This window comes from Natator depressus, chromosome 14 (genome assembly GCF_965152275.1).
Source record: "Natator depressus isolate rNatDep1 chromosome 14, rNatDep2.hap1, whole genome shotgun sequence".
NCBI classification, from domain to species: domain Eukaryota; kingdom Metazoa; phylum Chordata; order Testudines; family Cheloniidae; genus Natator; species Natator depressus.
The window spans coordinates 28,909,867-29,052,315 of record NC_134247.1 but is presented as its reverse complement, the minus strand read 5'-3'; the positions used below and the strand labels follow the sequence as shown (position 1 = coordinate 29,052,315).

At 47.9% G+C, this 142,449-nt stretch overlaps 5 protein-coding genes, 2 long non-coding RNA genes and 1 other non-coding gene across 8 annotated transcripts; 3 read left to right on the top strand and 5 right to left on the bottom strand.

The window, feature by feature from the left end:
* Positions 1 to 890: 890 nt before the first annotated feature.
* Positions 891 to 32,226, top strand: LOC141998838 (uncharacterized). The gene is made up of 7 exons (XM_074971816.1): positions 891 to 1,511; positions 2,663 to 4,026; positions 15,859 to 15,912; positions 16,642 to 16,728; positions 17,502 to 17,628; positions 27,479 to 27,592; positions 27,962 to 32,226. The coding sequence occupies exons 1-7, from the start codon at positions 1,478 to 1,480 to the stop codon at positions 29,083 to 29,085; spliced, it is 2,904 nt and encodes a 967-aa protein (XP_074827917.1). The 5' UTR covers positions 891 to 1,477; the 3' UTR covers positions 29,086 to 32,226.
* A 19,832-nt stretch (positions 32,227 to 52,058) lies between these two features.
* Positions 52,059 to 82,435, bottom strand: LOC141998837 (uncharacterized; the record flags this gene model as incomplete). Its single annotated transcript, XM_074971815.1, is given in 3 exon segments — positions 52,059 to 52,513; positions 81,516 to 81,952; positions 81,954 to 82,435. Coding segments are annotated over 3 exon segments (1,374 nt in total), but the record flags the coding sequence as incomplete, so codon positions are not given.
* Positions 82,328 to 139,147, bottom strand: LOC141999010 (uncharacterized). The gene is made up of 5 exons (XM_074972088.1): positions 138,876 to 139,147; positions 135,719 to 136,833; positions 108,873 to 109,726; positions 84,566 to 84,675; positions 82,328 to 82,649 (listed from the first exon to the last, which is right to left on the bottom strand). The coding sequence occupies exons 2-5, from the start codon at positions 136,823 to 136,825 to the stop codon at positions 82,480 to 82,482; spliced, it is 2,241 nt and encodes a 746-aa protein (XP_074828189.1). The 5' UTR covers positions 136,826 to 136,833; positions 138,876 to 139,147; the 3' UTR covers positions 82,328 to 82,479.
* On the bottom strand, positions 87,674 to 105,651 carry LOC141999013 (uncharacterized). Its single transcript, XR_012641941.1, has 3 exons — positions 103,779 to 105,651; positions 88,462 to 89,654; positions 87,674 to 87,812 (listed from the first exon to the last, which is right to left on the bottom strand). It is a non-coding gene; the product is annotated as an uncharacterized LOC141999013 (long non-coding RNA).
* Positions 109,760 to 113,717, bottom strand: LOC141999008 (zinc finger protein 621-like). The gene is made up of 5 exons (XM_074972085.1): positions 113,531 to 113,717; positions 112,708 to 112,796; positions 110,978 to 111,074; positions 110,172 to 110,285; positions 109,760 to 109,997 (listed from the first exon to the last, which is right to left on the bottom strand). Exons 2-5 carry the CDS (start codon positions 112,729 to 112,731, stop codon positions 109,894 to 109,896), a joined length of 339 nt encoding a protein of 112 aa, XP_074828186.1. The 5' UTR covers positions 112,732 to 112,796; positions 113,531 to 113,717; the 3' UTR covers positions 109,760 to 109,893.
* LOC141999015 (uncharacterized) lies at positions 113,840 to 119,869 on the top strand. Its single transcript, XR_012641943.1, has 3 exons — positions 113,840 to 113,939; positions 114,085 to 114,576; positions 119,364 to 119,869. It is a non-coding gene; the product is annotated as an uncharacterized LOC141999015 (long non-coding RNA).
* On the bottom strand, positions 119,967 to 123,684 carry LOC141998984 (uncharacterized). The gene is made up of 2 exons (XM_074972041.1): positions 123,548 to 123,684; positions 119,967 to 123,212 (listed from the first exon to the last, which is right to left on the bottom strand). The coding sequence occupies exon 2, from the start codon at positions 122,757 to 122,759 to the stop codon at positions 121,071 to 121,073; it is 1,689 nt and encodes a 562-aa protein (XP_074828142.1). The 5' UTR covers positions 122,760 to 123,212; positions 123,548 to 123,684; the 3' UTR covers positions 119,967 to 121,070.
* Positions 128,334 to 128,406, top strand: TRNAV-AAC (transfer RNA valine (anticodon AAC)). The gene has a single exon. It is a non-coding gene; the product is annotated as a tRNA-Val (tRNA).
* Positions 139,148 to 142,449: the final 3,302 nt, after the last annotated feature.

The following is a 142,449-nucleotide window of genomic DNA, read 5'->3' as shown; positions in this document are numbered from 1 at the left end:
CCTTCGTAGTTTTATCTGATCTGTTGGCCGTGTTTCAAAACAGACCAACCAATCAGGGTGGACCACATCGTTAATGTGGTCAGTGTGGTTGCCCCAGTTATATAATTGATGCATACCTATCTCCTTATAGCCAATTTTCATATAATTTAGGCCTATGTAGCCAATTGAGTTTTAAGTGTGGTTAATGTGGGTTTGCTTAGTTCAGGGGTCCCCCACGCGGTGCCCGCGGGCGCAATGGCGCCTGCCAGGGTAGTTGTGTGCGCCTGCAGGACACCACACCGCTGAAATGCCGCTGCCGAGTGCGGCTGCTGGAGAACCGCCCGCCGAAATGCCGCCAAGAAGTGTTGGCCACATTTCTTGGCCACATTTCAGTGGCGACGCTTATTTCCGTTGCCACTTTTCGGCGGCAGGGTGTTTGGCACCCACCACAATCTTTTGGGAATAGGAATGTGCTATTCCCACAGAAAAGTTGGGGACCACTGGCTTAGTTCATAGGAGTCAGCAAAAAGTTGCCTGGTTACAGCGGATCCTGACCACAAGTCTTAACTTCCTTTTGCAAAGCTTGCTTTCTAGAGCTTCCGGAAGTTTGAGGCCTAACATTGACAATACTTTTGTTCAGTTCAAGCTTGACAATACAGTTGTTCAGATTATTCACAGTCTGTAGAATTTGGTTGCCAAATATTCACTGAAGGCCATGTTTTTAAACCCTCCTACATCACAGTGTCCTAGAGCCTGGGCTACAGCCCAAGACCAGACATCTACACAGCAGTGAAACAACCCCACAGCCTGAGCTCCATGAGCCCAATTTGGCTAGCACAGTCCAGCCACGGATGTCTAATTGCAGTGTAGATCTACAGAAAGGGGGTGTAAGCACAGTTCCCAGAATTAGGGGATAGCTGTTTTATGTGTGCATGTGTTGGGAGCATGGTCAGTACGTACTGCACGACAGCTCTTCTGTCTCTCGAGGCCCATAGGGGCTGGGGAAAGCAAAGTGTAAGTTAGAGCAGCATTAAGGCTGCTCTAACTTACACCAATAGCCAAGTAGGACTTTGCATAGACCCTGAATATAAGAAGTGTAAAAATGAGCCATACCCAGCTCCCTGATGTACCATCTAGCAGGCCTGGCATGGTGGGCAAACTGAAACTGAGGTAAACTAAATAGCCAGAAACACAGTGAAAATTAATATGAGGTTTCTGCATACTCTGCCAAGAGCCATAAAGAGGGTGAGATTTGAACATCTATTTAACTGTTGGCAATGTGATGCTGGAAACAGCCCTGGTGATAGGGCAGATGGCAAGGGAGGATGAGGAAGGGGAGCCAGTGACTGAACTTGTGAGATTGTGCTGGGGCCGCACGTGCTGAGTGAGGGACCCTTGCTGTTTCAGAAGCCAGTGACCTTCAAGGAGGTGCCTGTGTATTTTCCTGGGGCAGTGGGCTCTGCTGGACCCCAGTCAGAGAGCTCTGTACAGGGACGTCATGCAGGAGAATTCTGAGACTGTGACCTTGCTGGGTAAGGATTCCTGTCCCTTTGGGTACTGCAAGTTGGGGTCCAGAAGCATCTGGGTTGGGTTTGTTCACGGGTGTTCCCTGGCCTCTTAGATTTCAGAGGGAGCCACCTCTATCGTCCCATATATCCCATGTGTGAGAGACCATCCCCTCTGCACCTCTCCCGCGGGGCCAGAGATTCAGGGACATAATGATGGTGCTGCTTTTCCCATAAGTAAGGCTCCCAAGTGGGAGAAACTCCATGTTCCCAGCCGCTCCTTCCCATGGAAGGTTCCATCCTGTGGGGCCTGTGACCCCTCTGCCAATTTAGGGATGGACTCGTGTCTCATGAGTCAGCGCTGCCTAAGGCCCCAAGGGCCAGGTTTTCAAGGGTATTTAGACATCTAACTATGCAGATAGCTGCCTCGTGGGATTTTCCAAAGCACAATGGAGATAGGTGCCTCGGTGCTATTGAAAATCCCCCAAGGAGCCTGTCTGCATCTTTAAGCACCTGAAGACCTTTAAAAATCTGGCTCCAAATTCCCTGTCGGTGTGGATCCCTAAACTCACTTCAGTGACTCAGCATCTGGGCCACACATGCTGCCTTTCCCAGGAGGATCTGGGACTATTTCCCTTGTTGTTTGTAATAAATGTCCCTCCAGTAAAGAAAGGGGTTAAAATCCTGGCATAGCCTCCCTAACAACCACTCGGCAAACAGAGGGTGGGTTTGATCCCACTTGCTTTCTGTCCCCTGAGCAGGATTTCCCATTCCCAAACCCAGCATCATCTCCTGGCCAGAGCAAAAGGAAGAGCTGTGGGTCCTGGCTGTCCAGGGCTCTGAGGAAAGGGAGCTCCCAGGGGTGGTTAAACCAACTCAGAAACCATCAGTGAGGGAAGCAAAAATCTGAGATTCCCACAAAAGGTCCATGAGCTCCACCAGTTCTGCCTCTTCTCACCCAGGTCAGGATTATCCCCATCAGGGGTCATAGTCTCATGGCAGACGTCACTCATCATAGCTTCCCACCCACCCTAACTAATAGCTGGCAGTCTCTCCATCTCTCTGAGTGTTCAGATGGGATGTAGAAGAGAATTAGTCCCCTCCTTTCTCCTCGCAGGTATTCAGCTTCTGAATCAGCTCCTCTTTGGTTTGTTCCCCCCTTTCTTGTTCTCTTTCAGAGGTTCCCATTCCTGCCAGTATAGGGAGTGGCTCCTGTCTGGATTCTCTCTCTGTCCCAGCAGGGGATGGGACACTGAGAAAGAATGAGGAAGAGAATCTGCAGCAGGAAGGTGTCAAGCGAGTGGAATTGCCCGGGATGTTATTGCGACATCCTGAAGGGAACGTTTCCCAAAGCCTGGAGCAGGGGACTGACAGGTGGAATCTGCGCAGGTCCCTTAGGCAGAAAGGAAAACAGCCTGTGGAGAGAGAGCTCAAAGAAACCATCCACCGAGAAATCCCCACTGGAGAGACACCGAACATGTGTAGTGAGTGTGGGAAGAACTTCCGGTGGAGATCAGCCCTTATTGACCACCACAGAATCCACACGGGAGAGAGGCCCTATCAGTGTGACGAATGTGGGAGAAGCTTCAGCAGGAGTTCGAACCTTGCTACCCATCAGAGACTGCACACGGGAGAGAGACCCTACAAATGCCCTGACTGCGGGAAAGGCTTTAATCACAGCTCCAATCTTTCTGCACATCAGAGAACCCACACAGGAGACCTTCCTTACAAGTGTCCCGAGTGTGGGAAAAGCTACAGCGTGAGCTCCTACCTCCTGAGACATCAGAAAATCCACACAGGAGAGAGACCCTATAAGTGTGATGAGTGTGAAAAGAGTTTCGGCCAGAGCTCAACCCTTGTTATTCACAAGAGAGTGCACACAGCAGAGAAGCCCTATAAATGCCTTGAGTGCGGGAAATGTTTCAGGAACAGCTCTGACCTTATTAGACACCAGAGAACCCACACAGGAGAAAGACCTTATGAATGCAGCAAGTGTGGGAAAAGTTTCAATGAGAGCTCGCACCTCACCAGGCATCAGAAAACCCACACACGGGAGAGATCCTATAAATGCCTCGAGTGCAATAAATGTTTCAAGAACAGCTCCAGGCTCATTAGACACCAGAGAACCCACACAGGGGAGAAATCCTATAAATGCCCTGACTGTGAGAAAAGCTTCAATCGGAGCTCAAACCTCATTGTCCATCAGAGATCCCACATGCAGCAAAAGCCCTACAAGTGCCTGGACTGTGCTAAAACCTTCAGCTGCAGCTCACAGCTGATCAGGCACCAGAGGATCCACACAGGAGAAAAACCCTATAAATGCCCCGACTGCGGGAAAAGCTTCACCGTGAGCTCACAACTGACTTCCCACCAGAGACTCCACACCGGAGAGAAGCCCTATGGATGTCCCGAGTGCGGGAAAAACTTCCGTCACAGCTCAGGACTCGTGTCACATCAGCGGAAACACAGGAAGGAGGGCTGCCCTGTGACTGTCCCCATTGTGATGACAGCCCAGACTTTATTGCATATTACAGTGATGCCCGTGCAAAGCAGCAGTGCCTAGATCCCACGCAGGAGAGAGGCACTATACATCTGTAGAATGGGTTGAAACTTTCCCATGAAAACTATTTTTGATGGAAAATTGTGGAGGTTGATTTGACCCGTTTTTGTGAAAAGTGTCAAGTGTCTGGGTTTTTGTTTTTTTTTTTTTGGAGGGGGGGGGGAATTGGTGGGTTGGGGTGGGGGGGGAGTTGGCAAAAAAACTGAATGCCCCGAACCCGAAATATTTTGCTTTGGAAATGTTGCTACATTGCCTCATGGGAGTTATAGTTCGGTTGTCTTCCTCCTGTCCCGATTCTCCCCTATGGGCCAGGCTCTCAGCTGGATTACATCTCCCATGATGCACCACCTCCCTTCTCTAAGAGTACGTCTGCACTGCAGCTGGGAGCATGCTTCCCAACTTGGGCAGACAGCACGTGCTAGCTCTGCTTATGTTAGTACGGTGAAAATTGCAGAATGAGCCAGGGCTGCAGCTCGAGCCAGCCACCTGAATACAAACTGACCAAGACTACCCGTGGCTATGCTGCCATTTTAGTGCACTAGCTTAAGCAGAGCTAGCACGTGTCTGTCTACCTGCTCTGGGATGCACCCTCCCAGCTGCTGTTTAGATGTACCCCAAGAGGGAAAAGTATGGTGCATCATGGGACTTATAGGTGAACCTGGCCTATAAAGAACAATTCAGGCGTGAGATATCCACGCTATAACTCACATGAGGTACTGTGGTGACATTTCCCATTCAAAATATTGCTGGTTTTGGCCAAAATTTTCTGTTGGGTGTAGAATCATTTTTCACAAGCTAAAGATGAGTCGAATATGAGTCAACAGTGTAACACTATTGCAAAAAAAGCAAACGTCATTCTGGGATGTATTAGCAGGAGTGTTGTAAGCAAGACACAAGAAGTAATTCTGCTCTACTCCATGCTGATTAGGCCTCAGCTGGAGTATTGTGTCCAGCTCTGAGCGCCACATTTCAGGAAAGATGTGGACAAATTGGAGAAAGTCCAGAAAGGAGCAACAAAAATGATTAAAGGTCTAAAAAACATGACCTGTGAGCAAAGATTGAAAAAACTGAGCTTGTTTAGTCTGGAAAAGAGAAGACTGAGAGGGGACATGATAACAGTTTTCAAGTACATAAAAGGTTGTTACAAGAAGGAGGGAGTAAAATTGTTCTCCTTAACCTCTGAGGATAGGACAAGAAGCAGTGGGCTTCAATTGCAGCAAGGGTTTAGGTTGGACCTTAGGAAAAACTTCCTAACTGACAGCGGCTAAACACTGGAATAAATTGCCTAGGGAAATTGTGGAATCTCCATCACTGGAGATTTTTAAGAGCAGGTTAGACAAACACATGTCTGGGATTGTCTAGATAATACTTAGTCTTGCTCTGAGTGCAGGGGACTGGACTAGATGACCTTTCGAGGTCCCTTCCAGTCCTACACTTCCATGATTCCACTAGTTCAAAAATCCCTTCCCGAAGAGAAGGCTTATTAACCATGAAACAACCAGCAAAGGAAAGAACTAGATTGACCTCCCCTCCCATTAAAGGTGTGAAAGCAGGACACACCTCAGGATCCAAACACTAAAAAAAGGAAATGGACAGCAATTATTAAAATTAGGTAGAGCTTACATTTAAACACAATTGTACAATACAGGCTACTATCGGCCCCCTTGCAACCACCTCTCATGGAAGTGCCACTTACATCCCCGCAACTGCAAGACATTATCCCACCGTACGACACTCCCACTGGACAGCTCCGGCAGCACTGGTGTGCCATAGACTTCAGGAGTTTGTGATGCACTGGCAGGATCTTTGTGTTATTGCATAGGAACATGCTTAACACACTACTGGACAGCAACATAGTTGTAGCTGTGTCAGTCCAAGGTTATTAGAGAGATAAGGTGTGGGAGGTAGTATCTTTTACTGGACCAAATTCTGTTGGTGAGAGAGACAAGCTTTCAAGCCACAGAGAGCTCTTCTTCAGGGCTGGGAAAGGTACTCTGAACATCACAGCTAAATGCAAGTTGGAACATTGTTTAACATAAGTAGTTAGCACATAGGGACCATTAGCACTCAGATACTATGGTGGGGGAGCACAGTACCTATATAAAAAAATAGATAAAATAGAACATAGGACTGGAAGGGACTCCGTGTCACTGAGTCCAGTTCCATACTACTACAGGCAACCCCAGCATATACTCCAATTCATAAATGTACCAAGCTCGATCTTAAAACTAGTGAAGTTGTTTGGCCACCACTCCTCATGATGGGAGGCTGTTCCAGAACCTCACTCCTCTGATGGTTAGAAATCTTCTTCTCAGTTCCAGTCTAAACACGTGTGACCAGTTTATACTCATTTGCAGCTTACCTCTGGGGTGGGTGGGGTTCTGCACCGGCGAAAAGGAGAACACAGTCATAAGTTTATGGTACAGTTGTTAGTGACGTTCACATTTTGTCAACAGAATGGACTATTTATTGAATAGTTGGCAAATATGGTGAGTGGAAATTATCAAAGCCTACAGATTAACTGGCAGATCTTTGGTTACTGAAGGAAGTTGTGCTAACATGTTAACATAAGGTGTGAATTTAAAATGATTTAGTTAAATCAATGCAAACTCATTTGTGGACATTCTTATTTTGATTTAAGATTGGCCAATTGCAGTGTAGCTTCAATCAATAATGAACAGGGTGAAGTTAACTGAAATAAGCCACTCTTCAAATGTGAGGGTTGAAATGATTTAGTAGAATCAGTGTTTTAACCCATTAAGTCAGTGCAAAAGCTGTGTGTGAAGCAGGACTCTGCTCACATTTTCAAGGTGGTATTTGCACGCATAACCAATCGAACCAAAGATTATCTTTATCAATTGATAAAGATGAACAACAATCCGACCAAAGATTATCTTCGCTAACTGGTAAAGACTGATGTTTCTATTGTATTTTGGATGTAGCTATAACTTCCTTTGAAGAAAGATTTTATCAGTTGCATGGTCATTGTGAAACTTTTGAATTTTTATACGATATTGGAAATATTAAAAATCAGTTTTCCAAAGAAGACCTCATGAAGCACTGCCAAGACCTACATTTAGCACTCAGTTCTGATAACGCTGCTAACATTGATGGAGTAGAATTGTATGATGAATTAATAGCTTTATCTGAGATAATAAGTCCTAAAACTTCTCCTCTAAAAGTATTAGAATTTATAGCAAAAAATGATTTTTTCACTCCAAACACTGCTATAGCAGTACACATTCTTTTAACATTGCCAGTATCAGTCGCTTCTGGTGAGCGCAGTTTCTCAAAACTGAAATTACTAAAAAATTATTTGAGGCCTACCATGTCTCAAAATCGTTTGTCAGGACTTGCATTAATTTCAGTTGAAACTACCATTGCAAAAAATTTAGATTTCACTGAATTATTAAAAGACTACGCAAGTATAAAAACCAGAAAAATTCAGTTCATATAAATTCTTTTAATTTATGAGAAACTGGCAGCACCAGAAGACGCTAATGTTTTTCATTACAGTGTATAGTTGAACCCAAATTGTTTGTAATTATGATTTTGTTAAAATTAAATGAGTACACTAGTAGGAAGTTGTTTTATTTCACTCACTACAAATTCTCTGTTTTCATTTTTTAAAATTTTAAACAGTCAAAAAAAAAAAAAAAACCATTGCAAAGTGCAAACATGTAAAAGCCAAAAGAAAGGTGGGGGCAGCCAAAAATTTTTTTGCTTGAGGCAGCAAAAAACCTAGAGCCAGCCCTGGCTGAAGTCCCAAGCTCTGGGGCTCTTGGAGAATTTAAGCCATGTTGGGGGGTGAGGAGCCCAGATAAAAGAGGGCTAGATGGAGTGGGGGGAGGGGCTACTAACCCTAATCTAACTCTCACATCACTGCCACACACCTGTATCCTGAGGGACCCAACTGTGATATTACAGTTTTCTGATTTTCCCAAAAGTCAGTAGGGTTCTGTCCATTAATGCCTAGAACATTCCCTGAAATTTTGGAATTGATCAGATATGGCTTTCAAAAGTTGTCATGTTACTTACAGATAGACAACAGAGAAATGCCATTGAGTTGAGGACAGAAGGTCCTTGTTACTTAACCAATGAAACCAGTGCACAGACAAACCCACCAGCTTAACCTGACAGGTCACAATGGCTGTTTGTTCAGGGTAGGTAAAATCTTTAGTCCAGTTCATGGACATTCTAGGCCACGTCTACATGGTGGCAATTAAAATGGCATAGCTGCAGCACTGTGGTTACACTGCTATAACCCAATAGTGCAGATGTAGCGCACAGCAAGGGAAGGCGTTTTTCCATTGTTGTAGGAACACTCCCTCTCCAAGTGACAGTAGCTGGGTTAATGGAAGCATTCTTCCATGGACCTACCTGCATCTGTGCCAGGGTTAGGTTGGCATAGGTACAGTGCACAAGGATGTGGATTTTTCACACCCCTGAATGCCATAACTATGTCAACCTACACATTAAGTGCAGACCAGGCCTTCCCTGCCTCAGCTGTAATCTTGTTCAGTCCCGATAATGCTACTTTCTTCTCTGGGTTGCACTCGTATTGGGACAGGACACGAGCCCTGCTGTGAAGCTACCATTCTGGGCTCCAGCATGTCAGTTCCAATTTCCTTTGTCAAAAGTAGTCTAGATTCATGAAGGGACATAGGTGTTTTGACACCGAACGTCACAGTGCCTAACGTTTAGGCATGTAAAAGCCACAGGAACACCCCTGGTATCCATAAAGCCTGAGGTAGATGCCCAGGCTCAAAGAATGGGGACAGGCATGTGCCTTAGATTGTGGGGAGCCGCGTAAGATTGCTAGTGGGAGATTCCAATGAAAGGAGTGGTGTGCAACCCCCACCCCCATGGAGATAGGGCCTAAATCCAGGCTGCAGGGAACCCTCTCTTGGAGTTAGGCACCTGAGGCAATAATTCAGTCCTGGGAGCATGGGGTTAGAATTAAGGTGCCTAAAACTGGGGATTAGGTATTTAAGTACTTTTGTGAGTATAGGCCACAGTATCTCTGTTATGCGTGCAAATACCACCTTGAAAACGTGAGCAGAGTCCTCCTTCACACACAACTTTTGCACTGACTTAATGGGTTAAAGAAATGATTTAGTAAAATCAGTGTAACCTTCACATTTGAAGAGTGGCTTACTTCAGTTAACTTCACCCTATTCATTATTGACTGAAGGATTTAATTCTCACTGTCTTGAAATAATGGTGAGTCAATAAGAGGCTAAGAGTCCTGAGACTAGCAAGGAATTGCTTAACAGGAATGGCAGGAGAATTGTAGTCATTAGGTTTCAGAGTGAACATGCAGTGGCTATTAATGTTACCATTCTAAATTCTCTTGGAGCTCCTGTAGTAGCATGTCGATCTGAGACACCAGTGCCGCAGTGTGACTCTGACAGGGTCTCTGCAGCCGAGGGAGTAAAGTCTGCAAGAAATCTCAGAGGCCCCAAAGAATCCCAGGCGACTCAAAACCTTTGGATTGGGCAGGAATTCTGCTCTCCCAAGTTCCAGTCCTCCAGCCCTGCCCATCCCTCTCTGCAGCAGTGTCCAGAGTGGGGTACAGATACCCATACTCCCTGTCCCCACTCACCCTTCCACCCTAGCACACATGTGTCAAGGTTTCTTCCGCACTCTGAACTCTAGGGTACAGATGTGGGGACCTGCATGTCCCCCAACAGCATGGGGATGGGATAATCATCATAGACTGCAAAAGTCCATGTTCCTGACTAGCCCTGGTACTGGACAGGCAACTTGGCTGTAGGCAAATTGAAAGAGTTGGACTTGAAGGGTTGAATGGTCACTTGGATCTCTGGGTTGATTAAATTGGGGTCCACTAAGGAAGCATGGATAGCCGACACTTGTGCTCCGGTGTCCCTCCACGCAGTGACGTTCTTCCCGCCCACTCTCACAGTTTCCCTCCACTCCGAGGGTATCTGGGAGGTATCTGGGCCTGAGGACCTCTGGTGTGATTCCGATGCAATGAACTGTAATCTGTTGGGGTTCTTGGGGCAGTTGGCCTTTACATGTCCCAGCTCGTTACATTTAAAACATCGTCCAGCTGACGGGTCACTGGGGCGAGGTGGGGTGCTGGAGAACGGGGTGGCAGGACGACAAGGTGGCAGGAGGGTTCCTTCGGGGGTAGGTGGGGCCTGGGGCGGCCCCCGGCAATAGGGTGTGGTCTGAGGTTGTCCCTTCTGGTATCCACTCAAACTGTGACCAGTTTTTTTTCTTCTCTGCCACCTCCACCCATTTGGCTCCAATCTCCCCCGCCTTGATTACAGTTTTGGGTTTCCTATCTAGGATGTATCTTTCTATTTCCTCAGGAACACCCTCTAAGAACTGCTCCATTTGCATTAGGAAGGGCAAATCTACTGGAGATTGAACACTTGCTCCTGATATCCAGGCATCCCAATGTTTCACAACGTGGTAGGCATGTCGGGTAAATGACACGTCTGCTTTCCACCTTAGGGCTCTGAATCGCCGACGGGAATGCTCGGGTGTTATCCCCATTCTGACTCTCGCCTTGGTTTTAAACAGTTCATACTGGTTCATTTGTGCCTTAGGCATTTCAGCTGCCACCTCAGCTAAGGGTCCACTGAGGTGCGGCCTCAGTTCTACCATGTATTGGTCTGTAGGGATGCTGTACCCAAGGCAGGCCCTTTTGAAGTTTTCTAAGAAGGCCTCGGTATCATCGCCTGCCTTGTAGGTGGGGAACTTTCTGGGATGGGAAGTGGTACCTGGAGAAGGATTGCTAGGGCTTGTTGGTATATTCTGCTGAGCCCTTGCCTTCTCCATCTCCAGTGCATGCTTCCTCTCTTTTTCCTTCTCCTCCAGATCTTTGTCCCTTGCCTTCATTTCCCTCCTGTGCGCAGCCTCCATTTCTTTTTCCCTGGCCGCATGTACATCCATCTCCATCCGCATGAGTTCTGTCTGTCTTTCATATTCCTTTTGTTTTTCCTCAGCCTCAAATCTGGCTAATTCCAGCTTTTGTTTAACCGTGGAGTCTGTCATCCTAACCTCTCTGTTTTTAACTAACTTTACACCCGAGAGTTACACAGAAAAAAAAACAAAACAAACAAACAAAAAAACCTTGGCTTTTAAAATTTTGCTGTGCTATTCTCTGATAGGGATTGTCAGCCTACAGAAAAATAATAAAAAAAAAACCCAACAACAATAAAAAAAATTTAGAAAAAAAACCCAAAAAACCCTAACACCTTTGTCTCCAGGCAAATAGGTAGAAAACCCCTCTAGTTGTTCTTAGGAGAAAAAAAAAAACTTCAGATCTGTGAAGACTTGTGAATTTCCCTGCAGGAGGTTAACGACTCTGCCTTGAGGAAGAGAAACTGCAGCTCACAAAGGCAATTCCCTTTTGTCTCTGCTCTGGCCCCAAAGCAAAGCAAAAAACCTCCAACTATTTCCAGTTGGGAACTTGCTTTCTAGCAGCCCAAAGGAAAAAACAATTCCCTTTTAAAATCTGTGTTTCTGGTTCAAAAAAAATCTCAAAATCGATCTCAAAATGATTTCAAGTTGATCCCACCGCTCTGCCACCCTGTCAAGGTTCCTTCCCCACTCTGAACTCTAGGGTACAGATGTGGGGACCTGCATGAAAACCTCCTAAGCTTACTTTTACCGGCTTAGGTTAAAACTTCCCCAAGGTACAAACTATTTTACCCTTTGCCCTTGGACTTCCACTGCCACCACCAAACGTTTAACTGGGTTTATTTTTATTAGGAAAGCGTTGTTTGGAAAAAGTCTTTCCCCCACAAAATCCTCCCAACCCTTGCACCCCACTTCCTGGGGAAGGTTTGGTAAAAATCCTCACCAATTTGCATAGGTGACCACAGACCCAAACCCTTGGATCTTAAGAACAATGAAAAAGCATTCAGTTTCTGAAAAGAAGGATTTTAAGAGAAGAAGTAAAAAGTAAAAAAGAATCATTTCTGTAAAATCAGAATGGTAAATACCTTACAGGGTAATTAGATTCAAAACATAGAGAATCCCTCTAGGCAAAACCTTAAGTTACAAAAAGACACAGACAGGAATATTCATTCTATTCAACACAACTTAATTTCAAAAAGAAAAGGAGTACTTGTGGTACCTTAGAGACTAACCAATTTATTTGAGCATAAGCTTTCGTGAGCTACAGCTCACTTCATCGGATGCATAAAGTGGAAAGTACAGTGAGGAGATTTTATACATACACACGGACCATGAAAAAAAAATATACATTGTAAGGAGAGTGATCACTTAAGATGAGCTATTATCAGCAGGAGAGTGGGGTGGGGGGAGAGAAAACCTTTTGAAGTGATAATCAAGGTGGGCCATCTCCAGCACATTTCCAGGAGTTAACAAGAACATCTGAGGAACAGTGGGGGGGGGGGGGGGAGGAATAAACAAGGGGAAATAGTTTCACTTAGTACAGTGACTCAACCACTCCCAGTCTCTATTCAAGCCTAAGTTAATTGTATCCAATTTGCAAATTAATTCCAATTCAGCAGTCTCTCGTTGGGGGGCTGTCTGTAGGCAAGGACTGGCCTGTCTCCCAAGATTTGTGAGAGTGATGGGTCGTCCTTCAGGATAGGTTGTAGATCTTTGATAATGTGTTTATCATCTAGACTCGTGGAAAGAAGCCCTTGAGGAATTCCACTACGATTTCAACAATTTCCATCCCATCATCAACCTCAACCTGGACCAGTCCACACAAGAGATCCACTTCCTGGACACTACTGTGCTAATAAGCAATGGTCACATAAACATCACCCTATACCGGAAACCTACTGACCGCTATTCCTACCTACATGCCTCCAGCTTTCACCCAGACCACACCACATGTCTACAGCCAAGCTCTGCGATACAACCGCATTTGCTCCAACCCCTCAGACAGAGACAAACACCTACAACATCTCTATCAAGCATTCTTACAACTACAATACCCACCTGCTGAAGTGAAGAAACAGATTGACAGAGCCAGAAGAGTACCCAGAAGCCACCTACTACAGGACAGGCCCAACAAAGAAAATAACAGAACGCCACTAGCCGTCACCTTCAGCCCCCAACTAAAACCTCTCCAACGCATTATCAAGGTGTGACGAAGTGGGACTGTTCTTAATGTTTCCTCTGAATAGTGTGGGGGTGCCTCAGTTTCCCCTAGGCAGTTCTTAAGTATCTAGGTGGTGGGGTAAGGGTGTATAATCACTGCGGAGCCCTAGAGGTGTGTGCAGGAGTCTGGACACAGAGAATGGCCGACACCCTGTTTCCTGGCAACTGATGGCCTGGGCCCTTCCCCCCTGTAAGGTGAGAGCTAAAGGGTTGGAGAACAAAGGAATCAGGTGGCCTCCTGGCCCGGGAAGGAACAAAGCCCAGAGGAGGAGGGGCTGGAGGGAGTTTCAGTTTTGGGGCTGGCTGGGACATGGAGTGAAGGGCAGACGTGGTTGTCTGGCTCACTGCCCCGCAAAATGGACCCAGCTGAGGGGTCCCGTTCTTTGCACCTACAAGCTCGGTTTTAGACCATGTTCCTGTCGTCTAATAAACTTCTGTTTTACTGGCTGAGAGTCACGTCTGACTGCGAAGTTGGGGTGCAGGACCCTCTGGCTTCCCCAGGAGCCCTGCCTGAGCGGACTTGCTGTGGGAAGCGCACGGAGGGGCAGAGGATGCTGAATGCTCTGAGGTCAGACTCAGGAAGGTGGAAGCTGTATGAGCTTTGTGTCCTGAAGACAGGCTCCTCACAGGAAGGCTACTGCCCCAGAGTCCTGACTGGCTTCATGGGGAGCAGTTCCAGAGCATCGCCCAGGGACTCTGTGACACCAGGATCTACAACCTATCCTGAAGGATGACCCATCACTCTCACAAATCTTGGGAGACAGGCCAGTCCTTGCCTACAGACAGCCCCCCAACCTGAAGCAAATACTTACCAGCAACCACATACCACACAACAGAACCACTCACCCAGGAACCTATCCTTGCAACAAAGCCCATTGCCAACTGTGCCCACATATCTATTCAGGGGACACTATCATAGGGCCTAATCACATCAGCCACACTATCAGAGGCTCGTTCACCTGCACATCTACCAATGTGATCTATGCCATCATGTGCCAGCAATGCCCCTCTGCCATGTACATTGGTCAAACTGGACAGTCTCTACGTAAAAGAATAAATGGACACAAATCAGATGTCAAGAATTATAACATTCATAAACCAGTCAGAGAACACTTCAATCTCTCTGGACACTCTATTTCTGATCTCAAAGTGACTATCCTTCAACAAAAAAACTTCGAAAACAGACTCCAATGAGAGACTGCTGAATTGGAATTAATTTGCAAATTGGATACAATTAAAAGGCTTGAATAGAGACTGGGAGTGGTTGAGTCATTATACTAAGTGAAACTATTTCCCCTTGTTTATTCCCCCCCCCCCCCCCGTTCCTCAGATGTTCTTGTTAACTCCTGGAAATAGCCCACCTTGATTATCACTTCAAAAGGTTCTCTCTCCCCCCACCCCACTCTCCTGCTGGTAATAGCTCATCTTAAGTGATCACTCTCCTTACAATGTATATTTTTTCATGGTCTGTGTGTATGTATAAAATCTCCTCACTGTACTTTCCACTTTATGCATCCGATGAAGTGAGCTGTAGCTCACGAAAGCTTATGCTCAAATAAATTGGTTAGTCTCTATGGTGCCACAAGTCCTCCTTTTCTTTTTGCAAATACAGACTAAGACGGCTACTACTCTGAAACCTAACAACTTAATTTCTCAGCCATTTAAAGAAATCATAATCTAATGCATATTTAGCTAGATTACTTACTAAATTCTAAGACTCCATTCCTGTTCTGTCCCCAGCAAAAGCATAACACGGACAGACCCTTTGTTTTTCCCTCCCCCCAGCTTTTGAAATTATCTTGTCTCCTTATTGGTCATTTTGGTCAGGTGCCAGCGAGGTTATCCTAGCTTCTTAACCCTTTACAGGTGAGAGGATTTTTCCTCTGGCCAGGAGGGATTTTAAAGGTGTTTACCCTTCCCTTTATATTTATGACAACATGCATGAGGGACAGTTCCACCAGATCAAAACCTTCACTGGGATGGGAGACACAGAGGCTGCTGGAACATGCCCTCTGTCTGTGAGAGCTGCTGCTAGCAGAGACATGTTTAATGAATGCTACAATACCCAGTGACACTGGGGGAGACTAGCAGTGCTTAATTTGTAATGAAAGAGGTGCCAGGGCACAAGCACTTTTTTTACATTAATAACTGATGCAGCAAGACCAGAGGTGCTGGAGCTATGAACTGTCAAGCCCACAGGTGCCACGGCTCAGCGCTGGCAAGCCCTGGCACAAATTAAGCACTGGAGACTAGCCCTGAGGTTTTAAAGCCCAGGTCTAAACTACACCTAGAGGGGTGATTTTCTTAGTGACATTTCTATAGTGCAGACACAGTTATATCAGCATCACAGTGCTTCAGCTGTGTCCCTGCAGCTTATTTTGCTTGGGCAGCACCTGGATTAAGCTCTGCTAGCAAAAGCACGTCTTTGCTTGTATAAACTGCATCCCCAGGAGGAGGTCTGCGCAAATCTATCTCTAGTGTAGAAATTAGCTGTTGCCACAGGAGGGCTCTGGATAAAGCTGTGGGAGAGGGCTGCTCTTTCTGCGCTCAGATCAGGATATCAGCAATTGAGCTTCCGGGGTGAGACTTTAGTGACCCCTCCATTGTCATGTAGGGGAGCCGGGGCTGAGCAGCCACTGCTCCCTAGCCGGGAGAGAGACAACCCCCCTCTGTGCCCAGCTGGGGTGACTTTCTCCGGGGGCTGGAACCAGCCCCGGGCTCTGCCGACACCAGCCCCTGAGCCGGAGCCTGCAGGTGAGGGGAGAGACCCGGGGGAAGGGCTGGGGCCGGGCAGGAAAGTGACTCTGCACCAACGGCCCCTCCTCGCCCCAGCTCTGCTCCCGGGGGGGCGGGGGTCTGCGAGTCCCAGAGCTGCTGCTACCCCCCGCCCCCCAGCTTTGCCCCGTGAGCGCCTGCAGGAGCCGAGCCAGCGCCGGGAGAGCGAACGCCTCGGGACCGGGCCAAGGACCGAGTCTCCCAGCCCGAGGGGAGGGGAGGGGAGGGGAGGGGGGGCAGGAGGGAGACGGGCAGAGACTGGCAGGGGCAGCAGGAGCAGTCAGTGGGGAGGGAGGTTCCCGGCTCCCAGCCCTGCCCAGCCCCATTCCCTGCAGCACCCTGGGCAGATTGACTTTCCTGGGACAAGGTGAGGAGCAGGAAGAGGAAAAGCCAGTTCCTGCCTCTGCTGGGAGAATGTGCTGCTCTGGGGACAATGTCAGGGGGATCCCCCAAAGTGGCTCCTTTCATCTCTTTTCTAGTATTTGATTCATAGACTCTCGTATTGGGGCGAGTGGGGGGTTGAAATGTTGTAGTGGGGTTGGTCTTGGTGCAGGGAGCCGAGTTTGCACTAGCATGAAGCAACCAAGCCTTTTCCCCCCACCACTGAGTCTTGAGCCTCTGTCCACACGGAAAAGGCCTGGTGGGAATCAGGGTGTGAAATGGCCTAAAGCCCCTTCTGAAACCTGCCCCATCTTCTCGCCCTGATAGGCTGAAGAACCACATCCGGTCCATTCCAGACTGCACTACCCTCCTGGGGCATGGGGCAGGGACATGGCTGGAGCAAAGCTGGCTCAGGTAGGGCATTCATATTGGAGTTCATGGAAAAGAGAAGAAGGCAGTGAAAGGCTGGGGTCAAACAGGCCCTCATGCTTTGGATACAAACCTGTCCTGGAGGGTTGGGAATCCTCCTGTGATGTGGAAGGTGAACCAATCCCCTGACAGTCCTGAAGCCATATTTAAACTCCCTTATGGGTAGGGGCTGCTGGGAGTTTCTGAAGGAACTTCTCATTTCTGCTACAGGTCCTGTTTTGGCCCCACTGCTCTTTGGTAGTAGAGACCAGCACAGTTACGTCTAGGACTATCTGAGCCACATAGTGCAATCAGGGAACCCTACTGAGGATGGCAGCTTTGAGGCCCCCAGACTACAACTCCCATGAAGCACCAGGGCAGCATTTCCAAATCAAAATATTTCTGGCTTTGGTAGGTGGGTGCGGGAATGGTTTTTTGACCTGCCTTTTGGAATTGAACTAGTTCAGGTTTTGTCCAATTTTTTTTAGTATTGAATTTTTACCAAAAAAAAAAAAAATCCTGTTTTCTTCCCCACTCCGTTGATGCTTCTGGGAGTAATGAAAGCAGGGACAGAACCATCAACAGTCTGTGGGGTACAAGAAAAGTGGGGTGAGGGCCTTTTGGAAGGTGATTCTAACTCTAAGCTAGGATTCATGGGAACTACACCGATCCCTGCAGGGCAGAATTCAGCAGAGGGCTCAACCAGGTCTCCCGTGACTGAGCTGGTGGGACTGTGGCTGGCGCAGGAAGCTCTGAATGGGGGATTCTTGGTATTCCAGGAGCCGGTGACCTTCGAGGAGGTGGCTGTGTATTTCACCAAGGAGCAGTGGGCTCTGCTGGTCCCAGGTCAGAGAGCCCTCTACAGGGACGTCATGCAGGAGAATTATGAGACTGTGGCCTCACTGGGTAAGGATTCCTGTCCCCTCGGGTACAGCTTGTGACCATGGGGGCCTCTTCCAGTCTTCTGTTCTTATAAGGGAGCAGGGAAGGAACCCTGAGCAGAAGCCAATGCAGGTGCTTAAGAGACCCCACATCTTAGGGATACATTTCATAGTCCCCAGATCCCATATGAGAGACATCCTCCACATCTCTTCTCATGGGCCAGAAGATTCTGGGACCCACCAGGGATTCTTCTCTTAATATCTTTAGTGATTTGAACAGGGACACACTTGCTTTATTCCCCCAAATTCCGGATAGTGGTTTAAACCCTCTTCTTAATCATTATTAATACTGTGAGTATTTAGCTTGCAGTAGTGCGCAGAGGCCCAAGAAGCCAGGGCCCCATTCTGCTAAGCACTGTACAAACATATAGTAAATGACTGTCTGTGACCCGAGGAGTTTACAGCCTGAAAATCTACTATGACAGGTGCTGACGCACACAGAGACAAGGCATATCTGTGGGATCTGTAAAGAAAATAGAGTTCCCCCTCACACAATTTATTTCAATTCAAGGTGATAATATTTCTCCCTAGCCTCTTAGTAATTGTAGAGATGCCTGCCTTAAAACAACACAAAAGAGTGTGTTAATTAGCTGTCAGTGTTCAGGGGAGGTCATCAGCACAGCCTGCTTCAGAGCTTCATAAAGAAGAGACTATTATAACCATCTAGTCTGACCTGCATCACACAGGCCAGCGAATTTTACCCAGAGATTCCCAATATCTTGTGGTTGAACTGGAGGGTATTTTTTAGAAAGACATCTGGTCCTGACTTGAAATCTCCAAATGATGGAGAACACGCCCTGTCCCTTGGTAAATTGTTCCAGTGGTTAATCCCTCTCACAGTTAAACCTGTGCACCTTATTTCTAGCTTCAGCTTCCAGCGTTGGACCTTGTCACTATTTTTGCCTACTAAATTAAAGACCTGACTGCTACATGAAATCTCCTGCCCATGTAGGTAGGTGCTTGTAGACCTTTCAGGTAGAGCTAGATGAAAAATCGTTTTCCTGTCTTGTGAAAATTTTGAGATTTCAAAGGGTTTGGGAGTTTTTTTTCTTTTTTGTCCCACCCACATCAGGACAAAAAATGAGACCTTTTGAAATTCTGTTGCAGAGAGATCCACCCAGAATAGATAGAAGCCCAGGCATTAGGTAACTCATCTGGGAAGTGGTAGACCCAGTTATATAAGAATACTAGAATGGCCACAATGCATCAGACCAATGGTGCATCTAGTCCAGTATCCTATCTTCCAACCGTGGCCACTGCCAGATGCTCAAGAGAGAATGAACAGAACAGGCAATTATCGAGTGATCCATGCCCTGTCATCCAGCCCCAACTTCTAGCAGTCAGAGGTTTAGAGACATCCAGAACATTGGGTTGAATCCCTGACCATCTTGGCCAATAGCCATTGATGGACCTATCCTCCAGGAACTTATCTAATTCTTTTTTGAACACAGTTATACTTTTGGCCTTCACAACATGCCCTGGCAACGAGTTCTGCAGGTTGACTGTGTGTTTGTGTTTGTTGTAAACCTGCTGCCTTTAATTTCATTGGGTGATCCCTGGGTCTTGTGTTGTGTGAAGGAGTAAATAACACTTCCCTATTCATTTTCTCCAAACCATTCATGATTTTGTAAACCTTTATGTTAGTCATCTCTTTTCTAAGATGAACAGGTTTCAGAGTAACAGCCGTGTTAGTCTGTATTCGCAAAAAGAAAAGGAGTACTTGTGGAACCTTAGAGACTAACCAGTTTATTTGAGCATAAGCTTTCGTGAAGTGAGCTGTAGCTCACGAAAGCTTATGCTCAAATAAATTGGTTAGTCTCTAAGGTGCCACAAGTACTCCTTTTCTTTTTGCTAAGATGAACAGTTTCAGTGTTTTTAATCTTTCATTGTATGGAAGCTGTTCCACACCCCTAATCATTTTTGTTGCCCTTCTCTGTACTTTTTCCAATTCTAATATAACTTCTTTGAGATGAGGCTACCAGACCTGCATGCAGTATTCAAGGTGTGGGTGTACCATGGATTTATATAGTGGCATTATGATATTTTCTGTTTTATTATGTATCCCTTTCCTAATGATTGCTAACATTCTTTTAGCTTTTTTTGCTTACTGCTGCACTTTGAGCAGATGTTTTCAGAGATCTATCTACAGTGACTTCAAGATCTCTTTCCTGAGTGGTAACAGCTAATTTAAATTCAATTATTTTGTATGTGTAGTTGGGATTATGTTTTCCAATATGAATTACTTCGCACTTATCAATATTGAGTTTCATCTGCCATTTTGTTGCCCAGTCACCCAATTTTGTGAAAGCCCTTTGTAGCTCTTCACAGTCAACTTTGCACTTAACCATCTTGAGTATTGTCTGCAAACTTTGCCACTTCCCTGTTTATTCACTTTTCCAGATCATTTACAAATATATTGAACAGCACAGGTCCCAGTACAGATCCCTGGGGACCCCACTATTTACCTGTTTCCATTCTGAAAACTGACCATGTATTCCTACCCTTGTTTCCTGTATTAACCAATTACTGATCCATGAGAGGACCTTCCCTCTTATCCCATGACAGCTTAATTTGCTTAAGAGCCTTTGGGGAGGGACCTTGTCAAAGGCTTTCTGAAAGTCCACATACACTGTATCAACTGGATCACCCTTGTCCACATTTTTGTTGATGCCTTCAAGGAATTCTAATAAATGGGTGAGGCACAATTTGCCTTTACAAAAGCCATGTTGTCTCCTCCCCAGCTTATTGTATTCATCTATGTGTCTGATCTGTTCTTTACTATAGTTTCTACCAATTTACCTAATACCAAAGTTAGGCTTACAAGCCTGTATTTTCCAGTACTGCCTTTGGAGCCTTTTAAAAAAATCGATGTTACATTAGCTATCCTCCAGTCTCCAAGCCCCCGCGCTCCAACCCTACTCCCTGGCAGGAGCACGGAAGGGATGGGGAGGGACCCCCACTTGTTCTGGTCCAGGGCCCCACAAAACCCTAATCCATCCCTGTGCAAGGGTGTTAAATTTAACTACATTGTGGTCACTATTACCAAGCAGTTCAGCTATATTCACCTATTGGACCAGATCCTGTGTGTCATTTAGAACTAAATCAAGAATTGCCTCTCCCCTTGTGGGTTCCAGGACTAGTTCCTTCAAGAAGCATCCATTCATGGTGTCTAGAAATTTATCTCTGCCTCCCATCCTGAGGGGACATACCCAGTCAAAACGGGGTAGTTGAAATCCCTCATTATGATTGGGTGTTCTGTATGTTTTTGTGACCTCTCTAATCTCCCTGAGCATTTCACAGTCATCATTGCCATCCTGGTCAGGTGGTCGGTAGTATATCCCTACTGCTACACTCTTATTATTCAACTATGGAATTTCTATACATGGAAATTCTATGGTATGGTTTGATTCTTTTAAGATTTTTGCTTTTTTGGCTCTATGCTTTCTTTCACATGTAGTGTCACTCCCCCACCAGTGAGACCTTCTCTGTCATTCCTATATATTTTGTACCCTGGTGTTCCCGTGTCCCACTGGTTATCATCATTCAATCAAATTTCTGTGGTGGCTATTATATCAATATTCTCATTTAATACAAAGCACTCAAGTTCACCCCTCTTAGTATGTAGTCTTTTGGCATTTGTACACAAGCAATATTTAGTTGTCTGCCTTTCTGTGATGTAACGGTGATGGATTCTTTTTCTTTGAACTCTTTTTTTTTTTTTTTTTTCACTTCCTACATGTACAGTACTTTATATCTTCTCCTCTTTACTCGGCCCTTCTTGTAGTGTGGGACTCAAAACTGGACACAGTACTCCAGATGAGGCCTCAGCAATGTCAAATAAAGGGGAACGATCACGTCCCTTGATCTGCTGGCAGTGCCCCTACTTATACAACCCAAAATGCCATTGGCCTTCTTGGCAACAAGGGCACACTGTTGACTCATATCCAGCTTCTCGTCCACTGTAATCCCAAGGTCCTTTTCTGCAGAACTGCTGCTGAGCCATTCGGTCCCTAGTCTGTAGCAGTCCATGGGATTCTTCCGTCGTAAGTGCAGGAATCTGCACTTGTCCTTGTTGAACCTCATCAGATTTCTTTTGGCCCAATCCTCTAATTTGTCTAGGGCCCTCTGTATCCTATCCCTACCCTCCAGCGTATCTACCACTCCTCCCAGTTTAGTGTCATCTGCAAACTTGCTGAGGGTGCAATCCACGCCATCCTCCAGATCATTAATGAAGATATTGAACAAAACCAGCCCCAGGACCGACCCTTGGGCACTCCACTTGATACCGGCTGCCAAGTAGACATGGAGCCATTGATCACTACCCTTTGAGCCCGACAATCTAGCCAACTTTCTATCCACCTTATAGTCCATTCATCTAGCCCATACTTCTTTAACTTTGCTGGCAAGAATACTGTGGGAGACCGTGTCAAAAGCTTTGCTAAAGTCAAGGAATAACACATCCACTGCTTTCCTCTCATCCACAGAGACAGGCATATTATAAGGCAATTAGATTAGTCAGGCATGACTTGCCCTTGGTGAATCCATGCTGACTGTTCCTGATCGCTTTCCTCTCCTCTAAGTGCTTCGGTATTGATTCCTTGAGGACCTGCTCCATGATTTTTACAGGGACTGAGGTGAGGCTGACTGGCCTGTAGTTCACTGGATGCTCCTTCTTCCCTTTTTTAAAGAATGGGCACTACATTAGCCTTTTTCCAGTCATCTGGGACCTCCCCCGATTGCCATGAGTTTTCAAAGACAATGGCCAATGGCTCTGCAATCACATCCGCCAACTTCTTTAACACTCTTGGATGCAGCGCTTCCAGCCCTATGGAGTTGTGCTCGTCCAGCTTTTCTAAATAGTCCCGAACCACTTCTTTCTCCACAGAGGGCTGGTCACCTCTTCCCCATGCTGTGCTGCCCAGTGCACTAGTCTGGGAGCTGACCTTGTTCATGAAGGCAGAGGCAAAAAAAAGCATTGAGTACATTAGCTTTTTCCACATCCTCTGTCACTAGGTTGCCTCCCTTGACTTTCTTCTTGTTGCTAACATACCTGAAGAAACCCTTCTTGTTACTTTTAAAATCCTAGCTGCAACTCCAAGTGTGATGTGGCCTTCCTGATTTCACTCCTGCATGCCTGAGCAATATTTTTATACTCCTCCCTGGTCATTTGTCTAAGCTTCCACTTCATATAAACTTCTTTTTTGTGTTTAAGATCAGCAAGGATTTCACTGTTAAGCCAAGCTGGTCGCGTGCCATATTTACTATTCTTTCTACACATCGGGATGGTTTGTTCCTGTAACCTCAATAAGGATTCTTTAAAATACAGCCAGCTCTCCTGAACTCCTTTCCCCCTATTGTTGTTCTCCTAGGGGATCCTGCCCATCAATTCCCTGAGGGAATCAAAGTCTGCCTTTCTGAAGTCCAGAGTTCGTTTTCTACTGCTCTCCTTTCTTTCTTGTGTCAGGATTCTGAACTCGACCATCTCATGGTCACTGTCTCCCAGGTTCCCATCCACTTTTGCTTCCCCTACTAATTCTTCCCAGTTTGTGAGCAGCAGGTCAAGAAGAGCTCTGCCCCTAGTTGGTTCCTCCAGCACTTGCACCAGGAAATTGTCCCCTACACTTTCCAAAAACTTCCTGGATTGTCTGTGCACCTCTGTATTTCTCTCCCAGCAGATATCAGGGTGATTGAAGTCTCCCATGAGAACCAGGGCCTGCGATCTAGTAACTTCCTTTAGTTGCCGGAAGAAAGCCTCGTCCACCTCATCGCCCTGGTCTCGTGGTCTATAGCAGACTCCCAGCACGACATCACCCTTGTTGCTCACACTTCTAAACTTAATTCAGAGACTCTCAGGTTTTTCTGCAGTTTCATACCGGAGCTCTGAGCAGTCATACTACTCTCTTACATACAGTGCAACTCCCCCACCTTTTCTGCCCTGCCTGTCCTTCCTGAACAGTTTATACCCATCCATGACAGTACTCCAGTCATGTGAGTTATCCCACCAAGTCTCTGTTGTTCCAATCTCATCATAATTCCTTGACTGTGCCAGGACTTCCAGTTCTCCCTGCTTGTTTCCCAGGCTTCTTGCATTTGTGTATAGGCACTTGAGATAACTCGGTGATCGTCCCTCTTTCTCAGTACGAGGCAGGAGCCCTCTCCTATCCTTCCTTACGTCATTGATACCTACATGGACTACCAGCTCCTCCCCAGCATTGCATACATGTCTATCTAGATGTCTTGAGAGGTCTGCAACCCTCGCACCAGGCAGGCAGTTCACCATGCAGTTCTCCCAGTCATCACAAACCCAGCTACCTATATTTCTAATGATTGACTCTCCTATTACTATTACTTGGCTCTTCCTAATAACTGGAATACCATGACATCATCTGGAATCGTTTCCCTCTGCTCCAGTTGGATGTCCTCCTTCCCCATAAGAACATAAGAATGGCCATACTGGGTCAGACCAAAGGTCTGTCCAGCCTAGTATCCTGTCTACCGACAGTGGCCAATGCCAGGTGCCCCAGAGAGAGTGAACCTAACAGGTAATGATCAGGTGATCTCTCTCCTGCCATCCATCTCCACCCTCTGACAAACAGAGGCTAGGGACACCATTCCTTACCCATCCTGGCTAATAGCCATTAACCCCGAGACTTCCATCCTCCTCAGCAGCACAGAGGCTGTCAGATTTGGGGTGGGACCGTTCTGCTCTGTCCTGAAAAGTCTTGTCTGTGATTAGGGGGCTGGAACACATGACTTATGAGGAGAGGCTGAGGGAACTGGGATTGTTTAGTCTGAGGAAGAGAAGAATGAGGGGGGATTTGATAGCTGCTTTCAACTACCTGAAAGGGGGTTCCAAAGAGGATGGATCTAGACTGTTCTCAGTGGTAGAAGATGACAGAACGAGGAATAATGGTCTCAAGTTGCAGTGCTGGAGGCTTAGGTTGGATATTGGGAAAAACTTTTTCACTAGGAGGGTGGTGAAGTACTGGAATGCGTTACCTAGGGAGGTGGTGGAATCTCCTTCCTTTGAGGCTTTTAAGGTCAGGCTTGACAAAGCCCTGGCTGGGATGATTTAGCTGGGGATTGGTCCTGCTTTGAGCAGGGAGTTGGACTAGATGACCTCCTGAGGTCCCTTCCAACCCTGATATTCTATTATTCTACCTCTCTGTCTCCCTTAGCTTCTCCAGTTTAGTCACTCTCCACAGCCCATACTCAGTCTCTGAGGGCCATGAGCTCTTTTCACCGAGTGCAAAAATATGCCACCATAACCCGCCCACAAGGCAGATAATCATACATGTTTCATTCAGGGCAATAAACTGGATAGCCCCCACACTGCTGTTGGGCTTCTGCCTGCATTCTTTTTTGCTTTTGCAGGGTTGGTTGGTTCGTTTGTTCATTTGTTCGTTCATTCTTTGGGGGTTTTGTTTTGGGTTTTTTTGGGGTGTGTGTGAGTGGGGTTCTTGGCCTAAGTTTAAAGTATGTTTGTTAGATGTATCTTGCTCTCAGGCTTCCCCCACCCCCCCCCCACCCCCCAAGTTGCCTTGCAAAACTCCCCTGTTCACTAGCTCCTCTGGTCACTTAGAAGCAGGTTTTTTAAACCCCTCTTTTCCCTGAGTTAGCCTTGCTCCTTGTCAAGGGGTCAAAGGATGGCTGGCAAGAGCCTCATTAGTAAGGTCTCAGCCTAGCCTAGCAGGCCACTAGGCTCAGCACACAGCCCCCAAAACAGACCACATTATAAACATCAATCAAGCAGGCACACAACAAGCTAACAGACAACAAAGTCACCCCCAGGATCACCTAATCACTCCTCCTGCACCTGGAGAGCTCCCTCCCAGGACTCCCCTGTTTGCAAGGCTCTGATTTGGAGCAGAGACTTGGCTCTGCCAGTCCCTCTGGGTGCCCAAACCCCCAGGCTGTGGAACCAATTTCTCTCTTGCGTTGGCCCAATTAATATTTAATTGTTTATTCAAAATGGAACAGCTCCAATGGGGGAAGTTCGCAAAGAGTGAGAGAGATATGAGCTCTCCCTGGGGTGCAGAAGGTATAGACTGAACTTGCTGCTCTGCTAGATTCTGGCCAGGGACTCAAACCTAGATCCCAGCCGTGTTCCCTACCCATTGGAATGGATGGGGCTCTCTGACCCTAGGCTTCATCCTGGACCTGAGAAATTGGTTTCCATAAATTGGCATTTTCTGATTTTAAAAAAAAAACATTGTGTCAAAAAATTCCCCACCAGCTCTGTTCCAGGCCTTTGCGGTAAGGGCAGGATTCATGTCCTTCCCCTGATTTCCCAGCATGCTTTGGCCCACTCTAGGACATTGACAGAGAATCATAGAAGATTAGGGTTGGAAGAGAACTCAGGAGGTTATCTAGTCCAATCCCTGCTCAAAGCAGGACCAACCCCAACTAAAGCATTCCAGCCAGGGCTTTGTCAAGCCGGGCTTTAAAAATCTCTAAGGATGGAGATTCCACCACCTCCCTAGGTAACTCATTCCACTGCTTCACCACCCTCCTGTGGAAGCATTTCAGCTTCAGAGAGAGGACCTGGACTTCAATCTCTTACTAGCAGCCTAAATTTAGCCTCCAGGACCTCTCTCATAGAATCATAGAATATCAGGGTTGGAAGGGATCTAGTCCAACCCCCTGCTCAAAGCAGGACCAATCCCCAACTAAATCATCCCAGCCAGGGCTTTGTCAAGCCTGATCTTAAAAACTTCAAAGGAAGGAGATTTCACCACTTCCCTAGGTAACACATTCCAGTGCTTCACCACCCGCCTAGTGAAAAAGTTTTTCCTAATATCCAACCTAAACCTCCCCCACTGCAACTTGAAACCATTGCTCCTTGTTCTGTCATCTGCCACCACTTAGAACAGCCTAGCTCCATCCTCTTTGGAACCCCCCTTCAGGTAATTGAAGGCTGCTATCAAATCCCCCCTCACTCTTCTCTTCTGCAGACTAAATAAGCCCAGTTCCATCAGCCTCTTCTTGTAAGTCATGTCCCTCAGGCCCCTAATAATTTTCGTTGCCTTCCGCTGGACTCTCTCCAATTTGTCCACATCCTTTTTGTAGTGGGGGGCCCAAAACTGGATACAGCACTCCAGATGTGGCCTCACCGGTGCCAAATAGAGGGGGATGATCACGTCCCTCAATCTGCTGGCAATGCTTCTATTAATGCAGCCCAGTATGCCATTAGTCTTTTTGACAACGAGGGCCCACTGCTGCCAGAGCTGCCAGAGTGAGCTATATTTCCCAGTATGCCCTGCTCTTGGGCAAAGACATCTGAGGGCAACTGCCTGGAACCCCCAGAAGCCATCTTGGCCCATCACTGGCAAGTGGAGCACAAGCTTGTCTGGAGCTACTTGTACCGCTCCAGCCTCAGGCGGTAAAGCTAAGGTCCGCAGTTGCTTCCTTATTAATTCCTGGCTGCTCCTCCAGTTCAGTGACTTGGTCTTTTGACCAAGGATCCTGGAACTGAGCTGGGCTGACCAGGTTCCCATAGTACACCTTAAAAAGTCAGTCCACTGTCCTGTTACACCGTGAAATGGGCAGGTGGATTTTTACACCCCAGCGACACGTGTGTGTGTGTGTGTGTACAAACCGGGGAGCCTTAAGTGGACTGCAGAGGACCCCGTTTGTCTGCCACCGGATGTGTGAACCCACAGAGTGGGTCTCCATGAATATTTTCCAGTCGCTTTGTCTCAAGCACCCCCTCGCCCAGCAAAGAAAGGGGCTGATATGAAAGCAGAGAACTGCCTGCATGAGAAGCACAACGTGAATACCAGCCTCAACCTCTCCCATTTTCTACCCCTGAGCAGGGTTTCCCGTTCCCAAACCCCGCGTGATCTCCCAGCTGGAAGGAGGGGAGGAGCCGTGGGTCCCAGATCCCCAGGGCTCTGAGGACAGAGAAGTCCCAAGACGCAGCCACAAAGGTGAGGATTTAGTTAAACTAACTTGGAAACCATCCAAGCCCTTGGGAGCTCCCCCAGTTCTGTCTCATCTCATCCAGGTCAGGATTGTCCCCAGCAGGTCATATCCTCATGGCGGACTCAACTCAGCGCTTCCCGACCACCCTGCCTGAGACCTGGCTGGAGATCCCTTCCCATGCTTGCTCAGACGGGCTGCGGGGGCAGGCCTGGCCCTGCTCTCTCTCCTCTGGGAGAATGGAGGGTTTGGGGAATCAGCTTCTGATTTTTGACCCTCTCAATTCCTTTGTGACACTCCATTTAGCATCCCCATTCCCAATGTTCCCTTGCTGCCTGCGGAGACACTGACTCGTGTCTGGATTCTCTCGATTGCAGCTGCCGAGGGGATGGCGAGGGAGGAGGAGGAGAGGCCGCAACAGGACACCCCTGCGCAGCTGCAGGTGCAGGGCCCTGGTCAGGGAGCAGCCTGTGTGACTGAGGGTAGTTCAGGAAGGCAGCAGAGAAACTCACCCTCAGAGTCGGAGTGTGAGCCAGGCTCTGGGCTGCACCCCACCAGGGGCCCATCCCCTCCCTGTGGCGGAGCTGTGGAGAGTCAGGGCCAGGCCAGGGAGCGGCCCAATGTGTGCAGCGAGTGCGGGAAAGGCTTCCGGCGCGGCTCAGACCTCAGCAAGCACCGCCGGTCCCACGGCGAGCGTCCCCACCAGTGCCCCGAGTGCGGGAAAGGCTTCCCCGTCCGCTCAGCCCTGGCCACCCACCGGCGCATCCACACAGGGGAGCGCCCCTATGCCTGCGACGCATGCGGGAAGCGCTTTGGCCAGAGCTCCCACCTGATGCAGCACCTGCGCTCCCACACAGGGGAGAAGCCCCACCGGTGCCCCGAGTGTGGGAAGAGCTTCCGGGAGGGCTCCACGCTGGCCCGGCACCGCCGCACCCACCGCCAGGAGAAGCCCCACACCTGCCCCCACTGCGGGAAGGGTTTCCACGAGCGGTCCAACTTTGCCCGGCACCAGCGCACCCATGCCGGAGAGCTACTCTCTACCCCAGAGGAGGAGGGGAAGTCCTTCATCTGCCCCGAGTGCGGGAAGGGCTTTGGCCGCAACGCCTACCTGACCCTGCACCGGCGCGTGCACACAGGGGAGAGGCCCTACGCCTGCACCGACTGCGGGAAGAGCTTCAGCGCCAGCTCCAACCTGACCCGGCACCAGCGCATCCACACGGGCGAGAGGCCCTACCCCTGTGCCCGCTGCGGGAAACGCTTCTCCCAGAGCTCCACCCTCTTTGTGCACCTGCGCACCCACACCGGGGAGGCACCCTACCGCTGCGCTGCCTGCGGGAGAGGCTTCAGCCAGAACTCCACCCTCCTGGCGCACCAGCGCACCCATAGGGGTGAGAAACCCTGCCGCCAGCCCCCAGGAGCCTGTGCCAGGAACGAGCCCTACCTGGGGAAGTGCTGTGCCAGTGACCCGCTGCTCCAGAGGCACCAGAAGGCACACCTGTGATGGGGGACCTGTCCCCACACAGAGACATGGTAGAGCGCAGCCCTGAGGAATAGCCCAGGGTCAGGGCCCTGCCTGGGGATAGGAGACCCAAACTCAGTGTCTTGCTCTTCCATAAATCACTTAGGCCCAGATTGTCAAAGGTATTTAGGCTCCTGACTCTTATTGATTTAAATGGACTTTAAGGTCAGATTTTAAAGGTATTTGGGTGCTTAAAAATGCCTAAAAATTCAGTTCCAAAAGGGAACCAAAAAAAGTAGAAATTTCCCATGCAACAAAATTCCATCATGTTCTGGCTGTGACTTTATATGTTTTTATTTATTTATATATCTCACACACACACACACACACACACACACACACACACACACACACACACACACACTCTCTCTCTCTCTCTCTCTCTCTCTCTCTCTCTCTCTCTTATATAACTTAGATAATTTTTGCACTTCAAGGTCCAAGGTTTTCATCTAAAGGCCAAAAGACCAAAAACATCAAGACACTTGATCACGGCCTTGGATAGGCCAAGAGACTACTTACACTTGATCTTATACCAAACACACACACACACATATACTATACGTATTATGCAATATATATTTTTTTAATTAAAACAAACAATCATTTTAAAAGGAAAATCAAAATGGTCCCTCCCCAAAAGGTAGAAATAGAACCTTTCCGCCTTCTAGGCATGTTTCCATCTCATTTTATTTTTCCTCAATGAAATTTCATCAGAACTAATCCATTTCTCCTATTTTGACAGAATGCCCCTTCCAACAGAGAACCATTCCCTCAAAATGTTTTTGGCTAGCTCTAGTGCTTAACCTCCTCCAGTGCTTTCGAAAAATCCCTCCAGGTGCCTATCTGCAGCTTTAGGCACCTAGATACCTTTGTAAACCTGGGCCTTCGTGTGTGTGGGTCTCAGTCCCCCATCTGTAAAATGGGGTTATAGCTCTGCCCTGCCTGACAGAGGTATGCAAGGAGAAATGCACTGAAGGTTGTGAGGTGCCCAGATGCTACAGTGATGGAAGTTCTCTTAGCATCATAGATAGGTAGCATGGGGTTAGCGAACTGCCATTGAATTTCCCTGGGACTTGGGTGCCCAAGTCTTTGGGGGCCTAAGTCCTTTAGGTTGTCATAAATATAAAGGGAAGGGTAACCACCTTTCTGTATACAGTGCTATAAAATCCCTCCTGGCCAGAGGCAACATCCTGTTACCTGTAAAGGGTTAAGAAGCTCAGCTAACCTGGCTGGCACCTGACCCAAAGGACCAATAAGGGAACATGATACTTTCAAATCTTGGAGGAGGGATAGTTCAGTGGTTTGAGCATTGGCCTGCTAAACCCAGGGTTTTGAGTTCAATCCTTGAGGGGGCCATTTAGGGTTCTGGGGCAAAAATTGGGGATTGGTCCTGCTTTGACTAGGGGGTTGGAGAAGATGGATTTCTGTCTGGTCTCTCTCAGTCCCAAGAGAGAACAAACACGTAAACAAAGAGCACAAACAAAAGCCTTTCCCCTGTGAGAGACAGCGAGACCCCGAAAAAGAGCTGCACGAGCTGCAGCAGCAGCATGAACGGGCTGGTGGAGAGATTTTATGGGACCCTGAGGATGATACTGAGGACTTTTATGAAACAGCATCTGCAGGACTGGGACAAGTACCTGCTGTGACCAAGTGGGACTGTTCTTAATGTTTCCTCTGAATACTATAGGGGTGCCTCAGTTTCTCCTATGCATTTCTTAAGTCTCTAGGTGGTAGGATAAGGGAGTGTAATTGTTGCAGAGCAAAGGGCCAGGGTACATAAATGGCCGACACTCTGTCTCCTGGCAACTGATGGCCTGAGCCCTTCCCCCCTGCAAGGTGAGAGCTAAAGGGTTGGAGAACAAAGAATCAGGTGACCTCCTGACCTGGGAAAGGGACAAAGCCCAGAGGAGGCGGGGCTGGAGGGTGAGTCAGTTTGGGGCCGGCTGGGGATGTGGAGTGAAGTGCAGACGAGGTTGTCTGGCTCACTGCCCCCCAAAATGGACCCGGCTGAGGGGTCCTGTTCTATGTACCTACAAGCTCTGTTTTAGACCATGTTCCTGTCATCTAATAAACCTCTGTTTTACTGGCTGGCTAAGAGTCACGTCTGACTGCGAAATTGGGGTGCAGGACCCTCTGGCTTCCCCAGGACCCCGCGTGGGTGGACTCGCTGTGTGAAGCGCACGGAGGGGCAGAGGATGCTGAATGCTCCAAGGTCAGGCCTAAGAAGGTGGAAGCTGTGTGAGCTTTTTGCCCTGCAGACAGGCTGCTCACAGAGAGGAGACCTCACCCCAGTCCTGACTGGCTTCGTAGGGAGTAGTTCCAGAGCATCGCCCAGGGACTCTGTGACAACTGGTGTCAGGGGTGGGATGTACTGCACCCCGTGGATGGCACTTCCTGCAGTAAGTGACTGGGGAGCAGTAAAAGGAAGGGGGGCTAATGAGGACCAGGCATGCTGAAGGCTCAGAGAGGAGCGGTTTCAGGGGCGGAGAAGCTACGCTTAACCCCTGGGAGGGTGTGACCAGCGAGAAGGACTGTGCAGTAATGGGGTCCTCCTGGGGACTGCAGTGAGCAGTCTCGGGGCGGAGGAGCCTGCGGTTTGGCCCTGGTAAGGAGGTGGTGACCTTGAGAAGGCTGGCACACTAGGGGTTCTCCCTAGAAACCATGGGGGAGCTAAGAGCACACAGGCCTGTGAGTCCACAACAACTTGGGAACAGCGAAGTGATGGCCTATCACCATCTCCTTAAGAAGGACACTGTAATCCTATGCAAAAAGAGAGGGTTCCGCATTCAAAAGTTCACCAAAGCACAGTTAATCGTGCAGCTGGAGGATGATGACCGCTCTAAGGAACAGATTCCTGACCCAAATGGAGCTATAGCAGGATCTGGGAGCAGCTGGAGTGGTAGCCAGGCATTCCCAAGACTCCTGTCCCCAACCAGATGAGGGTCTTCACGATTGGGTTCCTCATCAGGGGATCAGAGACAGATGGATTGGAGCTGAGTCCCAAGAGACAACCAACAGGTAAACAAAGAGCACAAACAAAAGCCTTTTCCCCCCTCCAAGATTTGAAAGTATCATGTTCCCTTATTGGTCCTTTGGGTCAGGTGCCAGCCAGGTTAGCTGAGCTTCTTAACCCTTTACAGGTAACAGAATGTTGCCTCTGGCCAGGAGGGATTTTATAGCACTGTATACAGAAAGGTGGTTACCCTTCCCTTTATATTTATGACAAGGTTCCTTTGAAAATCTTAGCCCACACAGCTTAGGAGGATAAGGGGATTGGTGTGTGTGTGGTGTAGGGAGAGGAACAGTCAGAGGAGGGAGGGAGCTGGTATTTGAGTGGGGGAGGGAGTGGCTGCCTTAGGAAGCAGGGGTTCTGGTGAAAGAGGTGGGCACTGCATGAATGGATTGTTTTTTCTGGGCTTGCGAGGAATTGGGAGGCAAAGGGAAATTTTATTTTTCTTAAAGCCCCAAACTATCCAAAGTGATGAAGGCCTCTGGTTCTCTGGGGCGGCAGGAGGGGAGATAACAAGCTAGCTATGCCATCTGGTGTATTGTCCCCTCCTGCCACACACACGCATTCTGGGCAATTTCTGTGTTTTGGAGCTCTCCATAGTGATGGACAAAAATCCTGTAGCTCCCTCTCCATGTAGCTGGTCACAAAACAGGAAACACCATTTACAAATGTGTTTCAAGGGATGTTTCCTGTTCTTTCACCCGTATGCAGTCCAGACCAAGGGCAAAGCCCCACTTCAGTCCCATTGGTGCTCTATTTTGAGGGATTAAGGGGGATTTAATACCCTCTAACCCAAGGGTAGTCAGTTATTTTTTCTCAAGATCCAAATTTCTTGGTCAAGTATAATCAAGGTCCAGCCTCCAGAGAACATAATTTTAAAAATCCCAACAATAATGATGATAATAAGTAAATAACATTTTGGGGTCTATTCAAAAGTGTCTGGTGGTCCGGATTTGGCCCATGGTCCACCTATTGACTACTCCTGCTCTTATCTATCAATCTGTCTATCTAATCACATTAAAGTTGGTCCCATGGAAAATTATCATGAAAATGAGGGGGGAAATGTTTTTGTTGAAATTTTTCACAGAAAATTTCAACTTTTAAATGCAAAATGGAAATATTTCAATTCTGAAAGGACACCATGGTGCCTCATGGGAGATGCCCCCATTCTCCTTTATGGCCAGGCTCCTTAGTTGGCCCTCATCTCCCATGTTGCCTTGCTGAGGGAAGGTGGTGAATCATGGAAGTCCCATGGCCAGGATACATCATGGGAGATGAAATCCAGCTGGGGAACCCGGCCCATCGAGTAGAATGGGGATATGAAACAACTGAACTACAATTCTCATGAAGCAACCTTGGCAGAATTTCCAAATGGAAACATTTCATTTTGAGGGAGTTCAGGGTTTTGCGTTTTGTTTTGTCTTTTAGATGAAAAACTGATATTTTCCTCAGAAATCATATATTTTCTTTTTCATGAAAAATGTGTTAGTCAAAATTCAAATTTCCATCAATAAAAAGTTTAGACAGCATATGTTTTGGCCAGTCATAATCACCATGCATATCCCTCTGTCAGTCTAGCTGTATTTCATATATGTGTTTGGTAATATATATGTGGAGAAAACTTCCAGTCATTTCCTTATCTGTAGTCTGTCTCTTTCTCTGTTTTGTCTTGTTTAAATTGTAAACTCTTTGGCACAGAGACCATGTCTTTCTATGTGTTTATGTAGCGCTCGGTGCAGTGGGGCCCCAATCAGAACTGGGCCTGTTCACTGCTACTGTAGTACAATTAATAAATGTTAATTACTTCTGTTAAAATATGAATCATGCTTGGAACACACAGAGAATTGTGTGTGTGTTTGTGAGCGAGCAGATGTAGGCCTAGAGCAGGATGTAAATGGTAGAGCTGGACAAAAATTTTTGGAGAAACAAAAAGAATAGAAAAGAAACCAAAACATTTTTTTGATGTTTTTGGAAATGAAACATTTTGATTTTTGGTTTGGAACAACATTTTGTTTCATAATTTCCTTTAATTTTTTTTAATGTGAAAAGTATTGAAATCAGAAACCTTGTTCGATCCAAAACCATTTTTTCTGACTTTTCAATTCACTTAAACTTTAAAAAAAAATTGTTTTTAGGTCAACCTGATTTTTTTTCCTAATTTTCTTTAGGAATTGCCAGTGACCTGAAAAGTCACTTATTCACCTGGATTTAATAAGCAGAGCCTGGCTCTCATGCTGATCCTCTGCACAAGGGGAATTTCAGCCAATGTCTATGAAATAAGTACATTTTATGGCACACATACTCAGCTGGTGCACTGAGTCCAATGGAGCAACACCAATTTACACCCAGCTGGGGATTGACTGTAGTGGAGATAGGGCTGATTCACACCAGCTGGGGCTCTGGCCTCATTTACGTCTGTGGGGGCTGTTGATGAACACATGTAGCTGGCTCTAGGTCAGAGGTGGGCAAACTACGGCCCAGCCCGTGGGACCTTCCTGCCCAACCCTACCCTGAGCTCCTGACCTGGGAGGCTAACCCCTGGCCCCTCCCCTGCTGTTCACCCTCCCCTGCAGGCTCAGCTCACAATGCTCTGGGTGGCAGGGCTGTGAGCTCTTGCTGGGCAGCACAGCTGCAGAGCCGCGGCCTGACCCGGTGCTCTGTGCTGCACAGTGGTGTGGCTAGCTCCAGCTGGGTGGTGCGGCTGCCTGTCCTGGTGCTCTGAGCGGCGCAGCTGTAGCGCCGCCAGCCACCGGTGCTCCAGGCAGTGCGATTAGGGGGCAGGGAGCGGGGGGGGGGTGTTGGACAGAGGGCAGGGGAGTTCAGGGTGGTGGTCAGGGGACAGGGGTGTGGATAGGGGTTGGGGCGGTCAGAAGGCAGAGAACAGGTGGGTTGAATGGGGGCAGGGGTCCCGGGGGGGGGCAGTCAGGAAGGAGGGGGGGTTAGATGAGGCAGTTGGGGGCAGGAGTTCTGGGGGCTGTCAGGGAGAAGGGGTGGTTGGATGGGGCAGGGGTCCCGGGGGGGGGGGGCAGTCAGGAATGAGAGATGGGGCAGTAGGGGGCAGGGAGGGGTGGATGGGGCAGGGGTTCCAGGGGGGCCGTCAGGGAACAGAGGGGGTTGGATGGGGCGGGAAGCGGGGGGGGGGGGGTTGCATCATTAACTCATGTTACCCTTTTTTGGCCCAAGTTGGTAGCCAGTTTTTGGGGTCCTGTGAGTTGCTTCTACTAGGAAGAGAAATTAATGATAAGAGTCAGGTGTTTCTTTGGTGCAATCCTGTTTATTTGCAAAGAATGTACAAAGCCCTGTTTTCCTGAACACAAGAGGAATCAAACAATAGGAGACAGTTTCTTTGATCACAGCTCAAAGGTCTTTCAGCCAGCACTCTGCCCAAAAGCTCTCCCTTGGCTTTTCACAGGGCCTCCTTTCTTTCTTGCTGCCCTTTATCTCAACTTCTGTGGTCTTTCTGCTGCTTCCCTTCCAGACACACAAACCTTCACAAAACGCTAGCCAGCAAAACTTCTCCACAAAGCTCAGTTTCTGGATGGGGACATGTACTTTTGTTTTGGGTGGAGGCTGCTATTGTTTCAGCTATTTCATTCCATAAAGGAGCTTCATTGTTTCTTACATTTATCCCAGTTGAAGGGTGGCTACAGTCACCAACTTCACTGAGGTTTTACCCCACCCATAACAACCCAAAAGAAGCAGCAGACTCTCTAGATGCGGTCTAGCCACTAAGGGGGGCCAAACAGCAGGACTGGATTAGTTTGTGTTACACCCACATAGCAACAATCACTGTGATTTTTTTTTTTCTTCTTCCATCAGCAGCTGGACAGGAAGTGATATGGACTTGCCCTGGTGGTTTATGCCCTTGTGACCACCAGACTGGAGTGCTGTAAGAGACGAGGAAGGGTGGTCCAGCAGTCCAGGATCTAGCTTAGCACTTGTGAGACCTTGGTTCAATCCCTTGTGCTGCTGCAGCCTCCCTTTTGGGCAAATCCCTTAGCCTTTCTGCACCTCAGATCCCTATTTGGATGCTAGCACTGCCCTACCAAGTATGTTGTGAGGAGAAATGTACTGAAGATCATGATGGGGACCAGATAAATACATGAAGCTGACAGAATGTCCTATACATGTGAGTGAATAAAATACTTCTAAAGAATCCCCTCAGCCAGGCACAGAACAGGGTAACCTGCTGCTGAGGTGACCTGTGCTGGGGAGGAAAGCTCTCTTCCTGATTTTGAAATTTGGCTTTGTACTAAATTGGAATGAAAAATTACCGCGCTGCCCCTCCCCCAGATTGTTTCAGTTCAATCAGCATGTTTCAAAATGTTTCACTGAGAAAATGTCAGAACAGGGTGTTTGGAAATTTTGTTTCTGGTTTTCTTCCAAAATGAAATTCCAGAGCACATGGAACCACATATTTGGAAGTCAATAGTGAAGATAGGCATCAGAACAATTTACCAAGGGGTCACGGTGGATTCTCCATCACAGGCAATTTTTAAATCAAGATTGATTTTTTTCAGATCAGCTCTAGCTCAAACAGGAATGGGCCTGTCTCTCTCTCTGGGTTTCTCTCTGAGGTTTCCTATAGAATTTACCCTCCTGGCTGCGGAGATCCTATTGGTGTCTGGCATAGCTACAATGGCCCCAAGAGAGATGGCAATAGCCCCATTCATCCACAAATAACAGAATCAGTGGGTGCCCACCTTATGCTGAATCCCTCCCTCTTCGACCTCCCTGTACCCATCAATGAACTGTCATGAGCCAGGCCTGGACCATCCCTCCTGTCCCAGGGTGAGGGAATCATAGAATATCAGGGTTGGAAGGGACCTCAGGAGGTCATCTAGTCCAACCCCCTGCTCAAAGCAGGACCAATCCCCAATTTTTGCCCCGATCCCTAAATGGCCCCCTCAAGGATTGAACTCACAACCCTGGGTTTAGCAGGCCAGCTCAAACCACTGAGCTATCCCTCCCTCAATACACATCCTTTGATGGCCTGGGGAGGACTCAGGCTATATCCTCCCTAAAACACTCCAACCTCTTCTGCCCCCATCCCCGGGCGTGACTGTGCCTGAGCGTGAGGGACAAGCTCCTTAGGCCCAGAGCGGCTGGGAGTCCAGCACCAAGACTGAGCAACTGAGGGGAAGGGAGCCCAGCAGAAGGACCATGGGCTGCAGGTATAATAGGCCAGGGGAGACTAAGCCTCCCCAAACAGGATGCTGTGCACCTCCATTTGGAGGCATGCCACCGGCCCGCCGCCTTTGAGAGTGCAGACACCTGGGCCGTGGCCCTGCCTGTGCTCCGCCCCAAAGCCCCACTCCCGCTCTTCCCCCCACGCTGCCTCCTCCACTCTGCTCCTCTTCAACCCCACTCCACCTTTCCCCCCCTCCCAATACCTGCCCTCACTCTGCCCCTTCCCATTCCTGCCCCTTCCCATGAGGCCCCACCGCCTGCTGAGTCACTCCTTTCCTCCACCCACCCCCCTGCAAGGCCCCCACCGCCTTGTGTGAGTATAACATTTTTCACACAATAGTTGTAGCAGTTTAAAGGTTGTCTACATGAGGAAATTGTACAAGCATAGCTGCATAAATATACTGATATAGCTCTGCTGGTGTAATGCCCTTAAACTAAGGGCTGGGGGAAAGGTGACAGGTGTTAAAGAGCACATGGGTTGGACAGAGAGAGCCTTAGGGGAGGATTTATCAAAGGGGCTCCTCTATATCCTAGTAAAGAGGAGAGGATAGAAATTGCTGAAGTATGGGTAGGAACTGAAGAGAAAAAGTCAATCGAAAAAAAGTCCCATTCAGTTATATCACATGAAGGCAGACAACGAATTATTGACAAATATTATTAGTGCTTGTCAATAATAATAATACTAGACATCTAAATACCAAGATGGGTGAATTTGAGTGCCTAGTGTTAAATGAGGACCTTGATATAATAGACATCACAGAAATTTGGTGTAATGATGATAATCAAAGCTACATGGTAATACCAGGGTACAAAATTTATGGGAGCGACAGAGTAGGTCATGCTGGTGGGAGAGTGATAATATATGTAAAAGAAAGCATAAAGTCAAATATAGTAAAAATCTTAAATGACTCAAACAGTGTCATAGAATCTCTATGGATAGTAATTCCATGCTTGAATAATAAGAGTATAGTGGTAGAAATATACTACCGACCACCTGACCAGGATGGTGATGTTGAAATGCTCAAGGAGATTAGAGAGGCTACAAAAAACAATAATAATGTGTGATTTAAACTATTCCTATATTGACTGTGTACATGTCACCCCAGGACAGGATGCAGAGATAAAGTTTTTTGACACCTTAATTAACTGCTTCTTGCAACAGCTAGTCCTGGAACCCACAAGGGGAGAGGCAATTCTTGATTTGGTCCTAAGTGGAGCACAGGATCTGTCCAAGTGGCGAATATAGCTGAACTGCTTGGTATCCTATTGAAGAAAATAGAAAGGAGCAGAAATTCTGGCAAGTGTAAAAGTATAAAGAGGCAGGGCAAAAACCAACTAGCAAAAGACACAAACCTTAACATCAAAAGAAAAAAGAAAAGAAAAAGAAAGATGTACATCAGAAGCATGAAGCCTGCCAAACAATCAGTGGGGCCACTGGGGGCTAGTCTATACTAGAATCACTACAGTGGAGCTGCTGTTGGGCTGCGAGTGCAGACGCTCTATGCTGATGGGAGGGAGCTCTCCGATTGGCGGTAGCTATGTTGGCGGGAGAGCTTCTCCCACCGACACAGTGTTGGTCACTGTAACTTAGATTGCTCAGGGTGGGGGGGCTTTTCCACACCCTTGAGTGACTTGAGTTATACTGAAGTAAGTGTTAGTGTGTGCAAGCCGTGGATGATCAAAGTGCTAAGGGAGCACTCAAGGAAGACAAGACTGCTGCAGAGAAGCTAAATGAATTCTTTGCATTGGTCTTCACTGCAGGGATGTAAGGAAGATTTCCACACCTGAGCCATTCCTATTAGGTGACAAATCTGAGGCACTGTCACAGATTGAGGTGTCAATAGAGGAGGTTTTGAAACAAACTGATAAATTACACAGTAATAAGTCACCAGGACCAGATGGTATTCACCCAAGAGTTCTGAAGGAATTCAAAATATGAAATTAGAGAGACAAGATGGGTGAGATAATATCTTTTATTGGGCCAACTTCTGTTGGTGAGAGAGACGAGCTTTCCAGCTTACACAGAGCTCTTCAGGGCTGGGAAATGTACTCATAGTGTCCCAGCTAAATACAAAGTGGAACAGACTGTTCAGCATTACTAGTTAACACATATTTCAAGGGACCATTCACGGTGAAGTTAGTCCCATAAAAGATATTACCTACCCCACCTTGTCTCTCTAATATCCTGGGACTGACATGGCTACAACAACACTGTATCAAATATGAAATGGCAGCACTACTGACTGTGGTATGTACAGTAATCTATTGCTAAAATCAGCCTCTGTACCAGATGACTGGAGGATAACTAACAATGCAATTTAAAAAAAAAAAAAAAGTCTCCAGAGTAGAGCCTGACAATTACAGGCCAGTGAGCCTAACTTCAGTACCAGCCAAATTTCTTGAAACAATAGTAAAGAACAGAAATATCAGAAACATAGGTAAACATAATATGCTGGAGAATAGTCAACATAGCTTTTGTAAAGGGAAATCATTCCTCACCAATCTGTTAGAATTCTTTGAGCATTTCAACAAGCATGTGAACAAGTTGGACAGCTATATCCAGTTGATATAGAGTACTTGGACTTTCAGAAAGCCTTTGATAAGGTCCCACACTAAGAGCTCTTGAGTCATGGGATAAGAGGGAAGGTCCGCTCATGGATCAGTAATTGATTAAAATATAGGAAAGAGGTTAATAGGGGGGTCCCCCAAGGATCTGTATTGGGACCAGTGCTGTTCAACATATTCATAAATGATCTGGAAAAGGGGGTAAACAGTGAGGTAGCAAAGTTTGCAGATGATACAAAATTACTCAAGATTGTTAAATTCAAAGCAGACTATGAAGAGCGACAACGGGATCTCTCAAAACTGGGTGACTGGACAACAAAATGGCAGAGGAAATTCAGTGTTGATAAGTACAAAGTAATGCACATTTGAAAATGTAATCCCAACTGTACATATAAAACAATGGGGTCTAAATTAGCTGTTACCACTCATGAAAGAGATCTTGGAGTCATTGTAGATAGTTCTCTGAAAACATCCACTCAATGTGCAGCAGTAGTCAAAAAAGTGAATTGAAAATTAGGAACCATTAGGAAACGGATAGATAATAAGACAGAAAATGTTATAATGCTACTATAGAAATCTAGGGGACACCCACACCTTGAATACTGTGTTCTGGGTGCCCCATCTTAAAAAAAGATATATTTGAATTGGAAAAAGTACATTGTATCCGTTTGCAAATTAATTCCAATTCAGCAGTCTCTCACTGGAGTCTGTTTTTGAAGTTTTTTTGTTGAAGAATTGCCACTTTTAGGTCTGTAATCGAGTGACCAGAGAGATTGAAGTGTTCTCCAACTGGTTTTTGAATGTTATAATTCTTGACGTCTTCAGACCTAAAAGTGGCAATACTTCAACAAAAAAACTTCAAAAACAGACTCCAACGAGAGACTGCTGAATTGGAATTAATTTGCAAACTGGATACAATTAATTTAGGCTTGAATAGAGACTGGGAGTGGATGGGCCATTACACAAAGTAAAACTATTTCCCCATGTTTATCTTCCCCCCCACCCCCCACTGTTCCTCAGACGTTCTTGTCAACTGCTGGAAATGGCCCACCTTGATTATCACTACAAAAGGTCCCCCCTCCCCTCCCCCTGCTCTCCTGCTGGTAATAGCTCACCTTAAGTGATCACTCTGGTTACAGTGTGTATGGTAACACCCATTGTTTCATGTTCTCTATGTATATAAATCTCCCCACTGTATTTTCCACTGAATGCATCCGATGAAGTGAGCTGTAGCTCACGAAAGCTTATGCTCAAATAAATTTGTTAGTCTCTAAGGTGCCACAAGTACTCCTTTTCTTTTTACATTTAAATCAGTTTAAGAGTGCTTTAAAAATAGCTTAAATTTAGTTTGTTGCTGATCAGAAACCAATTTAATTAAGTCTGTATAAAAGCTGCATATAGATGGAGCCTAAGCTTAATAAATCAGTCAATCAAATCAAGCTCCGGTGTTTTCACAGTCCAGCCCAGCTGTTCCTGGGCTCCTTTCAACTGCCAGCATTGCTTCTCTCAGATTAACTGGGTTTCCTTGTGCTGTCTCTTCTCTGGTTGTGGAGAACATCCCCACAAGTGCACTCTGATCTAGCACCAGACATGTCCTTGCACAAGCCCCCCATATCTCCTACCTCCAGCCCCTGCCGACTGCTGTCCAGGAAGGAGTGCACTAGGTCGGGAGCACTCGGTGGAGTCCGTCATGGAGGAATTACAGATAACAAGGGGAACATGGGCCCAGCTCCACAAAAGTGTTCAGGTGCCTCTCTGCCTCATCAGGCACCTAATTCTGCCACTGGGCATCACTGACATCGTCAAAGCTGCTACCTAACCCCATAGGCACCTATGTCCTCCCAGCACCTATGTTTCCACTGGTCAACATTCTCAAATCTGCCTAGAGGCTGACACCACCCCACAGCTACGGAGTCACTCAGTGCCCCCGCTCAAGCCAGCACCCCAGAAATCGGATTCTTAAATGAGGCTGGGGAATCCTTGCTCCCCAGCCAGGCCCGATCCTGTAGGGGTGCTCTGAGCACCCGTAACATCTGTTAGGTCACAGGCCCTGCAGCAGGAGGGCCAGAGATGGAGGGAGTCGGGGAAGCACAGCTCCCACACAGAAGACAGCTGGGGGCACAGGGAAACATAGGGCGAGTGTGAGAGATGGACCGGGTATGACCAGGATACAGCAAAGAGAGAGAGACGGTTTAGGCTCCTCCAGCCTGGGCTATCTGAGCGGCTGACCTGGCCTGATGCCAGGAGAGGATTTGCAGCTGAGGATCCCAAATGGAGGGAGCGCCCCGAGCCACATGGGTAATTAGGCCACTAACCCAAGACCTAGGTGCTAAATCCCTGTTTTATGCTCCTCTGTGACACACAGAACTCCCACTGAACCCTGTAGGAGCCTAAACTCACTCTGCCCCTAAGTATGCAGAGTGACAGTTCCCTCAGCACCTACATGTCTCTGGGCATGCGTACGGCTGCCGCACTCTGGGTATCCTGACCCCTATGTGCCCTGCCGCAGCCCCAGAGTGATCCATGGAGAAAGTCAGGTGTTCAGCCGCCTATGATCCAGTGGGTGGCTGCTGAGAACACCTACCAGATGAGGTCCCATCCAAAATCTGGCTGAGGGACTATCTCTCTTATAACTTTTAGCCCAGTCGTTAGAAGCCCCACATCAGAATATCCCATAGGCCAGGGCACTCAGCTAAGACTTAGGAAATTCCCATTCAAATTCTCTTTTCCCCGACATGGCAGAATTGAACATGGATCTCCAACACGAATGGTGTCACCACTGCCTCCTCCAGCCATTGTGCATGGAGCGAGACAGGTGCCTAATGCATTCTTGCAATAACTGGCCCCACCTGACTCCAGGCAGAGGGCTCCTGGACATGGCTCACAAGCAGAGCTGGGCACCTCCCTGCAGCCTGGACTTACACATCTAACTCAGTGAGAGGAGTGGAGTTTAGAACACACCCCTCAGCTGGGCACCTCCCGTTGGCTAGTCAAGGCAAGGCACCATCTAGCATGCTGGGTTTTGTGGCTCCCTTTCAGGGGCACCTATCTCAATCTCAGCCCATTCATTGGAGAGGGGGCCCAGGCACCAACCTCAGGCTCTGTGGATCATGGTGCTGTTCCTGTGATTTCCTTGGCACCCAAACGCTGAGCCCCATCATGCCCGAGTCCCTCTGTGGATCTGGATTGTGATTCCCCCGCCCTTGGCAATAATCAGAGCATTCTCATGTCAGGAGCTAATGAATCTCTGCTCCCCTCGGGACAGAAATGCAGTACAGGGGGGATCCAGCCAGAGACCTTCTCTCCTTCCGGAGCAGAGAGAAACCTCCAGAGCGAAAGGACCAGAGAGAGCCCAGAGAAACCTGCCCCCTGCTGCCAGCTGGGGCTTTGGGCAGCCCCGGGGGCCAGGTGCCCATCAGCACCAGGAACCTTTTATTTCAGGCATTCCCCAAGGTCACTGCAGCTCTTCATTCCCCTCTACCTGCCCTATTTACACTCATGCCCCAGACATGCACCTCCACAATGGCCAGGAGTATGGGGTCGGAGTCACGTTCTTGTTGTTTAAACGATAGAAAGACTCACAAGAGAGAGGACAGTGAGACACGGACAGCTGGGTCCCTGCAAATAAGGGCTCTGGGCAGCTGCACTGGGCCCAGCCTTCCAGGCGGGGTCTGCACAGGGCCCTATTGGGTATTGTGCAAGTAGATAAAGGGAATTTGGATGCAGGCCTCTGAAATGAGCAGGAGTCAGGCTAACTCTAGCTTTAATAATGCGAGATTTGTAGAAGCAGGGATAGTGAGAAGCGAGTGGAAAACAACTGTGAAAGAGGCTGTTGTGACCTTGTATTAGATAAGAATAGAATGCAGGCTATAGGAGAAATGGTTAGAAAAATAAGATATCATGAAGGAATATGTATAAACAATATGCAGTTGTTGCTTATTATTGTCTGTAATAAAGGTATAAATACTTGCTCTAATTGTTTATCTGGGAGAGACCTGCCTAGGTGGGGGAAACCCTGTGTCCTAGTGCACTCTCTCCCTCTGTGCAATTGCTTGAGACAATAAACTGTTTCTGACTTGCTGCACCCAACCTGAGAGTGAGAACGGTGTTTTTCTCTGACAATCTGGGGGCTCGTCCGGGATGGCAACGCCCGCTGAGACAACAGCAGCTGCTACGGATCATTCCCCTTCTAACTCCATGGTGCCACAATAGAGGTAAGCGACTTTTTGAAATCTCTATTGGGGTATTGGAGGAGGACTGCCTGTGAGGCCGTCTGTCCCTTTTGGGCTTACACCATCCAAACTTACTGATTGTGCAGCAAGATCAGGTACAGAGCAGTGCTGGGGAACTGTTTTGCTGCCCCCAATAAGGTTAGTTTGATGTGGTGCTGGGGACTTAGTTTTGCCATCCCCAATAAGGTTAATGTACTGGTACTGAGGGGTTCTTACTGACTCACATAAGGGAAAGGTTGTATTAAGTCCGGACATAAGGTAAAGATGCATCGTGGTACACAGGAATAGAGGGGTGTGTGTGTGTGTGTGTGTGTGTGTGTGTCTCTCTCTCTCTCTCTCCCTGGAAGATGCCCAGAGCACCCTGCGAAGCCAAAGGCTCGTGACCGGGGCTGACTCTAATGCAAGCCTGGTGGACTGCACCTCAGTGGATCGGTAAAAGATCCTGACTAGGGGGGCTGTCTCTGCACGGCATCGCCCGGTGAACAGCCTGCCTGGGTCTAGGATTGTGTGCCTCTATCCATCTTGTCCCTTTCTCCCATGCTTATGAGCCATTGGTCTGACCATCTCACTGGAAGCAATCAGAGTAAGCTGTGCCATTTCTCTGAGACTAGCCGACGCTCTTTGCTGAAGGGAGGTGTAGGAAGGTCATGGACATCCTCGATAAATCTTTCCTGTGTGAGTGATTGGAGCAGAGTAGATATTCTTAGCTTATCAGCTCCCTACTGTGTGTCTAGAAAATGGGTGGGGGGCAGTCTAAATATTCCCCCGTACCCCCTAAGGGTACGCCAGCATATTACATGTACGTACATTATGGTCCTAGGACCTGCAGGTATTTGGAAAATTGGAATCTTTACACGTGTGATAATCCATCTAAACAATTCCCACTAGAAGGTACCTTCAATTGAAATAAAATCATACACCTCAGAGGAAGCCACAAAGAGACTCCATGAGTGTTGGGTGCGGAGTCTAAAGGACTCCCAGGAAAAATTAAAAACTCAAGTACAGACTTTGAAACGAAATGTAAAGCATTCGGAGGCCTCCCAAATTATTTTTTGTTAACCCCTCGGCTTATTTATATTCCCAATTAGTTAAGGCTGAAGTCAAGGAGGGAAAGGAATGGGTTAATTTGAAAAGTTAGCTTGGCCTAGAGATAAGAAGAAAGCTACTTTGCGTTCAAGGTCAAGAATTGACACAGACCATGCCAAGCACAAAAACCCCCCCTGCTTTCAGCCCCAGCTGGCTGTGAAGAAAATATAGACAAAGGTAAAACAAAGGCAAATAAGTTGCAGGACTAAGTTCACATTTGCCAAGGTTAGCCACCCGGTGAGACCCAACAGTCTGCCTTTGTAACCCTGGAGCCGATGTGGTTTGGGGATGCTAAAGAAGCCACAGGCAGCTGGCCTGGACTGGAATACCTCCCAGAAGTGGAAGCAAGTTGGAAATTTTTACAGCATATCTCTGGACAATCTGTGCACAGGATAACCTCCTGTCCATCTCTCTCTCTCTGTCTCTCCTACTTCCTGGGCCTGGCCATCCCGGGAAGTGTGTTTGTGAGTATAAAAGGGGGTCAGGGTTTGAGCATTAACATTTTTCTTCCCTTGAGTGCTGTTATTTTATTAATTAATGCTTTAAATTCAGTCACATGGTATGTTCTCTTCATCTCTGTGCTACGGTCCTGTGGTTTTAGCCTGATCAACTAAGGCACAGGCAAATTGGTAATGAAAATCTGTCACAGTTTTAATGGAAAATTGAGGAGTGGGAGAACCCTGCAGAGTGCACACCATCTATCTGTTTTGCCCTTGATATTTTACGTTTGCTTTGTTTGGCACAGTTGGTATTACATGTTAAGAATTGAATGATTAAAGGTGAGCCCCACTCTCAGCCGCAGTAGGTCTGAGAACCGGAGAGTGGTTTAGCATTACTCTCTCCACCCCGGTCGGTGGTGAGAGAGTGCAAGTGGATGTAATCCTGGTTGTAGAAGTCCAGGTTGGTGGAGGGGAGGACTCGGGGAGTCTCACTCCACGCATATAATCCTTGGTGCATACGACCTTAGCCGTAGCATGCCTGGGGTAGAAAGAGGCGTTGGGGATAAGGAAAGAGATGTGTACCTGACAGCTAGAATTGAGCAATTAAAAGTATAGATTATGAACCAGGCAGTAACTCAAACCTAGGCCCAGGACAAGTTGCAAGCCTTAAGACAGGACTTCCAGGCAGAAAAGGAAGCACTGGCTAAGTAAGTACCAGTCCTTCAGAGACTTGTCAAAATTTAACCATTTGTGCTCAGCATATGCCGTAACAGCAGTGTGTCTGCCATAAGAGGAAATTAAATAGTTAAAACGCCAGTTGGCCAGTGCGTTCTGTCCAGGTGACAAGCCTCACGGGGGAGGACTTGGGTAGCCCTTCTGAGTGAGAATATTTAAGAGAAGAGACCAGGAGGGCTGGGGGCTAGTTAAGAAGCCCACCCTCCTTGTTAAATTGGTAGTGGGACAAAACTGGTGCCCATGGAAGGGACAGTTCAGAAAGAAAAATAGGATCAGGCCCAAGCGGGCAGGCAACAGATGGAGATTGGAAACTTGGAGGGCATAGTGAAAGAAAAGGAGTAAATGATTACAGGAATAGGAAACTTAAATCCCGGAATAATACTTGGAATGGTAAAATCTGAGTTGATTGGGTGTAGTTTTGGGTGATAAGCAAGTGATTTAAGAACGGAAAGTGAGAAGTTAACTCTGTAGTTGCTGGAGGGAATTAAACAGTTGAACTTTGTGAAATATTGGAAAGAAAAAGAATTCTTGGTTTCTTTGCAGCCAATTTGAAAAAAAAATGGACTCTTTTCCAAAGGAATGCAATTATACAGTGCTACTTAATTAATGTCTTATTAGGCTCCAAGGGGCTACAATAGGTGGTGTCCTCCTTTTCTGATCACTGTGTGTTTGAAAGCAGGAGTTAAGAGTAAAAGGCAATCAAAAGTCTGGTAAAGTTTATTGTGTCCTTTTTTAAGTAAGAATCTTTAAGCTGTGGATAGCTTTGGATCCAAAAGCAAGCCGGAAAGCATCTGTTTTAACGTAAATTACCTAACTGATAAGGTAGAAGCTACTGAAACCTGGGCTGCCTATGAAACAAATACAAGAAAATATGGGTAATTCCTCTGTTTTGCCTGCAATTAACAAGGGTATTTGTATAAAAAGGAAATATTTTAAGCAATGACTGACTGCCCAGAAGGGGTAGATCTATGTTCTTTTTGTCTTTCAGAAAATCAGAGAAAACTGATGCCAGCTGAAAAACAATTCAACATATCATGAATTTATTGGCACAATAGGAATTATGTTCTGAGTTCTATGTCCTGTCTTGTGGTGTTTGTCTTGTGGCCAGAATTGCTGTGTTTATTTTTTCATAGGACAGTTTAGTTTAAAACTAAGTAGAAGGGTTAAATCAAAATGCAGATACTTGTTTTATTCAACTTGGAATACAAAGTGTTTGGATAATATCAGGAAAATGTGATATACTAAAGTTTAATAAATTTGCTTAAGTAAGAAAAAGAAATTTCATTGGCCAGATCTTTTAATTGAAAAAATTGTTGTTAAAATTTGCACACCAACAGTCTTTGGAAGCAAGGTCATGAAAGGTTAACCCACTCCCCATATTGCACATGGGATCCTTCTGGCTACCTCAAATTTCTAGCCAGTGGGCTGGGGAGAGAGGAAAGCTATTGGACACCAGAGGTTGTACCAAGAGGACTCCTCAAAAGTGGGTGTGCTTGTCCTGGCTTGTTGCTCCAAAGCTCTGTAATAAAGTCATTTTACTAGAAGGGTGTATGTGGCATACATTGAACAATAAGACTAAAGTGCTGTATAATGGGCAAGGTATATGTGTTCATTTTTGAACAAAGGTGTGTGAGTGGAAAGTGAAAGTTTCCTTTGTAGGTTAAAAGAATCCAAAAAGGAGGGGAAAAAAGAACTGAGGACAAGTTAACTCAATGCTGTAGCTGGCAGGCTCGGTCCAAAGATAAGACGCTGGCCCGCCCAAGGACACTGCTCACAGCTAAGACTTGGCTGACAGCGAAGAAAGAGAAGGAGGCTTGAATGTGCCCAAACAGCCATGAAATCTGCAAAACACTGTCAGGCACTAATGAAATATGTTAAGTCTGTTTATACACAGGTGAAAGAAGCACTACCCAAGGATCCTGAACAACCCTGCCACTCGCTAGAACCCAGTCTACATAAAGGTCCATCAGCAAAAGACTGCCCTGGCTCCACGCTGGAAAGGCCCTTATTACGTCCTGCTAACTACCAACACAGCTGTGAAGTGCCAAGGACTGACTGCCTGGACCCATGCTTCTTACTGCAAAAAGACCCCTCCGCCTCGAGATGACTTCACTTTGACTACTTATCAGCCTGTCCCTCCTTCTGTTTTTTCTTTCCTCCTTTTGGACAGCAGGGGAAAGGACAAGGTGAAGTGTTAGTAACCTCTCCCTTGTCCACTGACAGAGCTAACCTGCATTCAGCATTTGCTAAAGAAACCAAAGCACTACAGGGTGACGTGCTAGTAACGTCTCCTCTGTATAATGCAAAACCACGACTGTTCCAAGAGAGAAGAAGGAACGCCCGCTCTGCTGAAACCACCAAGATCCAAGGATTCCTGACTACAAAAGACATTGAAAATTGGCCTTGGTGGCGAAGACGGAGCATTGTACATTGGCAGGGAGGGAGTTGTGGGATGTATTCTTGGGAATGTGGAGTGAAGTGGGGGGGTGGGTTTATTCCAGGGGCTGGAATCTGTGATTATGGGCAAATACCATCAGAATGCACTGCCCTCCCTAATTGGCTTCCGGGTGATGAATACCAAAAACGCCTTACTGCCATAAACATTACTCCCACCATCCCCTCCACCTTTGCCACCACTCCTGTAAGTTACCCAAATACAAATGATACTGTATATTCTAACGAAACCTATTGGCCAAGACCTTCACATCTAAGTGATTTATTGAAATGTTGTTCAGAAAATTTATTTTTTTAAGGTTCAGAATAGTTCATATGAGAGAACAATTGAATGGAAAACAAATGGATCAGTGGAAATAGAAATATATGATATCACTACAGATGAACCCCGAGAATCAGAAATTGAGATTAGTGGGTTCTATAGCGAAGTAGATATGGCGGTCATTCCTGGAGTCTGTAAAATGTTAGATGAAAGAGGCCCTCATTGTTATTTGGTCACCCAATTAGTGAATAACCAAACATATACCCAAAGAGTTTGTTCTGTCACTGGAAATTTTACCTCTACTGAAATTATTCCAGTAACTAATAATTTAACCTGTACCATATTGCAATATACCCCCTCTTATGCCATTGATGCTAATGCCTCTCAGAAGTATATGAAAGTGTTTAGCCAACAGATGTGGTATAGTATTGTACCAGAAAGAGATGTAGTAGGATATCAACGGACTGTGATTAATGCTACATTAGGGACTATAAAATTCACACTGCCCTTGTCCAGTTTCAGATTACCTCTACACATCCAAATTGCTCAAAAGGGGCTGCCATTAGGTTAACACAACAAAGGGCCTGGGTTTCCTCTAGAAAGAAGAGGGACTTAGCTGGATCCGTATGGGATGGAGCCAATAGTGCAGCAGCAATTTGGAATATTTATAGAAACCAAGAACATGAAGAGAAATTAGGACAATTGGAAAATGCCACTGGCCTTATAACTGGAGCACAACTAACCCAGGTTCAGGCTGGAGTGGGTGAATTACATGTTATCTCCGCCCTTAGTTCGATGACCCAGAAGCTGTTAACAGAGGTACTGAATATCACCGAGGCTGGGAAGGCATTGCAGTGGGATCTGGCTTGCTCAGAAATCCAGGATTTCCTGCATGACCAGCTGATGGCCATTCAGAGTGATCTTGAGCATGAGGCCTGTCCGACTGCCCTTACAGACACTTCAGGAGTATCATCTGATCTGTGGCCATGGAGACACACCTGGAGATTTTCTGGGTGGAGGTGGACCCATATCCTGCTGGGTCTGTGGGGAGGATGCATGTGGACTGGGTAATTCACCGAGACATTTGGGAACTTAGACTACCTGGTATGGCTAATAGATTTTTAGTCAGTGCTCCCAGAATAACACCCAACATTTGGATAGGGAGAGGGAGTCAATGGACATTCTGGCCATTAGAACCCCCACAGCTTCAGTGTGTACTTAAACTGAAGCCAGAGGAAGTTGTCACTGTTCATGATAACATTTGTTGGGAGGGTATGGGACAAGGAACTACCCTGACAGGACACCTACTCTTCCAAGCTAACGATAGATGTGTGCATGTTGAGGCCACCATATTACAAGATATTCATTTTAATCTCACCACTGCTGCAGGCCTGCGGATAGAATTTTTCAATCAGCCCTTAGGTTTCAGATACCCTTTAACTGGACCACCCTAATACCTGATCGATTCCAAAATTTACTTTCACTCCTACCAGAGATTCAGAAAATTTCTGAGTTACAAGGGCAACTTCATATGCTTCAAAATATATATCAAGTTGAAAAGTATGCCTTTCATACCGCCTATAGAGTGTCTTCTTATGTACTACGTATGATGTATTGTGTTTTGTGACTAAAACTGCGCAACAACCCCATTGTAGTATTATGGTGGGCATGTTATTGCTTGTACTGTTGTTATTGGGTTTAGGGTTATGTTATTGTTGTTATAAAGGACGTAATAATAATAATACTTTCCATGTCCATATTAACCATGCATTGTCATTGTATCCAATTAAAACCCCTAAGTATCTGATGCAGAGTTTGAAATACAAAATTTAATGAAAATGGAAGTTTAAAATTAATATTTGTGCTGGAAGCACAAAAGGGGGGAGTATGGAAGTAGATAAAGGGAATTTGGATGCAGGCCTCTGAAATGAGCAGGAGTCAGGCTAACTCTAGCTTTAATAATGCGAGATTTGTAGAAGCAGAGATAGTGAGAAGCGAGTGGAAAACAACTGTGAAAGAGGCTGTTGTGACCTTGTATTAGATAAGAATAGAATGCAGACTATAAGAGAAATGGTAAGAAAAATAAGATATCATGAAGGAATATGTATAAACAATATGCAGTTGTTGCTTATTACTGTCTGTAATAAAGGTATAAATACTCGCTCTAATTGTTTATCTGGGAGAGACCTGCCCAGGTGGGGGAAACCCTGTGTCCTAGTGCACCCTCTCCCTCCATGCAATTGCTTGAGACAATAAACTGTATCTGACTTGCTGCACCCAACCTGAGAGTGAGAACGGTGTTTTTCTCCGACAGTATGTCTACACTGCAGCTGAAAACAAGACTCACACTAGCAAGCCACGATCTAGCATGATAAAAATTGTGTGGACATTGTGGCTTGGGCTGCATCTCAGGCACTTGAGCCCAACCAACATCCTCGGCTTCAGCCCAACTGTGATGTTCACACTGCTAGTGTGGCAGCTCAAGACCCGCTAGTGCAAATCTGTCTACCTGGGCTGAGGCACACTCCCAGCGGCAGTGTAAACACGTCCTATCTGGCCTGTCAGCCCTGTGCACCAGGTCAGCTGCTTAGACAGCTACGCCCCTCTCCTCTCCCCACCCCTCTGCTTGGCATTTCACTCCTGGCTAGCTTCGACAGCTCCCCGCACAGTTTGCTGGCTTCAGGAATCTATTCCCTGGATACCTAACTCTACCCACGCATTGTATGGGGAGGGAAGTGAATTCCACTGGGCAGCAGGGTGCTGAGGAATTAGGTGTTGCAAGACTGAGCAGAGCAATGCTTAAGTACCTTTGAGGATCTGGGCCACGGATCCTCACACCCCTTTCTGACTCCTACAATCTCAGTAATCAGCACCTTCCTCTCTGCCTCTCAGCACATCAGTTCCCTTACCCCTCCCCAGACAATGCATTTCCTAGTTTATTTGCACTGCTTTAGGCTCCAGTAAAGGAAAACTGTGAATTTCTAGTGTATGTGGGTTCTCTGGTGTCGAATAAGGATTGAGCTCCGGCCAAAGCTTTTCCCGCAGTCAGGGCATATGTATGGTCTCTCTCCCGTGTGGGATCTCTGATGCATGATGAGGTTGGAGCTCTGACTGAAGCTTTTCCTGCAGTCAGGGCATTTGTAGGGTCTCTCTCCTGTGTGGATTTGCTGGTGCCTGATAAGGGTTGAGCTCTGGCTGAAGCTCTTCCCACACTCAAAGCACCTGTATGGTTTCTCTCCCAGGAGGAGTCTCTGATGCTGAATAAGGTACCTCCTGGCTCTAAAGTTTTTCCCACAGTTGGGGCATTTATAAAGCTTCTCTCCAATGTGGATTCTCTGGTGCTCAAAAAGGATCGAGCTCTGACTGAAGCTTTTCCTGCACTTCTCACATTTATAGGGTCTCTCGCCCGTATGGATTCTCTGGTGCACAATGAGGGCTGATCTCCAGTAGAAGCTCTTCCCACATTCCCCACGTGTCATGAATCTCTCCTCTCTCAGGTTTCTCTGCTGAATGATTTCTTTGAGTTTCCTGACTCCTCTTCCCCTTTGAGTGGTTTTACTCCCTCCCTTCCCTGGCTGGCTTCTGTCCTGGCTAGATACCCAGAACTGACTCTCACAGGCTTGGGGCTCTGGGAAACATCCCCTTTGACTCTTCCTGACACCATCCCGGGCGCTTCCACTGGCTCAGCACCTTCCTGCTGGGGAGTCTCCTCCTCGCTCTCACTCAGCGTCCCATCACCTGCTGGGACAGAGACAGAATCCAGACAGGAGTCACTCCCTGTGCTGGGGGGGGAAGGGAACCTCAGACGGGGAATGGGAAATGGAGGAACAAGAACAAATAAATGCTAGAGAGATTGAAACTTCAGGAGCTGAATCCCCCAAACCCTTCCCCAGAGGAGAGAGAGGAGGGGACCAATACATTTTCCACATCCCACCTGACCACCCAGAGGGAGGGAGCTACTGCCAGGGGTCAGTCATGGAGGGTGGGAAGCGATAAGTGATACCCACTGTGAGGATACGACACCTGTCTGGGTGAGATGAGGCAGAATGGGAAGAGCTCAAGGGGCCTTTGTGGGAATCCCAGCTTCTTCCTTAATCCACTGATGATTTTCAAATCAGTTTAGTCAGTTCCTCACCTATACAGGCCCCTCTCAGGATCTCCCTTCCCACAGAGACCTGGAGGTCAGGCACCCACAGCTTTTCCTCTCCTTCCATCATGAACATCATGTCAGCTTTCCAAATGGGGAAATCCTGCTTGGAAGAAAGAGAACAGCTGAGTTCAGGTGTGTTCCATCCACACTAAGTATTTGTTATAAAGAATTTTTGACCCAGGGTTTTAAACTCAGCCTCATTTACCTTCCTCTGCACTAGATATTTCTTGGAAATCCCTAACGCTAACAGTGCTGGCAACCCCAGCAGCACCAGTATAGACAGGATCCAGGGAGACACCAGCATGTTTATGGCAGTGTCATCTGGACCTGCTCTCTGACACTGGTATATGGCACATTTCACACCGAAATTTCCCGCTGGTTCTTTCCCTTCAGATGGAAGTTCCAGACAATGCAATGCCAGGAAAAAGAATTGGTCTGGAGGGATAAAAATTTCAAAAGCACTGAAGTGTTTTAGAAACCAAAATCCTGTTTTCAAAAGTGGCCTAATCTACACAGAGGTTCTGTACCAATTGAGCTATTCATGCTTGTAGGGGATAATTTTCTCTCATATAGTTAAAGGGAATAAGCTGTCCAAGTATAAACCCTTTTATATGGTCAAAAATAAATAAATCATAATAATAGTAATAACTACAGTATTTGTATTGCCATAGCACTTAGAATTGCCAGTCATGACCAGAACCTTGTGCTTGGTGCCGTACAAACAGAACAAAAAAAGTCCCTGCCCCAAAAGGCTTACAATATAATTACACAAGAAACAACAGATGGGGGAGCACAAGGAGATAATAATAGAATATCAGGGTTGGAAGGGACCTCAGGAGATCATCTAGTCCAACCCTATGCTTAAAGCAGGACCAATCCCCAATTTTTGCCCCAGATCCCTAAATGGCCCCCTCAAGGATTAAACTCACAACCCTGGCATTTAACAGGCCAATGCTCAAACCACTGAGCTATCCCTCCCTGCCAAATACAGGTCAGCATCCCAGTAGCAAATGAAAGATGACAGGAAGAACAGGAATAGACCATGAAAGATCTCCACAGGGAAGACAAGCAGCTAGATGTGACAGAGAAGAGGGTGGTGAAGCACTGGAATGGGTTACCTAGGGAGGTGGTGGAATATCCATCCTTAGAGGTTTTTAAGGCCTGGCTTGACAAAGCCTTGGCTGGGATGATTTAGTTGGTGTTGGTCCTACTTTGAGCAGGGGATTGGACTAGATGATCTCCTGAGGTTTCTTCCAACCCTAATCTTCTATGATTCTATAATTCTAGAAGGGGTGGCTAGCAAAGAGAGGGGTGACATAGTCAAAGCAAGGGGCCAGGAGAATGAGCTTTGCAGCAGCATGCTGAATGGATAGGAGGGGGCTAGGGGATGTCATTGTGTCAATGCCAGGGGGATTATGTCACTCTAAGGGGATAGACAAAGCAGTGCAGCTACTGTGGGTAGACACGGCCAGAGGCACATTACAAGCTTGGCTCTCATTGAAAGTCTGTTTTGAAACGTGGGATTTCAGCTCCTCAATCATTTAGATGCATCTAAAAATTCTACAGAGCAATGCAGGGCAGACCCAGCCCCTCCCACCATGACTAAACCCACTGACACATTTTAACCCCCCAGCAACAGAGTGTGTGAACCAAGGGCTGGAAAAGAGCAGGACCAAAGGAACCGCTTGGGGGGATCCCCTGACGCAGTCCCCAGGACAGCGCATCCCCCCAGCAGCGCGGGGACCAGGCAGAGGCAGGAACTGGCTTTTCCTCTCCCTGCTCCTCCCCTTCTCCCCAGGAAAGTCAATCTGCCCGGGGTGCTGCAGGGAACGGGGCTGGGCAGGGCTGGGAGCCGGGAACCTCGCTCCCCACTGATTGCTCCTGCTGCCCCTGCCAGACTCTGCTCCTGTCTCCCTCCTGCCCCCTCCCGTCCCCTCGGGCTGGGAGACTGGGTCCCTGGCCCGTTCGCTCTCCCAGCACTGGCTCGGCTCCTGCAGGCGCTCAGGGGAGCAGAGCGCTGGGGGGGGGGGGGGGGGAGCAGCAGCTCTGGGACTCGCAGACCCCCCGCCCCCCCGGGAGCAGAGCTGGGGCGAGGAGGGGCCGTTGGTGCAGAGTCACTTTCCTGCCTGGTACAACGACGCAAAAAGCTTCCTCTCCCAATTCCCTACTTCGGGTGCCCGGAGCAGGCTCACCCGAACTGAACACGCCCAGTAACCTTCGCTGTTGCCCCTGCCCTCTCTCTGCTCTTACTTCTCCTTACGATTTGCTGCCTCCTCTTTGGAGGGGTTAAAAAAGATCAAGGGGGGGGGCAAATTGCAGCGGGGGGGTGTGAGGATCTGAGCAGGGGGCAGAAATTTACTGGCGGGGGGGATCAAGCTACTGTAGATAGCGGCAGGAGAAGGGCTGGAGGGGGAAAATCGGGGGTGGGGGGTTGGAGCCGGGGTTAAGCGGGGGGGAGGGGGGGGGAGAGACGCTGCCAGACCCTGTGCGGGGACACACACACGTTTCCAGAGGGGGCGAGGGGGTGATGGTTACCCCGTGGGATGAGCCACCTGCTGTGCTCGCAGATCTAGGGGTGTGGGGGGGGCAGAGGGGTTTTTAGTTCCCCTCCCAGGACGCTGCATGTCAGCCCCAGAGCAGAGGGCGGGTTCCTGGGGCCGGGTTCTTAAAGGCTGGGGGCTCCCCATCCCTAGACTGTCAATGCTCAGACACGCAGCTCCTCACTATCATGTCCAAGTGCAGCAGGGCCACGTTCCTGCTCCAGCCAGGAGACTGATATTGTACAGACATGCCCTCCCTCAAACTCTGCATCTCACATTTTGAATATTTAAAAGAGTCTTCTATCAGTTTCTATGTCTATAGGAAATCACTGCAGCTCCTTTCTCTTACATAACGTGCTGAGTTGGTAACTCCCTCCCAGAGCCCACAAGTCTGCACCCCTTCCTGTACCCCAATCCCCTGCCCAAGTCAGAGCCTGCACCCCTCACTCAAACTCCCCATAGCCTGCAACCCTCCTGCACCCCAATTCCATCCCAGAGCCTGCACCCCAAAAAGGGCTGGATTAACCTTTTGTGGGCCTGGTGCTAAACATATTTGTGGGCCCCCATGGGGGCAATGGGGACATGGGGCAGGGGGGCAGAATCCTCAGAGCAAGGGGCTGGCCGGGGGCAATGGGAGATGGGTCATGGCATGGCAGGGACAGCCCTGCTCCACCCAGCCCAGTACAAGGGCACTGTCTACAAACCAGGAGCTGCCAGACGCACACTGGCCAGCCTGGCCCTGCACTGCCATCATGCTTCTTCCCCTTGGGGGCGGGCCCATGCTGCACCATGCTACCCCCCTTCCTTGCACCCCTCTGACTCCCTACGCCCAGTGCCACACCACCCGGAGACCCCCACAAACCTCCATGTCCAGTGCCCTCCCACAGACCACTATGCCAAGCACAGCCCCCCCCCAGAACTCCCCCACAGCTCCTCTCTCTGCCCAGTGCCCCCCAGCTGACCACCTCCCACAGCCCTCCCACAACTGCACAGTGTCCTGCACCTCCCCGCCCAGAGCCCCCCTCACAGATCCCCTCACTGCCCAGTGCCCCCCACCTCCACAACTGTACAGTATCCCGCACAGACCCCCCCCCACTTCCCAGCACCCCGACACACACAGATCTCCCCACCCCGCACTGTCCAGCACCCTCCCAGACCCACTAGAGACCTACTCTGCCACACCCTGACCCCCGGCCACAATAGCCGGCCCTGATGGGAGGTGACTGTGTCTGCCAGACTGAGCCGGCAGCGCAGCCAGAGCTGGTCCTGGGGCAGGATAACTCTGGCCCCTTGGAAGTGGTGCAATCAGCCAGGCTGGAGCAGGAGCAGAGCCTACCTGGGCCAGGCTCCCTCAGGACCCACATGCCTGGCAGGACCCACCCAGCTGAGCCCCCCAACACTGTCCCCTGTGACTGGCTGAGACTGGCCCAGCCTCTGCACCAGTCCCAGGTAGCTCTTCCCCCGGGGAGGTAGGTGGGGCCCCACAGGTCCCAGGCAGCGGAGACAGCTCAGAGCTGGAGCAGTGCTGGGGAGCGGGGCAGATCCCTGGGACATGACTCCCGAGATCCCACCCAGCCCACCCACACCCATTGGCCCCGTGGCCAGCAGCCCTACCGAGCCCGCATGGTGGCCCCCAGCTGCTGGGTGATGAGCCTCCTACAGGCACGTGGAACCTGCTGGCTGAGAGCTGCTCACACAGCAAGGCCTGCGTGCTGGAGTGCCCCAGGTGAGGGGCCAGACCCGGCTACGTGGATGGGTTAGAGGGGGTTTGTAATGGGCCCCTTCCCAGGGTGGGCCTGGTGCCACGGCACCATTGGCACCATTGTAAACCCAGTACTGACCCCAAGCCCCCTCCCACAGCAAAACTCCCTTGGACCATTTCTCGACGGCCCCCAAAAATATAAAAACCTGCTGCCCCAGTGCTATTTCACTGCTACAGGAGACTCGATGCAGTGAAATAATTTCCCTACATTCCATCAAACTCTGCGTCACACATTTTGAGTATTTAAAAGAGTCTCTTATCACTATTTGTCTATGTGAAGTCTCATAACAGTTCACAAATTTTAGGATTGTCTTTTGCTGCATTTATCTTGCCTGTGAATCCAGCCCTTACAATCCCATGTTCACACGTCATTGCTTGTGTGTAGAAGCTGAGTCACAAATATTCAGTAAGTGTATTCAGCACCCCGCTCCTGGTCCCCTAAAGAACCGCAGCATCCAAACCCCCGCCGCAGCCCTGGGACTGGAGGAGCTCTCACTCCCTGGTACAGCCCTGGGGCTCTGACACAGGGACAGAGCTTCTCCAGTCCTGGGGCTGTGGGGGAGAGCGGGGTGGTGGGAAATGAACAAAGGAGTTGTGGGGCAGGCAAAATGGTGGGGAGCTTAGGTGGAACATGGGTGAGATCCTGGGGAAGAGGACAAAAGGGATAGGGCCATAGGTGGTGCAGCCGGCGGACAGGGTGGGTAGGGGCCCAACAGTTGCTCTGGCCCAGGGCCCCGAGAAACCTTAATCATCCTCCATGCTCCATCTTCTATGATCAACAGAGGGGACATTGTTCCATTCTGCAAAAGGAAGAAAGGTTGTCGTTGTGCATACCATGAAAGAAGCCCTGCAGCTCTTTGAAAGGTATCATGACAGTCTATTGGGTGGACATCTAGGAATATTCAAAACGAGGAATATGCTGACATCAAAATACTATTGGCCAGGGATGACCAAAGACATTGCCAATTGGGTATGTAAAGTAATGAAACTAAATCCTGAAGAATGCTATTTACAAGTGAAATAGAAGTTCAAAATGTATAAAAGAAATATAAAAATATATTTGGTGTGCAAAGTTGAACTCTGTTCCCTTGCAATACTATTTCCATAGCAAAATGTTAATATCATCATATTGTTCCATCAAAAATAGGTTGCATGATGTCTGACTTGCCAGAAAGCATAAAGGTGAATTTTGGAATCAGACATTATTGTTTATCGTTATCCATTGTTATTGCTTGCGATACAATGAGGCTTTGATTTTGAAACGAGTCCAATACATACAAGTGGCAAAGCATAGTGCAGCAATTACCTCTAATGCGCCTTTGCACTGGCTGGGGATATTTCTTCAGCTTTACTCTTGTATTGTTACCCATTCCTGTACTTCTCTTTGTTTGTTTGTTTTTTCTTTCTTTCTTTCTTTCTTTTTCTTCTGTATTTAAAAATGGGCTTTACATTCTCTGCTTATGACTTATGGGTTTATTGAGAACATTTAGTAAGAAACACGTGTAGTATGACTGTAACTGGTACCGTTGTATGTAGGTCACTCGGATCTGGGAATTGGTGGGAATGGATTTAATAGGACCATTACCAGTAACAAAGGATGGACACCAGTATATACTGACAGCCATAGATTATCTTTCAAGATGAGTGGAAGCCTTTCCACTTAGAAGTAAGTCAGCATCTGAGGTGGCAAAAGGCATGTACAAAATGATTGTTCGACATGGATGCCCACAGTGGATACTGACAGATCTTGGTCCGGAATTCAATAATAAGGTAATCACTGTTTTTTTTCTGGTTATTTGTACTATGTAGTCAAACTCACTCTCAGGTCACCCACTGATCTCAAACAATCACCATACTTTTTTTTTTATAAACTGCTGTTGGCCACTGTCAGTGTTGCTATAAAATTATTTTTCGGTGTCTTCATATCTAACAAAGAAATGCACAACTACTTGTTTCCAAAACAAATATTAAAAGATGGGTTATTCCTGTTGCTAATTACACATAAAAGTAATGGCAAATACGCAAAGGAACATTCCTTAACACAAGTCTATATGTAAGTTTATGGTCTAACTTATTTTCTTTCAGTTTAACCTGTATATTTGAGAAAGATTGAGAATAGCTTCACCAGCCCGTACTACCCACAAACCAATGGCTTGGTTGAAAACGCTAATAAAGCCATCTAAAGGTAAGTGAATGGGTGGGAATATTACAGTACTAATGGCAAGTACAGTGTGCTATGCAAGAAGATGCAACTCACAAAAAAATCTTCAAAAGCAATGTGTTACATGGAAAGTCTTTTTCATTATGTATTACACTGTTTTGATTATGTATGATCTGTTTCAGTCAAGACCGTACATGAGACTTTCTTTTTTTAAACAAACCAATCAATGAGCATTTATTGCAGAGCATTGCAGAAGATGGTTGCTGACAATGGGAGTAACTGGGATGAATTACTTGACCCCATTTTGTTTTCTTTGTGAACGAAAGTACACGCAACAACAAAAATTTCACCCTTTCAACTAATGTTTTGTGCTGACCCAGTGTTTCCAGAAGAAGTCTCAGAGAATTACACGGTAAGTGTATGTTATTACCAGCACCTTTCATGTACACATGGCATTCAGTGTGTCTTCATTTTACAAATACAACCCCTTCTCCATTTGTTTACAAAGATCCCAGATATGAATACATTCGGGGAAGATTTCTGCAAAGAGTACAGCATAAATATGAAATCAAGACATGATGCTGACATTGCACTGGCCCTAAGTAACATTTCTAAAGCACAAGAAAAACAACAAAGACATTATGCTAAAAGAAAGACTTTTAAATATGGGGAAATAACATTTGATGTTGGGGACTCTGTTCTGTTACTGAACGCTAGAAAGAGAACAAGAAAAGGAGGAGTACTGGAACCTAGGTATCGGGGACCATACAAAATTACGACTGTTGAGGGTAAGAGAGTGAAATTACAAACCATCTCAGGGAAACGGTTAGGAACCATGTACAGTATCGCACACTTAAAACCATGTAAAGAGCCACCCACATTAGCTGCTGAAAACACATCAGAGGGAAAAATCCGTACTGAAATTGCAGTTGGTGACACTGAACCAGAAACACCCTCAGAAGAGATTAGAAATGTGGATGGCACTGTATCTCACGACAGCACAGTGAAATCCATCGAGGTCACAGCAACGGAAGAAGAGGAGTATATAGGGCAAGATGTTTCAAACAATGATACAAGTGATGCTGATGACAATTTTGATGACCTGCTTATGGAGGGGGTGGAAGACAAGCAATGGATTCTGAAAGGTAATTGGTTACCGCACCTTTCTTAAATAGATTAACATACTTCATAAATGGAACTACGTTAAAGGTTTTCATGTACAAAGTGGCAGCATTCACAGTAGTAAAACAGAGAAAAAGGAAACTGTATTACCATGCATGTAATATGTGTTAATATTTTTTTCCTAGTCAAATTTGTAATGACCGGCAAACACACAGAGAGACTGGAGGCCAAAGTGAGAAACATAAAATTGCATGGCTCTTCATTTCATTGCCTGAAACCGAGAAGCTGGATAAGTGATGAGGTACATTTAAGTACCACTAATCATGTATTTGTTAACGGCATTGATTCATCAAATATTATTGAAATTGTGCCCTTTCTTTCATCATGTGTTGTAGGTTATTGATGCATATTTGAGCTGTGTGGTTGAGAAAGCAGATGGAAAGGTAGGCTACTTACTGTGATGGTACATGAAAGTGTACATTGATTCAATAAGTAAAACAATCACGTGAAAATGTGGCACAACATATTTAAGTCCAAATACCCTTGAAATATCAACATAAACCTGAAATTGCAACATTTCAGTGTATTTACTGCTGCCAAACATTTACTGAAATGTATTTGGAGGTGCATATCGGACATACAATACTAGAATAACTGAGGGCCACAGTTAGTGGCTGTACAGTTTTGCTGTACAGTTCAGTGGGTCCATTAATTAAACACAAGTATGCGAACAGCTTAGTCAGTTTTTACATTAAGTAAGACAGAGCACATTGATTACAAATCTTTTTGTTTTTACAGGACTCTCTTACATATCTGATTTGTAACCCTAAGGATCCCTTGCATGTCTGTCTATATTAAATTCATTATGTTCTTGATGTGCCAGAATTATTAATGCGTTAATAACTTTGTTGACTGTTAACAGGTACAAGCCATCTCATCAGTAGTTTCCACTGTCATTCTCTCAGGCAGAGCTCACAAATGAAAGTGAAGGTAAATGCTAACACACTTTCATACATAGCATGAGCAAAGCACAATTTCATTCAGTGAGTTAAACACAGCGTGAAACAGCAAATACAATGCTATGTTTGATGTGGAGGAGTACTCTAATAGTAATACATTGAATGAAATTGGGAAATACAGTATAATGTACATTTCATGATTTGCTTCACTGGAAACTATAATTGCTTTTCTAATTTTTTTTAAATAAATACAGAGTGAATTACTTCAAAAATATATATTATTACTTCCTTACCACACACCAGGTCATTGAGTTCTTGCAGTAAGATGTTTTGTATTGTACTTCTGGATTATGGGCAATAAATGTGGTATTAAATAAGAGATTTGTAACACAACTATGGTAACACTGATATAATTTCCCGTGTTGCGGGTTTTCAGTGAGTTCAGTGCATGCAAAGGAAAGTGGAATGTGAATGTTCAAAATAAAATGCTCCTGTCAAGTTTCGTTGACAATGTAACTTGGAAGAATACAGTCTGTATTGAATTGATCAATGATTGCACAATATGCTTTTCTCTGGTGTGTTACTGAGACATTACAAATGAGAATACGTTAATTGCATAATGATTTTTGATAAATCAGTATAAAATTTTTGAAATAATCGCATTACCAGTACAATTTGTGAATATATTTACACTTACAGATAGCCTTGATGAAAAAAAACAGAATTGTTAATAATTGACCCCTTGGTGTGATGAGATGAGATACGAAAAAACATGCCTGAGGAATTGGAGGTGATTTATTAGATATTTACTTTTACAGTGGACATGAACTGTTCCTCTGAAAATTTTTTTAAAGGGAATGTAACAATAGTGAGAGTAATATCTTCCTGTTAGCTACAACTAAAGATTGAAACAGCATGTACTTGTACTAAATATGCTTAGTAATGGACTTTGAGTGAACTTGTGTGATTTGACTCTGGGGAACGACTTCACAGAATGTGGACACGAAACAGTAGCATGTTGCATGATTGAGAATGTGTTATTATCAACATGGGGCACAGAAAATCAGGTGATACATTATGTAAGAGTGAGATAATCATATGAAAGCAAGTGTGTATATATGTGAGCAATAAGTCATTTCAATCATTACCTCAGTGGTTTGAGCATTGGCCTGCTAAACCCAGGGTTGTGAGTTCAATCCTTGAGGGGGCCATTTAGAAATCTGGGGCAAAAATTGGGGATTGGTCCTGCTTTGAGCAGGGGGTTGGACTAGATGATCTCCTGAGGTCCCTTCCAACCCTGATATTCTATGATTCTATGATTAATTAAAAAGAGATAGAATTGATTTGTATCTATGTCCAGTAACTGGAGGGAAAAAAAAAAAGGAAAGAAGCTCATTTATGCAGTCCGCTAATGTACTCTCTAAAAATTTCAGAAACTTCATCAAACGATTAACTAGAAAATCCTCATCTGATTGGAATAGTAAAATTGTTCAGCATCCCAGACAAAGTGATGGCCACAACTGCGGACCACTCATCTTAAAGGTATTGAACACCAAATTGCCATTATCATTTGTTATGTATGTGTAATTATCCAGGGTGAAAGTAAATGCCAGAGATTACCAGTGGGCACTGCACTGGCATCCTTGCCAAGGTGTGTGGGGTGGGCTTGTGGCCCCCAGAAGGGATGGGGTCTCCGGCGGAAGGTGCGGTGCTGGGGGGCCAGATTCCACCAGCCAGCCCTTCCTGACAGCTGCTGCTGCAGTGGCCAGGAGCAACAGGCTCTTATAAATTGCCAGAACACCAGGGCCCCTTTTGCTCCCACACTGTCGGCGGTCCTGCCAGTAGCATGCAACAGTGCTGCCGGACCCTATGGCAGGGCCGCTGATGTGGCGGGGGAGGGGGGAATGTGTTAAAGGATGTTAAAGCATAAAGAACTGCCAGAGCGGAAGTGTAACATCAGCCATGTATGGGCCGGTACTGGTGGCCGGTTCTTACCGGTATGCTGGACCGGCCCACTTTCACCTCTGGTAATTATGATGTTTATTCTAAATATCAGTGTTGTTAGTTTGCAGAAACGTATTTGCAGCACAAAGACATCAGTACGGTAGAAACAACACAAGAGGCTAATACTGCGTTTAGAAAACATATAGCAATTCTTCTAATGAAGGAGTCAGGTAATTACTTTCTACCATGTACTGTGGACTCATTAGGTACATGTGAAGATAACAGGAAGAGTGGAATTATGTCACGTAACAGACAATTATCTTAATATCTCTGAAGTGGCATATCTCACAGGTTTGGTTCTGCAATGGTGACTATGAATCAATAATATCTTTAAGTACACAAAAATTTGAATGGGGTGAATGGTTGCTATTGATTGACCAGTTGAATGAAATTGGTATTCTTATATACAGGTGCAGTAAAGTAAAAATTTGAGAAAATATGACTCACAAAAAAGAAAAAGATATATTCAAACCAGTGACTGGATTAAAATATTGACATTAATTAATAAATCAAGATTTGCATTTTCAGTGTTGGTCGTAATGTATTCATCATTTCATAGCGCTGTATTTATGTTTAAGAAAGCGTGGAGGACTACTGCCCATACTGCAACCTTGTCAACTGTGGAAAGGAAAGTGAGGATTGCACAATGGTAAGAAACATACAATTGTATGAGAAATAAATGCCATAAACTGCCTAAGGATCATGATTCTTGTAAAAATTCCACATCAGTAAACATTTTCATCATGCTGATAGGCATATGTTAGGTAATGCTGACATGTGGAAGGAATAGCATGAGTGAATGCAAAGTATGTGTAACCTTATAACTTCTGTGATTTCATTTTCTCAGTTGTTACTTATCAAAGGTCCAGTGTGATTCTTGCAAGAGGTGGGCACATGTGCCCTGCATTACAGAAGGAACCAATCAAGACTACCTGACTGATTAGAAGAAAGAGTACAACTACAAAAATTGTGCATAGTTCCCTTCTTTACCAAAAAAAACCCAAAACCCATTATGTTTAAATGTCTTGTTCAAAACATAACGCAACCAAAAGAAATTTTTTCATTTATATACCAGACTATAGATGTAAGCAGAGTCAGGATGAGCTCCACCCTGACATCTGGTGGTGAGGTGTGGCAAGTTGTGGAAAAGAACTTCAGGGGCTGATCTCATTTGCATAGGCACACCCACCCCGCCTAGCATGAGTCCATAGCTGCCCAAATGGTCACTTTGGCTGCTGTGGGATCCCCAGTGTCTCTGTTATTGGGGCAGGAAGAATAAATTGTTATTACTCTGACTATGGGAACTGTGCTTGGAACTGTACTGGGCCTTTTGTTATGATGGAGGGACTCGCCATCAACTAGGCAGCACTCGCTAGGTAAGGGACATGGGTTCCAAAACTCTGTGAATAGAGAGAGGCTGGGGAGAAGTATTAATACTTGGTGGCATGGGCCCCGGCCCCTTGGTGAGGGCCTTACATGCTAATTGCACTGCCTCATCTCTCCACTGTGGAATATCAGAGCTAATTTTGATTCTATTAGGAGTCTAGTTACAGGCTGCTGAGCTCACTTTGGGCTAATGGTGTACCAGCAGTGAGGCTCCCCTACTACAAGCTGAATTCACCTAAGAGCTGAAATCACTGAGTGTTGTGTTAAGTGGGGGGAAGCCTGAAGATATATTGTGGAGCAGTTTGCAAGGAGTGCTGGAATGCCTTGTGGTCAGGCTGGTGGAGCAGTTCGTGGGATGGCGGGAGCTGCTTGTGGGACGCGGAGCAGAGCAGTTTGTGGGACGGCTGGTGGGGCGGAGTGGAGCGGAGCAAAGGCTTATGGAGCTGTGGGGCGGTCAGCTTCAGATCATGTAAGGTGCCCCTTACCTCTCTCTCTCTTCCCCCCACCCCCCCCATCTCCACCCAGGTTGGGAGGTAAAGCTCTGTAGATAAACTTTCAAACTCTGGGGCTGCCCTGACCAGGGACAGAGACTTTTGGGCCACTGGACTTTTTGGACTTTGGGTGATTTGGGGTTGCTGGACTCAAGAACCAAAGGGAAAGGGCATGCCCCAATTTGCTTGGGGTGGGTTTTTTGCTCATGGGTTGTGTTATGAATCCTGTTGGTGGTGTTTCCCCAACATAATGCCACATTGTTTCTCTCTGTTATTAAAAGGCTTTTTGCTACACTCAGACTCTGTGCTTGCAAGAGGGGAAGTATTGCCTCTTGGAGGCGCCCAGCGGGGGTGGTATATATTTGTCCCAGGTCACTGGGTGGGGGCTCGAGCTGGTTTGCATTGTGTTACTGGAATGGATCCCCTAGATATTGAACCCGGCCCTTGTTGCTGCCAACTCTGATGGGCAGAAGAGTTACATAATAATAAATGTTTTTCATTTGAAAAAAAATATTCTCGGTATTTGTGTCCATGTGTATAATGCAAATTATAAAAGCAGCAAGGAGGAAGCAAATCGTGAGTGTTTTTGACCACAAAACCCCATCCCTCCTGATTTGCAACCATCCCTGGACCAGTGACAGGTGCATGGGCAGCCAAGTCATTGGAAATAAGCAAGGAGGAAGCCAGTGAATAAAATCAAAAGGGCCACTGTGGTATCACCTTGGACTCATGGGCATGCTCGGTACCCCCAAACCTTACCTCCCTTTTCACGTATCAACTGCGCGCATTAGCTAGGAGGGAGGGAATTGTGATTGTTTTCGAACAAAAACCCCATCCCTCCTGATTCGCAACCCCTGGACCAGGTGGTAAAATCAATTTGGCACATTAGCAAGGAGGAAGCAAATCGTGAGTGTTTCCACCAAAACCCCATCCCTCCTGATTTGCAATCCTGGCCAGGCAATAGCAAGTCCTAAGAAGTAGCCAAGATGGTCACTTTGAGTGGCAGAAACTGCACCTAGTTGCAAAAGGGGAGGGTTGAGATTTGTGTCATCACACTGGCCCCAGCCCTTTCCCCGGGTCTCTCCCCTCACCTGCAGGCTCCGGCTCAAGAGCTGGCTTCGGCAGAGCCCGGGGCTGGTTCCAGCCCCGGAGAAAGCCTCCTCCCCCTCTGGCTGGGCCCCGAGGGGCGCTAGGGAAGGGCTCTCCCCACACACAGCCCGCTGGGGAGCAGCAGCAGCTCAGCCCGGGCTCCTGGCTCACACAGTAGAGGACGGAGGCTAGGGAGGCTGTAGTAGCAGCAGCATCTGACCCAGGAAGTTCAACCCCCATCTACTGAGCAGCAGAAGCAAGAAGAGTAATAATAATAATCAACTTGCAAGCAGTCTATCATCACACCGTGTTAACCCCCGCTCTGCCAGACAGTAGCCAGAACCCTTCTCTCCTTCCTGAACAGAGAGACCAGCCCAGGACCGGCTCTAGGCACCAGCAAAGCAAGCATGTGCTTGGGGTGGCACATTTCCAGGGGCAGCAACCTAGAGCCAGATGTAGTGTATTAAACTGCTCCGTGTAGGAATATACTACTGGTAGCAGTTACTGATACATAACATAACGGATTGTAAGAAACTGCTACTGTAGTAAACTGCTACTGATGTAGCAAATGCCTACAGGTAGCAGTTTCTTGCCCTGTAGTGTATGTGAAATTGCTACATGTAGAAATGTGCTATCTATAGCAGTTATTTATACGTAGATTGTAAGGAACAGCTTTTGTAAAAAGATGCTACTTCCCTCATAGGTCATGTTTTCTAGACCTTAATTTTTTTTTCTCTTCTCTGGACTCTCTCCAATTTGTCCACATCTTTCCTGAAATGTGGTGCCCAGAACTGGACACCTGGACACAGTACTGCCAGCTTGTGGTCCACTATGACCCCCAGATCCCTTTCCTCAGTACTTCTTCCTAGGAAGTCATTTCCAATTTTGTATGTGTGCAGCTTGTTATCGTTCACAAACTTTATAATTGTACTCTCTATGCCATTATCTCAATCATTGATTAAGATTTTGAATAGAAACTTATCCAGAGCTGATCCCTGCAGAACCCAACTTGTTATGCCCTTTCAGCCTGACTCAGCCCTTTCAGCCTGTGAATCACTGATAACTACTGTCAGAACTGTTTTCCAACTAGTTTGGCACCTATTTTATTTTAGCTCCATCTAGGTTGCATTTCCATAGTTTGTTTATGAGATAGTATCAAAAGCTTTACTAAAGGCAAGATAGACCATATCGACCACTTCCCCCCATCCACAATGCTTGTTACACGGTTAAAGAAAACTATCAGTTTAGTTTAATATGTGAGACTGCTTGAATTAGCTACATCAGATGGCCTTTTTTAGCAAAGTAGGACCTGTTGCTGCTGCAGGTAGCCCAGTAATACAGATAGCATTTTCACACACACAGTTATGTGTAAGAAACTGCTATCTGTAAGGATGTGCTACCTGTAACATTGCAATCTGATTAAGTTAATTCCTACAGATAGCAGTTTCTCACACAGTAGGTATGTGAGACTGCTATCTGTAGGAATTAGCTACATCAGATGGCCTTTTTTGGCAAAGTAGGACCTGTTGCTGCTGCAGGTAGTGCGATCCTACAGATAGCATTTTCACACACACACATAAGAAACTGCAATCTGGAGGGATGTGTTACCTGTAACACTGATGTGTGTGTGTGTGTGTGTGTGATGAAGCTAATTCCTACAGATAGCAGTTTCTCACACCATAGGTATGTGAGACTGCTATCTGTAGCAATTAGCTACATCAGATGGCCTTTTTTAGCAAAGTAGGACCTGTCACTACTGCAGGTAGTACTATCCTCGCTGCTACATATGTTTCTGGACAGTACAAGGCCTGGAATCTAATGTATACACATTAACCCTCACAGGGCACATCACTATACAAAAAAAGTTGTGTCTGTGGCTGTAGTGGGGCAGCTTCCACTATGTGTGAGATGGCAGACGGTGAGGAGGGCCAGGCAGGTTTGTGGGTTTAGAAAAAAAAGGTGTGAACATTATGTATATGTTTATGTATGGGATACATATAAAATTAGTGGATGGTTAACAATGCATTACAAGAAGTTGGATCCCAGGGCCACAACCACCACTGTCTGACCTGTTTGGTACCGAGCATACACTGCCAAACCAAAGCTTCCCAAAATACAGTGGGATATGACACTAAACTGGGAGGAGAGGTAGATATGCTGGAGGGTAGGGATAGGATACAGAGGGACCTAGACAAATTAGAGGATTGGGCCAAAAGAAATCTGATGAGGTTCAGCAAGGACACGTGCAGAGTCCTGAACTTATGATGGAAGAATCCCATGCACTGCTACAGACTAGGGACCAAATGGCTCGGCAGCAGTTCTGCAGAAAAGGACCTAGGGGTGACAGTGGACGAGAAGCTGGATATGAGTCAACAGTGTGCCCTTGTTGCCAAGAAGGCCAATGGCATTTTGGGATGTATAAGTAGGGGCATTGCCAGCAGATCGAGGGACATGATCATTCCTCTCTATTCAACATTGGTGAAGCCTCATCTGGAGTACTGTGTCCAGTTTTGGGCCCCACACTACAAGAAGGATGTGGAAAAATTGGAAAACGTCCAGCAGAGGGCAACAATAATGATTAGGGGACTGGAACACATGATTTATGAGGAGAGGCTGAGGGAACTGGGATTATTTAGTCTGCAGAAGAGAAGAATGAGGGGGGATTTGGTAGCTGTTTTCAACTACCTGAAAGGGGGTTCCAAAGAGGATGGATCTAGACTGTTCTCAGTGGTGGCAGATGACAGAACGAGGAGTAATGGTCTCAAGTTGCAGTGGGGGCGGTTTAGGTTGGATATTAGGAAAAACTTTTTCACTAGGAGGGTGGTGAAACACTGGAATGCTTACCTAGGGAGGTGATGGAATCTCCTTCCTTAAAAGTTTTTAAGGTCAGGCTTGACAAAGCCCTGGCTGGGATGATTTAGTTGGGGATTGGTCCTGCTTTGAGCAGGGGGTTGGACTAGATGACCTCCTGAGGTCCCTTCCAACCCTGATATTCTATGATTCTATATCTATTCATGGTGCATCTCATTCTGAATCTATACAAGTGCTTCTGGGGAGTACCCTGACTGCCAAGACAAGGAGTCCAGGAGGCATGCACACAAGTGACATAGTAACCATAGTGACTCTGTGCTGCCATAACTTGAGTTAACCCATGCTTAAAGTGTAGATATGGCCTTAGGTATATTAAATGTTTCGGAGAGGTAACAGGAACAGTATGAGGGTAGACTAAGATTCATTCGGGTGTTTAGGCTTGTCCTAAATATAAAGGGAAGGGTAAACACCTTTAAAATCCCTCCTGGCCAGAGGAAAAACCCTTTCACCTGTAAAGGGTTAAGAGGTAGGATAACCTCGCTGGCACCTGACCAAAATGACCAATGAGGAGACAAGATACTTTCAAAGCTGGAGTGCGGGGAGAAACAAAGGCTCTCTGGCTGTCTGTGTGGTGCTTTTGCCGGGAACAGAACAGGAATGAAGTCTTAGAACTTAGTAAGTAATCTAGCTAGATATGCATTAGATTCTGTTTTCTTTAAATGGCTGAGAAAATAAGCTGTGCTGAATGGAATGTAGATTCCTGTTTTTGTGTCTTTTTGTAACTTAAGGTTTTGCCTAGAGGGATTCTCTATGTTTTGAATCTAATTACCCTGTAAGGTATTTACCATCCTGATTTTACAGAGGTGATTCTTTTATTTTTTCTTCTATTAAAATTCTTCTTTTAAAAACCTGATTGCTTTTTCATTGTTCTTAAGGTCCAAGGGTTTGGGTCTGTGTTCACCTATGCAAATTGGTCAGGATTTTTATCAAACCTTCCCCAGGAAAGGGGGTGTAAGGTTTGGGAGGATTTTGGGGGGAAAGACGTTTCCAAACGGGCTCTTTCCCAGTTATATATCCGTTAGATGTTTGGTGGTGGCAGCGATAAAGTACAAGGGCAAAAGGTAAAATAGTTTGTACCTTTGGGAAGTTTTAACTTAAGCTGGTAAAAGTAAGCTTAGGAGGTTTTCATGCAGGTCCCCACATCTGTACCCTAGAGTTCAGAGTGGGGAAGGAACCTTGACAAGGCTCAAGGCTCAGGAACAAAGAGACACATTAAAAAAAGATATGTATTTATTAAAATTTCTTGACTCGAGAGTTTTATGATTTTAGAATTCTTGTGGTTGTAAAGGTATCTTGGGGTTGTAGATGTGTGTTCACTATATTTTGAAAGGCAAAACTATGAATGGGTTGAACAAAGAATTAGATCAGTCCTCAGGATAAGTACATTGGCTATTAGCCAAGATAATCAGGGATGTAGGCCCATGTTCTGCATGTCCCTAAACTGTCCTTTGACTGCTAGATGCTGGGAGTGGACAATGGGATGGTTCACTGAGTCATTGCCTGGTCTGATCATTCCCTTAGAAGCACCTGGCATTGGCCACTGTCACAAGACAAGATACTAGATTAGGCGGACTATTGGTCTGACCCACAATGGCAGTTCTAATTTTATGCAAAAATTACAATAGATTTTTTTCAAGGGAGAAAGACATTATAGGAGATAGTATACTGCCTTTATTGAATATTTGAGATTCAAGTTGTACACAATGGCATGCAGAAAAACACTAAGAGCTCGACTGAGAGGCAAAATAACAGTTGCTAAAATGCAATCCCCATTGGTGGATTGACTCAAAACAAAGTTTTGATGCTAGGCCAGAAATTCAGTCAGCTCTAAAATGAGAAGAAAAAATTAAATTTAAAAATTCAGGGAATTCAGGGAACACCAGCAGCAGATAAAACAACTTGGAAAACTGCTAGGAGACTCTATGCAATCAGATACAGTGACAAGGGATTCTTTGTTTCTGAAGGGGTATAGGTAAAATGTTTCACTGAATTAAATCTCAGGGATTATCTATACTGGCAAGTTAAAGCACTCTAACTTGCTGCCTCAGAGGTGTGAAAAAGCACCCCCCCACCGAGGGCAGCAAGTTTGAGCTCTTTAAAGCGCTAGTGTGGACAGGCTCAGCTCCCAGTGCTTGGAGCTAATCCCCTCATCGAGGTGGATTACCAGGAGGACTGGCACCCGCGGCAGCGCTTTGAACTTTGTAGTGTAGACATACAAAGAGGACCTGCATTGACTAGGCATTGGGATGCCTGTGACTTTAAGAACCCAGCCCTGGGAAGCCCATGCTGAGAGGTGCTGTCTGTGAGAGGGGAAATAAAAAAAAAGCCCCCTTGCCCCCACCATTTTTGCAAACACTGGTGTCTCAATCCCACTGGAGTAACTGTTACACCCTCTGCCCCTATCTGTGCCAGGTTTTGCCCTCTGACACCCTCTGCCAGTGCCTTACCCCAAGCTTAACTCCTGCTCCTTGCCCCCAGCCCTGATTTTGCCCTTTAGCCGCTCTCCTAATCCCGCCTCAAACTGCTTGACCCCCCCTCGACCAGTCAATTTCTGCCCCCTGCTCAGACCCTGGCCACCCCCCTACTCCGATTGGCCCCCTTTGCCACTTTTTAACCCCTGTCAAAAGCAGTCTGCAGAATCTTAGGGATAATAAGGGCAGGGTGAAGGGCAGTGGCTTCAGCAGATGTTACTGAGCATGCTCAATTTATGTGACTATACAAAAAAGCAACTTTGCTCAAATAAAAAAGCCTCTCGCCCCCCTCCCAACAAACTATTTTGCAAGCACTGGTGTCTCGGTCCCACTGGGGTAGCTGCTACCCCCTCTGCCCCTGCCTGTGCTGGGTTTTGCCCTCTGACACCCTGTGCAAGTGCCTCACTCCTGGACTTAACTCTGCCTCCTCCCCGCCTCATTCCTGATTTTGCCCTTTAGCCCCTCTTGTAATGCTGCCTCCAGCTGTTTGACCCCCCGTGACCAGTCAATTTCCGCCCCCTGCTCAGACCCTGGCCACCCCCCTCCTCCGTTTTGCCCCCTTTGCCCCTTTTTAGCCCCTGTCAAAAGCAGTCTGTAGAATCTTAGGGATAATGAGGGCAGGGTGAGGGGCAGTGGCTTCAGCAGATGTACTGAGCATGCTCAGTACAGCATAAGTAGCACAGTACTGCGGCGAGCACTTTATTACGTTACACCGGCCCTGGGTGGGAGTCCTCCTAGCAGCAGAAGCCCTGCACGTTGACCGTGAAGGTGTCCGTGTACTCAAAGTAATAAACCAGCATCACGGTTCCTGCCGTGATCACCGCCTGGAAGTAAAGCACGCTGGTGAGCAGAGGGCACTGGCAGGCACTGCGGCTCCGGCGGCCGTGGCAGCCCCCTACCCGGCTGCGCCCTCCGCCCGCTCCCCGGCGGCATCCGCCAGGGGAGAAGGTGGCTAGTCCCAGGCAGCTGCATCGTCGTCGTCGTCATTGTCGTCCGGGTGCAGGCTGGAGCACATGGGCAGCGCAGGAGGCTGGTTCGTTCCGGGCAGCGGCTCGGCCCATGGGCTAACGCTGGGCAGCTGCACCAGCACGGCCTGGGCACAAGCCCGTGCCCAGGGGCTGCTCCTGTCAGGCGGCTGCACCCCGGCACAGGCCTGTGCACTGGAAGAGCAGATGGCGGCTAGACCCGGGCAGCAGCACCAGCTCCATCCAGGCACGTGCCGGGGGCGGCCGGTCCCCTCCCGGGAGTAGCCCCTGGCCGCCGGAGCGGGGAGCCCGGCTGAGAAGCGGATCCGATGGTTCCCCTCTCCAGTGGCGCTGGGGCTGCAGCATTTGAGCCAAGCCCGCCCCAGGCAGGTGCCTGACACCTCTGCCAGCCTGAGCCTTATGTGGGAGGGAGGGGGGCAGGAATCCCAGTCACTCTGAGCCCGCCAGCTCAGTCCGCAAGAGCCTGGCTCCTGACAATGCAGCCGCCGCTCCTGGGCTGCCAAATCCTCCACCCTTTCCCTTCTTAGGATTTTGTGTCTTTGTCCAAACAGCTGGAGCAATAATTCCCCCTGCTGAGCAGCCTTGTGCACAGCCCCTGCTGCCGCCTTCTCCACTCTAGCTGTAAATTCTTTTACAGATGTACCAATATATTCTTCAAAAAGTTATGCTCTGAGATCAGAACTCCAAAAAATAAATACAGATAACAAGTAACTTTCAGGTTGTGCCCCAAAAGGACAAAAGCCAGAGACTGTAGTCAAAAAACTCAAATGGTCTTTTACAAGGCCATACTGTTAACCTTAAATCCATGTTAAACTTTACTTGGCTTTGTTACTGCAATCAATCAGTCTGATCTCAGTTGTGAACCAGATTTGCCAGGTTTTTTCCCCCCTCTCCTGCCAGAACAAAGGAACCTCCACAGATTTTGTGTGTGCTTTACCTTTTTCCTGTACCATACGAACAAGAAATACTCCGTACAGAAGGACTGGCTCAGCGTAGCATGGAAATCTGGCACGGGAACAGCAATAGAACCGGTTGGCAGATTCTGTCACTTTGGTAAAGAAAGTGCTAAACAGGAGAATATATTTAGTAGATGGGGAAAATTAGTCTTTCAAATGTAAGCAGAGTCAGAATGAGCTCTACCCTGACATCTGGGGTGGTAAGCTGTGGAAAAGGACTTCAGGGGCTGATCTCGTTTGCATGGGCACACCCACCATGCCTAGCATGATGGACTGCTTGCCCAAATGGTCACTTTGGCTGCTGTGGGATCCCCAGTCTCTCTGTTATTGGGGCACTGGAGTAATAAAGGGTTGTTATCCTGGTTATGTGAATCAAGGACAGTAGAACTGTACTTGGCATTTTACGACAGAGGGACTCGCCCTCAACCAAGTAGCACTCGGTAGGCAAGGGACACGGGTTCCAAAACCCAAGGAATTGAAAGAGTGTATGCTGAATACTACTTTGACTTCTCTCCTTGGTGTACTGACAGAGCTAATTTTGGCTTCATTAGGAGTCTTGTTAAATGCTGCAGAGCTGAAATCACTGCTATTTAGGTCTAACCATTAGACCTACTTTAGGCTAGTGGTGCACCAGTACTGAGGCTCCCCTACTACCAGCTAACAATCACTGAGAGCTGAAATCACTAAAGAGCTTGAAGTTGTTTAGAGCTGTGTTAAGGGGGAGGGCCTGAAGATAAGTTGGTGAGCAGACAGCCAGATGGCTAGAGAGGAGCAAATAGCTGGGTGGCTGGTGGAGACGAGCGGACAGCAGGGGAGCAGAGTGGGTGGCTGGCGGAGAGGTACGGCTGGTGGTGAAGACTGCAGTAGAACTCCATGGAGAGGTGTGGCACTTGGCCGTCAACCTGAGCAGAGGAGCATGTAAGATACCCCTCATACCTCCCTCCACTTCCACCCAGGCTGGGAGGTAAACTCTCCAGATGAACTTCTGAAATCTGGGGGGGCTGTACTGACCAAGGACAGAAACTGTGGGGGGGGGATGGACTACTGGGTTGCTGGACTTAAGACCCTGAGGGGAAAAGGACACTGTCAAACTTACTTGGGGGTGGGTCTTTTGCTCATGGTTGGTGTTATGAATCCTGTTTGTGGTGTTTCCCCCATATAATGCCACACTGTTTCCCTCCTTTATTAAAAGGTTTTTGTTACACTCATTCTCCGTGCTTGCGAGAAGGGAAGTATTGCCTCTTAGAGGCGCCCGGGGGGGTGGTATGTAATTGTCCCAGGTCACTGGGTGGGGGCTTGAGCCAGTTTTGCATTGTGTTATTGAAACAGAACCCCTAAATACTGAAGCCGGCCCTTGTTGCTGCCAACTCTGATGGGCAGAAAGGATACACAAACACATATACAGCTTTGAGAAAAGTCAGATTCACTTATACTGAAACATTGGACTCAGAATGTAAATTATTCACAGTTGATTAGCCCAAGACAAGCATTTCTCAAACATTTCTCAATGCTTAAAATTAAATGAGTATACTAATAGGAAATTGTTTTATTTCATTAACTACAAATTCTCTGTTTTCATTTTTTTTTTAATTTTAAATAGTCAAAAAAAAATTTGCAAAGTGCAAACATGTGTAAAAGCCAAAAACAAAGGGGGGAGGACAGCAAAAAATTTTTTGCTTGCGGGGGGGGAGGGCAGAAAACCTAGAGCCGGCCCTGGACCAGCCAGAGTTAATAAATCAAAGTGAGAGGCCCAGAGAACTGTGGCTCCTGCTGCCCTCTAGGGCTCCAAGCACTGTCAGCCCTGGAGTTATTTTGTTGTCCCAGCAAGAACAGTCCCCAGTCTTTCTAAAATTACCCTCCCCCAGGGGGGCTCCCGGAGTCTCCTCATTCATCGATTCCCTCCACGGCCAGAAGGGTCTGTTGTGATCATCTAGTCCAGGGGTTCCCAAACTTGGTTCATGGCTTGTTCAGGTAAGCCCCTGGCGGGCTGCAAGACACTTTGTTCCCAGCCAATGGGAGCTGCAGGAAGCGGTGGCCTGGCCTGCGCTGCTTCCCACAGCTCCCATTGGCCAGGAATGGCAAACCACAGCCACTGGGAGCTGTGAGCAGCCGTACCTGTGGCCGCTCAGGTAAACAAAAAGTGTCTCGCTTACCCTGAACAAGCCGCGAACCAAGTTTGGGAACCCCTGATCTAGTCTGATCCTGTTAACACAGGCCACAGAGCTTCCCCAAAATAATTCCTAGAGCAGATTAGCAGAAAACATCCAATCTTGATTTTAAAATTGCCAGTGATGGAGAATCCACCATGGCTCTAGGTAAACTGTTCCAATGGTTAATAACTCTCACTGTTAAAGTGTATGCCTTATTTCCAGTCTGAATGACTAGTTTTAATTTCTGGCCACTTGATTAGAAAAGGTTGTTACAAGGAGGAGGGAGAAAAATTGTTCTCTTTAACCTCTAAGGATAGGACAAGAAGCAATGGGCTTAAATTGCAGCAAGGGAGGTTTAGATTGAACATTAGGAAAAACTTCCTAACTGTCAGGGTGGTGAAGCACTGGAATAAATTGCCTAGGGAGGTTGTCGAATCTCCATCATTGGAGATTTTTAAGAGCATGTTCGACAAACACCTGTCAGGGATAATACTTAGTCCTGCCATGAGTGCAGGGGACTGAACTAGAAGACCTCTTGAGGTCCTTTCCAATACTATGGATTCTGTGGTTGTGTTATAACTGTCTCTGCAAGACTGAAGAGCCCCTTATCAAATATTTATTCCCCATGTAGGCACTTGTAGACTGTAATTAAGTTACCTTTAGCCTTCTCTTTGTTAAGCTAAATAGATTGAGTTTCTTGAGTCTATCATTATATACAGCCACATTTACCCTACAAACTTTGGTCAACACAAGTTACATTGGCATGCAGCTACCAAAGTCTATACATTGCTTGGGCATGTGTATACTTGGCTGCTTGTGTCGGCGCTGCGTGTATTCACCTGGAGTGCTTGTGTTAAAATCATAGGGTTAAAAGGGACTGCAAGGGCCATCTAGTCTAACCCTCTGCCAAGATGCGAGATAAAGCATCTGGAACAGATGGCTATCCAGCCTCCTTTTGAAAACCTCCAGTGAAGGAACTTCCATGACCTCACTAGCCAGTCTGTGCCATTGTCCTACTGTTCCTACAGCTAGGAAGTTTTTCCTGACATTTAATCTAAATGTGCTATTGTCAAGGTTCCTTCCCCACTTTGAACTCTGGGGTACAGATGTGGGGACCTGCATGAAAACCCCCTAAGGTTATTTTTACCAGCTTAGGTTAAAACTTCCCCAAGGTACAAACTATTTTACCTTTTGCCCTTGTACTTTATCGCTGCCACCACCAAGTGTCTAACAGATATATAACCGGGAAAGAGCCCGCTTGGAAATGTCTTTCCCCCCAAAAATCCTCCCCAAACCTTACACCCCCTTTCCTGGGGAAGGCTTGATAAAAATCCTCACCACTTTGCATAGGTGAACACAGACCCAAACCCTTGGATCTCAAGAACAATGAAAAAAGCAATCAGGTTCTTAAAAGAAGAATTTTAATAGAAGAAAAAGTAAAAAGAATCACCTCTGTAAAATCAGGATGGTAAATACCTTACAGGGTAATCAGATTCAAAACGCAGAGAATCCCTCGAGGCAAAACCTTGTTACAAAAAGACAAAAACAGGAATCTACTTTCCATTCAGCACAGCTTATTTTCTCAGCCATTTAAAGAAAACAGAATCTAACGCATATCTAGCTAGATTACTTACTAAGTTATAAGACGCCATTCCTGTTCTGTCACTGGCAAAAGCATCTCACACACAGATAGGGAGAGAGTTTTTTTCTCCCTCCCTGTAGCTTTTGAAAGTATCTTGTCTCCTCATTGGTCATTTTGGTCAGATGCCAGCGAGGTTATCCTAGCTTCTTAACCCTTTACAGGTGAAAGGGCTTTTCCTCTAGCCAGGAGGGATTTTACAGGTGTTTACCCTTCCCTTTATATTTATGACAGCTATGCTGTAGTTTGAACCCATTGCTTTTGTCCTGCCCTCTGTGGCAAGAGAGAACAACTTTTCTCCATTTTTTTTATGGCAGCCTTTCAAATATCTGAAGACTGCTGTCATGTCCCCCCTTAATCTCCTCTTTTCCAAACTAAACTAAAAATACCCAGTTCCTTCAGCCTTTGCTCATATGACTTGCATTCTATCCCTTTGATCATCGTTGTTGCATGCCTCTGAATCCTTTTTAGTTTCTATTCATCCTTTTTATACATTGGTAACCAAAATTGGACACAGTACTGCAGGTGAGGCCTAACCAGCGCGGAGTAGAGCGGTACTATCGGCTCCTGTGACTTGCATGCTATGCCTCTGTTACAGGGCTTATTCCTTCACCCACTTACTTCCCTGGTCCTTCTCACATGAACAGAGAGCAACAATACCCGAAATCCAAAGGTGCAAACAATTCATTGTTTATTGGGGTGAACTTCCAGCAAGCATGATTCCAGTTTCCTTCCTTAGTGTCCCCCTTCCCAGCTCTGACACCACAGAGCCTTACCTGTGTCCCTGTTCCCATTCCCCCGCTTAGCAAAACATGATTCCAATTTCCCCTCCCCCTTACTTCCTGATTGACTGCAGACTATATAGTAAAACCTGAGTTCTGCTTAGCTATACCTTAACCAATCATTTTCCTGAAATTTAACTAACCAATCCTAACATATTGTAATATGATTATGTAACCAATTATATCCCACCACCTTAGTTTACACCCAGCAAAATTAATTATACAGCAGACAAACAATCACAGAACCAGACAGAGATTATACAGACAAACAATAGCAAAGTGGGAACTATAATGACAAAACAATACAGAAGTGAGGATTTCACAACTACATCTATAAAGACATAAGGGTTTCCCAGCTGTCTATTGATAAGTGAGTTCTTACCGAACAGAAAACTATCAAACTAAACTTCCTTTTACATCCTCTAGCTTTTCTCTTTCTCTGGAGGTGATAGATCGGATCACCTTTCTAACAGCCCCAGACTGCCTTATTTCAATGTGACTAGTTTGGAATGTGAGGATGTGACCATTCGCTTCCCAGCTTATGGCTGCTTCTGCTGCTTAGCCAAAGGCCTTAGCCTAAGAACAGGGCCTCAGACTGTCACAGTAAGAGAAGGCCCTTACACTGGCAGACAGTGATTTTATTTCTTTCTTTTATACCTCTATAACTAGCTAAGTGATAAGAATACACCTAAATTCTTAGAGGATAGGCCTTTACAGACAGGCCTGAATATCTATATCCTAACAGCCTCTGCTAATGCAACCTAAAATTGACTTCCTTTTTTTGCAACAGAGTTGCACTGTTGACTCATGCTGGGGATGTGATCCACAATTTCCAGATACTTCTCAGCAGTGCTGCTGCCAAGCCAGTTATTCCCCATTCAGTATTTGTTTTTTCTTCCCCTAGTGTGGCACCTTACCTTTGTCTATGCTCAATTTCATCCTGAGGTTCTGCCACCATGGCTGTTCCTCCCTGTTCTGCAGTGCTATCCCGTCCAACCAGCAGTTGGCAGACTAGTTGGCAGACTAGTCCCCTCAGTGGTCCCCTCAGGAAGCTGTCACGTAAAAGTAACTGCTCTATTTCTTTCTTCTCTGCTAGCCATATTGCCTTGGCTGTCTCCCACCCATCTGAAGCTGTCCAGCTGCATGACTGCCAGTACACACAGAACAGCCTGTTCATATTAGGAACTGTCAGGACCATGGCCTCAACAGTAGCTTCCTCATGCTGCCTTACTGCAGTTCGAAAATGTCACTGGTGAGGGACAAAAAAAATGGATGAATGATGGGATGCCAGAAGAGGAATCCTAGGAGTTTGTTAGTTTGACCCCAAGTCCCAGTTGGTTGTGGTAGGCATCCCACAATGCACCATGAAAAAAATCCCACAATGCAGAGAGCCCAGTGGTGAAACATTGTGTCCTGGGGTGTCTGCTCAGGATGCTGCACAGTTATTTTGACTAAAGTGAAGAGCAACAATTCAGAACGGAAGCAGCTAAAAGTGGCATATACAAAGAGAAGTGGATGCACTCTTTCATGATAGTTATACTGATACAGTTAAAGCAGAAAAACATACACCAGAAAAATCTTTCCCATGCAGACATGGCCTAACTTCAATGAGTCTATCAGCCTCAAATTCAAATATAAATGTAAACCTGTGGTTTCAATTTCACTGCGTTCTTCATTTCACCTGTCCTTACCACTAGTTCATACAAACAGCCAATTAACTTTACAATGGAATCTTTTAATATTAACACTCCTGCTCCAAACTCAGTTGATGAGATATTTTTGGAGTACAGAGAATTAGCTTCTATGTTTTTACACTGTCCTGACTCTGAAGTGAACTTTGATATTTTTGTGTGTTTTAAGTGCCTGTATAAAAAAAGAAAAGAAGAAGAAAGAAATAGCAAGATAATTACAATGGAACGTCAGTGCATTTAATGGACCTAGATTCTAAATGTACAAGGGATGATTACTCAGCCTTGTGGTCAGCCCCTTTGGTCTGACCTAGCATGGCCATTGTTATGGAATAGGAACAAGTAAACGGGACATGCAGTTCACCTACTCATTACGGGGGCTCTGTAGAGTATACATGTATTGAAAAGGAGAACTGCAGACCCATGACAGTGTATGTATGTGACTTGACTGGCAGATATCAGTAACTCAGTCATCTACCTAAACCTTCTAGATCTGTGAATTCATAGTAACTACAGGGGAATAAAAAGCAGAATCCAAGTGTAATTTCAGCTGCTAGATTGTACAGTATAAAATAAACCCTTAAAGAGACTTTCCTGGAGGCCCATTTCACCCCACAAAGATAAATTTTCACACACTTGTCCTCTCCAGATAAAGGACTCTGAGCATTTGAGGAACTGGGATCTACCTCATTCCTCCTTGTTCAAAGCAAGAAAAATCACAATTAAACCATTGCCTTGACTCAGTGCTCAGAGCCCAAGATAGGATGTTTTGAACCTGAGTCCAACATTGCTCCTGTATGTATCAATTCCATTAAATAACACACTGGGAAGAATAAACCAGAAGTTACAAGGTAAAGATTGTTCTAGGTTTCTAGTACCAAACTTAAATGTAGGAGCTGAAGAGGGGGCACTCAAAGCTTCCTTGAGAAGTGAGAATCAAATCCCATCACAACGTCTCAGTCTCTTGCTCTATTGGACTCCCTTCCAGGAATGTGATTTTATTCTCTGCTTTAATAACTGTTACACGTCCTTGTTACCTGGCCACTCCAGCCTGGCCTGACACTCAGATTCATGGGAATCGGCTAAGGTGTTATCCATCCCATCCCTAGCCAGGACCCCTCTAGGGTTTGTGTCCTGTGTAGATTCCCTGATATGTATTAAAGTCTGCTCTGAGATGTGCCCTCATTGCATTTTTAGGGTTTCTATCCCATCTGTTTTCTCTGATGTTTGCTGAGGTCTGAGCTGTATTGGAAGCTTTTTCCACAGGTCAGGCATTTATATGATCTCTCTCCTGTGTGGACTCTCTGATGTGCAATAAGGTTGGAGCGCCAACCAAAGCTTTTCCCGCACTTGGGATATTCACAGGGTTTTCCACCCGTGTGGGTTCTCTGGTGTGAATCCAGGTGTGAGCGCTGACCAAAGCTTTTCCCACACTCGGGACATATGTGGGGCTTTTTGCCCATGTGGGTTCTCTGATGTTTAATAAGGTTCCACTTCTGATTGAAGCTTTTCTCACACTGGTGGCATTTATAGGCGCTCTCCCCCATGTGAGTTCTCTGGTGTGAAATAAGGTGCGAGTTCTGGTGGAAGCTTTTCCCACACAGGGAGCATGCGTGCGGCTTCACTCCTGTGTGGCTTCTCTGATGGGTAATAAGGTACCAGCTCCGGCTGAAGTTTTTCCCACAGTCGGGGCATTTATAGGGCTTCTGTGTGGATTCTCTCGTGTCCGATAACCGATGAGCTACATTTGAAGCTTTTATCACACTTGGAATACTTATAGGGTCTCTCTCCCCTGTGGATTCCCTGATGTGGTGGGAGGTGGGAGCGGAGTCTGAAGCTTTTCCCGCACTCACTGCAGGTGTAGGGTTTTTCTCCCATGTGGTTTCTCTGATGTTTTGTGAGGTCTGAGCTGAGACTGAAGCTTTCCCTGCAGTCACTGCATGTATAGAATTTCTCTTCTGTGTGGATGTGCAATGAGGTTTCCGCGCTGGCTGAAGCATTTCTCGCAGTCAGGGCACTTGTAGGGTTTTTCTCCTGTATGGATTCTCTGATGAGTAAGAAGAATGGATTTCCAAGGGAAGCTTCTTCCACAGTCTCCGCACGTGTAGGGTCCCTCTCCAGTGGGGATTCTCTGTTGAACAGCTTCTTTGATTTTCTTGTTCCTTCGAGAGGATCCTCTGCTCCTTTGAGAGGATTTACACTGCATCTTCTCTGGCCTGCAGACTCTCATGGGCTTCTTGCTGCTTAGGACTCTGAGAAAAGTTCCCTTCACCTCTTCCTGAGACCACCCTGTGTGGTTCCACTGGCTCAGGACATTCCTGCTGAGAGTTCTCCTCCTCCTTTTCACTCACTGTCCAGTCACCTCCTGGGACAGAGGGAAACCAGACAGGAGTCAGTCAGTATATTGAGGGGAGGGAACCAACCGAAATAGCTGATGGGGAGACTGAAATATTAGGAGATGAATCCCTCAAACCCAGCCACTCCCCTGCTGTCTCCTCTCCTGCACAGCCACGCTACCACACGGGTGGTGCAGCTGGCTGCCAGACATGCTGCTCTGAGCAGCATGGTAAGGGTACCGGGGCCGGGGGGTTGGATAAGGGAGAGAGGGTCCCAGGGGGCAGTCAGGGGACAGGGAGTGGTTGGATGAGGCGGAGGTTCGGCGGGGCGGGATGGTCGGGACAGGGAACAGAGGGCGGTTGGATAGGGCAGAGGTTCTGGGGATGGGAGCGGGGGTCCCAGGAGGGTGCGGTCAGGGGACAAGGAGCAGGGGGAGGGATAGCTCAGTGGTTTGAGCATTGGCCTGCTAAACCCAGGCTTGTGAGTTCAATCCTTGAGGGGGCCATTTAGCGATCTGGGGCAAAAATTGGGGATTGGTCCTGCTTTGAGCAGGGGGTTGAACTAGATGACCTCCTGAGGTCCCTTCCAACCCTGATATTCTATGATGGGTGGGGGTTTCTGAGGGGGGCAGTCAGGGGGTGGGAAGTGGGAGGGGTCAGATAGAGGGTGGGGCCAGGCTGTTTGGGGAGGCACAGCCTTCCCTACCCAGCCCTCCATACAGTTTCACACCCCGATGTGGCCCTTGGGCCAAAAAGTTTGCCCACCCCTGTTCTATACACTATTTTCTACCATGCTCTGAAAGATGTATGTGTGTTAGTTATTGTGATTCCTGCTTTGTAGAGAATATTTGTTAAGAGTCTGTAATTACAATATCCTGCAAATGGTAGGTTGTAAATCTAGAAACCATTTGGTCAAAAAGCAGCCAAACCCATAAGAGTGTTTCATGAAGAAACAGAACACATCCCTCTTGTACAAGATGCCAATGTGGTATAGATATGATCTTTATCACCAGAAAAGAGATTTTTGTCAGATATGTATGGCTGAGAAAGAGTCCTGGATGTGAAAAAGAATAGGAGGATGTTTTTATTCAGAAAACCTCAAAAATAAGTAATGTTTAAGATGTGTTATCACAGCTCTAAACCAAGTCATAAAAGTGAGTCTTTTATAGCCATCATGTTTACAAAGAAAAACTTCAGTTAAACCCACACAAAGAATTCTAGAAATATCCTGATTGAAATTGATTTCTTTTGTAAACACACTAATGTCTTCATTCTTTAAATATGGAGAAAATGTATGGTCAACATAATTACATTACACAATGCATGAAATTTTTCTCCTCCCTCAGCGATGTAGCTAAGGTGACCTAAGTTTTAGGTGTTGCCCTGACTTCAGCCTGTTCTTGTGTGATTTTTCTTCCTACACACACACTCCCCTACCCAAAACAATACTCAGCCAGACGTTCCTGGTTGGGTTCACATGCGCCTTTTGTCTTAGGTAGGGCTTACCCTTCAGTCAATAGAACTGTAAGCATAACTTCATCCCTACCAATCTCAATAGAGTTTTAACTCAACCCATAACAAGATTTCACCCAACTCTTAATACTATGTCAAAGAACCCCTGTGATTAAAAGTAGTGGGAGCCACACCCGAGTTGGCAGAAGACAAGCAATTAGTAAAAGCTGACCTGACATTGCTTGTTTATCAACACTACATATTTTTAATAATTTTTAAAATTAAGTGCGTTAGCGTCCACCAATTAAAATTACCTCTTTCCACCTCACACCCTTTCCCAGAAGAGAGTGAGCCAGGGACCAATTCTACCTCCTAATCCCATCCAACTAGAGATGAGGGTAGGGGCTACAGGGTCACACACAACCGGTGAAACCCCCAGAATGATGTCTGCCATGAGGATACAAAAACTATGTCATTTTAGCAGAATCCTCACCTGTGTCTGTATCTCTCGGGATCTCCCTTTTCTTGTAGCCCTGGAGATTGGGGACCCAAGGCTCCTCCCCTAGTTCCAGCTGGGAGATCACATCCAGTTTGGAAATCCTGCTGCAGGGGGGTAGGGAGGAACAGGAACAAGGGTTGATCTTGTTCATTAAGGTCAGTGTACTTCCAGACCCAGGATATGAGCAGTCCCCGAGAGAGACTCCTTCCTCTCCCCAGCCCCACCCTACAGGGACTGGGCTATAAATCATACAAGATCCCATGACACACTGGTCTGGAGCAAGGATTCAACCACTGCCTAGGGAACAGTCCTAATTTATTCCCTGGGGGAACTGAGCAGGTTGCTACACTCTCTAGGTATCTGGTTTGCAACTAAGTTTCCACCACAGATTACAACCTCTGCACCCCCTCACACATGTGCCCCCACCCACCCATAGGCCTCCACAACACAGGCCAGAACAGGAATATGTTACCTAGGTTGACCCAGCTACTTCATTCACAGGTGTGAAAAATGCACAATACCCCCCACCCCGAGCAATGCAGTTATCCTGACCTAAGTCCCCAAGCAGACAGCACTAGGTTGACAGAAGAAATCGTCCACAGACCTAGCTGCTGCCTCTTGGGGAGTTGGATTTACTATAGTGAAGGGAGAACCCCTCCCATCATTGTATTAAATGTCTACACTGAATCACTACAGTAGCCCTGTCTACACGGGGATTTAGGCTGGCTTAACTACATCACTCAGAAGTGTGAATTTTTCACACCCCTGAGCAGTGTAGCTGGGTTGATCTAATTTTCTAATGTGGACCAGCCCTTAGTCCATGTCTATACGTACAGTGCTGCAGCTGTACCAATACAACCTCAGCACATCTGGTGGAGACGCTCTATGCTATCATAACATCCCTTAGGGCATGGCTACACTGGCAGATGTAGAGCGCTGTGAGTTAAACCAGCCCTCAGAGAGCGCAGCAGGGAAAGTGCTACAGTGTGTTCATACTGTCAGCTGCAAGCGCGCTGACGTGGCCATGTCTGCGGCACTTGCAGAGATATTGGGAGTGGTGCATTATGGGCAGCTATCCCACAGAGCACCTCTTCCCATTCTGGTACTGTGGCTTGGGTGGGGCATTCTGGGTCCTGTCCCAACGCCCCATGATGCATCGCTTTGCATCTCAGCAATCCCTGTACTTCCGTCCACATTTGGCGCCCTCTTTCAATGTTTTTTGTACTGTCTTCCCTTTCGGTCTGCGGGAATGGATCCTGAACTGCTGAGGAATATGCAGATGGGTCTCGCCAGCACATCATGAATGGCAGTCAAGTTACTCCTTAAGCTACAAACTGACAGTGCAGAGTCCGACGATGATGTTGACTCACATAATGCATACGACATGAGATTGCTTGTGGCATTCATGGACATGTTCATCACAGTGGAACGCTGCTTCTGGGCTCAGGAAGCAAGCACTGAGTGGTGGGATCACATTGTCACGCAAGTCTGGGATGATGAGCAGTGGCTGCAGAACTTTCAGATGAGAAAAGTCACTTTCATGGGACAGTGTGCTGAGCTCGCCCCCACCCTGCAGCGCAAGAACACGAGACTGAGAGCTGCCCTGCCAGTGCAGAAGCAGGTGGCTATTGCAATCTGGAAGCTGGCAACTCCAGACAGCTAGCGATCGGTCACTAACCAGTTTGGAGTGGGAAAGTCGACCATTGGAATCGTGTTGATGCAAGTTTGCAGGGCCACTAATTGCATCCTGCTCAGAAGAACCAGGACTCTGGGTTACGTGCACGCCACTGTGGCTGGCTTTGCACAAATGGGTTTCCCTGAGGAGGGGCGATAGATGGGACGCATATTCCAATTCTGGCACCAACCCACCTAGCCTCCGAGGATGTTAATTGGAAGGGGTATTTCTCTATGGTACTCCAGGCGCTTGTGGATCACTGTGGACATTTTACTGACATTAACGCTGGTCCAGAAAGGTGCATGACGCATGCATCATTTGGAACACAGGCCTGTTCAGGAAGCTGCAAGCTGGGACTTTCCTCCCAGACCAGAAGATCACCGTAGGGGAAGTCGAAATGCCCATTGTGATCCTTGGAGACCCCGCTTACCCTTTAACGCCATGGTTCATGAAACCCTACACAGGGAGCCTTGACAGCAGCAAGGAGCGGTTCAACAGCAGGTTGAGTCAGTGCAGAATGACTGTGGAGTGTGCTTTTGGCCATTTAAAGGGCCGCTAGTGCTGTCTGTATGGAAAGCTGGACCTGGCCAATGACAACATCCCCACGGTTATATCCGTGTGCTGTGCCCTCCATAACATTTGTGAAGGGAAGGGTGAACGATTCACTCAGGCATGGACCTTGGAGATTCAACACCTGGAGGCTGAATTTGAACAGCCAGAAAGCAGGGCTATTAGAGGGGCCTCGCATGGCGCTGTAAGGATTAAGGATGCCTTGAGGGAGCAATTTGAGGCTCAAAGCCACTAGTAATGTTTGGTGCCCTACATCGGAGTGAAGTGCAGTGGTTCTAATGTTAGTAGGAATCTGTGTTTGCTACACTGACTTGCAGCGCCTGTTGCTTTCCATAGTAAAGAATGTTTTCAAAGCCAAAAAAGCCATTTACTTAAAAGAAAATTCATTTATTGAAAAGAAAAACAACTGCTTGGGAAACGGCAAGGGGGTTGGATGGGGAACGGTACACTCACAGATTTGCATGTGTCCTGTTATACTCAGCCTTCCTGTTTGGAGTGCTGTGCAATGAGTGCTGCACTTCTGGCTGGCTAAAATGCACGGTGATGGGAGTTGAGTGCAGTGGTTAATTTGCAGGGCTGGGTGGTGAAGCTACGGCTGCTGGAGGCAGCTGGTGGTGATAAGAACCTGGATGTGGGGGAAAGTGGGTTGGAGGTGACATAGGGGCACAAGGGAAAGAGTTTTGGGACAAGGGCTGCGGGGTGGGAGGGGTGCAGGCACGGAAGTGCTCCGCCTGCATTGCTATGAGCGCCTGTATCGAGTCCACTTGGCTCTCCATAATGTTTAGCAGCCGCTCTGTGCTTTGGTGCCGGCAATCCACATTCTGCTGGCAGACCCTCCTTTCACTCTCCTGCCATCATGCACTTTTTGATTTTCATTAAGGGACTGCTGCATTACTTCATGCAGCACGTCCTCTTTGCTTCTACATGGCCGCTTCCTGATTCTTTGGAGTCTTTCGGCCAGCGATAACAAGGACGGCTGAAAGCTCAAGGCTGCATCTGTAAAGCCAAAATGCAACACTTAACAGAAGCAACATTGTTCACACCAGACAGAGCAATGATTCGGCCATACTTAAAGACAACAAGCACAGTCTACACAATAGCAGATCGCACATAACCCACAGGAGCTCCAAAATGGTGAGTAAGCACAGGGGCAAGGGGGACTGATTGTTTCATGGCCGTACTGTCCTCTGTTCTGTGCCTTGGGGAGAACCAACAGCTGCAGAGGGCCACTATACTGAACGCTGTCCCCACATTTTCCACAGGAGTTCATCCTGAAAGACATCTCACTGCTGAGGGTGACCTGGGAAGCAAGGGAGGGTCTTCTACTACAATGCGGCTTTTGACGTGGCCCATATGCAGCTTGCCTGTGTGCAGCAATGGTCCCCCTCGCCCCTCACGGCACAGTGGCATGGACATGTTAAGCCTTACTGGGACAAGGAGCACAGTAGGTCTGCCAAGGAACCTGCCCAAGCGGATTGCCCAGCTTCTGCAGGAGACCTTTGAAGAGATCACTGAGACCAATTACCGTGATGTGAGAGAGCACATCAACGCCCTATTCTGCATCTAGGCATGCATGCAGCCCTAACCCTCCTCGCCCCAAGAGCCCGCACCAAACAACTTCCTTCCCAAAATAAAAGCTGCTTACTGGGCACCTCCTCTGGTGTTTTTGTTCTTCCCCAAGCACCAGCCGCTGCGACTAGCTACCTTCCTCCTGGCTTGAGAGCAGCTCCTGGCTGTCTCCATCTAGGGATGCAGGGCTGTCTCCCTCCTCCTCAGCACCCTCGCTGGGCTCTGAAGTGTCCATGATGGTCTTCAGAGTGGAGGTGGGGTCACCGCCAAGTATTGCGTCCAGCTCTTTGTAGAAACAGCAGGTCACGGGGGCAGCACCAGAGCGGCGGTTTGCCTCCTGTGCCTTGTGATAGGCATTCCACAGGTCCTTCACTTTAACCCTGCACTGCAGTGCGTCCCGGTTATGGCCCTTTTCCATCATGTCCCTTGATATCTGCCCGAAGATATTGCAATTCCTATGGCTGGAGTGCAGCTGGGACTGGACAGCTTCCTTCCCCCAAACACTGATGAGGTCCAGCACCTTGCCCTTGCTCCATATTGGGGATCACCTGGCGTGTGGAGGCATGGTCACCTGGAAAGAGTCACTGAGAGCACTCTGTGCCTTGTTGAGCAAACAGGAAGGGGATTTTCAAAACTCCCAGAGAATTTAAAGGGCGAGTCTGATGGTTGGTCACCTGAGGGCAGGGCAGTAGAGTTCAAAGTGATGACCAGAATGGCTAGAACAGGCGTTGTGGGACACTTCTGGAGGCTGATCAGAGCGCATTAATAGACCAGGGAATCCACACTGGCACCACAGCGCTCCAGCCGGGGAGCAGCAAGCTTCTTGTCGAGGTGGATTACGTGCCTTGCCAGTGTGGATGTGTCATTAGTCAGGGCGCCCGGGGCTGCTCTAATGTGCTCTAACTTGCAAGTGTAGCCATGCCCTTAGTCTCCTGTCCCGTGGGAGGGATGTGGAGGGGACTCGTGGGTTCTGGGGATTAGAGAGGCTGATTCTCCTGAAATCCAGGAAACCCAGAAGGAACCCTGCACAGAAGCTTCAGACTCCACAGCTTTTCATACCTGAGGGGACAGAAATCCCTTACCTAGCGAGGTCACAGTCCCATAATTCTCCTGCATGTCAACCCTGTAGAGGGCTCTCTGACCCGGGTCCAGCAGAGCCCACTGTTCCTCTTACACAGCCTCTTCCTCAAGGATCAGGAGCTCTGCTGCAAGCACTTCCTTTTCCCATCCCTCTGGGGTATGGGATGATCTGGACCATTATTCTGCAGCCTGTCAAGGTGAGAAGGGAGACTGGGGCTTTGGTCCATTTCACACTCTGATTCCCCCCAGGTTCTTTCCCTGCACACAGATGCTCTAGACTCTGCCATGCTGAGGAAATGATTCAGCCAAGATTTTCATAAAGAGCAACCTAAAGTTAGGTCCCAAACCCACATTCATGTCTCTCAATAAGTGGTTGGAGTTCCAAAAATGCTGAGTCTGCAGCCCTGGGGGTTGGTTGTGAGTGTTCAGCACTGCTATCATCAGGCCATTTATTCAGCAGCCTGACAGGGGATTTAGAAAATTAACATTAGGCTCCTATATTTAAAAATCCTGGTTATAATCACTAAATTACACCACAGACCCAGCTCCACTGAAACAGATTCAATCAAGTCAATGGGACCACACAGATGGCAAAGACAAGCATATAAGGCTATGTCTACATTACAGACCTTACAGTGGCACAGCTGTACTGCTATAGTGATGCCACTTTAAGGTCTCCCACCAGCATAATTAAACCACCCCTAACAAGCCACAGTAGCTATGATGGTGGGAGAGCGTCTTTCGCTGACATAGCACTATCCACACTGGTGCTTTTGTCAGTGAAACTTATGTCTGTCCTGGAGGGGGACAGTGAGGAAGAGGAGGTTTCCGCACATCTGATCAACAAAAGTTCTACCAACAAAAATGCTAGTGTAGACAAGCCCCTTAGGCTATGTCTATGTAACCCACATACCTCCTGGGTGTGGGGTTCTGTCCCATCTAGTGGCACCAAGACCACTTAGAGAGATTAATGAGTCTGCTCTACAGCCTTAGCTAACAACATATGGCTTTTAGCTCATGCAGTCATCCACCACTTCCACCCATTTGGTTTCATCTCCCACGCCTCAATTACAGTTTTGGGCTTCCCATCTAGGATGTACCTTTCTATTTCCTCAGGAACACCCCCTAAGAACTGCTCCATTTGCATTAGGAAGGACAGATCTTCCAGAGATTTAAACACTTGCTCCTGATATCCAGGCATCCCAATTTTTTTACAATGTGGTAGGCGTGTCGGGGAAAATGCCACATCTGGTTTCCACCTTAGGGCTCTGAGCTGCCAACGGGCATGCCCGGGTGTTAGCCCCATTCTAATTCTGGCCTTTTTTTAAAAAAAAGTTTGTAGCGTTCATGTGTTCCTTAGGCATTTCAGCTGCCACCTCTGCTAAGGGTCCACTGAGCTGCAGCCTCAGTTCCACCATATACTGGTCTGTGGAGATGCTGTACCCAAGGCAGGCCCTTTTGAAATTTTCTAAGAAGGCCTCTGTATCATCACCTACCTTGTAGGTGGGGAATTTTTTGGAATGGGGAGCAGTACCTGGAGAAGGATTGTTAGGGTTATCTGGTAGACCCAGCTTAGCCCTTTCCAGATCTAAGCGCTTCAGCTCTAATTCTGTATCCAAATGTTTCGCCTCTGCCTCGAACATTTTGTCTCCATTTCCATCTCCAAGCGTTTTGCCTGTTTCCTCTCCTCCGCTTCCAACTCCAAGCACTTTAAGGCCATTTGTCATTCATGTTCTTTCTGTCTCTCTTCAGCTTCCAATCTGGCTAATTCTAGTTTCTTTTGGACCTCACTTTCCGTCATCCTAGCCTCCTTGCGGTTAGCCTAGCCTAACCCCAGAGCTAGAAAGAAGGGGGTGGGGGGAACACCAAAAAAAACCCCAACAGCTTGTGAATTCCCTTGCTGTAACTTAACTCCTCTGCCTCCAGGCAAAGCAGGGGGGGCGGGGGGGACGGACGACTCCAGCTGCTCTCAGTTTCAAAACAAAACAAAAAAAACCTCCCTGGTTTTCAATCAGCCAAAAGAAAAAATGTTTTCTTTTAAAAACCTGAGCTCTGTGCTTCTGGTTCAAAATGATCCCACCGCACTGCCACTATGTCAGGGTTCCCTCCCCACTCTGAACTCTAGGGTACAGATGTGGGGACCCACATGAAAGACCGCCTAAGTTTACTTCTACCAGTTTAGGTTAAAAACTTCCCCAAGGCACAAGTTCTTCCTTGTTCTTGGACAGTATCGTTGCCACCATCAAGTGAGTTAGACAAAGACAGTATCGGGGGATCCCCCAAAGCAGCTGCTTGGATTCTGCTCTTTGACTGCACAACTTCAGCCTGAAGGAACCAGTTCCTTTGCTTATAACATGCTCAGAATTACTAGACGGACCTTGGGTCTGATCCAGTCTGGCAAATTTTATGTTCATCTTTAAGGTTGACAATTTCTGTCGATGGGTGAATTTGTTTTAGAAACTTTTCAGTAAACAACAACACTTAGCCTGTTTTTGAGAAGGGGCTGAACTGGGGGGCAGGGGGGGAGGAATTTAAGCAAAATTTCATCACTTTAAAAAGTTTTCAGATTTTCAATAGCTCTAACACGTTAAACATTTTGGCTGTAAACTTTATATATGACAGATACAGACTTACTAGGTCAGACACTCGTCTCTCTATAGACTGGAAAAAAATTGTGTTGAGGTATATGTGTGTAGGGTAGCGCTTGAATAAATCTCCCTTCTGTATACATACAGATTCCTCCCCATTTGACAAGAGTTGTTTACTCACTTAGGGCTTGTCTACACTTAGACTGTGCAGCTGAATTACTACAGTGAAGACATTACTTACACCAATGGGCACAGGTACTCCACCTCCCTGCCTTACCAAGTGGGGGGGGGAGCGCGGGGGTCAGTGCTAACAGCCCACTTCCACCTTAATTGAATTGGCTTATCAACAGTTGAAAAGAAGGGGTGGAAATCACTTTCATAGTGCTAATGAGGCCAATGTAAACAAGGTGGCCCATTTCAAATGGCCTACATTTAGTAAGGCAACTCCCATCTTTTCATATGCTGTGTATTTATACCTCCCTACTATATGTTTCACTCCATACATCTGATGAAGGGGGTTTTAGCCCACAAAAGCTTATGCCCAAATAAACTGGTTAGTCTCTAAGGTGCCACAAGGACTCCTCATTGCTTTTGCTGATACAGACTAACATGGCTACCAATCTGAAACCTTTCAGGGTAACAGCCGTGTTAGTCTGTATTCGCAAAAAGAAAAGGAGGACTTGTGGCACCTTAGAGACTAACCAATTTATTTGAGCATAAGCTTTCGTGAGCTACAGCTCACTTCATCGGATGCATACTGTGGAAAATACAGAAGATGGTTTTTATACACACAGACCATGAAAAAATGGGTGTTTATCACTACAAAAAGGTTCTCTCTCCCCCGACTCCACTCTCCTGCTGGTAATAGCTTATTTAAAGTGATCACTCTCCTTACAATGTGTATGATAATCAAGGTGGGCCATTTCCAGCACAAATCCAGGTTTTCTCCCTCCCCCTCCCCCACCCACTCTCCTGTTGGTAATTCATAAACCAGTCGGAGAACACTTCAATCTCTCTGGTCACTCGATTTCTGATCTCAAAGTGACTATCCTTCAACAAAAAAACGTCAAAAACAGACTCCAACGAGAGACTGCTGAATTGGAATTTGCAAATTGGATACAATTAACTTAGGCTTGAATAGAGACTGGGAATGGTTGATTCATTATAAAAAGTAACCTATTTCCCCTTGTTTATTCCTCCCCCCCCCCCCCCACTGTTCCTCAGACGTTCTTGTTAAACCCTGGATTTGTGCTGGAAATGGCCCACCTTGATTATCATACACATTGTAAGGAGAGTGATCACTTTAGATAAGCTATTACCAGCAGGAGAGTGGGGTGGGGGGAGAGAAAACCTTTTTGTAGTGATAAACACCCATTTTTTCATGGTCTGTGTGTATAAAAACCATCTTCTATATTTTCCACAGTATACATCCGATGAAGTGAGCTGTAGCTCATGAAAGCTTATGCTCAAATAAATTGGTTAGTCTCGAAGGTGCCACAAGTACTCTTTTTCTTTTTACTCTGAAACCTGTAGCGCTTAGAATCATAGAATATCAGGGTTGGAAGGGACCACAGGAGGTCATCTAGTCCAACCCCCAACTAAATCATCCCAGCCAGGGCTTTGTCAAGCCTGACCATAAACCTCTAAGGAAAGAGATCCCAATACCTCCCTAGGTAATGCATTCCAGTGCTTCACCACCCTCCTAGTGGAAAAAGTTTTTCCTAATATCCAACCTAAACCTCCCACAGTGCAACTTGAGACCATTACTCCTCGTTCTGTCATCTGCTATGACTGAGAACAGTCTAGATCCATCCTCTCCAGAACCCCCTTTCAGGTAGTTGAAAGCAGCTATCAAATCCCCCCTCATTCTTCTCTTCCGCAGACTAAACAATCCCAGTTCCCTCAGCCTCTCCTCATAAGTCATGTGTTCCAGTCCCCTAATCATTTTTGTTGCCCTCCACTGGATGTTTTCCAATGTTTTCACATCCTTCTTCTAGTGTAGGGCCCAAAACTGGACACAGTACTCCAGATGAGGCCTCACCAATGCTGAATAGAGGGGAATGATCATGTCCCTCGATCTGCTAGCAGTGCCCCTAAAATGCCGTTAGCCTTCTTGGCAACAAGGGCACACTGTTGACTCATATCCAGCTTCTTGTCCACTATAACCCCTAGGTCCTTTTCTGCAGAACTGCTGCAACCAGCACCAGAACCATTGCCAGCACTGAATCCAGCGCTTGCAACCCCATCTACAACTCCAACGCCAGAGGGCAGTACCGAGCCTGCCCTGGCAGCAGCAGCTAAACCTGTGCAAGAGGTTCAGCCAGAGCCTGAAATACAACATAGTGCATGAGCGGAGAGCAGTTCACTGTCAATGGAAACAGCCCCATCACCAACATTGCTTCCAGAGGGACCAAGCCCAAGTCCACAATGCAGTGAGGAACTGAAGTCTCCAGCATCAAGGGAACAGTTCCAGGCAGAGCAGGAAGCAGATGAAAGCCTCCAGTGAGTTTGGACCACGGCACGGAGCAACCCACTGCCTCTCAACTCTTCTAATCAATTCCGGGTTGTTGTAGAAAGAGGACTTTTATACAAGGAAACTCTTTCTGGTGGGCACCAGGAAGACTGGCATCCTCAGAGACAGTTGGCAGTTCCAGCTAAGTACCGGGTAAAGCTCTTGAGCTTAGCCCACGATCATCTTAGTGGCCATGCTGGGGTGAACAGGACCAAAGACCATTTGGGGAAGTCATTCCACGGGGGGCGAGGGGGAGGGGGAGGAAATGGGCAAGGACATTTCTACCTATGTCCGGTCTTGTGAGGTATGCCAAAGAGTGGGAAAACCCCAAGACCAGGTCAAAGCCCCTCTCCAGCCACTCCCCATAATTGAGGTTCTATTTCAGCGAGTAGCTGTGGATATTCTGGGTCCTTTCCCAAAAAAGACATGAAGAGGAAAGCAGTACATACTGACTTTCATGGATTTTGGCACCTGATGGCTGGAAGCATTAGCTCTAAGCAACACCAGGGCTAAAAGTGCGTGCCAGGCATTAACAGTCATTTTTGCCAAGGTAGGTTGGCCCTCCGACATCCTTACGGATTCGGGAACTAATTTCATGGCAGGGACCATGAAAAGCCTGTGGGAAGCTCATGGGGTGAACCACTTGGTTGCCACCCCTTACCACCATCAAACAAATGGCCTGGTGGAGAAGTTTAATGGAACTTTGAGGGCCATGATATGTAAATGAGCACTCCAACAATTGGGACCTTGTGTTGCAGCAGTTGCTCCTTGCCTACAGGGCTATACCACATCCCAGTTTAGGGTTTTCACCATTTGAACTTGTGTATGGCCACAAGGTTAAGGGGCCATTACAGTTGGTGAAGCAACAATGGGAGGGGTTTACGCCTTCTCCAGGAACTAATATTCTGGACTTTGTAAACAACCTGCAAAACACCCTCCGAGACTCTTTAGCCCTAGCTAGAGAAAACCTAAAAGATGCTCAGGAAGAGCAAAAGGCCTGGTATGATAAACATGCCAGAGAGCATTCCTTCAAAGTAGGGGATCGGGGTCATGGTCTTTAAGGCAATCCAGGCCAATAAGATAGAAGTGTCATGGGATGGGCCATTTATGGTCCAAGAGCACCTGGGAGCAGTTAACTATCTCATAGCATCCCCCACCTCAAACCTAAAGCATACCATGTTAATTTTCTAAAGCCCTTTTATTCCAGAGAATTAAAAGTGTTTTTCAGTTTACAACCCAGGGAGGAGATGACGCTGAGTGGCCTGAAGGTGTCTACTATGAAGGAAAAAGTGACAGGAGCGTGGAAGAGGTGAACCTCTCAATGACTCTCAGATATATGCAGTGACAGCAGATCAAGGAGCTGTGCACTAGCTTCACGCCGATGTTCTCAGCCACCCCAGGACGGACCAAACGGGAGTACCACTCCATTGACACAGGTAATGCTCGCCCAATTAGAGCCCAACCTTACCAGGGGTCTCCTCAAGCCAAAACTGCTATAGACCGGGAGATCCAGGACATGCTAAAGATGGGGGCAATCCGCCCCCCTAACAGTGCATGGGCATCTCCAGTGGTTCTAGTTTCCAAACCGGATGGGGAAATACACTTTTGCGTGGACTACTGTAAGCTAAATGCTGTGACTCACCCAGACAACTATCCAATGCCACACAGAGATGAACTATTAGAGAAACTGGGACGGGCCCAGTTCATCTCTACCTTGGACTTAACCAAGGGGTATTGGCAGGTACCGCTAGATGAATCTGCCAAGGAAAGGTCAGCCTTCATTATCCATGTAGGGCTGTATGAATTTAATGTGTTCCCTTTTGGGGCAAAATGCACTCGCCACCTTCCAGAAGCTTGTAGATTGTCTCCTATCAGGATTGGAAGAATCTGCAGTCGCCTACCTTGATGATGTGACCATCTTTTCTGATTCATGGGCAGAACACCTGGAGCATCTATAAAAAGTCTTCGAGCACATAAGGGAGGCAGGACTAACTGTTAAGGCTAAAAAGCATCAAATAGGCCTAAACAGAGTAACTTACCTTGGATACCAGGTGGGTCAAGGAACTATCAACCCCCTACAGGCCAAAGTGGATGCTATCCAAAAGTGGCCTGTCCCAAAGTCAGAGAAACAGGTCCAATCCTTCTTAGGCTTGGCTGGATATTACAGGCAATTTGTACTGCAATACAGCCAAATCGCCACCCCACTGACAGACCTAACCAAAGAGAAACAGCCAAATGCAGTTCAGTGGATCGAAGAGCGTCAAAAGGCCTTTAACCAGCTTAAAGCAACACTCATGTCTGACCACATGCTAAGGGCCCCAGACTTTGACAAACCTTTCCTAGTAACCACAGATACATCCGAGCATGGTGTGGGAGCAGTTTTAATGCAGGAAGGACCGGATCAAGAATTCCATCCTGTCGTGTTTCTCAGCAAAAAACTGTCTGAGAGGGAAAGCCACTGGTCAATCACCAAAAAGGAATGTTATAATAAGAAAAAAAAATAATTATTTTAAGAACCAAATTGGTTTTTAGTGTCCTAAAAACCCAAGGGTCTGGTCTGTGCTCATCTTGTTTACCTATTTGGTTGGTGTATTATTCTCAAGCCTCCCCAGGAAAGGGGGTGAAGGGGCTTGGGGGGATATTTTGGGGAAACAGGAACTCCAAGTGGTCCTTTTCCTAGATCTTTGTCTAACTCACTTGGTGGTGGCAGCGATACCATCCAAGGACAAGGAAGAACTTGCGCCTTGGGGAAGTTTTTGACCTAAGCTGGTAGAAATAAGCTTAGGGGGTCTTTCATGTGGGTCCCCACATCTGTACCCCAGAGTTCAGAGTGGGGAGGGAACCCTGACACACACTTCCTGCCCCCCCCCTCCTGTCCCCTCTCCCTTCAGGCTGGAAGACTCCGTCCCTGGCCCGGTAGCGGGGCGTTGGGCGGGGGTGGAAGTCAGGGAGGGCAGCAGCTCTGGGACTCGCAGACCTCCGCCCCTCCGGGAGAAGAGCTGGGATGAGGAGGGGCCATTGGTGCAGAGTCACTTGGCTCAGAGGCTGGTGTCAGCAGAGCATGGGGCTGCCTCCAGCCCCCGGAGAAAGTCTCTCCAGCTGGGCACAGAGGGGTGCTATGGAAGGGCTCTCCCCGCACACACCCCGCTGGAGAGTGTCAGCAGCTCAGCCTGGGCTCCCGGCTCACAATGGAGGCGGCAGCAGCCTGAGATCACAACCCAGGAAGTTAAAATTTCAGATCTCCTGCGTGGACAAAGAGTTAAAGGCAGAGAGGAGCAGAAGCAGCAGCCGCTGCCACCTCGCACTAGCCAGGGCCCTCTAGTGACCACTGGGAATGCAGTCCCCTCCCTGGGGTTCCCCGGGGGACAGAAACAGCACATAGGGGGGACCTGGTCTGATTCCTTCCCTCCTGCCTCAACAGACAGAAACCTCCTGAGCAAATGAACCAGACAGAGGCTCACCAAGCCCTAAAGGAACCTGCTCCTGCTGCGGGACCATGGCCTGGACCCACCAGCCCTGCAGCTATTTATATTGTGGTCCCAGAGGGAACAATCCACAGCCCTAAAGTTACCCCCTGTGTCTCCTAGAGTCTCCTCATCCCCACCTTCTGTGTCGGGGGGGGGGGGGGCGGAAGAGACACTGCTGGGTGTCCAGGCTGCCCCTAAGGAGAATGGGGGTGCCAGGCAGGGAACTGGTGGGGGGAGGGGGTGCTCTCACAGCTGGGCATGGACCTACCAAAGCGGTCATGGTGGGTGGCAGAAAAGTGACGGGCAGGGCTGTGAGGGCTGGTAAGGAGGCGGAGACAGCCCCGGGAGCTGCCAGAGGGAACTGGCCCTAGAGCTGGGGTGTAATGGACACAATGGCTTTGTTTTACATCCCTCCAGCGGTGATTACAAACCAAATGACCAGATATCCATCTGGTGTAAGTCCGCCCAGCTCTGCTGATTCCACTGGAGCGATGGCCTGTTCACATCAGTGAATTTAGTTACAAAGCAAAAGGAGTGCTGGTGAGACATTCAATGACTGGCGGGGGGCTCATAGAAGATTAGGGTTGGAAGAGACCTCAGGAGGTCATCTCAAAGCAGGACCAACCCCAACTAAATCATCCCAGCCAGGGCTTTGTCAAGCCAGGCCTTCAAAACCACTGTGGAATAATCACTTCCCTCGATCTGCTGGCAATGCTCCTACTAATGCAGGCAAATATGCCGTTAGCCTTCTTGGCAATAAGGCCACACTGTTGACTCATATCCAGCTTCTTGTCCACTGTAATCCCCAGGTTCTTTTCTGCACAACTGCCGCTTAGCCACTCAGTCCCCAACCTGTAGTGGTGCATAGGATTCTTCCACCCTAAGTGCACGACTCTGCACTTGTCCTTGTTAAACCTCATCCAATTTCTTTTGGCCCAATCCTCTAATTTGTTTAGGTCACTCTGGACCCTATCCCTACCTTCCAGCGTATCTACCTCTCCCCCCAGCTTAGTGTTGTCTGCAAACTTGCAGATGGAGCAATCCAGATCATTAATAAAGATGTTGAACAAAACGAGCCCCAGGACCGACTCCTGGGGCACTCTGCTTGATACCGACTGCCAACTAGACACCAAGCTGTTGATTACTACCCCTTGAGCCCAACGATCTAGCCAGCTTTCTATCCACCTTATAGTCCATTCATCCAGTCAATACTTCTTTAACTTGCTGGCAAGAATACTGTTGGAAACTGTATCAAAAGCTTTGCTAAAGTCGAGGTATATCACGTCCACTGCTTTCCCCATATCCACAGAGCCAATTATCTCATCATAAAAAGCAATCAGGTTGGTCAGGCGTGACTTGCCCTCGGTGAATCCATGTTGACTGTTCCTGATGGACATGAGGCCCAGTCCAACCCCACAGCCACTAGGCCATCCTTTCCTCCTTTGCAAGAGCTTCCTCTGCCAGGGAGTGAAACCTGGCTGATGGCAATGTTCCAAACAGTCTCCCAGGAAGCAGACACTCAGTGCACACAGCATTCTCACTTCCTGCAGGGGTGCCCTAGCCTGGGGCTGGCTCCTGTGAAAGTTCTGCTTGTGAGTGGACAGGTTCATTGCTCCAGTGAATGTTGCTGCCAGCAGAGCGAGCGAGCCCCGGACAGTCCCAGGGAGCAGTTTGGAGATCAAATGGAGCCCTTCAGTAGGGTGTCAGTATAGAGTCGGAAGCACCAGGGTGGTGTATTGAAGTCCAGGCCACTGCTCCCCACCCAGGTGGTGCTGGGCAGTGGGAGGGCTGGGAGATGGTGCTGCTCCCATCTGATGGGAAGGGGGCATACAGCTGGGTAGCCTTTTTGTTTTGCTTATGTTCCAGCCCATGTTGTGTCTCCAGCTGCCCCAGCCATTTCATCTAGCTGTAGAATTGACAGTGGTGAGGGGACTGAGCCTGGCTAGATCCAGAAGGGGATCTGGCGGCAAGATCTCTGGGCAGGGAACTATCTCCCCAAGGGAAAGGTTAGGAAGCAGTTTGGGGACCAAGGAGACAGGGTTGCAAATGCATCTCCTGTTTCCATCTCCCTTGTGGGCAGGTTCAGGGGGGGCAGGACTCTTTTGGGGGTGTAAGGAGGTGGTTCTCTACCTGTAACGGGGTTTGACTCATCACCACAGTGCCTCCTGCTGGCTGTCCTAGGAATTAGCTCAGGGTTGCCAGTGCACCCTCCTCAGGTGTTGTCTCACCCATTGTCACTCCTGTCTCTACATTCAGGACCCACATCGCTCCCCAGACCACTTTGTTCTGTTCTGGACGCAGCCCTCCAGCTATGCCCCACTCAGTTCTTTCCCCGCTTCCAGGGGACAGATAGTCCTCAGTCCTACCACATGCCTCATTGGCAATCTGCAATCCCTGTTCTAGCCACTCATCTCAGTGGCAGACTACAGTTCATGCACTGGCCACTTCCCTCAGTAGCCAGTAGGGGGGAGAGGGGCAGGTCAACCCACTACTCCAGGCCCCATCCCAGGGACCCTATAGCCAACAGCCACATACTGTTCCTCCTCCAACTCCACCATCTCCTTCCCTGGGCCACTTCCCCCTAGCCCCAGCACCTCCTCTGCCTTTGTATCAGGGCCTCAGTCTAGCACCCATCAGCCTGGAGCTTCCTCCTACTCTGTAACCCTGCCAAGCACTGTTCTGTCCATAGCACTCCAGCTCTCTAAGCAACCAGTCTTCCTCCCTCAAACTCCAGAGAGTGACTACCTCTACTCTGCTCAGCAGCCCCTTCTTATATAGGCCAGCCTGGCCCTGATTGGCTCCTCCAATAAACCTTCTCCTAATTGGCTGGCACTACAAGCCTTTTCCTTATTGGCTACCTCCCGCACAGCCTCCCCAGGGTTGCTTTAACCCCTTACATACCAGCATGGGGCAGCTACCCCAACGCACTACCCCAACAATCTGGGCAGAAACCCGTTGGCTCCCTGTCCTCTTTTACCCCCCCATGCCAAGTCTCTAACCCTGCATCCAGCAGCAATGGAGATGCAGATTAATGTTAATGATGAGCTGTTAACAATGTAAATGTCATCATCAGGGATTATTGGCATGGATGGGGACAGTCCCCAATGCTCAGTGCTATTGTGTCAGCTGTCTGTGAACTTAGGCAGACACACCTGCATCGGTTACACTCAGTCCACATTTTTAAGCTGTTCTTTGCAGTTGTAAGAGCTTGCCACAGAATTTATTTTAAAGGACAGTTTAGATTCTGGAGCAGAATTACTTTAACGGTGGGTGGATTCTGCTGCTTAATCTGCAGCCAAGAAATTGCAGAAAACATGTGGCCCTGGCAGTAATGAAGAATCCTCTTTTGACTGAGTGATACAGACAGGATGGAGACAAATAGGGAATCCCATCAATAAGCCCTGATCTATGTGGCAAAATTTACATAAAACTAGTTTTTGTTTTTGTATAAACACATTTTTTCACCAAATCTAATCTCTCTCTCTCTCCCCATACCCCCCCCCCATCTAATCTATCTATCCCCATACACCTCCTATCTAATCTATCTATTGAGTGACTTCTCCAATTTAATTAACACCCTTTAGAAGTGCCGTAATTCTATTCTGGAATGATTTATATCAGTATTAAGGTTTGCATGGACACATCCATATTTTTGATTAATAGTTTGTCTTCCAGAGGTCCTCCAGCTGCTCTTCCATACAGCATTGTGTCGTACTGGAACAGCCAATCTCTTAATTTATGTGCCCTCTACTGCTCCAGGGTCATCTTGGCTGGATGTCACTTTCCTATGTAAATGCTGGCACATAGGCAGGTGTGCCCCTTTGTGATTGCCATGTTCACACACCCGAGTCAACTTTCCATGATAGCAGCCATGCCCCATGCTTCCACATGGTCCTGTCTCAGGCCCTGCACGACCTTGCCCTCTGAGGAGAAGACATGTCCAGTCCCATCTGAACGAGTGTCACTGGAATGCCAGGATCTATGGATGCCTGGCAGATACAGTTGGGCAATTTTAGTGGGGGAATGCAAACAATTTACTCACCCCAATAATGCAGTTTTGGTCGACCCCAACTCAGTCTCAAATAGTTTTGGCTGAACCAAAACATCAAAATTTTAGAAATGTTGAAACTTTTTGTTTCAACCTGGCCTGACAATTTTTGTTTAGCTTTTGGGCAGAGGGAAGCGCCCAGAATGATTCTATAGGGTGGTGGTTAGAACACTCACCTAAGGGTGCAGCCAATGCCAGTTTAAGTCCCTGCTCCAATGGCTATTTACTTATTGATAAAAAGGGAATAGCTTCAGCAGGAGAGACTGAGAAAGCCTCACGTCAGACTAACAGTGGGTAGAGCACGCTCCTGCAGTATGAGACCCCCAAATTCAGCTCTCTGCTCCATATCAGGCAGAGGGGGGAATTGAAACCACACATCTGGGGAGGTCCCTAACCACTTGCTGAAAGGTTATAAGGGAGGCTGCCTTCACTGTGTCCCCTCAGCCATTTTGTCAATCAGGTCTTCCCTGGGGTTTTGTCAAAGCCAAAATGAAAACTTTCAGGTCACGTCGAAACAAAATGTTTCATTTTGACTCGGCTCAAAAACACTTTGATGTTTCAATTTGCCAGAAATTTCAAAAACATTCCATTCAACCCAAAACCAAACTTTCTGTCAAATTTTCAAACTGAAAAATCCCTTATTTACTCATCTCAACTGGCAGAGCCCTTGCAGGAGACAGGTCAGTCCCTAGACATGGCCCAGCACTGTGCCAAGGCAAAGGAGCTTCAGCAGAGCTGTGGTAACACAAGGGATGAGAATGGGACCTGCACCCATGCTCCCAGGGCCTGCCCTATATGAAGAGCAGGGCCAGATTTTTGAAATGGACGCCACCATAAAACCCTATCATGGGGTTCAGAACAGTATGGAGCTGAGCATGGAAGCCACCCAAGTACCCTAGGACACAAAACAGGAGGTGATTGCACCATACAGCCAATCTCTCTTCAGTACACTGAGCCCTGAGGCACAGGAACAGGAAGTGAGGGCACTGGTGGTAATTCCCCTCAGAACCCAGGCACACTTCCGAAGGAAAAAAAAGAGAGCAAGGGAGGACATGTTCACAGACCTTGTGACTGTATCCTACCAAGAAGACAGAAGAGCAGAGGGAGGTCTCTGCAGCAGACAGAAAGGCTCCCAAGGGAGATCCTGGACAAAGGAGAGGACAGGCAGGAAAGGATGCTGGACTATACCCTTCAGATAGAGGCAAACAGCTCTGCTGGAGAACATTGTGGTGCTATGGTCACAGCCAGCACCCTACCCAGCCACGTCCTGCAACTTGTGGAGAACACAGGATTCTGGGAGCCTCTTTTTGTTTCCCCAAATGACAGGCCCTGCCCACACCATTCCACCCACCAAACAAGGAGACCAGGTCCCACTTACACATTTGTTGTGAGCCCATCAGCACAGCCATGGGTGTACGCTCAACACTTTGGGCATGTTCTGCCACACATCCATTGGTTGTCACTTTTCACGGTTACATTAAATCCATAAATGTTATGTACAAATCGACTGAAAACTTTCACTGAAGTGCAGCTCCCCCCAGTAACACCAATTCTTAATCAGATCTTTACACAAACACCCTGAATTCATTTCCTTGGCTACAGGACATTCATTTCCTACCACAACCCATCCCTGACCCCGTGTCCCTGACCACTTGTGGCTGGCTGTTAATAAGGTACAGAAAGTGCCATCATCTTCACCTCCCAGCCATTGGTGAGGATCTCCCCCTGGCTCTCTCAGATGTTGTGCAAACCGAGCAAGTGCCTATCACAAAAGGCAGATACTGTTCAGCAGCCTTCAGCCATGTCAGGAGCCATCTCCTCCTTTCCTTAAGTCTTCCAACCACCCTCTCCGCAATCGTTCTTCAGCTATTCCGGGTACAGTCAAACAGATCCTTTCTCCTGCCCTTGTCTCCAGGAAAATGATTCATAAGCCAGGGAAGCAGAGGATAAGCTGGGTCTCCCAGAATGACAGTAGGAATCAAAACACTGTAAATTTTTTAACACAGAGTAATTAACCAAAGGAACAATTTTCCAAGGGTTATGGTGTATTCTCCATCCCTGACAATTTTAAAATTGAGATTGGATATTTTTCTAATAGCTCTGCTGTAGGAAGTATTTGGGGGCAGGTCTCTGGCTTGTGTTATACATGATCACAGTGGTCCCTTCTGGCCTTGGAATGTATGAACAATACCACCAATATCCATAATGGCCATGGGAGCAGAAGTTCTCTTTTTCTTTGCAGAAAACAGAGCTGCATTTCTGAAGACCCTGGCATCATGGTCCTGTCCACCCCATCCCATGGCAATCAATCAGGCCTCGCAGCACCATGGAAAAATACCCCTTCTTGTCAATAAACTCTGATCTGGTGTGAGGGGGGTGGGATCGTCAGATGGGTTTGATCAAGGGCTCCTGTACAATTTGGGAACCCCAGCTATGCAAGGCCATCAGTAGCCTCCTGTGCATTGGCAAGTGTTATGTTCTAGCACTGCAGCTCCCTCTTGATAGCAGTGTACACCTACATGACAACAATTGATCTCCCAGCACCAAACTGTCTAGCTACTGAACAGCAGTTGTCGGGAGTTGGGAGCTTCCAGATGCTGATGGCCACATACTGCTCCACGCTGAGGGGGACTCTCAGGTTGGTTTTCCACCACTGCAGCTTGGTGGCGAGCTCCGCACAGATGTCTAGGGAAGTAGCCTTCTGCAGCCTGAAGTTCTGTGGTCACTGCTGTTCACCCCAGCTCTGCAGCACTGTCCTGTCCCACCCATCAGTGCTAGGGGGCCATGAACAGAAGAGGTTCTCCAGCAACTGAAGCCACTGTGGGAAAACTGAATGTAAGAGTAACCGCTTGATCTCATCCTCTTCCTCCGACCACAATGATTCATAAAGGAACTAGCTTAAGCCACAGTAAACAAAACAGTATAGATGCATCCTTTCACCGTAGTTATACTGGTACAGATAGAGCAGAAAAACATACACTGTGAAAACTTTCCTATGTAGACCAGGCCTAACCTCAGTGATTCCATCATATTCCAATTCAAGGTAGACAAATTGGATTCTCTCATACCTCAGTGACTGTAATTACTGTGATCTTCTTTTCGCCCACCATTACCACGAGTTCATACAAGCAGCAGATTAACTTTAAAATGGAATCTCTTGGTAGTATCACTTTTGTTGCATCTTCAGTCACATGGGTATTTTAGATTCCAGAGAATTAGCTTCAAAGTATTTACAGTGTCTTGACTCTGAAGTGATTTTTTAAAATATATTTTTGTGATTATTGCCTATACTCAAAAAGTGAAATAACAAGCTAACTACAATGGAACTAGTGTAGGTAATGGGCCTGGCTTTGAAATGTACAAGACCCCAATGACTGATGAGAGAAAGAAGCTTTCCCTCCTTAGCAATAACTAGAGCCCTCAGCATTACTGGGTTAACCCCGTGGCTGCTGGAAGATGCTCCTGCAGGCAGTATCCTTGTCTCCAGTCGCACCTGAGAGTATTATCCCCTGCGGCAGAGGGAATTTCTTGTTGAGTATATTGTGTCACATACTGGACATTGCTGCAGGGATGGAGGCAGCAGGAGACACTAGAAATCTGGAGTAGAATTTTGCACACTATGAGGATTTTGTAGAATTTACCTTTCTTGTTTTGGAGAACCCGCTGGAACATCACTGATGTCTGGAGCTGAGAGGTGAGAACTGCCTATTTATCGCCATAGACTGTTCGCTCTGAACCATAATGATAACATATTGCACTCCAGTATTGACAATACTTTCTCTTGCTCGTTGTGCTTCATCAGTCTGGTTGGATGGCCTAATAATTTGAGAGAGTTCTTCAAAGGGAGAAAGATGCACCTTCTGCAGGAGAGGTTGGTTTATCTTCCTACTGTTTTTCATTTGTTTGGAATTCATTGGATTTCACGTTGCTTAGCTGACGTACAGATGAGAAGCTTTTTATTAATCCGATTTAGTACTCAAAACAGAATTTGAAGATGAACAGGGCAGAGTGCATGAAGTTACAACCAAAAATGTTAAGATAGGGGGTTAACCCCCACTTACCAACAAGTAATAAATCAAACCACAAAGATTTACCAATTAATAGGAAACGTACTCTAGCGTGGAGTGGGGGCTTTTACTATAACACTGAATCCTTAGTACAGGGCTGGATCAATTTATCAGTCAAAATTTGTAACCCAAAGTTATGGGACTGTGAGTGGCAGCTCAACAAAGAGCCATTCTTAAAAGGCAACTTTTAAACAATTGCTTGGTCACTGACGTGTCAATTCAGTTTAAATCTGCCTTGGGACAATGACAATTCAGAGCCAAGCCTCTTCCTTCACACAGAGATATCTCACATTAACGTAACTTTGATACTGGTTACCATGGGGCTATTTATATGGCAATTCACCAGAAGGTGTAACCATAAATACTCTGCAATCCCAGTCATGGTGTACTGGAAGCTCCTATACTACTTTCACCAAGTGGTAAAACAATGATTTATAAAACTACCCAAATTCAAGAAAGCATCACCTGTGACTGAGCTGCAGTGAGTGCCCATCAGTCCACCTACAGGCTACCAGCTCCTCTTTGGGGTATGCGCAAACATCTTCCTGACAAAGTAGCTCTATGCTGAGCTAGTATAACAAATCCCCAAGTCACATTTACTAACTAAATTTTAATCCTAGACAGCCAGGGTGAGGCTGGTGTGACAAGCAGGAATTTTCTGCAATATTGTTATGGTTCTTGGGCATGCCTCAGTTTCCTTCTGTACTCTGCATAGCCACCCAGTGGGTGAAAAAGGGTTCAAAATGCGGCTTTCGTGGCAGAGCAGCAGACATGAGATGTTGTATCATGTAGCTGACTGGGGTGCAGTGACTGGGACATTAAAGGATGGACTGAAACCGACCCTTTTTTAAATGCCAGGACATTCAGACCCAGGAATCAAACCAAAAGGAAGGAGTTTTCCCCCTACCTCTCAGGAGAGAAGCAGAGCAAAGGCCCCAGCTCAAGAACAATGGGTTGAACTGGTGTCAGGATACTGGGATAACTCCTGGCTTTTACAAAGAGTCTGGAGCTCTCACCTGGGATGACACATAGAGGAGAAACAGAGACCAAAACAGATGATGGCTGGTTGCACTGGTGTAGCTAGCACAGACCATGTGTTAACCTTTGCCCCACTGTGCTAATGTAAGGACTTTCAGATTCTATAAGCCAGGTAACTAAGGAATTGTCACCTTCTGTTGAATGGGCCACTTGGTGTCACTGCAGATATTCACTGAGAGCACTGTGTCCTGCAGGACTCTGGCTGGGCTGGATTCTCTGTGGGGAGCCACAGACAGGGATTGCTGGTGCCGAAGGCCCAGCCTGGGAGTCATGAAGGCCACAGGCCTGCCTCTGTGGAGCTGTGTGGGTCCTTGGGTTAGGCACATTAAAGAGGTCACTCCCACGGGGCTGATGACAGGCTGGGGCCAGACCAGACCCTGTGACTCTGTGACAGCTGGCTATTGCCACACAGAACACAATATACATTTAAATCATTTACAGGCTTCTATGAACTCAGGGACACGCTTCCCAACACTTAGAATGACCGATCTGTCACTGGGCCAGAGCAGACGTATGTTTAATTCTTTGTTACTTATCAGGTGAAACCGGGGCATAGAAAAACTTTCCCAGGGGAGTCTGTATCCAAATGCATGCTTCAAATGCCATTAATTCAGCACACAGTTTTTCAAACTTAATGAATCTCTGAGTATGAGTCTGCTTTTCTACGGCCAGGTTGATTTGTGTAACCTCCCCGGGCACATGGTACAAATGGAACATCGATAGAGCCCACAGACATGTTTATTGGTGTAACCACTTTCTAAGCATCCTCAGCATCACAAGGACAGGCAGGGTAAAGCTGCCTGGCATGGTGCCGCCTGCTGAGGCTGCATGAGTGGGACATCAATTTTGACTGGTAAATTGATCCAGCCCTGTACTAAGGATTCAGTGTTATAGTAAAAGCCCCCACTCCACGCTAGAGTACGTTTCCTATTGATTGGTAAATCTTTGTGGTTTGATTTATTACTTGTTGGTAAGTGGGGGTTAACCCCCTATCTTAACATTTTTGGTTGTAACTTCATGCACTCTGCCCTGTTCATCTTCAAATTCTGTTTTGAGTACTAAGGCCGATTAATAAAAAGCTTCTCATCTGTACGTCAGCTAAGCAACGTGAAATCCAATGAATTCCAAACAAATGAAAAACAGTAGGAAGATAAACCAACCTCTCCTGCAGAAGGTGCATCTTTCTCCCTTTGAAGAACTCTCTCAAATTATTAGGCCATCCACCCAGACTGATGAAGCACAACGAGCAAGAGAAAGTATTATCAATACTGGAATGCAATATGTTATCATTATGGTTCAGAGCGAACAGTCTATGGCGATAAATAGGCGGTTCTCACCTCTCAGCTCCAGACACCAGTGATGTTCCAGCGGGTTCTCCAAAACAAGAAAGGTAAATTCTACAAAATCCTCATAATGTGCAAAATTCTACTCCAGATTTCTAGCGTCTCCTGCTGCCTCCATCCCTGCTGCAATGTGTTTATAAAAGTGTTTGAAATCGAAAACAAAACAATCCCTCCCTTCCTAGAGATAACCATCTGCCCCAGTCCTCTGTGCCCCAAAACCAGATTCCCAGACCCCACTGAGCAGTAGCTCCCTGGAGTCTGCCAGCCAGGCTGACCCTGGCTCCAGGCGGCTCCTTCTGAGCTGGCATGGAGGGGCAGGGATATCAGGGGATGCCAGTTTCTACCCCGTGTGGATTCTCCGATGCGTAAGAAAATTGGAGCAGCGAATGAAGCTTTTCCCGCAGTCAGGGCAGTCATAAGTCTTCTCCTCCCGGTGGGTCCTCTGGTGTTTGATCAGGGCTGAGCTCACGGTGAAACTCCTCCTGCACTCAGGGCATTCGTAGGGCTTCTCTCCCGTGTGGATCCTCTGGTGCGTCATGAGGTTCGAGCTGCGATTGAAGCTTTTCCCACAGTCGGGGCACCGATATGGTCTCTCTCCCGTGTGGGTTCTCTGGTGTCTAATCAGGTCCGAGCTGTTCCTGAACCATTTGTTACAATCAATGCACTTATAGGGTTTCTCTCCGGTGTGCACTCGCTGGTGGTTGATAAGACTGGAGCTCTGACTGAAGCTCTTCTCACACTCCTCACATTTGTAGGGTCTCTCCCCTGTGTGAATTTTCTGGTGCCTGATGAGGTAGGAGCTGACGCTGAAGCTTTTCCCGCACTCGGGGCACTTGTAGGGTCTCTCCCCTGTGTGGGTTCTCTGATGGGAAGTGAGGTTGGAGCTCTGGTTGAAGCCTTTCCCGCAGTCAGGGCATTTGTAGGGTTTCTCTCCGGTGTGGAGTCTCTGGTGGGTGATGAGGGTGGAGCTGTCGCTGAAACTTTTCCCGCAGTTGGGGCACTTGTAGGGCTTCTCCCCCGTGTGCAGTCTCTGATGGGTGATCAGGTGGGAGCTCCGGCTGAAGCTTTTCCCACAGTACAGACATTTGTAGGGTTTCTCTCCGGCGTGGAGTCTCTGATGGACAATCAGGTTTGAGCTGCGACTGAAGCTTCTGCCACATTCCTCACAGATGGTGGGTCTCTCTTCATTGGGGATTCTCTGGTGGATGGTGTCCACGGGCCTGTGACAGGATTCATCCAATCCTTTCCCTGGCTGGGTTCCCAGCTGCCTCTCCAGGCTGTGCTGATTCTCCCAGCCTTCTCCCTGCTCAGCGCTTTGGGAAACATTCCCTTCAGCTCTTCCCGACATCCTCCTGTGTGGTTGCTCTAGCTCAGGACCTTCCAGCTGAGAGTTTTCCTCCTCGCTCTCACTGCCCGTCCTGTCTCCTGCTGGGACAGGGAATCCAGACAGCAGTCAGTCCTCAGAGAGGCTGACACAAAAAAGGGTGAAACAAATCAGGTTCCAAATCCCCCCAAATCCTTCCCCAGAGGAGAGAGGGGAGGGGGATAAGCCAGGCAGCAGACAGGGTTGTTGGAATCCCATGCGTGACATCTGCCATGAGGACATAAAACTGGGCTAGGAGCTGACCGAAGCAATCCCTCACCTGTGTGGCCGTTTCTTAGGATTCCCCTTTCTTCAGAGCCCTGGAGATCCTGGCCCCACGGCTCTTCCCCTTGGTCCAGCCGGGAGATCTCACTCGGCTTGGGAACAGGAAACCCTGCTCAGGGGAAAAAGCAAGTAGGCTCACATACACTCTCTTTTTTCTAGGTTGGGGAGACTGCTGCAGGGTGCCCAGCCCCTTTCTTTGCTGCAGGGAGATTTCATATGAACAGACAGGGAAATGCTCCCGGAGCCCACTGGGAAAGCCCAGCATCTGGGAGAGACATGCTGTGTCCCCTGAAGTGAGCTCAGGGTTCTGCACAGACAGGGAACTTGGGCCAGATTTCTAAAGAGGTTTAGGCACCTACAGTTGCAGACAGGGGCCTAGTGGGATTCTGTAGAAGCAAAATGGAAGTTAGACACTGAGAAAATTTTGAAAATCTCACTCAGTGCCTGTCTGCATCTTTAGGCAGCTACCTACCAGCAAAAATCTGGCCAGTGGGGCCTCAGGCAGAGCAGAGTCAGGAGACACATGTCCATCCCTGATGGAGCAGAGGCCCCAGAAGTGGAATCTGCCCTGGGAAGTGGGGGAGACAGTGAGTTTATCCCACTTGGGAGCCCGGGTTACAGAGAGAACAGCACCATCATTAAGTCCTGGATCTCCGGTCCTGTGTGGGGACAGTCTCTCTCACATGGGGTCTGCGAACTATGGGGCTGTTCCTCCTGAACGTTAAGGGACCAGAACAGAACCCGCCCTGGGCACTTCAGGGACACCCAGCTCCTGATACCTGAGGGGACAGGAATCCTTACCCAGGAGGTCCCTGTAAAGAACTCGGTGACATGGATTCAGCAGAGCCCACTGCCCCTCAGGGAAATACACAGCCATCTCCTCGAAGGTCACCGACCCCTGGAACAGCAAGCATCCACCGCTCAGTGCCTGCTGCCCAGACGCAAGCGCACTAGCTCAGCCACGGCCTCTCCCAGCCTCCCTCACCATCTGCTGCAGCTCCCACAGGCCTTGGGTTACATCCCCTGCCCACCAGCCTCTCAGGACGGTCCCTAATCACCCCCTCCCACAACCCACACAGACCTGCCCCTGCACTGTTACTGGATCAGGACCTCCCCTTGCTCCACAGGAGAGACTCCGCCTCCCTCTTGCCCCCTGTGCACCCAGGTCTCCAGCCTCCCCCACTTGGGGGCTGCATCTGGGCCTTGGCTGGCCTGACAGCCAATGCACGTGTGGGCTCCATGCTCCTGCCACCACCTAACTGGCTGTTCGGAGGCCACTTCCTATGGCTTTCTCTGAACAGCTGGGCACCTCTGTCCCATCCCCTGCCCCCTCCCTCACCCTCTGTGGGGAGAACTGGGCCTGCAAATTCACTCTAAAGGTGAGTGTGAGTTCATAAGACTTCACAAAAACCTGTAATAACAAACGGTGATTGGAACCAGTGCAAGGAAACCAGACTGAGACTGGTTTGGTCTAAACCGAAAATGCCACATTGATGTAATCCAATGGCTGCTAAAACTAATGCTGGTTAAAAATGGGTGATATGGAGCTGGAAACTAATGAACCAAAATTGGTGTGTCGGATCTTGGGCCTAACTGGTGGACAAAATACCGTGGGGATGGGCTGTTCCACCCACCACTTCCTTTGTGTCTCCTTAAAGAACGAGACTTTGTGAGGACAAGTCAGAAAGAACAGACAGAGGCTAGTGGGGTGAGCTTCACCACCCTGGCCACCCCCCTTTCCCGGGATCCGGGATACTCTTCGTCCTGATCCTGAGAGCTGTCCTGACCAGCCCGGGCCAGAGAAAGGGACCCACATGACATCACCACCTGTACCGGCTCCAGTGGAATCCCAGTGAAATAGGATTAGACTTTAACATCAGCTCCAGCCCACCTCAATTAACTTCTCCTTTTTCCCCTAAAGGACAGTTATTACCATCTCTGATATCAGGTAAGAGACTGCGAGACAAGGGGCTTTTTCCTTCTAAAACCCTCTCCAGCTGAAGCAAAAGGGAACACGGGATGTCATTAAAATGAAAGCCTCATTAGCGCTTTACATGTCAAATGCTGTATCTTTAACAGAAGGTTCAAAGGGTGTTTAGTGGTGAGTGTGCCACGGTGATATAAAGGCTGCGGTCTCTGTACGCCAAGCCCTGACCCTTGTTTAATGTTAGACAGGGACTGGGTTACATAAACCTCTTTGGCCCCTTTGTTCCATCTAAATTTATGCTATGCCCCCCCACAACACTTTACATAGGAGCTCAGCATCATTATCCCCATGTTACAGAAGGGGAAACTGAGGCACAGAGTGGGGCAGTGACTTGCCCAAGGAGAGGCCATAGGCCAGCAGCGTTGCTGGGAATAGAAGCCAGGTCTCCTGAGTGTCAGTCAGGAATGCTAGCCACTAGGCCACACTGCCTCAGTTTAAACACAGCCCAATGGGGAAGTTCCTCACCCAATGCACTAACCCTCCCCCTTCCATATGGTGGTTACTCCTCCTGCTACAACCCACTTCCCCTGGATAGATCCCCTACCTGAGCGGGATCTGCTGCAGCCATGTCCCTTCCCCGTCCCCCAGCAGATGGGGACGATCTGGAGCAAAGCGCAGACGTGGTTCTGCAGCCTGTCAGGGCGAGAAGGGCCAGTGGAGAGATTTCAGAAGGGGTTTTGGTGCATTTCACAGCTCTTCAGTTCATCACAGGCTCTTTCCTTGCAGACAGACACTCAGGACTCTGCAGTGCTGAGAACAGGCTTCAGCCACCTTATTCCAGCTCCGACCAGGCCTCTCCCACCAGGACTAACCCCACCGAGATATTTTAACGCCCCCAGTAACAGAGTCCCTGAGCCAACACTGGAAAAGATCAGAATCGAAGGAGCCGCTTTGGGGGATCCTCCTGACACGGTCCCCAGGGCGGCACATTCCCCCAGCAGCGCGGGGACCAGGCAGAGGCAGGAACTGGCTTTTCCTCTCCCTGCTCCTCCCCTTCTCCCAGGAAAGTCAATCTGCCCGGGGTGCTGCAGGGAATGGGGCTGGGCAGGGCTGGGACCCGGGAACCTCCCTCCCCACTGATTGCTCCTGCTGCCCCTGCCAGTCTCTGCCCCTGTCTCCCTCCTGCCCCCTCCCCTCCCCTCGGGCTGGGAGACTCGGTCCCTGGCCAGGCCGCTCTCCCGGCGCTGGCTCGGCTCCTGCAGGCGCTCAGGGGGGCAGAGCCGGGGGGGGGGGGGTCAGGGAGGGCAGCAGCTCCGGGACTCGCAGACCCCCGCCCCCCGGGAGCAGAGCTGAGGCGAGGAGGGGCCGTTGGTGCAGAGTCACTTTCCTGCCCGGCCCCAGCCCTTTCCCCGGGTCTCTCCCCTCACCTGCAGGCTCCGGCTCAGGGGCTGGTGTCGGCAGAGCCCGGGGCTGCTTCCAGCCCCGGGAGAAAGTCCCTGCGGCTGGGCACAGAGGGGCGCTAGGGAAGTGCTCTCCCCGCACAGACCCCGCTGGGGAGCAGCTGCGGCTCAGCCTGGAAAGGAATCCGGGCTCACAATGGAGGCAGCACCAGCAGCCTCTGACCCAGGAAGCTCAAACCTGGTGTCCTCAGACAGGGAAACACCCACTGGAAGAACTGTCCATAGTCAGCATCCGACAATAGCCAGGGCCCTCTGGTGGTCACAGTTAGTGGCACCAGATGAGTCACGATTCCCTTTTCCCTCCCTTTCCTGGGGAGTAATTCAATGCAAGAGGCGTTTTTCTGCTGGCATAAAGAACTCCCATGAATCTCCCCATGTAGGTACTTATAAACCAGGATCAAGTCACCCCCTAACCTTCACTTGAATAAAACGAACCGATGGATCTCTGTAAGTCTCTCGCTCTGAGGCAAGTTTTCCAGACCTATAATAATTCTGGTGGTTCTTTTCTTTCCCCTTTTAAGGTTGTCAACATCCTTGTTGAAGTGAGAACACAAGAAGTGGATAGAGTGTCCAGTAATGGTCTCCCTAATGCCCTATATTGAGACAATACCACCTGTCTATGCCTACTCAGTATTTCCCTGCTTCTACATCCAAGGATTACATAAGGTCAAGAATGACCTTGAGCGGATCACTGCGGACTACGTGGCTCTGGGAAGAAGGATAAAGGAGTTTGAGGCGCAAGTGGTGTTCTCGTCCATCCTCCCCGTGGAAGGAAAAGGCCAGGGCAGGGACCGTCGAATTGTGGAAGTCAACGAATGGCTACGCAGGTGGTGTCGGAGAGAAGGCTTTGGATTCTTTGACCATGGGATGGTGTTCCATGAAGGAGGAGTGCTGGGCAGAGACGGGCTCCATCTTATGAAGAGAGGGAAGAGCATCTTTGCGAGCAGGCTGGCTAACCTAGTGAGGAGGGCTTTAAACTAGGTTCACCGGGGGAAGGAGACCAAAGCCCTGAGGTAAGTGGGAAAACGGGATACCGGGAGGAAGCACAGGCAGGAACATCTGTGAGGGGAGGGCTCCTGCCTCATACTGAGAATGAGGGGCGATCAGCAGGTTATCTCAAGTGCTTATATATGAATGCACAAAGCCTTGGAAACAAGCAGGGAGAACTGGAGGTCCTGGTGATGTCAAGGAATTATGACGTGATTGGAATAACAGAGACTTGGTGGGATAACTCACATGACTGGAGTAGTGTCATGGATGGTTATAAACTGTTCAGGAAGGACAGGCAGGGCAGAAAAGCTGGGGGAGTAGCACTGTATGTAAGGGAGCAGTATGACTGCTCAGAGCTCCGGTACGAAACTGAAGAAAAACCTGAGTGTCTCTGGATTAAGTTTAGAAGTGTGAGCAACAAGAGTGATGTAGTGGTGGGAGTCTGCTATAGACCACCGGACCAGGGGGATGAGGTGGATGAGGCTTTCTTCCGGCAACTCGCAGAAGCTACTAGATCGCACGCCCTGGTTCTCATGGGTGACTTTAATTTTCCTGATATTTCCTGGGAGAGCAATACAGCGGTGCATAGACAATCCAGGAAGTTTTTGGAAAGCGTAGGGGACAATTTCCTGGTGCAAGTGCTAGATGAGCCAACTGGGGGGGAGCTTTTCTTGACCTGCTGCTCACAAACAGGGAAGAATTAGTGGGGGAAGCAAAAGTGGACGGAAATCTGGGAGGCAGTGACCATGAGTTGGTTGAGTTCAGGATCCTGACACAGGGAAGAAAGTTAAGCAGCAGGATATGGACCCTGGACTTCAGGAAAGCAGACTTCGACTCCCTCAGGGAGCGGATGGGTAGGATCCCCTGGGGGACTAACATGAAGGGGAAAGAAGTCCAGGAGAGCTGGCTGTATTTCAAGGAATCCCTGTTGAGGTTACAGGGACAAACCATCCCGATGAGTCGAAAGAATAGTAAATATGGCAGGCGACCAGCTTGGCTTAACGGTGAAATCCTAGCGGATCTTAAACATAAAAAAGAAGCTTACAAGAAGTGGAAGGTTGGACATATGACCAGGGAAGAGTATAAAAATATTGCTCGGGCATGTAGGAATGAAATCAGGAGGGCCAAATCGCACCTGGAGCTGCAGCTAGCAAGAGATGTCAAGAGTAACAAGAAGGGTTTCTTCAGGTTTGTTGGCAACAAGAAGAAAGCCAAGGAAAGTGTGGGCCCCTTACTGAATGAGGGAGGCAACCTAGTGACAGAGGATGTGGAAAAAGCTAATGTGCTCAATGCTTTTTTTGCCTCTGTCTTCACGAACAAAGACAGCTCCCAGACTGTTGCGCTGGGCATCACAACATGGGGAGTAGATGGCCAGCCCTCTGTGGAGAAAGAGGTGGTTAGGGACTATTTAGAAAAGCTGGACGTACACAAGTCCATGGGGCCGGACGAGTTGCATCCGAGAGTGCTAAAGGAATTGGCGGCTGTGATTGCAGAGCCATTGGCCATTATCTTTGAAAACTCGTGGCGAACGGGGGAAGTCCCAGATGACTGGAAAAAGGCTAATGTAGTGCCAATCTTTAAAAAAGGGAAGAAGGAGGATCCGGGGAACTACAGGCCAGTCAGCCTCACCTCAGTCCCTGGAAAAATCATGGAGCAGGTCCTCAAGGAATCAATCCTGAAGCACTTACACGAGAGGAAAGTGATCAGGAACGGTCAGCATGGATTCACCAAGGGTAGGACATGCCTGACTAATCTAATCGCCTTCTATGATGAGATAACTGGTTCTGTGGATGAAGGGAAAGCACTGGATGTATTGTTTCTTGACTTTAGCAAAGCTTTTGACACGGTCTCCCACAGTATTCTTGTCAGCAAGTTAAAGAAGTATGGGCTGGATGAATGCACTATAAGGTGGGTAGAAAGTTGGCTAGATTGTCGGGCTCAATGGGTAGTGATCAATGGCTCCATGTCTAGTTGGCAGCCGGTGTCAAGTGGAGTGCCCCAGGGGTCGGTCCTGGGGCCGGTTTTGTTCAATATCTTCATAAATGATCTGGAGGATGGTGTGGATTGCACTCTCAGCAAATTTGCAGATGATACTAAACTGGGAGGAGTGGTAGATACGCTGGAGGGCAGGGATAGGATACAGAGGGACCTAGACAAATTGGAGGATTGGGCCAAAAGAAATCTGATGATGTTCAATAAGGATAAGTGCAGGGTCCTGCACTTAGGATGGAAGAACCCAATGCACAGCTACAGACTAGGGACCGAATGGCTAGGCAGCAGTTCTGCGGAAAAGGACCTAGGGGTTACAGCGGATGAGAAGCTGGATATGAGTCACAGTGTGCCCTTGTTGCCAAGAAGGCCAATGGCATTTTGGGATGTATAAGTAGGGGCATAGCGAGCAGATCGAGGGACGTGATCGTTCCCCTCTGTTCGACATTGGTGAGGCCTCATCTGGAGTACTGTGTCCAGTTTTGGGCCCCACACTACAAGAAGGATGTGGATAAATTGGAGAGAGTCCAGCGAAGGGCAACAAAAATGATTAGGGGTCTGGAACACATGACTTATGAGGAGAGGCTGAGGGAACTGGGATTGTTTAGTCTGCAGAAGAGAAGAATGAGGGGGGATTTGATAGCTGCTTTCAACTACCTGAGAGGTGGTTCCAGAGAGGATGGTTCTAGACTATTCTCAGTGGTAGAAGAGGACAGGACAAGGAGTAATGGTCTCAAGTTGCAGTGGGGGAGGTTTAGGTTGGATATTAGGAAAAACTTTTTCACTAGGAGGGTGGTGAAACACTGGAATGCGTTACCTGGGGAGGTGATAGAATCTCCTTCCTTAGAAGTTTTTAAGGTCAGGCTTGACAAAGCCCTGGCTGGGATGATTTGATTGGGGATTGGTCCTGCTTTGAGCAGGGGGTTGGACTAGATGACCTCCTGAGGTCCCTTCCAACCCTGATATTCTATGATTCTATGATTCTATATTGATTCTCTGAGCCCTGGTCTACACTACAGGGTTAGGTCGAATTTAGCCATGTTAGGTCGATTTTAAAATGGATGCGTCCACACAACCAACCCCGTTCCGTCGACTTAAAGGGCTCTTAAAATCAACATCTGTACTCCTCCCCAGCGAGGGGAGTAGCGCTAAAATAGACCTTGCTGGGTCGAATTTGGGCTAGTGCAGACGCAAATCAAAGGTATTGGCCTCCGGGACTTATCCCAGAGTGCTCCAATGTGACCGCTCTGGACAGCACTTTGAACTCCGATGCACTAGCCAGGTACACAGGAAAAGCCCTGGGAACTTTTGAATTTCATTTCCTGTTTGGTCAGCGTGGCGAGCTCAGCAGCACAGATGACCATGCAGTCCCCCCAGAATCGCAAACGAGCTCCAGCATGGACCAAAAGGGAAACACTGGATCTGATTGCTGTATGGGGAGAAGCATCTGTGCAGGCAGAACTCCGATCAAAAAGAAGAAATGCCAATATATTTGCCAAAATTTCACAGGGCATGATGGAGAGAGGCTACAACAGGGAGACACAGCAGTGCCACATGAAAGTCAAGGAACTCAGGCAAGCCTACCAAAAGACAAAGGAGGCAAACGGGCGCTCCACGTCAGAGCTCCATACAAGCTGCTTCTATGATCAGCTGCATGGCATTCTAGGGGGGAATCCTACCACTACCCCACTACTGTCCATGGACACCTGCAAGGGGGGAGTCTCACGCAACAGGGAGGAGGATTTTGTGGATGAGGAAGAGGAGGAGGAGGCAAACACGCAGCAGGCAAGTGGTGAATCCATTCTTCCCAGCAGCCAGGACCTTTTCATCACCCTGGAGCCAATACCCTCCCAAGGCAGGATCCCCAACCCGGAAGCCGGAGAAGGCAGCTCTGGTGAGTGCACTTTTGTAACTACAGTACCGGGTTTAAAAGCAATAGTGTTTAATGTTTGATTTGCCCTGAAGAATTGGGATGCATTCGCGGCCAGTACAGCTACTGGAAAAGTCTGTTCACATGTCTGGGGGTGGAGTGGGAATCCTCCAAGGACATCTCCATGAAGCTCTCCTGGAGGTACTCTGAAAGCCTTTGCAGAAGGTTTCTGGGGAGGGCTGCCTTATTTCATCCTCCACGGTAGGACTCTTTACCACACCAAGCCAGTAGCAAGTATTTTGGAATCATTGCAGCACAAAGCATCGCAGCGAATGGGCCTGGGTTTTGGTTGAATTCAAGCAACATTCGGTCTTTATCTTTCTGTGTCAGCCTCAGGAGAGTGATATCATTCATGGTCACCTGGTTGAAATAGGAGAATATTTGCAAGGGAACAGTAAAAGGACCCCGTTCATGCTGGGCTGTTTGCGCTTGGCTAAAAGGGATCATCCCGGAGAATAGCCACACGGCGAGGGGAGGGGTGAAGGGATCATCCCAGAGAATAGCCACATGGTGGGGTGAGGGGAGGTGTGTGCTGCACATCCACCCAAAAACCACAGCCCTTCCTTTTAAATGTGAAACCCAACCCATTGCTTGCTATGGGAAAGGATGGTGCTGCAGTTTGAAACCATTCCCACATGTTATGCGTAAGAAGCCAACCCCGTGTACCCTGTGCCTTACCATGGCTGCTTGGAAACCGAATTCTGTTGCCCAGCCGTGTGTGATGTGTCACCATACTGGCAGGCACTCAATATAAAAGGCAAAATGTGACCTTGAACCTAAAGCACATGTGCTGTCTGCTGTGAATTGCTTGATTCACTGTGAAAGAGTATCCCTTTTGTTCTCAGAAATGTATCTTCTTAAATTTTACTTTCCCTTTTTATCTCCCCCCAGGTGCAAATGTTTCTATGCTCCCCATATCATCTCCATCCCTGAGGTTATCGCAGATTACAAGGCGAAAAAAATGCACTCGTGACGACATGTTTTCCGAGCTTATGCAGTCCTCCCGCACTGATAGGGCACAGCTTAATGCATGGAGGTATTCAGTGTTAGATGCCAGGAAAGCATTAAGTGAGCGCGAAGAGCGGAGGCAGGAGCGCGAAGAGCAGAGGCTAATGGGGGAACAAAAGGACATGATGAAGCATCTGGTGGAACTGCAGGAAAGCCAACAGGAGCTGCATCCATTGTATAACCACCTGACCTCCTCACCAAGTTCCATATCCTCCTCACCCAGACACCCAAGAATGAGGGGGGAAGGCTCTGGGCACCCAGCCACTGCACTCCAGAGGATGCCCCAAGCAACAGAAGGCTGTCATTCAAACAGTTTGATTTGTAGTGTGATTTGTACAAAAAGCAATGTGGCCTTGTCCTTCCCTCCTCCCCCACCCCACCGGGGCTACCTTGTCAGTTATCTCACTTTTTTTTTTAATTAATAAAGAAAGAATGCATGGTTTCAAAACAATAGTTACTTTATTTCAAAGGGGGGAGGGAGGGTGGTTTGGTTACAGGGAATTAAAATCAACCCAGGGGTGCGGGTTTGCATCAAGGAGAAACACTACAACGGTCACACCGTAGCCTGGCCAGTCATGAAACTGGTTTTCAAAGCCTCTCTGACGCGAAGTATGCCTAGCTGAGCTCTTCTAATCGCCCTGGTGTCTTGCTGCTCAAAATCGGATGCCAGGCAATTTGCCTCAACACCTCACCCCGCCATAAACGTCTCCCCCTTATTCTCACATATTATGGAGCACACAGCAAATAGCAATAACAATGGGAATGCTTCAGAGTAACAGACGTGTTAGTCTGTATTCGCAAAAAGAAAAGGAGTACTTGTGGCACCTTAGAGACTAACCAATTTATTTGAGCATAAGCTTTCGTGAGCTACAGCTCACTTCATCGGATGCATACTGTGGAAAGTGTAGAAGATCTTATTATATACACACAAAGCATGAAAAAATACCTCCTCCCACCCCACTCTCCTGCTGGTAATAGCTTATCTAAAGTGACCACTCTCCTTACAATGTGTATGATAATCAAGGTGGGCCATTTCCAGCACAAATCCAGGGTTTAACAAGAACGTCTGTGGGGGAGGTAGGAAAAAACAAGGGGAAATAGGCTACCTTGCATAATGACTAAGCCACTCCCAGTCTCTATTCAAGCCTAAGTTAATTGTATCCAATTTGCAAATGAATTCCAATTCAGCAGTTTCTCGCTGGAGTCTGGATTTGAAGTTTTTTTGTTGTAAAATAGCGACTTTCATGCCTGTAATCGCATGACCAGAGAGATTGAAGTGTTCTCTGACTGGTTTATGAATGTTATAATTCTTGACATCTGATTTGTGTCCATTTACTCTTTTACGTAGAGACTGTCCAGTTTGACCAATGTACATGGCAGAGGGGCATTGCTGGCACATGATGGCATATATCACATTGGTGGATGTGCAGGTGAACGAGCCTCTGATAGTGTGGCTGATGTTATTAGGCCCTGTGATGGTGTCCCCTGAATAGATATGTGGGCACAGTTGGCAACGGACTTTGTTGCAAGGATAGGTTCCTGGGTTAGTGGTTCTGTTGTGTGGTATGTGGTTGCTGGTGAGTATTTGCTTCAGGTTGGGGGGCTGTCTGTAGGCAAGGACTGGCCTGTCTCCCAAGATTTGTGAGAGAGTGTTGGGTCATCCTTCAGGATAGGTTGTAGATCCTTAATAATGCGTTGGAGGGGTTTTAGTTGGGGGCTGAAGGTGACGGCTAGTGGCGTTCTGTTATTCTCTTTGTTAGGCCTGTCCTGTAGTAGGTGACTTCTGGGAACTCTTCTGGCTCTATCAATCTGTTTCTTTACTTCCACAGGTGGGTATTGTAGTTGTAAGAATGCTTGATAGAGATCTTGTAGGTGTCTGTCTCTGTCTGAGGGGTTGGAGCAAATGCGGTTGTATCGCAGAGCTTGGCTGTAGACGATGGATCGTGTGGTGTGGTCAGGGTGAAAGCTGGAGGCATGTAGGTAGGAATAGCGGTCAGTAGGTTTCTGGTATAGGGTGGTGTTTATGTGACCATCGTTTATTAGCATGGTAGTGTCCAGGAAGTGGATCTCTTGTGTGGACTGGACCAGGCTGAGGTTGATGGTGGGATGGAAATTGTTGAAATCATGGTGGAATTCCTCAAGGGCTTCTTTTCCATGGGTCCAGATGATGAAGATGTCATCAATATAGCTCAAGTAGAGTAAGGGCGTTAGGGGACGAGAGCTGAGGAAGCGTTGTTCTAAATCAGTCATAAAAATGTTGGCATACTGTGGGGCCATGCGGGTACCCATAGCAGTGCCGCTGATCTGAAGGTATACATTGTCCCCAAATGTAAAATAGTTATGGGTGAGGACAAAGTCACAAAGTTCAGCCACCAGGTTAGCCGTGACATTATCGGGGATAGTGTTCTTGACGGCTTGTAGTCCATCTTTGTGTGGAATGTTGGTGTAGAGGGCTTCTACATCCATAGTGGCCAGGATGGTGTTATCAGGAAGATAACCGATGGATTGTAGTTTCCTCAGGATGGTTGCGCTGAGGTCTGACCGAGTCAGCAAACAGCACCAGCGAGCTTTTAAACATCCAAAGGCGCATTCTACCACCATTCTGCACTTTCTCAAGCTATAGTTGAACTGCTCCTTACTACTGTCCAGGCTGCCTGTGAACGGCTTCATGAGCCATGGGAGCAAGGGGTAGGCTGGATCCCCAAGGATAACTATTGGCATTTCAACATCCCCAATGGTAATTTTGTGGTCTGAGAAGTAAGTCCCTTCTTGCAGCTGCTTGAACAGCCCAGAGTTCCTAAATATGCGAGCGTCATACACCTTTCCCGGCCATCCCACATTGATGTTGGTGAAACGTCCCTTGTGATCCACCAGTGCTTGCAGCACCATTGAGAAGTACCCCTGGCGGTTTACGTAATGGTTGGCAAGGTGGTCCGGTGTCAAGATGGGGATATGTGTTCCATCTATCGCCCCACCACAGTTAGGGAACCCCATTGCAGCAAAGCCATCCACTATGTCTTGCACATTTCCCAGAGTCACTACCCTTGATAACAGAATGTCAATGATTGCATTGGCTACTTGGATCACAGCAGCCCCCACAGTAGACTTGCCCACTCCAAATTGATTCCTGACTGAGTGGTAGCAGTCAGGCATTGCAAGCTTCCACAGGGCTATCGCCACTCGCTTCTCAACTGTCATGGCAGCTCTCATCTTGGTATTCCTGCGCTTCAGGGTGGGGGAAGGCAACTCACAGAGTTCTAGGAAAGTGGCCTTACGCATGCGAAAGTTTTGCAGCCACTGTGAATCATCCCATACCTGCAACACTATGTGGTCCCACCAGTCTGTGCTTGTTTGCCTGGCCCAGAATCAGCTTTCCACTGTATCAACCAGCCCCACTGCCCCCATGATGTCCCAATTGCCACAGCCCGTGCTTTTAGGAACATCTGTGTCCATGTCCTCATCAAAATCCTCCTCGCGCTGGCGACTCTTAGCCCAGTTCTCCATATACTCCAGGATAATGCACAAGGTGTTTACAATGCTCACAACAGCAGCGGTGACAGTGAGCTGAGTGTGGTATGGCATCTGCAGCAGAGCAGAGTTGCAGCGGAAATGGTGGATGATGATGGTTAGCAGTCCTATTGCACCATCTGCTGACAGCAGCACCCAGGACACAACAGCCGCAGTGACGGTGAATTGAGCTGAACGGGCTCAATGTTTGCCGTGGTATGGCATCTGCACAGAAAAAAGGCACTAAATGATTGTCTGCCATTGCTTTCACGGAGGGAAGGGCGACTGACAACATGTACCCAAAAACACTTGCGACAATGTTTTTGCCCCATCAGGCATTGGGAGCTTAACCCAGAATTCCAGTGGGCGGTGGAGACTGCAGGAACTGTGGGATAGCTACCCACAGTGCACCTCTCCATAAGTCGATGCTAGCCACAGTAGTGAGGACGCACTCCACTGACTTAATGTGCTTAGTGTGGACGTACGCAATCGACTGTATAAAATCGATTTCTAAAAATCGACTTCTATAAAATCAACCTAATTTCATAGTGTAGACATACCCTTAGCAACACAGCATCATGCCAGGAGCCTGTGTTCAGATGGATTCCACCATGATCCTAAATTCTACCCAGAGTCACTGCTGTCAAGGATACGAACAGTCCTCCAGCGTTTGTGTGTGACCAGACTTTGCTCCTACATTTGAAAATAAAATTAAACAAATAAGGAAAAAAAACCATAATATCTTTTGAAACAATATTTTCAAGGTTTGAAATTTTTCAAAATCATTACAATAAAAGATCATTTTGGCAGGGATATTAATCCTCCTACTTCAGGATTTAATTCAGTGTCTATTATAGACACCAAGCCTATGAAGGGCCAGATTATTTTGCGTTTGTTACTGCAGAGTTCTTACACAGGCAGGCCATTCATCTGGTTTTAAGACAGACAATCGGGGGGGCGGGATAGGGTATGGTTTTTCCGCTGTCCAGTACTGAGACAAAATCAGATATGGTTTTCTCCAGTATCACAAACAGAGGACACCATTTTTAAGAGCGTACCACTCCACCCTTACTGCCATGGCCTTGCAAATACTGACCAGTCGAGATGAGAATGGGGAAACTCAGTGCATGTCACAGAAACAAAACACTAATACCTGAGGTGCTAAGGACAGGAAAACTCAATGTACAGACCAGGAACAAAGTGTTGAGACCCAGGGAATAGAGAATGGGCAAATTCAATGCATGGCACAAGCACTCAGTGCTGAGACTGAGATCTGGTAAACTCAGAGTATGCCACAGACAAACAGAGGTGAGACACACATTAACTCAGTGCTCAGACCAGGGAAGCTGACAATGGGGAAACTTGGTGCATGGCACAGACATGTAGCACTGAGAACAGGGGAGCTGAGAATGGAAAAACTCAGCACATGACAGACATGCAGCTGAGAACAGGGTAGCTGAGAAGGGGGCAATTCAGGGGAGGGCACCCACACTTAGTGCTGAGACCAAGGGAGCTAAGAATGGGGAAGTTAAGTACACGGCCCAAACACAGAGTTAAGACATGGGCAGCTGAGAATGGGGACACATGGTGCAGAGCACAGACAACCAGTGATAAAACATGGGGTGCTGAGAATGGGGAAACTTGCAGCACTGACACCAGGTGAGACGAAGTGGGGGGTTCTCTTGGTTTTTTATTTGTTTTTCCAATGGTTTGCGTGCAGAGGGGATGGGACTCAGTTTCCCTGGGTATTACTGGTTTAACGAGGTGATGGGAGAGGGAGTTTTTTGTTACAGAGGACCAGCAACAGAACTTAGGACCCCAGCCAACGACCTGGAGAATGGATACCTCAGTGACTGGTGTCCTGGTGAACGGGAGGCCCAGCTAGAGAATCACAGCTAGTTCTGGCCAGTGGGAGGAGAATGGCCTGCGAAGAGAGGACCCCAGTGACCTGATCAGCCGGTTCCAGCAAGAGTGGTACAAAGAACAGCTGAGAGGAGAGGAGGCCCAGGTGACCCTGTTTACCTGGACAGAAGACAATGGACAGAGGCAGGGCTTGGGGGAGGTGATGTCAGATGCCCAGCTGGAAAGCACGGGGGCTTGGGACTGGAGAGCGAGAGCAGGCAGAGCCCACCTGGATGAAGGAGAAACTTAGATGTACTGTGCTGAGGGAGGCCAGGCCTGAGGACCCTGAGAGTTTCCTATGCTCTGTTCAGACGCTCAATAAACCCTCCTGTTTTACGCTGGCTTAGAATCACTCCAGTCTGGAGAACAGGGTTCCTCTAGGCAATCTAGTGACAGAGGATGTGGAAAAAGCTAATGTACTCAATGCTTTTTTTGCCTCTGTCTTCGCGAACAAGGTCAGCTCCCAGACTACTGCACTGGGCAGCACAGTATGGGGAGGAGGTGACCAGCCCTCTGCGGAGAAAGAAGTGGTTCAGGACTATTTAGAAAAGCTGGATGAGCACAAGTCCATGGGGCTCTTTGGATGAGGGGAAAGCAGTGAACGTGTTATTCCTTGACTTTCGCAAAGCTTTTGGTACCATCTCCCACAGTATTCTTGCCAGCAAGTTAAACAAGTATGGGCTGGATGAATGGACTATAAGGTGGATAGAACACTGGCTAGATCGTCGGGCTCAACGGGTAGTGATCAATGGCTCCATTCTAGTTGGCAGCCGGTATCAAGCAGAGTGCCCCAAGGGTCAGTCCTGGGGCCGGTTTTGTTCAATATCTTCATTAATGATCTGGAGGATGGCATGGATTGCACCCTCAGCAAGTTTGCAGATGACACTAAACTGGGAGGAGTGGTAGATACGCTGGAGGGCAGGGATAGGATACAGAGGGACCTAGACAAATTAGATTTCTTTTGACCCAATCCTCTGAAGAGGTTCAACAAGGACAAGTGCAGAGTCCTGCACTTAGGATGGAAGAATCCCATGCACTGCTACAGACTAGGGACCAAGTGGCTAGGCAGCAGTTCTGCGGAAAAGGACCTAGGGGTTACAATGGACGAGAAGCTCGATATGAGTCAGTGTGCCCTTGTTGCCAAGAAGGCTAACGGCATTTTGGGCTGTATAAATAGGAGCATTGCCAGCAGATCGAGGGATGTGATCATTCCCCTCTATTCGGCATTGGTGAGGCCTCATCTGGAGTACCGTGTCCAGTTTAGGGCCCCACACTACAAGAAGGATGTGGAAAAATTGGAAAGAGTCCAGCGGAGGGCAACAAAAATGATTAGGGGGCTGGAGCACATCATTTAGAGGAGAGGCTGAGGGAACTGGGATTGTTTAGTCTGCAGAAGAGAAGAATGAGGGGGGATTTGATAGCTGCTTCCAACTACCTGAAAGGGAGTTCCAAAGAGGATGGATCTAGACTGTTCTCAGTGGTTCCAGATGATAGAATAATGAGTAATGGTCTCAAGTTGCAGTGCGGGAGATTTTGGTTGGATATTAGGAAAAACTTTTTCACTAGGAGGGTGGTGAGGCACTGGCATAGGTTACCTAGGGAGGTGGTGGAATCTCCTTCCTTAGAGGTTTTTAAGGTCAGGCTTGACAAAGCCCTGGCTGGGATGATTTAGAGGGGGATTGGTCCTGTTTGAGCAGGGGGTTGGACTAGATGACCTCCTGAGGTCCCTTCCAACCAGGGGTGAAAGTAAGCCTAGGGACTTACTGGTTCGTGGGTAGGATGGGGCCAGCTCTGGCCCACGGAAGGGGCGGGGCCTCGGGCAGAAGGGGCGGGGCTGGGCGAGGTCAGAGCCAGCCCCGGCCCACCCTGTACTGGCAAGTGCCTCCTTCCCCCTCTCCAGGGTAACAGCGGCAGCCGGGGGCTCTGGCAGTGGTTTAAAGGGACCTGGGCAGTAACGACGGCTGGAGCCCTGGGCCCTTTAAATCGTCCCCAGAGCCCCGCCTGCCACTACGGCCCTGGGCCCTTTAAATCGTCCCTGGAGCCTGCCGGAGCCCTGGGGAAGTGGTGGTGGGGCTCCGGAGACGATTTAAAGGGCCCAGGGCTCGGCTGCCGCTACCACCCCAGGCCCTTTAAATCGCCGCCCCAGCCCTGCTGCCGCTACCCCAGGGCTCCGGCAGCAGGGCTCTGGCAGCAATTTTAAGGGCCGGGGCCTCCAGCCGCTGCTGGGAATTGCAGGCCCTTTAAATTGCACCTGGGGAAGCCGATCCACCCTGGTACGGTGCACCAGCTCTTGCCGGTATGCCGTACCAGGGTGTACCAGCTTACTTTCACCTCTGCTTCCAACGCTGATATTCTATGATTCTGTGAACCCAGTGCTCAGACCACGGCAGCTGACAATGGGGAAATCTGGTGCATGGCTTAAACACACAGAATTTACACCATGGATCTGAGAGTAGGAGAAGGCTGTGCATGGCACAGACACACAGCACTGAGACCAGGGAGCCAAGAGTGAGAGAAGGCTGTGCATAGCACAGACACAGAACTAATGCCACGGATCTGAGAGTAGGAGAAGTCTGTGCCTGATACAGACACACTGACACTAGGAGAGTTGCGAGTGGGGGAAGGCTGTGCATGGCACAGACGCACAGCACTGATACCAGAGCTGAGCGTGAGAGAAGGCTGTGAATGGCACAGATACACAGCACTGACACCAGCACCTCCTGCTGGTCATCTTGGGAATTAACTATCCAGCATACAGAGCACCTCCTACTGGCCGGTGTCTCACCTGCCGCTGCCCCAGTGTCCCTCCTGGTCCCTTTTGCCCTGGGGTTCTGCCCCAGCAGTACCCCCACACTCTGGGTCTCCCCTCCCAGGGGCCCTCTCACCCACCTTGCCTCAGTGGCTCCTGCCAGTCATCATTTAGCCCCCACTCACTGGGGCAAACTGCTGTCTGTCGTGGCCCCTCATCATTGGCAAGGAGATTGGACCAGCTGCCTCTACCTATCTCTGGGCTGTACCTCTCAGCCCCAGTACCTGCACAGGCCTTTACCAAGGCCTCAGCCTGGGGAGTTGCCAGGCTGGAGCTCCCCAGCTCCTCTAGCCTTGCCTAGCCCCTCCCTTCCCCAGCCCTGGGTACCCTTTTCTCCCTAGCAGCTAGATCCTTCTCTCTTCACAGCTAGAGAGAGAGACTAGCCCAGCTCCTCCCTGAGCCCTTATAACAGGGCCAGGTGTGGCCTGATTGGGGCGTGGCCCCTGCTGTGGCTCCTTCCCCAATCAGCCTCGTCTTTTTTTCTAGGAGTGGGGTAACTGCCCTGCTACAGTAGCACAGACATACTGCACTGAGGCCAGGACAGTTGTGAGTGGGGGAAGGCTGTGAATAGCACACAGACAGTACTGAGAGCGTAAGAAGGCTGTGTAGGGCTGGGTTTCTGTAGTGTAAGCTAGGTTTCTGTAGTGTAGTGGTCATCACGTTTGCCTAACACGCGAAAGGTCCCCGGTTCGAAACCGGGCAGAAACAAGCCCTGCAATTTTGGGGGAAGGGATAGCTCAGTGGTTTGAGCATTGGCCTGCTAAACCCAGGGTTGTGAGTTCAATCCTTGAGGGGGCCATTTAGGGATTGGGGCAAAAATCGGGGATTGGTCCTGCTTTGAGCAGGGGCTTGGACTAGATGACCTCCAGAGGTCCCTTCCAACCCTGATATTCTATGACACACAACAGTGAAACCAGGAGAGTTGTGAGGGAAGCAAAGCTGTGCAAGACACAGCACTGAAACCAGGAGATTTTTATGTGTGGGAAGGCTGTGTATGGCATGGACACACAGCACTGACACCAGGAGAGTTGCGAGTAGGGGATGGCTGTGCATGGCATAGACACACAGCACTGAGACCAGCATAGCTGAGAGTGGGTGTGACAAATTGGGAGATTTTCTTGTTTTTTTCAATGGTTTGCATGCAGAGGGGTTGGTACGCAGTTTCCCTGGGTGTTACCAGTTTAACGAGGTGATGGGAGAGGGAGTTTGTTGTGGCACCTTATAGACTAACCAATTTATTTGACCATAAGCATCGCACCTGATGAAGTGAGCTGTAGCTCACGAAAGCTTATGCTCAAATAAATTGGTTAGTCTCTAAGGTGCCACAAGTACTCCTTTTCTTTTTGCGAATACAGACTAACACGGCTGCTACTCTGAAACCTGTTGTTACAGAGCACCAGCGACTGAACTTGGGACCCCGGCCACTGGCCAGGAGAATGGATACCCCAGCGACTGGTGACCAGGAGGCCCAGCTCGGATGCCACAGCTGGTTCTGGCCAGTGGGAGGATAATGGGATGCGGAGAGAGGACCCCGGTGATCTGACCTGCAGTTTCCAGCCAGTGGGGAACAAAGGACAGCTGAGAGGAGAGGAGGCCCAGGTGACCCTGTTTACCTGGACAGAAGACAAAGGACAGAAGCGGGGTTTGGGGGCAGGTTATTTCGGATGCCTAGCTGGAAAGCGTGGGGTCTCTGGACTCGGGGGGAGAGAGCAGACAGAGTCCAGCTGGATGCAGGGGAGACTTAGATGTACTGTGCTGAAGGAGGCCGGGTCTGAGGGCCCTGATTGTTTCCTATGCTGTGTTCAGACACTCAGTAAACCCTTCTCCTTTACGCCGGCTGAGAGTCACTCTGGTCTGGAGAACAGGGTTGCATTATTCCCTCTGGGAGTTGAGGCCCCGGGGGTCCAGAGAGCATGGACTCCCTGAGGCAGCCCACAGCGAAAGACAGGCATGCTAAAGGCTCAGAGAAGTGTGGTTCCAGGATGCAGAGGGGCTTAACCCCTGAGAGAGAATGGAGCCCCGAGAAGGGCTGTCACACTGAAGGGGGTTCTCTGCAGGGACCATACGGGGCCAAGAGTAGGCACAACCTGAGAGTCTGTGACATGGGGGAAGGCTGTCCATGGCAGAGACCCATAGCACTGAGACCGGAAGGGGTGAGAATAATGCATGTCACAGACAAAGTACTGAGATGAAAGGAGCTGAAATGGGGAAAGTCAGTGCATGGCAGAGAGACACAGCACTCATAGCAGAGGAGCTAAGAACAGTGAAACTCAGTGTAGAGCCCAGACACACAGTGTTGAGAGCTGTGGATCTGAGAATGGGGAAATCTGTTAGATAGCATGAGACACGCAGGGCTCAGATCAGATGGCAATGGGCAAACTGACAATATTTCAGTCACAGACACCAAGCAAGGAGACCAGGGGAGCTGAGAACAGGAAAACTCAGTGCATGCCCCAGACATACAATACAAAAAAAAGGGATATTGAGAACAGGTAAATTCAGTGCCTGGCACCCAAACATAGGACTCAAATGAGATCAGCAGGGAACTGGGTAACTCGGAACATGTCAGTCACATTGAGACCAAGTGAACTAAGAATGGGGAAATTCAGTGCATAGCACACATGTCTAGAGCTAAAAGCAGGGCAGCTGAGAATGGGGAAAGTAGCGCATGACACAGACGCACAGCATGGAGACCAGGGAACAGAGAATGGGGTGACTTGGTGTATGGAACAGAAGCAAACATTGAGACAATGAGAGCTGAGAACAGGAAAAATGTGTGCATGACACAGACACACAGTGTAGAGATCAGGGGAGGTGAGAATGGGAAAAGTTTTTACATGACACACACACATGCACACACACAGCACTGAGACCACAGAGGCTGAGAATGGGGAAAATGTCAGCATGTCACAGTCACACAGCACAGAATTCCAATGCAGCTCAGAATGGCAAAACTCAGTGTAGGGACAGACAAATAGCACAGAGACCACAGGATGTGAGAACAGGAAAACACAGTGCATGGCACAGAACTGAGACACTGGGAACATAAAATCAATGCATGTGACAGACACACAGTGCTCTGACAAGGAGAAGGGAGAAAAGGGAATCTTGGTGTAGAACACATATATATGGCGCTGAGACCAATAGAGCTAATAGGGAAACTGGGTGCATGTTACAGAAACACAGCACTAATACCTCAGAAGCTATGAATAGGGAAACTCAGTATATGGCCCAGACATTGAGTTACAACCCGGGGAACTAAGAAGGTGGAAAACTGAGATCATGATGCCACAGATACACAGAGGCAAGACCAAGGAGCTGAGAACAGGGAAATTCAGTGCATGGTGCCCACACCCAGCGCTGAGACCAGGTGAGCTGAGTATGGGTAAACAAGGTGCATGGAACAGACACACAGCACTGCGATTAGCAGAGCTGAGAAAACGACGCAAATGCCTTACAAAGTGCAAGTATATTACAGCTACATAATCATCATTATCAGCCAAATAGGTAATCTCATCAGAGTATGAAATCCGATTTCTTTGATAAGAAGGACCTTAGCCTCCGGAGGCCCCGTAAGACTGCTGGGTGACGGCTAGTGAACTTTTAGCATGCAGATAGGAACTTTTATTGTGTTAATGTTTTCTCTGTAATGCTGCCACAGTAAGAATAAATGTGGTAGCTTATAAAGCACTACCTGGTAACTTGTGGTTTCTGGCAACTACAACTGTTCATAGCCTTCAAAGAGAAAGCAAAGCACAGAGGCTGGCCGGGTTTGGCAGTCTGGCTGGTTGGGGATAGCACAGTGTAAGCAGGGAACTGTGCAGTCTGGTAAAACCTCTGGCAGGAGGGAGAGAGATAAGGGGCAGATGAGGACCTGAGAGCCTAGAGGGGTGCCCTCAAGGGACCATGGAGGGGGAACACAGGTGCAGTTGTCCTGAACTGTGACAATTCTGATTAAAAAATTAGCACTATGCAGTATCAATGGATTAAGTACTCACTAACTGACAGATCTCAAAAAGTGGCCATCCATGGGGAAATCATCCGTGAGGGGGGTGTTTCTAGCGGGGCTCTGCAGGGATCGGTACCAGGCCTGACTCTATTCAACAGTTTCATCTGCAATCTGGAAGTAAATATCAAATCATTGCTGACAAAATTTGCGGAGTGGTAAATAATGAGGACAGGGCAACCGGAGTGTAAATAATGAGGACAGCAATGAGGATCGCTTGGTAAGCTGAGTCCCCTCAAACGTGTTTTAATACAGCCAAATGCAAGGCCATACATCTAGGAACAAGAATGCAGGCAGTATCTACAGAGTGGGGACCTGTGTCCCGGAAAGCAGTGACTGTGAAAAGGATCGTGGGGTCATAGAGAACAAGTGACTGAGAGTGAACTCCTACAATGCATTGCAGCACCATTTCCAAGTAGAAATATTTCTGTTTTCAGGTGTTTGGTTTCTGACAACAAAAACATGTCCCATGGAAACCAGACACTGTTTGTGAAAAATGTGTTTTGGTGATAACCCAATTTTCAGTTCCCAATTTGGAGCTCAGACTAGATGACCCTTCTAACCCTATGAGTCTATGAATCAGTCGGAACAGCGTTTTTGTGGAAAATATTTGGCCAGAGTTGGGGTCTAGGCCACCTGTGCCTCCCCTTCCACCCCACTCCTGGGGTTAAGGGTGTGCAGAGCCCCTTCTCCCTGAACAGTGCCCCAGTGTGATATATGGACCCCAGGCCCCCACCAAGTGCTGCTTCCAGCTGGTAGCTACAGTTCTCAGCTCCGTGGCTACCAGCTTCCCTCCTCTCTCTGTCCCTCTCACCCCACTGGGGCTGGTAGAGGGATACAGCAGGTAGCTGAGGGGCCACGAGGTCTGTTCAAAAGGTCTCCCTGACCCATTCATGAGAATTAGTGAGAATGGGATAGAAGCGCCGCCCATCTAATAAGCCCCACCCATGTGAGTCACCAAATTTCATACAGTTTAAGGCCAGAAGACACCATGAGGTCATCTGGACTGATCTCATGCAAGCCCAGGCCAGAGAATTCCCCCTTTGCCATGGGCTCCATGCTGTACCATTGAACTGGGAAGCATTTGCTGCCCATTGGGTAAGGCAGAGGGACTTGGTACACTGCTGGGTTCTCCCTCCTGGGGCAGAATTAAGGTTGTGGGGCTGTGTTGGGTTGGAGGCATCACCTCTACTCTGCAGTTCCCGGTTTTCCAACATTTGGGTTTTGTTTTTCCTTCCAACCTTCTATAAAGGGGGATCTAAGGGGCACTGTAACCTAGCATGTTCCAGTTTGCCAGAGCCTGAGTTTGGGAATTAAACTCTCCCATTCACAAGGAAGCCAGGGCTCTAGCAAGAGCCTCTGCCGTAACCCCTGGAAGGGGTCTGCACAGGATCCTTAGTTGGGCGGCATGGTGGGTCTCAGAAGTGTCCTAACTGAGGGAGCATGGGGCACTGCTGTCTGCCCAGGTGGGGGCTTAGGAACAGGGCAAGGCCTAGAGCAGAATTCTCCCATTCGTGTATAGTATCAGGGGGTAGCTGTGTTAGTCTGAATCCACAAAAACAGTCCCATTCGTGTATCTTGTTCGACTCAGGTCTTTTCCCATAGCCTGATCTCAGGTACTAAGCCTCCCCCTCTGGATTCTGTCTGTGGACTCAGCAGGAACGTGTGGACATCCTGAGGTGTCCTAAATAAAACTTCTAAGGAAGAGGGACACTTTTCTCTGACCTACTGCGTAATTCCGCGTCCCACTTAGAGTAATGAGTTGTGAGTCCTCAGTTTCTGCTGGATCAGAGAAGATTGAGATTGAGAAGAACTTTTAACCTCTAGCCTAGGCTTTCACCCTCAATATTCCTTTGGCTAGTCTTATTGAATGTACACCTGTTACTTTGAACCTCACTATCCATTTCCCCTCTGTTACCTTCTTTTTCTCTCTCACAAAGGGTGGTCTCTGTCCCGTACCTGTCTTTTCAAAGCTAAACCCCATCTCAGTATTGCCAAATCCAATGTTTAAGAATTATAATCCCCTAAAATCATGAGATTACTTTTTTTTAAATCTCATGATTTTTTAAAGTACTATGCGTTGGTTCTTTCATTTGCCTTCTAGTGTTTGAATCTTCAGGGGTCACATTTTCAAGCTTTTCTCTGCAGCCTCAAGGTCTAGAAACTTACTTTTTTCACCAGTGGAAACTGAGATTCACCCATAAACACATGACTCTGGGAGCTCGGATATTAATAAAACACCACATATTGCAAGACTGGTGATAAAATTGTGAGAGGGGTAACACTGCTTATTCCACTTCCTTTGAAATATTACATTGTACAAAAACAATAAGCACAGCTTTTTTGTTTTAATGTGAAAAAGTCAGAAACAGCCATGGTTCTCCACTAGAAAGGAATTGCTCAACAGTTTTCTAGTGGAATGTTTTTCCATCAGAAGATGTTGATTTGATTAAATCAAAACATTGCTCATGGACTTATTGACTTCATTAAAATTTTCTATGGGAAATTATTGAAACATTTAAATTTGATGTTATCATTTCAACGATATTAATTATGTGATATGATATATGATATTATAATCCCCATCAATGGAGGCTTTTAAGAACAGGTTGGACAAACACCTATCTGAGATGGTCTAAGCTTACTTGGTCCTGCGTCAGCTCAGAGGGCTGGAGAAGATGTCCTCTTGAGTTAACTTCCAGCCCAAATTTCTATATGTCTATAATAATATGATATAATGAAATACAGTCAAATTATAACATTAAAATGAAATGTTTAGCTCTTACTGAAACATTTCCATAATGTCAAAATGAAATTGTTCTGAATATTTCATTTTGTGAAAAATTCTGAGAATTCTACTTTTTGTCCCAATTAGGGATGAAATGAAATTTCAGAATCTTGGAATTTTCTGTGGGACAGGAATTCTGTTTGTGACCAGCTCTCCTCTCAAGGAACATGCACCTTAGTATATTGTATTTCTGCTATGGTAAAACATAGCTCAAACTCAACCCAAAGGCCAATTTTCAGCAATTCCAGCCAATGCTGCTAAAAATCACATTTCACTCTTTTCACCACTCCTGATACACATTTCAACAGCTTTAATCACATTTGTACAACGAGGGAAAATGCAGCAGGTGGGTTTTACAACCAGTAACTGGGTGAAGGGGCTGGAAAGGTGGAGGTTAACACAAATAACTGATGCTGTGGTCACTGGGCCAGCTACATCACAACATAGCAAGGAAGGATTAAATGACAAAGTAGATTTGGTGGTTCTTGTTTGTTTCTTTCACATCTACCTATTCCATTGCCTACAATTAGTTTGTAGATTCTGCTTGGTCCAATCATGTAATTGTTTATCTTCTACCTACTGTTAATGACTTTTTCTGCCCATTTCCTTTTTAATTTTTAGTTCCCAAAGTTCACCCCTTTGATAGGAGTGGAGGTCAGTGCTCCAGCAAAGTCCTTATTCGTACACAAACTCACAAAGGTCTAATTAACATAGTGTAAACACCTCAAGCTAAACCAAGCCAAGCAAGGTTGGAAATATGAACATCACACATACAGCTGTGCCTGCTAAACTAAATCAGTTTATAATTCTACCTTTAATTAGGGCTTGTCTACATGGGGAAACTGACTAGCTACTGCTATTTTAGAACAACTCTCCACACGGACCCTAAATCTCAATACAAGAGCGTCCATATGCAGTGTCATTAGGGGATATCTGTAGCACTTCAAATTCACACTCTCCCTTATTCTGAAATAACTTCCCTGCTCGGAGAGGCCCTTAGACTGGGGTAATTTTTTGTCTGTAGAGACCTGAACTAATCAATTTAGTCTAAACCAAAATGAGCCTGGATTATAGCGTGTTCACAAAGCCTATTAAACCAGGTTAACATCACCCTGTAAGTTAAAAGGCTGTGAATGAGCCCTTCTGCACTATACCCTCTGCAGTAACACTTGGACTCTGCAGAGGCCTAGCCTTCATTTGGGAGGGGACTTGGAAGCTTTGTCTACCAAGTGGGTTCTCTGGTGAGCAAACAGGTTTGATTTCTGAATGAAGCTTCTCCCGCACACGGGGCACTCATAAGGTTTCTCTCCTGTGTGGATTCGCTGGTGCCTGCTGAGGTTTGAGCTCTGAGGGAAGCTTTTCCCGCAGTCGGGACATTTATAGGGATTCTCCTCCGTGTGAGTTCTCTGATGGGAAGTCAGGCTGGAGCTGTAGCGGAACCTTTTCCCGCAGTCAGGACACTCATGGGGTTTCCCCTCCATGTGGGTTCGTTCATGGGAAAGAAGGCTTGCGATCTGAACGAAGCCTTTCCCGCACTCGGTGCATTTGTAGGGTCTCTCCCCCGTGTGGATTCTCTGGTGGGTCATGAGGTTGGAGCTCTGAGTGAAGCTCTTCCCACAGTCAGGACATGGGTAGGGACGCTCTCCCCCGTGGGTTCTCTGGTGTCTGATCAGGTTGGAGCTCTGGCTGAAGGCTTTCCCGCAGTGAGTGCACTTGTAGGGCTGTTGCCCCGTGTGGGTCCTCTGGTGTGTGACAAGGGTGGAGCTCCGATTGAAGCATTTCCCGCAGTCTGGACAAATGAAGGGTTTATCGCCCGTGTGGGCTAGTTGGTGCCTCAGGAACCCAGAGCTGTTCTTGAAACATTTGGTGCAGTCGGGGCATTTGTAGGGTCTCTCTCCCGTGTGCACTCTCTGGTGAATTATGAGGTTCAAGCTCCGGCTGAACCTTTTCCCGCATTCCTCACATTTGTAGGGTTTCTCTCTGGCACTGTTGTGACTCCTCTGGTGCAGGCTGAGGGCGGAGCTGCAGGGGAAGCTTTGCCCACATTTACCACAGGCAAGTGATCTCTGCTCAGCTGGGTTTCTTTGCTGGCTTGTTTTGCTTGTTTTTGCATGGATGTTCTTGTCCCCTCTTTTCCCACGAGTAGATTTACCCAGTCTCTCCTCTGGCTGGTTTCCATGCTCCCTCTCTGGCTTGCGCTGACTCTCACAGGCGTCTCCCTGCTCAGGGCTCTGGGAAACATCCCCTTCAGCTCTTCCCAATACTATCCCATGCAGTTCCACTTGCTCAGCACCTTCCTGCTGAGATTTCTCCTCCTCATTCTCACTCACCATCCCATCACCTGCTGGGACAGAGAGAGAACCCAGGCAGGAGTCAGTCCCTGTGGCTGTGGGAATGGGAACTCCAGAAAGGGGAACTAACCCCAATATCTGCTGAGGAGATGGAAAACTGACAAGACCTATTTCCCACAATCAACGCCTCAGAGGAACGAGGGGAGGGTCCACAGCCAGACATCAGATTGGATAGATCACCAATTTAAATTCTACTGGGGGTGTTTGCAAATAGATGTATATTTATGCAAATATATTCATATTTAAATTCTACTGGGCTTTTGTGGACTGAAGTGGATCGACAGCTGAGAGTGGTCTCTGCCCCATGGCGATGTTGCCCCCTGCCATTCTCCCAGCCCTGTGCACTGCATGTATGCTACGCCCAACCCCAGCTATGCCCCACTCTGGTGTCACAGAGTTTAAGGCCAGATGGGACCACCAGATAATCCAGACTGCTTTCCCACATATCACAGGCCCCCAACACTACCCAGCACCCACACACCAAGCCCAACAACCAGAATTAGACCAAAATATCACAGCCCACAGGAGACTAGACTATTGTGTGCCACAGGCAGAGGCAGGAGGGACTGAGGTGCACCAGTGCCCGAGGCTCCGCCAGTGGCAGGGGAATATCAAAGTGAGATATACGTGGATAATCCTGGCATGTGACCCACACTGCAGAGAAAGGTGTGAAAACCTAAAGTCACTGCCAATCTGACCTGGGGGAAAATTCCTTCCTAGGCCCACGTATGGCGACCAGAGAGACCCTGAGCATGAGAGGAGGAACCAGCCAGCCTAGCACCTGAGAGAATGCTCAGTGCCACCTCTGAGCCCTGCCCCCACCATCTAGTGCCCACCGCCAGCCATGGGGATACTTCAAAGAAAACAGATTAAAAACACCCCACATCCCTTGAATGCATTGGGGGGAATCCCTTGCTGACCCCTGCACTGAAGCCCTGAAGCATGTGCATTAGGAATATAAGACAGGAACTGGAAAGGACTGCCGGGCCAGCTGACCCCTTTCCCATCATATACAATCCCATAGCACAATCTCCCTCATTAATTTGTCCAGCTCTCTCTCAAAAAGCATTAAGTGGTTTGTCCCCAGGCTAGAAATCTTCTTTTAATTTCCAGCCTGAATTTGTTCAGCAAGTTTATCCCCATGTGTTCTTGCCCAATGTTGTCCTTTAGCCTAAAGAGTTCTTCTCCCTCCCTGGTGCTCCCCGCACCCTCTGATGTATTTATAGTGAGATATCACATCTCCTCTTAGCCTTCGTTTTCCTAGGCTAAACAAGCCAAGTCTTCTGGCCTCCTCCCAGAAGATTGGCCCTCCATACCCCCGAGCATCCTACCAACCCTTCTCTGCACCTGGGCCACTTTGAATTAATCGTTTTTGGCCATGGGTGACCAAGACTGTGCCCAGCATCCCAGAGGAGGTCTCCCCAGCACCTCGCAGGATGACATCCACACACTTCCCTAGCTCCACTGGAAATGCCTCACTTCATACATCCTAGGATCGCATTTGCCTGCTTTGTAATCACACCACATTGGTGGTTCACAGTCATCCTGTCAGCGAACCTTGACTGACAGCTGCCTGGGCACTACACTCCTCACACCCCACAGCCTCTTAGCTTGGGGTATGGCAGAGGAGTAGGGGGACCTGGGAGCCGATCAGCTGTGGGGAGCTCAGCCCCAGCCCTGCTCCTGCTGCTGCCCCAGCACAGACACAGCTGGCTGGATGCGCTCTGGAGCTGTGTGCCCGGGGTGGGCAGCGCCCTGACTGCGACAGGTGGGCACTAAGGGGTGGGGATGGGGGCAGAGCGCAGACACAGCCAGCAAACCCCAGGGCTGGGTCCTCGGCTGGTGCCCTGCAGGGTCAGAGCAACCGGGGGGGCTGTGAGAGCCAGAGACTGGGGAGGGTCAGGGAGGGCAGCAGCTCCAGGACTCGCAGACCCTCGCCCCCCCGGGAGCAGAGCTGGGGCGAGGAGGGGCCGTTGGTGCAGAGTCACTTTCCTGCCCGGCCCCAGCCCTTTCCCCGGGTCTCTCCCCTCACCTGCAGGCTCCGGCTCAGGGGCTGGTGTCGGCAGAGCCCGGGGCTGCCCAGGGGCTGGTTCCAGCCCCGGCAGAAAGTCCCCCCGCCTGGGCCCCGAGGGGCGCTGGGGACGGGCTCTCCCCGCACACACCCCGCTGGGCAGCGGCAGCTGCTCAGGCCCGGGCTCCCGGCTCACAATGGAGGCGGCAGCAGCGTCTGACCCGGGAAGTTCAACCCCCGATGTGCTGAGCAGGCAGGCAGACAGCAGCAGCCGTCTCCTTCCCGGAGCAATAAGCAGAGCAGGGCCCTCTGGTGTTACTGGGCATCATTTCATTAGCCAGCTCCCTGCCGGACCAGGGTCCGTGTCCAGACAGGGCTGCTGCCCATTGTGGAGGCATGAATGGGTTTCATCACATGACAGAATCTTTCATTACAGATTAATCTTCAATCCAGGACACTCTGGAGGGCAGGCAACCCTAGTCCAGCATTTCCAGTGTCTCCAATCCCAGCTGAGGTTTTTCTTCCCCCACCCCCTCCCCCCACACGGCAAGCTCTCTACAACCCCCAACCACAAGGAAACTCAGCAACCCCCCCTTCAAAAGTCACTTATCGCATCTGGGGAGATGATACATCTAGATAAGATTGGTATTAGAGTAGCAGCCGTGTTAGTCTGTATTCGCAAAAAGAAAAGGAGTACTTGTGGCACCTTAGAGACTAACACATTTATTTGAGCATAAGCTTTCATGAGCTACAGCTCACTGCATCGGAATGCATCCGATGAAGTGAGCTGTAGCTCCCGAAAGCTTATGCTCAAATAAATGTGTTAGTCTCTAAGGTGCCACAAGTACTCCTTTTCTTTTTTCTAGATAAGATTGATAACATTGCCTGTCTCCACCCTCTCAAGTGACTCAAACCTTCTCTCCTACACCTGCGCTGTGCACTTGCGTGTTGGTGGGCAGACAGCTGCTGTATTTTCAACAGTTTTGATCTGTTATTGCTTAAACCACAGAAGTGGGAACACGGCAGCATCTTCAGCTGGACACAGAAACTTTTAACATTAGCTATCCCAGTGCATTATGAACATAATGCAAAGCTGTAGGCCCACAAACACGCCCTCAGCCCCCACCCCCCAGCAACTGGCAAATCCATAAAAAACCTGGCCACGCTGGTCAAATACCTGCCAGGTGGTAACCCCACTGCAGAGAGAGAGAGGGGGCAGATCCTATTGCTCCCATTCCAGCCCCTGAGCTCTGGAAGATTGCTCCTACCTCCCACCCTGTACTCCTCTGGACAGGAACAGTCACTACATAATAGTCACTCCAGGTCTGCCACTTCCTCCCCAAAACAAGAGTGAAATCCTGAGCCCATTGAAGTCAAGGGTTTCCCCTGAGTTTAGCTGGCACAGTGAGCTCTGTCTGTGCAGGGAAAGGGGTGAGAGATGGATTTTAGACAGTCCAGATGAGAGGCTCAGGGCTCCTGCTGTCCCCTGGGGCTGGAAGAGTTCCAGAAAGTGCCGTACAGTGAGAGATGAGAAGGGGAGGGCACAATACCAGAAATCCAGTTGCAGCCTGAACTGCAGACCAAGCGCTATCGCTCCATCATGGATGTAGAGAACCTGATTCTCTGCTCACATGCACCAGTTTTTACACAGCTTTGCCTTCTGAGAAGCTGCTCCTGATTTTACGGCCATGGGAGGGAGATCAGAATCAGTCCTGCAGCACCACAATTACACCCAGTGCTTTGCATCAGCAGAGCCCAGAGCACTTCACAAAAGAAGTCTGTATCAGTATCCCCATGTCACAGGGAAACTGAGGGGCAGCAACTTGTCCAGGTCACCCAGCAGGCCAGTGGCAAAGCCAGGAATGGAATCCTGTCTCCTGATTCCTGGTCCAGTGCTCCATCCACTAGGTCACACTGCTTTGAAAAGAACCCCCACCAAGCTGGGGCGAAGACTGGAAGATGACAGTCTCTCTGTCTCCAACCCTCAGCTTCGGCCATTTCCTGGAAGTTATTTATTCTTCTGGGTTCCAAAACATTATCATCACCATATGTAGTTCTCTGCTGTTACACATAAATATTCATATTGGTGAAATGATTTTAATAAACCCACATAATGAATTCTTGGGAAATATGCTGTCTGTTTTCTTAGCTAAAGTCCAGGCTATAAAATTAATATACCACATTAAGGCCTTAAAAGCCAGAGGCTAAGCGACCAAGGGGAGCTAGCCAACAGGGGAGTTTGAGAGGGAGTTTGTGGGAGGGAGTCATTCTATAATTGCTATTAGGAAGGGCCATATCGCCAGTGCTAACGCTGCTCCTGTCTCCTCCACCTGCGCCTGTATCCAGACAGACAACCATGGATGCCTCTACCCAGATCCTGGTATGGATTTGTAGAGACTGTGGCCTGCATTTCCCACTCACAAAAAGCCAGGAAGGGGGACCATCAAGTGTGAAAGGTGTCTGCTGGTGGAATCATAGAATATCAGGGTTGGAAGGGAACTCAGGAGGTTCATCTAGTCCAACCCCCTGCTCAAAGCAGGACCAATCCCCAACTAAATCATCCCAGCCAGGGCTTTGTCAAGCCTGACCTTAAAAACCTCTAAGGAAGGAGATTCCACCACCTCCCTAGGTAACACATTCAGTGTTTCACCACCCTCCTAGTAAAAAAGTTTTTCCTAATATCTAACCTAAACCTCCCCCACTGCAACTTGAGACCATTACTCCTTGTTCTGTCATCTGCTACCACTGGGAACAGTCTCGATCCATCTTCTTTGGAACCCCCTTTCAGGTAGTTGAAAGCAGCTATCAAATCCCCCCCTCATCCTTCTCTTCTGCAAACTAAATAATCCCAGTTCCCTCAGCCTCTCCTCTAAGTCATGTGCTCCAGCCCCCTAATCATTTTTGTTCCCCTCCGCTGGACTCTTTCCAATTTTTCCACATCCTTCTTGTAGCGTGGAGCCCAAAACTGGACACAGTACTCCAGATGAGGCTTCACCAATGTTGAATAGAGAGGAATGATCTAGCCAGTTTTCTATCCACCTTATAGTCCATTCATCCAGCCCATACTTCTTTAACTTGTTGGCAAGAATACTGTGGGAGACTGTATCAAAAGCTTTGCTAAAGTCAAGGAATAACACATCCACTGCTTTTCCCTCACTCACAGAGCCAGTTATTTCATCATAGAAGGCAATTAGGTTAGTCAGGCATGACTTGCCCTTGGTGAATCCAAGCTGACTGTTCCTGATCACTTTCCTCTCCTCGAAGTGCTTCAAAATTGATTTCTTGAGGACCTGCTCCATGATTTTTCCAGGGACTGAGGTGAGGCTGACTGTCCTATAGTTCCTAGGATCCTCCTTCTTCCCTTTTTTAAAGATGGGCACTATATTAGCCTTTTTCCAGTCATCTGGGACCTCCCCTGATCGCCATGAGTTTTCAAAGATAATGGCCAATGGCTCTGCAATCACATCTGCCAATTCCTTGAGCACCCTTGGATGCAGCGCATCCGGCCCCATGGATTTGTGCTCGTCCAGCTTTTCTAAATAGTCCTGAACCACTTCTTTCTCCACAGAGGGCTGGTTACCTCCTCCCCATACTG

Coding starts and splice junctions, on each gene's coding strand:
- LOC141999008 (XM_074972085.1), bottom strand. CDS start 112,731: ATGGCTGCAGCAGATCCCGCTCAG. Junction 111,075..112,707: donor CTGCAGCAGATCCCGCTCAG/GTAGGGGATCTA, acceptor TTGCTGTTCCAG/GGGTCGGTGACCTTCGAGGA. Junction 109,998..110,171: donor CCTAAGAAACGGCCACACAG/GTGAGGGATTGC, acceptor TTTTTGTGTCAG/CCTCTCTGAGGACTGACTGC.
- LOC141999010 (XM_074972088.1), bottom strand. CDS start 136,825: ATGGTGAGTGAGAATGAGGAGGAGAAATCTCAGCAGGAAGGTGCTGAG. Junction 109,727..135,718: donor CTCACCAGAGAACCCACTTG/GTAGACAAAGCT, acceptor ACCATCCACCAG/AGAATCCCCAATGAAGAGAG. Junction 82,650..84,565: donor CCCGAGAGATACAGACACAG/GTGAGGATTCTG, acceptor CCTCTGTCCCAG/GAGGTGACTGGACAGTGAGT.
- LOC141998838 (XM_074971816.1), top strand. CDS start 1,478: ATGCAGGAGAATTCTGAGACTGTGACCTTGCTGG. Junction 15,913..16,641: donor CCCTGAGCCGGAGCCTGCAG/GTGAGGGGAGAG, acceptor TCGCCCTGATAG/GCTGAAGAACCACATCCGGT. Junction 17,629..27,478: donor TGAGACTGTGGCCTCACTGG/GTAAGGATTCCT, acceptor ACCCCTGAGCAG/GGTTTCCCGTTCCCAAACCC.
- LOC141998984 (XM_074972041.1), bottom strand. CDS start 122,759: ATGCGTAAGGCCACTTTCCTAGAACTCTGTGAGTTGCCTTCCCCCACC.